The sequence below is a fragment of the Serinus canaria genome, chromosome 12 (genome assembly GCF_022539315.1).
Source record: "Serinus canaria isolate serCan28SL12 chromosome 12, serCan2020, whole genome shotgun sequence".
In the NCBI taxonomy this organism is placed as follows: domain Eukaryota; kingdom Metazoa; phylum Chordata; class Aves; order Passeriformes; family Fringillidae; genus Serinus; species Serinus canaria.
The window spans coordinates 14,551,084-14,686,721 of NC_066326.1; the positions used below are offsets into that span (position 1 = coordinate 14,551,084).

At 45.7% G+C, this 135,638-nt stretch overlaps 1 long non-coding RNA gene across 2 annotated transcripts; it reads left to right on the forward strand.

Moving 5' to 3' along the window:
* The first annotated feature begins 6,384 nt into the window (after positions 1 to 6,384).
* Positions 6,385 to 120,610, forward strand: LOC108962200 (uncharacterized). Of its 2 annotated transcripts, none has more exons than XR_003944854.2 (4): positions 6,385 to 6,483; positions 43,007 to 43,380; positions 115,908 to 116,041; positions 119,320 to 120,610. It is a non-coding gene; the product is annotated as an uncharacterized LOC108962200 (long non-coding RNA). The 2 variants fall into 2 exon arrangements; XR_003944853.2 differs by lacking the exon at positions 6,385 to 6,483 and adding an exon at positions 19,295 to 19,438.
* Positions 120,611 to 135,638: the final 15,028 nt, after the last annotated feature.

The following is a 135,638-nucleotide window of genomic DNA, read 5'->3' on the forward strand; positions in this document are numbered from 1 at the left end:
GAGGGTGAGCCAGTCCTGTTGCAAAAGATATGGCTCATCCTGTTCATAGCATGGCACTGCCAGGAACCTGGGGCAGAGAGAGATGAGATAAAGCTTACAAGGAGGAGAGAAGGGCAAGTGACCACAGGCTCCAGCTCAGGGAAGCACAAGCACCATCCCTGCTACTGTACCACAGACCATCAGCCATGTGGGCAGTGGGGCTGAGTGTGGGTGCCCATCGTGGCCTGGGCTACCAAAAACCCCACAGCATGGTCTCTGGCTCCTTGGTATGAAAGGAGATTCATGAGGGTGGCCGTGATGACAAGGCTATTTCTGTGCACCCTCAGCAAGTTTCTGTGAATCTTCATCTCTCTCTTACAAGAAAAGATATCAGTGCACCCAAGTACAAGAAATTTTGGTTACTATACTGTGAGGTCCTGTTAGTTTCTCAGTGCCACTGCCTTGCAATTTTGGGGCCCAGCCAGCTGTGCAGCAGCAGTGCAGCTGCCACATGCTCATTTGCCTAATGAGCTTCAGCCATCAGAAAGCAGCTAGGGAAGGAAAAGGTGAAGCTGAACTTTGACTTCATGGGCTCAGCAGAACTGGACTGAGCTGCAGATGTGAAAGAAAGCACAAGCTTGGTAGAGCAGTACAGATGTACGATTTTGGGTTGTTGTGTGGGTGTTCCTGTTGTGATTAGAAGCTTTATCTCCAACTGCATTGCTTTTTGTCCTCTGTTCTTCCTTATGGTGCCTACTTCATCTCCCTGCTGGAAGGTGTCCTTACCTGAAAACATGAAAATGCTGGTCTGGATGGTGTTTTCATGTCCCAGTGGCTCATGTGAGTTATCTGGTTTCCTCAGGTAGAGCCTTTTCCAGCAGTTCACAGGTCCAGGGCAGCTCTTGGAGCTGGGCCCTGCTCCTTCTTACACTCAGGGTTCCACGTAGTCACTTGCTTTTCTCGTCCCTCTGCATGACATGCTATCATGAGACATCTTATCAACAGCAGTGCTGCCTTGAAGAGAGCTAATTTATGTGATAAGGCCTTATTGCTCATTTCTCAATCTGTACCAGCACTGCCTGCTCAAAAATAAGATTATGGTGATCAAAAACCTGCAGGACAGTCACCCTGAATAGTGTTGTGCTCCTGAAAATGTTGTACGTGACATAAATCTTTATCAGGGTGTCATTTATCAGGGAGAGAAGCTATTGTACTTCCACCAGCTTATAGTGAGTGCTTAACGTTTTTATTATGTGGAGTTTATTATTTTAATGGAGCACCATGATTATGCAGCTGCACTGTTCAGCAATAAAGAGAGGGAGGTTGCCTGGCTAAGTCCACTGGCCCTGGGTGAGGTCTCAGTGGTGGTTGCAACCACCAGCAGTGCTAAAGCAGCCACTGCTGTGGCCACCTGCTGAACAGGGGCCTGAGTGTGGTGGGAAAAGCTGGCAGGTTGTCCTGGCAGTAGTGAGTCTCAAACTTTAATTGTGGCTGGTTTGTTGTTATGAACAAGCCAAATCTCTCTAGTTCCTCTTTAAAAACAAGTGGTTTAATTAGGCAGTCTATTTATGGTGAGATGTGTATCTAAAGTGAAGGGCATTTCTTCATCACCTTCCACTTTGCTAAAGATAAGCACAGCTACAATAGATTGCCTGCCTTGAGAGAAGTATCTCCATAGATTTTTTGGTTTGATATGGAGGGTGCCCTTAAACTTGGCTTAACGTGACCTTGCGTGGTTAATTTTTCCTACCACCCAAAACAGACACACACATACAAAATAAAAGGGTGAGAAAGTATAAAGTTGATTTCTCAGTTGCTATGAACTGGCATAAATGTTAAAAAATGCATTTAATGCCTGGTTGATAGTAGCAAGAAATTTAGTTGTGGGCATACTAACATGGCACAGATACATTGGCTGGGTACTGTCTTTTGGCAGTGGGCATGGGCATAGACCAGGAGTATTGGTGATACTTCCTTCTGGGATGTGCTCTGCAGTGGAGATGTGTCCTGTGCTTAATAGCTTCCAATAGGCTTTCCTGTGAATTTGTCAAATTGTTTTTGGAGTCTTTGGTAAGCCCTTGATATCCTTGTCATCTGCTGGCAATTAGCAGTTTTAGAGGTGGTGGTTGAAGCAGTCTGTGATACTTTGTTGTCCTGGTGCTGGGTCCTACTCTGAGAGCTTTAATCAGCCTTGTTTTCTAGCAAAGCCTGTGCTCTTGAATCTCCTCATTAGCAGGTCTCTCTTCTCCTTTTGTGTTAGAAAAGGTGAAGTGCACAATGTCAGCCAGGAGTGTTTTGTTTGGGAGCAAGGATATGAGTTAGCAGCACAGGAACGGTCAGATAAGGTTTTTCCATGCACAAGTATTGCAGGGGTTTGTAAGTCACCTCTGTATTTGACCGGCTCTGCTGACTTGTATATACAGTTTCTCATTTACAAAATAAATTTCAAATGCCTCCTTATCTCATCAGTGACTGAAAGAGTGATCTCTATGGGAGGGCACTTAAGGAGATGTGAGGTGTAAGTAATGGCATTCCCACAACCACATCATGAAGGATGTAATGCTGTGGCTTCTCTGTTCTTGCTTCCCAGAAAAACTGATTTGTGCTGCCTTTGGGTTTTTCTGTCCTTGTCCCTGTTAAGGCATTACCCTAGGAACTTGCAGCTCCTGAGAAGCTCAGCAAAGATTGTAACCAGGCTTAGCCACCCTGGGCCATGCAGTCAGGCAATAGGGACCTTCAGCCCCAAACAGCAGGGCAATGTGTTGGGGTTTTGCTGCCTGGGAGCCTTTGCCCTCAGCTCCATGACTGCAGTCACACAGGTCAGTTTGATGCCTCAGGTGGGGGTCCTGCAAGCAGGTTGTTTCCCCTTCCAAGAGAAGGGGATGCAATCATCTGTACTAGGCAAGATGCTGAGGGAACCATTGTGTCTGTGTGCAGCTGGTCTAGAGTGTAACATGGTGGTCTGTTGTTACCAATAATTTCTAAATGGCAAAATCTACAGATTGTTGTGAAGTCCCAGTTCAGAAATACACATAAAAATTACTGAAGTGTTTTAAATTGTTTCTACTCCCAAGTTAGTTTCTAAAATCCACTCAGGGTTTCTGTGTGCCTGATCACAATTTGCCATTAGGGATCTAAATGCCTTGGGAAAACATTATTTACTTGCTGCACCCTCCCACTTCTGAGAAATTACACCCCAAACCTCCAGCTGGAGTCGGTCCTGCGAAGGGAGGCAGGAGGAAAAAGTGCTCCTTGAGCTTGGTCAGTCTGCCCAAGGCATCTCTTGCTTCCTGAGCAGTGAATAAGTACCTAAGCAGTGGCCCTTTAAAGGAACCCAGAAAGCCATGACACTTGCCTACGCAGTACTCACAGGGACAAAAGAACATTTCATAATTGTTTGTCCAGATAAACAAGTGTCAAGCCTGCTCTCTGAATTAGTTGTGGTGGCTTAAGTTAGCCTTTATTATCAGCAGAAGAACACTTGTTATTTGATCTCTCAGAAGAATGCCTGTGCTGCTCCTTTGCTCACTCAGTTAAGTAACACATGATAAGGTTTTTCTTATGCCATGTATTATTTTATACCACCTAGAGAAACAGATAATTTCATTTAAAAAATCAAACTCAAAAATTAGCATTGCTTCCTAAATGCCAGTGAAGATTAGTCAGTTTAAACCAGCTCTAGTCCTGATGCTGTAAAATGAGTGAACTTCAGACAGGGTTATGTTTTCTGTCGTCAAAGATGGTGAGTAATAAGACTTGAAAGTTGGGTAAGTGAAGCTCATAGCTTGTCAGAGAATTTCCAAGTATAAGGAATAAGAAATAAATCAGGTTAGCTGTATTTTAAGATGCTGCTGATTAATTATAGAAGAATCACAGATTTGTCTCAAAACCCAAATCCGAAATGGCCTGTCTTTAGTAACGCCTCTTTAGCATGTATCAAGATACTGAAGCCAAATGGGTGGTTCCAAAATGAAAAAGCAAACAACACCCAAACCAAAGCCCAAGGTGCTGGCAGCCTGGCAGCCTTTCTCTTATCTTCAGTGAAGAAAGAACTGCTTGTTCCTAGCCTGTGACATGGGGTCATTTGAAGGTGGGTTGCAAAACAGGGAATGATAAAAACAAGGACATTTGAGTAGGTTTTGTGCCATGAGGAAACCTGTGTGATCACCTTATCTAATAAATCCTTGTAGAATGTAAATTGAAACAACTGGCTTCCTGATGTCCTTGTTTGGGTATGGATGCTAATGGAGATAGTGAAGTTTTCTAGCAGAAATGGAAAATAAAATTGCAGCCTTCCTATGGTCCCAGTCCTATATTGGCAGACAGTTGTCTTTATTCTGCCAGTAGGGCTGCTGGATTCAGCTATTCTTGCTGGATAGTTTATTAATGTTGATGCAGACAGCTGTGTTACCTTCAGAAGGCTTGAGAGAAGGCCCATAATCCTTACAGATATGTTTTGTACTTCTGCAAAAGGTTGCTGTAAACCTGACTATTGAAAAAAACCCTCAAAGTCCAGAAGCACAGTCAGTTTAAATGTATTCTGCCTGCCAGTTGGAGGTAATTCCTAGTTGGCCAATATATCACCACTGGCCTCTCTGATACAGCTGGTGAATGGTCAGTTATGTAGACCACTGTGGGTCCTGCTCTGCTTAATAACCCCAAATTGTTATGCAGCACTTTCTATTCATAGGTCCTGGAGCACTTTGTAGAGGTACAACTGTGTTTCACAGAGGGCAGAAAAGGCATACAAAGGGCAGTTACTCAGCTGAAGTGTGCCAGAGGCAAGCTGTAGACTAGAAAATGAGCTCTACTCTATTAGGCTAAACCTTTGAGCCTATCTAGTCTGTTAGACTAAAGTTTGCTGGTTCTAGACTTATACTTTCCAATAGTTACTCCTAATATGGTAACTGGACAACTATTATTGAGAGTGTGTAGGATAGGGAAAATTCCTATGTCAATCTGATGAGGATCTGTGCTGAAAGTTAAATCAGTTCAGGCAAGGAGTAATTCTTAATGTATGGCACTGGGAATGAGAATTATGGATATCTGAGTGGATGCCTGGGCTCTGATTCAGTCCTGCAGCTGGGAAATGTGCCCTGTTTGTAGTGGCAATGAGGCACCTTTTGCCTGGATAAGAACACCACGTCATGGGGAGCAAGTGACTGTTAGACCTGTCCTGCAGTTAGGGACTTTTGGGGTGAAGTAAGCTTCACTTTCTTTTTTATTTTCCAAGGAAAATGTAGGGACAGAGACTCTCCTGAATCTTCCCCCTGCCTGGAGTGTGTTTGCTGTGGCACTCCAGGAAGGCAGAGCTAGCAGCAGGCTGACCCTGCCCAGGGTGGTGTCCCAGCGAGCAGTGCCCAAGCCATCACCTCTTGGGAAGCCATGCAGGGACAAAATGTGAGACACTGGTGATCTCTGCTGAGAGAAAAAGCAGGTCTGGCATTTCTGTCCTCCTCGGGGGACATCCCAAAAATGATAGCCAAGGAGAAAACAAAGCCAAAAAGCACAAGCTGTGAGGTGCAAAAGGTTTCCTGTTCAGCTTGGTGGGCTGTCCTAGGTTTTGGTACAGAGAGATGAAAGAGGGAAGGATGCCAGGAAACATGGATCTTGGTTTGTTTTGGTTTTCCTTGTCTAAAGTAAGGGACAGATATCGAAAGGTCAGGAAAAATTAGTCACCCATTTGCAGAAATAATACTGCAGGTTTCTGAGTGACAGCAACAGCTCCAGCCAGAAACCCTTATCTGTATGTAAGGAACAGCCTTCATTGTAAGAGTGTTACCTATGAAAGATGGGACACAAAGGGGAAATCATCCATTTCTCTTTGCAGATGCAGAGCACAGGGGGATAACTGGCCTGCTCCAAACCACACAGGTGACAAGTTAGAGGAGACCTGGTCCTGCCCCAGTGCCACTGGTTGCAGACTGGAGCCAGCTTTGTCTCCCCTCTCCTGCCCCTCCTCCTGCCTGCTGCAGGCTGTAGTAACAGGCTCCTGGAGCCAGGCCATGAGCTGGGGAGAGGCTCACAGCTTGCTGTGCCAGGGCCTCTGCCAAGTGGCTCCATTAAGAACTGCTTTCATGATTACAGTGCTTATGCAAGCGGGGAGCAGGCTTTTGGGAGGATGTTTATATTGCACAGATCCTTTATCTGGCTGGACTATCTCCTCATTACCTGCATCGAAGAATTGCCTGCCTTAGTGGCCAATAAAACTAAATTGCTAAAGCCAGCTTTGTGTAACCCTATTTACCTTTTGTACCAGATTAACCTTTATCATATTTGCAAGTGTGTTGGGAAAGTAACATAAACAGAGGTAGGTGGTAGAGGCAAAGGCCAGCCTGGAAGAGCCAAGCACTGCCCTGTTTGCCAGGGCAGCACAGATAAGAGGAGGCTTGTGCCAGGCAGGGAGTTGAAGAGAAGCTGTTGCCAAGCCAGTCCTGATGAACATGATATTTGAAGGAGTCTTCCACACCTTCTCTGAATTAGCAGAAATGGCTGGGGCTGAAGGTAAACAGTGAGGAGTCCAATATGCTGCAGAGATAGTTGGTGGGGAAATGAGTCCTCAGGGCTGGCACAGGCAGGGAGCTGTCCTGGTGACTTGGCAGCTGGGTCAGTGCCAGCCTGATGTCACCACGCTCTACCCAAAGCACAGCCACCACCCTGCCACACTCAGCCCACACCTGGGGCAGGACCAAGGTGCTTGGAGGGATCTCTGTTTTGTGAGCTATGGAAGGACTTCAGGTGTCAGGGATGGGGGCTGTCTGTTGGGATAAAGACTGCAGGGACCTGGGGGACCAGCTCCTGAGCAATGACATCATGGCCTGTGTGTTTGCTGGTGTATCCCTACTGCTAAGGACAGGAGGGTTTCCAAATGTTCAAATGTGGGAGCTTCCTGTTTTTCTGAGAGCCTGCTCTGTTGGGCTCACTTGGAGCAGATCTGGTTTCTTGGTCAGTTCCACTATACTTGAGCAGCTCCTTCTACCTATCCTATCCAGCAGGAAAAAAAAATTACTTTGAGAATATTTATCAGTGAACAAAACAAAAGTACTGCCTGGGCAAATGATCCCATTCCTGTAGAATGTGTTGCTATGCCTTTTTCCTGCTGATATATTTCAAATAAACATGTGTCTACACAACTTCATGATAATTACAGCCCTGGCAAAATTTCGAGGATAGATTAGTTTTACGAATGGATCTTGCATGGAGTTTGCACTTTGGATTGTGTTAAGATCTTGCTGCTTCAAGTTCAGATGTGTTTCCTAGAAAGTGTGGCTGTGCAAGTTGTAGACTGAGCAGCTGAGAAATCCATTGATTAGTAGCTATGTGGATACCTTTCAATTTTTTCCCTAGTGTTTTATCTTCTCTAAGATTCAGAAAAAGAACTGAAGGGGAAGAATATGAATGTATTTTTTCCACCGTATTTTAATTTTTATTTTGTATCAGGAGTTCTGGACTTCTGGAATATTCAGTGAAGTCAAGAACAATTTTTGCAGTATTTGAACAGTCATTGTGAGCTGTATTGTACCATCACTGAGTTCACGAGGCTGTGTCCCATTAAAGGGAAACTGGAGCTCCCCTTAGTTGTAACTCCAGCTTAGCTGAATGGGAGTACTTGTCCCTTTTATCTCCTCAAGAGGCCTGTTAAGCTAAACTTTGCCATTTCAGTTTAGTGCTTTGCCTCATCCTTAGAAAAGGAGGTCCCAAACCCCTTTTTTCCAGTTAGATCTAACAGGCACAAGAAAAGGAAGGACAAAGATGGCACAAAGCACTGCTTGCCTTCAGGGCAGGGTTTCAGGGTCCTGCTGTCCTGAAGCAGAGAACAAAGGGAGGAAATACCTAAAGAAATCCTGGGGGTGTCAGTGTTTCCAGTGAGAGGTGGGTCAGAAAGCTCATTCTCCATCCCTCACCAGGAAAACTCAGCAAAGACCACACTCCCTGCACCCAGGCTGTGCATCCTGAGTAGAGCTGAGCTTCACCAAGTTCTGAGCCTGGGGTGCAGTTTGGAAATGGAGAATTGAAGCAATGGGAATCTGGTACCCAATAATAACTTGCACTTGGGTCCAGACTGATTATTTTGAACTCTTTCCACCCTACTGAGCTGTTAACAGCAGGACTGTGCCTTGTCTACAGCTCCTGCTTGGACACAGCCCCATGCCAGGTGGGGCAGATGCAGCCAGGAGGGAAGAGGTGGAGCAGCAGAGCCTGTTTCCCCTGAGCCTCTTGGGATGCATCTTGGTTCCTTAGCTGCATGCTTACCTTGCCGTGTTTACTGCTGGTGGCTCTTGAGAGAGAAACATTTGCTTTGTTCTGTTTCTGAGACACCTGGAATGCAGAGAAGGTGAAGTTTCCGGGCAGGTGAACATGCAAAGGAAGAGTTGGGTCTCAGAGCTTCCCCAAGGGGTGTTACCCCTGTTGAAACAGGCTCTTGCTTAAGCTATTTGTTGAACAAATGCCTCCAGTCCTCTGTGCTAGTGGGCTGTGACAGACCTAGTCACAAGCAGCACAGTTTACATGGCATTTTGTCAGCAGCGGGCCTGCAGTTTTGGAATTTTTTTTCCCTCAATCATTTAAGAGAGTTACATCACAGAAAATGCAAGTTCAGTGGAAATTTTACTGTCCTGGACTTTGCAACTTCTGCAGAGCAAGCAGCAGCCAAGCAGATAATCCCATCTTCTCATATCTGTGACTTTGTCCTTCTTGCCTGACATGAATTTGGTCATGATGTCTGTTTATGAGCTGGCTCCTTAGATGCTGGTGAGGACAAAGATGTTGGGAGGGTGTTGAAGAGGAGAAGAATGATGACAGAGATCTGCAGCTGTTGGTTAACCAGTCTCACTTGCAAGGAAGGCCCATAGCAACAGGGAACTGTTAATAACTCCAGAGACTGGATGCTGGCAGGACTGGGGTTTGCTTGAGTGGTGAAATGGTGAAATCATGCTTAAACTCTGTTCCAAAGCCGGGGAGGCAGAGGTATTGTCAAGCTTTTGTTCCCTGTGAGGTTTTGGATATCTTTGCCAGCAGAAACCAAATGTGAGCATTTCCAATTGTTGGGTGAAAGGTCCTTAAGCAAAACTATTGCTCACTAAAGTGAAAAACTTGCCAGATCTCTCTACAGTTACCATCTTGTTTCCAGACCTATAAGGTGCATGTCCTAGGAATAGAATAAAATGCAAGTTGGCCACAAATATTTCCATTAAAGTGTTTTCATTAGAAAATTTTGTTGAAATTGAGACCTTTTTGTGAAAGGATCAGATTTAATGAATTTCCTGTTCTGTAAGTGGTTGTGAAAACAAGTTTAAAATTTTGGACATATATTTCCTTTTTTTATGAAGAGGGACTTTATATCCCACCCCGCCCCATCTCCCATTTTGGCAGAAAAATCCATTTGAATTAAACTTTCATTTGAATTTTTAACAAGTTCATGGAAAAATGTCAATCAAATAAGAGGAAAAGGTCAAGCCTTTGTGTGTTTGGCTACTTCCAGCTCCCTTTCAGTGCTGCACTGCAGGGCACTGAGCTGTCACCGAGGTCTGTCCTGTGCCACTGGTGGCATGTTGGCCAGGGCAGGGAGGGGACTGCAGGCAGGGCCCTGTGACTGCTTGTGCCATTGGGGAGATTAAGAGTCTGTGGCTGCTTTAAGTCATGCAGGGGGCAAGCAGGAGCTGGAAGGACACACAGCCCTTGGGATGAGTCCTGTGAACAGCTGAGTTACCTGGATATGCTTTCCCACCTGTCTCAGGTGCTGGAGGTAGCTTCCAAGACTGTGCAAAATGCAGGAGGGGCTTGTTTTGCTACATGACTTAATCCCCTAACACACTGCTTAAGTGACCTTTCTAACACCTGACAGTTGTCATTGTGTGGCATGCTGTGCTTTCCTGAAAACATAAATGGGATTTATGGCTGCTGTCCTGCCCTCTTCAGCATCATGGAGCATGGCTAGATCAAAGCAGCTCTAAACTCTATAAATTCAAGAAATTGGTGATCTTCTATCCCTTTTCCTAAACTTTGGCCTAGTAATCAGCCTGCTGAAGCCAGAGGGAAGGGACGTAATGGATCCATTGTGTAGGCCAGATTTGCACTAGCATGTTTCAGTCTTGTCTCTAACATTTGGAATAAGTCTTTTCACCAGTTTCCCAGGATATGAGGGCTTGAGAAAATTCAGAGTAGCATAGGCAATGTGTGTGTGAGTCACTTGGTGTGTGAAGCCTTCTCCCAGATTTTCCATGTGGTTTGGAGCAGGATCAGATGAGTCAGGTGGTTATGGGCTGTGAGTGTCACTTGTAGGCATGAGCCTCCCTTTGATCCCTGGTGACTAACCTGTTCATGTGGGGTCTGCAAACCTGGAGAGATCTGGCCTGGGACTCAGTCTCAGTAGACAGATGAACGTAAATTATGGGAGAGGTCTTCTCTTTGCTTCTGTCCTGATTGCTGACACACTTACAGGCCAAAAATACAGACATTCAGGGAGTTATGGCAGAGTTTGAGTGGACTCTCACCTTGTTCTTGCTTATGTCCCTTGTCTGCTTCCTTCACCCCTGGACTCAATGGTTTCAGGGGCACCCTGAAAGAGATTATTTTCCTGGCCCAAGACTGCGCCAAGTCTAAAGGTTCATCTGTGCAGCCTTCCCACTGGCGCTGTTCTCTCACTGTCAGCCTGCAATAATGCATAGCTTAAGTGACATTGCCACTGCCAGAACTGCTGCTGCCACTGTGCAGGAGCTCTCCTGGAGCTCATTGCAAAAAACTGAAAAAAAAAAAAAAATTAATAATTTGGGAATGTATCCCTGCTTATGCTTAGCTGCTACCTGTATTAAACCCACCTGCTTCTGAAGCCAAAAGGCAAAGCTCTTGCTGTTGCCTGGGGCACAGGGTGCACAGGGGAAAGGGTTGCAGATGTATCTTGTCCATTTCTGCTTTCACTTCTGGTAGTCTTGCCAGGTGGGCCATCCTGAGAGAGGGCTTGGACAGATTAGGAGGGATTGGTGATACTGTGCCTTGTTAGAGCAAATAAGTGAGGCTCTGTCAACAGCCTAACACAGCAGGATGTGGAAAACAGTTTGTTTCATCTCCTTTGGAGTAGCTGAGAACAGGATGGGATGCTCTGAACTTCCTGTGTTATGTTTGTCACTTTTCTCCACTTTTCCTTGCATACTCACCCAGCTCTTGGTATCTTGACTGTAACTGGTCTGCAGCAGGGAAATGGTATTTGTCCTGGACCTTCGTTTCCCTTTTATTGCAGTCCACCAATCTCTCTTCTGTCACACAGAGATAAATATTGGTTTCAGAATTGAAGACCATGTCAGGAATAGACTCTAGTTTGTCTTAATAAGTTCATGCACTTTGTTTCATATGATGATATTAATAAACATCTCTCATCTCAAGGCATACTCTGAGCAGGGGTAGGAAACAAAGCCATCCTGACAGCCACAGCTGTGCTTTGCTCCCCTCAGCTTGAGGAGGGTGTTGCTGAGCCCCACAGCCTGTCCATATCAGTGTTGGAGAGGGAAGCAGTTTGACTGTCTTGTCCTGTTTCATCCATTGCCACAAAGTTATTTATTCTTCATGCTGTTTATCTTAGGGCCAACTGTGATAATCAAGAGTATGCAGAGATAGAACTCCATTCATCTGAGGTTCTCTGTAGCTTGGAAATGGTGTTGACTTGTCTTAAAGCACCAGTTCCTTACCTTCCTTTAAGTGTTTTGCTTCTGCCACAGGTTATATGACGGGTTCTACCTGACCTTGGCCAGGGACAGGAGCTAAGTGCATTGTTTAAGGCCCCAGGGTGAATCCATGGCATGACCAGAGCCCTTGGCTATGAATCCTTGTTCCTCAGCCCTCCCCCTCCCCTTCTTGACCCTGGTGTTGTGTACCCTTTCACACAGTCATTATCTTCTGTTTCTGCTGCCTGTTTTTCAGGGTGAGTGGCAGGAGATGTGCTGCATGAGGGAGTTAACTCCACTGAGAGAAGCTCTGCAAACGGTCTGTCTGCAGCAGTGTAGGAGAACTGAAAAAGTGTCATCATTTCTCTTCTCCTATCTAAGTCCTTGGTTTTCCAGAGCAGATCCTGGGATGTGCTGCAGAGAGTCCATGAGTGGGCTATCACACATTGCAGTGTAGGATCTTAAGATGAGGAAATCCCTGCAGGATGGTGCTGATATTCTCTGGGAATACTAGCCCTGAGTGCACTGTGGTAACCCCCAAGGCCATATTCTGTCTTCCCAGCAGACCAATGCTTTTTCCAGGCTCCATTTCTACCATTCCATCCCTGTACCTTGAACAATCAATTTATTTATTCATTTTTGTTCAGTTTAGGCTCTTCTGCTGTGACAGAAAGCTCATGGAAATGAAACATTCCTGGTGGGTTTCCAGCCCTTACAGATGTAAAACTCTAGTTCCTTGAGGTCCCCTCAGCCCTTAAAGTATCCAGTCATGAGTTATTGCCATTTAATGGCAAAATTGGTGCAAGTTTTGCTTTCCACTGTCTGGCAACTATTGCAAGCAGCAAGGCTCAGACAGTCAGAGCCTCCTGCTGAATCAAGGTCATCTCTTGAGCTGTGCACCTTGAGGAGATCAGGGTAAAGCTACACAATGTTTCTGGCTGTATGTGGGTTTTGGGGTAGTGACTGCCCATAAGACAGTGTTATTCTTTGAAGGTTTATGTCCAAGTTCCACATTATCAGTACTTTTAGTTTTGTAGTAACTTGAAGAAAGTAACTTGAAGTTTTGTAGTAAATGAAGAAAGCTCTACTTGCAGACAAACTGTCCTGGCAAAGCAAATTCTTTTCCAGCTGGAAGAAGCTGTAAAGCTGACACAGTCTAACTTTCTTCCTAGTGCAAATAATTTTTTTCTGAGCCATAGGTGTAGGAACTTGCTATGTTGGTGGATGTGGGTGCTTGAAAGCACACAGGCACCAGGAATCTGCATTTGGGGACTATATATACATGTAGTTTAAGAACTCATTCAGTCTTTCTGACACTGCTAGGAAAGGGAGCCCCTTCTCTATAGCAGTGATGGTTATTCTTTTGACAGCCTGATTACTGGCCTACAGCTGCAAACCCCCAAGTCGTTGACTCCTGAAATTCATTGTAAAAACACTTCCACCAAAACCAGACCTGGGTTTGCTCTGCAGTCTGAAATATTTGCCTGGAACATCAAAGTGAGTTTGAAGAGGAAGGGTTACTCGATAGAATTGATGTTGCAATTTACCTGATTCTTTTCCAACTCTAGATATTTCTGACATTGATGTTGTAATCTCATTTCTAAATACCCCTATTTCCTAAATATTTGGCATTTGGCCTTGTTTTTCATTGGATTCTTCTGAAAAGTCAGTACTTACCTAATCACTTTGATATAAACACTCAGTGAATCATGGCAGAGGTCTTCTATATTAATTTATATATGCTTGCAGGAAATAGGGCCATGATCTAAAGGCTGTTCCCATCAGTATCAGTGTGCAGGAAGTTTAAGTAAATGGTTTTTTGGTGGTTTTTATAGCATAACTAAGCTGTTAATACTAGTGCTCTTCCAAACCATGACTTGTGCTTACAGCTCAGCAACAATAGCAGCAACTTAATTTGTTCTGTTGGTGCCCATTGCCTTGATCTGCTCAGCTGAAGGGCCCAATCCAGCCTGAAGCTAAAAGATATTTTGGTTGGACTTGACCATTATAGAAGCCAAGTCCATTGGACACACTGGCTGTAGCATTTCTGCCTTGAAGAGAATTTTTTAAAGGTTGAAGATAAGGCTGAAAGCTCCGCTTACAGGAAGACTTCAAGGATTTCTCCCTTCCTCCCAACCATAAATTAAGAGAGCAGCAACTTTTTTGCCCAGCTTGGAGGTGGCTCTTTTAAAATCAGATACAGACTTATCCCCAGGCTACTGAGACTGGGAGTTATGGTCCTGTTTGAAAATTTCATGAAGAGGAGCTGGTTGATACAACACTGAAACTGCCTCAGGTTTGGAGGCATCAGGGTGCTTGGTTGGTGACAGTGGGGACTCACAGGTCAGAGAAGGAACAAATGAATTTGTGTGCAGGAGATACCCTTTTCTATCCCACAACCACTTTGAGGAGACTCAGTCCCACCTAATGAGGTAAAAATATTTCTTTTTTCTCTCTTTTTAGCTTGCTTTACATGCTGTTATCAGATATACATTCAAACAAATTGCAAGTGAAGCTCTCTGTTATTTGCATGGCTTATAGATGATCAGCAAAGTAGGATCTGTCCCTCTGGAACAGGCTACAAGAGAGGAAGCAAGGCTGGGAGAGTTGGCATGATGTTGGGCAAAGCCTGCTACAGAACCAATATGTTTGTGACCATGCAGAGATAAGATCTTGCACTTCAATAGCACTTCAGATTCAAAGGGATCACTGAAGAAATGATATGCACACAAGCTTTATCTCTCTATTGGAATTGTGTTCTGAGGCAGTGCTGATAAACCAGGTGATGTTGTTTTGAATGGTTTATGAGGACAGGAAGTGAAAATGCTTACTACTTGCTTAAATTTCCAAAGTGACCGAGCTCTGGAAGCACAAACAGCAGCTATTTGCCTATCACCAAATCATGGGGAATAGCCCTGTTTCCAAGAGCAGACACAAAGCCTTTGGTGATAGCTCTGATTTGGGCTCAGTGTGTTCAATTATTTTCAAGTCCTACTCCCTAAAATGATGCAGTGCCCCAGTGCTGCCTGCATTCTGCCTGGTTGAGTCAGACACCCCCTCCTGAGGAGCTCATGTTCTCCTGCAGGATCTCAGCACTGCCCACACCCAGTCCTGCTGTGCTCCAAGAAGGGCAAGGCATAGCCTGGGGCTGGGTGGTTGCAAGCTGTGCTTATGGTCTTTGTTCCTATGGCTACCAGGATGATGCTCTCCCATCCAAAAAGCAGCCAGCCAGATGACTTTCCCTCCATCCCCTTTGCCTGCCTGTACACAGCAGGACTGGTCAGGACCTGCCTCTGAGTAATCCACTTGCCTTCTCTAGAGGGTGTCATCTTAAAAAGAACAGTGACACATGATTTGATACAAACTAAGAAAATATATCCTGAAATAACCAGGGCAGATGTTGAAATCTTATTCCTTAGAGCTAAAGTCTTCAACGTTTTTGATGGCATACTTCTTTTGCTTGAAAGTTGCCTTTAGGAAGAACATCCTTTGTAGATCCATCATGCAAACATTATCCATTATTCCAGTGCCCCCTCAGGATTTTTTTCAGCTGGATGCTTCTGATACCTGAAGAAATGTCCTTATACTCTTTGTGCTCTTTGCCATCTTTTCACTGAGAGAGTGTCCATAAGGAAACACCATCCAAGATGTTTTGGGTATTTAATCTGAGCAGTGATGGTAATAGAGAACAGTTGCAAGTACATAGTATGTAATGCCATTTCTTCTTGTCCTGTCTCTTGTTACCTGGAGCAAAGGGTCAGGGAGTTGTAGAGGGTGATAAGATCCCCCAACCTCCTTTTCTCCATTGACATTAAAGGTATGTTGCAAAATTATGGCAGTTAAGACTGAGTTATGATATTTATACCAGAATTTATACAGCTGTAAAACCTACAGTTAATATTTCTGGCATAGATTACACTCATAATACAAATGGAAAGGGTTTCTTAAAAAGCTGAACAAATGGGAGGTTGGGGTGGGGGGGGATGTTGCTCAAGAGGGTTTGGAACATTAGAATGGAAAAGCAACAAAAGCAACACTGAACTCCCAAGACAATGGGAAAGTTGAAATATTGACAGAATAATTGACATAGCTGACTCAAAAAATATCGTGTCAGCTGTTAACCCTTCTAGTGCCAAATAAAGGAATCAATTATTGCCTGAGAAGCTGAACACTCCACTAATGATGATGATGATTTTGACTGAGTAGAAGTAGCAAAGAAGTCCTTGCGCTAAGACATACTCAAAATCAATACTTTGGGGAATTAGGTGTTTAAGGAGAACTGAAAGGAACAAATGTTTCATGTAGAGTTTTTACAAAAATAACATTAGATAATGTTTGCAGTGTACAGAACCAGAGTTCTGAACAACATCTGATATTGCTAAAATATTTCTCTAAATACTAGAAAGGTAAGTGTGCAACCAACCCCTTAGGGATGTTCACCAATTTCACAGCTCTTATCTTTCTGGCCAAGAAGTGCCAGCACGGTTAGATCATCAAGCATGGAAAATGAGGAAAGAGCTGAGGTTTAGGGAATGTTTTCTGGAGTGTTTAGGTCACCACAAGTCAGATATTTTCAAAAAAATGTTGGTCAGAAATGTAGTGTAGTAGGTCTGGATTTTGTAACGGTGGTGAAAAGTACAGGTTAGAGACCATGGAAAGGGGTACAGCCTGTTAGAAGGTACTTGGATGTAAAAGCAATTTTAATAGATCAATGCAAAGTTTTACGTCAGCAGAATTGAGAAAGCCTTGGAAAAATCTGCACTTTTAAAGTGTGTTTGCTGTTTACAAAATATAGCTAATCTGAGTGAGTGGGAGCAGTCAATATTGTACATAATGATGAAGAGTAAAAAGAGAAGCTATTTGTATTTCACAACTCTCCTACCACTGTGTTAGAAAAACACATGAACCTTACATAAGGAAGTGAGTTAAATGAAGAATATGAGCACTTTTTTTCTGTTGTTGCTTCCAGGAGAGTGTGGGGCTCAGGAGAAAAGGATTGAAAATATTTTTATGCAGTATGCATACTGAGAACATGATGCATACAATTTATATCTGTAAAATATTATCCTCTCTAACATTTTCATTACAGTCTTGCATTTGACTGAAATCTCTGAAGGTTGATCAAAAAACAGTGGGAAATGGAACTCCTCACCCCCTACACTTTCTTTCCTTTTCTCTGAGAAGTCTCTTCTTTTTTCTCCAAACTCTTGGTTTTGATGGTGTATTTTTTGTCCAAACACCTACTACCACAGTATCTAAACACCTGTGAGGAGTTGCTGCTCCAGGATGTGGTCAGGTTCAGAGGGACACAAACTGATGAATATCTCATTCTACCTCACATTGTGTGCCACCTCACACAAATCTTTTTTGGCCAATGAATCAAGGAAGGATGTTGGTGCATGATTTGTTTACAGAATGCTTGGTGCAGGGAAGGCAGGAATGGGCAGGTGGAGACAGGACATCCAAATGCTTTGGGAGCAGCTGTTTAAAACAGCCTGGAGCTGACTAAAGCTCTCTTTGAGGCTGACAGTTTTACTGTCCTCTTCCATGTTTTACTGAAGGATCTGGAGCAGCAAAGCCCAATATTTTTGAAATAGGGTCCCACTGTCATCACCGTCCCCTCTGCCCCAAGCCTCACCCATCTCTGGTCTCCCTATCCATGCCCCTACCAGTGCTCCTGCCTTATTCCCACCTCAGGTTTGAGCTTTCTAGCCCAGCCCTGCTGCCAGGTGCAATCAGGCAAATGGAGATCCCAAGCTGGTAGGCCTGGGGAATGCAGCATTTAAGCCCTGCTCCACATCATGCTTCAGTTTTGGTTTTGGCTTAGGTGACCCTGGGAACCTGACAACTGAAAAGAGACGCTTCCTGTAGCACCCAGCAAATTTCAGAGCTAACTGAAAAATCACAAGGAGGACTCATAAGATTGTAAGGATGTGGGAACAAGAAATAAATGGAGATGTTTAACTTTGTTGCTTAAATAACTGCTTACAAACAGGAGAAACGTGTCACTGTTGATAGTGAGTAGTCCATAGATGAGCAAGGAGAGCCTCACTGTGCCAATCTTTTGGCTGAGTGTGGCTTGACAGAGCAGCAGCTATGCTTGTGAGACCCCCTTTCCCTTCCCTCTGCTCTCTTGACTACAAAATGGGGTGATGATGTCTGTCCACATTGGACAAGTGATGTACAGTAGCCAGAAAAAACCTGTGTGAGGCCTAAGCTCACCTTTCCTTGCAGCTTTTGTTTGTTTCACAAATAGCAACAGCTAAATGAATAAACCAGAAAATAAATATTTTATAATGAAATATTTAAAAAATGAGTGTGTGGTGGTGCTTTTCCCTGTAGCTAGCTGGTGAAAGCATTGCTAGATGAGGCTCCAGACCCAGTTTCAAATCCCTTCTCTGTGTTCAGAATCAGAATCTGGATTTAAATGTCTCTGATGATACAGAAGGGCCTTGCCAGGTGGCTGTGAGCTGTTTCACGATGGGTTTCTCTATCTTTCTATCCTAGTCCTTGTGGAGGTGGGTGCAGTCAGCAGGGACAATCTGTCATCAATCTGAAAAATGACTAGGCCATCTCAGGTGTGCTGGAACAGCTGTCACTGGGCAGTCATGCCATTGCAAAACACTGTTCAGCTGTGCACGCCTTACTCATAAGAAGATGTTCCTTTTCCTCTAATTACCTCGGTGCTGTTGTTACTCCCAAGCAGGCTGGAACACTATTAAGTAGTAATAACTACTGATACCTGTGGGAGAAATAAGTGTTAATACGTAGCTCGTTAGGAGAGCTCCAGGAGGAGCACAGAAAGGGGGTTTTGTCTTGTTCAAGGCATAAAGCTCCCATGAGTGAGTCTGGATGAAGGCTCACTGGCAGGAGGGTACACTCTGAAGACAAGCAGCTTGGTCCTGGGAATTGAACTCTCTCAGGTTAGAGAATGAGAGAGCAATACTGACAAGCTGAGCCTCTGCAGTTTATTTTTGTATTTATTGTGGTTTGCTTGTTATCTGTATCAGAGGTGGCCAGCAGAACTAGGGAAGTGATCCTTCCTCTGTATTTAGCACTGATGAGGCCACATCTCAAGTCCTGTGTCCTGCTCTGGGCCCTCAGTTCAGATGGACATTGAGGGGCTGGAATGGGTCCAGAGAAGCTGGTGAGGGGTCTGGAGCATGAGTCCTGTGAGGAGCAGCTGGGGTGTTTAGCCTGGAGAAAAGGAGGGTCAGGGTTGGCTTTGCCACTCGGCACAGCTCCTGGCAGAAAGCTGTAGCTGGGTGGGAATTGGCCACCCCTGCCTGGGAACTCGTGATGGGATGAGAGGATGTAGTCTTAAACTGTTCTGTGCTGGACATCAGGAAGAGTTTCTTCATAGCACAGGTGATCAGACCTTGGAACAGGCTGCCCAGGGAGATGTGGGGTCACTGTCCCTGGGGGTGTACAAGGCAAGGCTGGCTGTGGCACTCTGTGCCATGGTCTGGCTCACATCCAGGAGTTTGGTCATAGGCTGGACACAATGATCTCAGAGGCCTTTCCCAACCTGATTGATTCTGTGATATCCAGAAATTTTTCAAACCAAATAGAAATGCAAACTGGCATTGAGTCAAACCCTTGGTCTGACTATGGGTATATGGAAATGAGCTGGAGTGGTCAGGATGGGCTGGATCACTTCAGCCTGCTTTGAATGCCACACCTCAGACCTTTCTTCTGTATTGTGAGGAGCCTTGTGTCTCCCCATTCTGCTGAAGCAGGGAAAGGAAAATCTCAATGAGCTGCACCTTTCACAGCACAGTTGTACTGGGAGGTGTTTCTGGGTAAGAAGACAGTGGGATGCTTGTGTTGCCAGCTGGACATCTTGGTTTTCTTCCTGCTTTTTCCCTTGCTGATGATGAGGGGTCTAATCATGTGATTTTTCACCACTTTGAGAGTGGCCTTGGGTGCTGCTTGGAGTCTGAGTTTTCAGCACCACTTGTCCAAGTTGCCATCCGTGGCCTTCCAGGCCTTGTTCCTTCCTTCTGGGAGGTGAGTTTGTGAGTGTGTGTGTTATCCTTTGAGGGTAACACAGGTGGTGCACTGTAGCTTCTCGAGGTGTAATTTAGGGCTTTCTAACTGCACTCCTGATCCTTCTGCTCCTTTTGCCCTACTTTAAGAGAAGAGCAGGCTCTTGTACTGCTGTCCATCCCAGTGATGTCCTTGCTGAGGCTTGCTCTAGTCTGGGGCATTAAAAAACTAGAAAGGACATACCCTGTTATCACTGTGCTGTGGCAAGAACACAGTTGCATTCATGTAGAACCATTGCAGTCTGTTTGTAAGACATGATATAATTGAAAAGTCTGGCACATTTCCCACAGCAAACATTGTTAATCCCCACTAGCTAGGATTAGTCACCACTTCTTACAAGGCTTGACACAAATCTAGCAAGTTATTCAGTTAATCCACACTTACAGGATAAATATTGCATCCTATGGGAAATTAGGCAGTGTCTTCTTCCTCTCCTATTGTGCAGTGATGCATCATGTCCTTTACACCTGAAGATGGAAGGGAAAAATGCAATAACATGTGATAGATGTTAGCAGACACCTGCTAGCACAATGCAGCTGGATCAGCAGGGAAATTTAGTATAAAATAACTTGCTGAAACCAGGCAGTGGATATAAACAGCATCTTTGTGCTCTTTGTGGCACTGCAGAATTTCCCCTTTATACAACAATGAGCACTTGATGCCTCACAGCTGCAGGAGTCTTCTAAGAGTCCCATCTTCCTCTTTGCTGGGGGTTTTCTCCTTGTGTCATCTCAAGCTGTATCTCCAAATCATTGGAATTGGGTGGTGCATTTCCCATCAAACTAAGGCCTCTGAGAGGAAGGTGTTTCAGGCTCTGAACATTTGTAGTATCCAAATTACAGGTCCAAGTTTCCTCGTAGGCAATCTCCAAAACAGCAAGATCTTACTGATTGGGTGGCCTGAGATCCTATTTGTCTGGGCAAAAGAGCTGAGGGGATCTGCAGAGACCAGGTTTCCAGTTCTTGGGCAATTTAGCCAGGGAAGATAGCTTGAAGAAGAGCACCAAGGAAGCTTGGAGACTTCAGTTCAGCAGCCCTGTCAGGGAGTTTCTTCCAAGCCTGCACATTGCAGCTGTCCAGTGAAACCATGATCACCAGTGGGCACAAGCAGGGAAAGAAGGGGTCTTTTGGCTGAGGAGGTCCTGATTTATGAGGACTTCTGGAAATTTCTCATTCCAGTGTTGTTTGATCCAAAACCTTTTAAAAATAAATTATTATTACTGAAGAATTCCCTTAGACATTTAACTCCCCCAGTGCTTTAGAACAACATAAGTTCTATTTTATCTTGGGTAAATAAATAATTACAAAAATGAATTAATGTTTCTTCACCTCATTGATTTATCACCTCATTTGACTGAGTAATGTTTTCAAGGATTTTAAGCTTAAATTTCATTCCCAGTCAGTAATGTGGGTTTGTAAATCTTAAGCAAGGTGCATTTGAAAAGAGAGGACTCATGCTAAGAACTTTTTCTGCTTTGACAATCTGTCTGGTTGCTTACCCTCATTACTGTGTGACTAAGTTTCCTTAAATCTAGTAATGAATTATGTTCCCTCTTGATCCATACCAAAAATTGTTGTAGTAACCATGAGTGTGACCAGCCCTGGCTCCCCAGCATCTTAGTCTGAGTGAGTGCTGGCTGCTGGGAGGAGTCTGGCATGGATTTTGTAACATATCATCACATCTGGTAGTGTTTGTCTTATCCTTGCCCTTTGCTTCTGAGTGTTGGTTGTCTGCCTAGGAAAATTTAGGATTTGCTTCCATCTTATCATGGACTTAAAGGGCTGAAATAATTGTAGACATGATAGTGATTTTAACACAATTTTACTGCTCTAAGTTGTGAGTCCAGTGTAACTGAGCTGGTTTTAACACTTGTGCCTGCTGATTGTGGATGTGGTGAGGACCTGTTGTCACACTTGGTGTCTGCTCAGAAGCTCTCCTGAGTGTAGCCTGGATTTTTAAATGCTTAAACATTTCCATCATGTTTCCTCAAGGCAGGTCAGTACTTCAGGAAGGAAGCACCCAGCTCACCAGTCAGGTGCACAGGTTGTGATGTTCCTGTTCTTCCCAAGGACATCTCTCTTGAATGATAAACCCTGCTGGCAGGGCTCTCTCTGACACTGCCCTGCAGCCCCTGGAGGCAGGAGCTGGTGTTCCTTTCATGCCTGGAGATGTCTGGGGGGACGTTGCAGACTGGGTGAGGTAAATCACTGAGTCAATTGGAAACTGCCAGCAGTATTTTTCTCCCCTCTGTCCACATCTAGAATTTACACAAGAAGGTCATGTAACTGTTGTTTCCTCTTCCACATTCCCTGTCAGACAAGGTCATTTTCGAAACCAATGACCAGTTAAGCTTTAATTCTGCAGCCATGGAAAATGATTATCAAAAGGGACAAGTTTCAAAGTAGATGATTAACTGGCACATCCGACCGCTGGTTACAGTTTAACAGGACCCTTTTGCACAACTCCCTTCAGCTGCAGTGAACTTGAACTCATATGAAAATGAGTGAGATGTAAGGGGTGACTCTCCCAATAAATCCTGGCTGAATAAATAGATGGTGAGAGAGAGGACAGGGTGTCCCCACAGAACAAAATCCTTGGAGCTCTCCTTGGAAGACTAAATTTTGCTCCTGCTCCTAGTCCTTTGTTACTGCTGGTATAATTCACTTTGTTTTCTTTTGCCAGGGTTGTGAGAAACATAGCACAGTCTCAGTTGTGCAGGTACAGCCTGTCACAATTCTGGACTAGTGATGGCACCAAGGTGGATTAAAGCCAGCCCCACTCCTGTGTTGGCTCAGGTTTTGGAGTATTTAAGAGCCAGGCCAGGTTTGTGTGAGATGTAAATCATCAAAGAGGGAAGGGCAGGGATGTACACCCATGCCTGGAGGAGCAAAAGGAAGGATGGGTTATCCCAACATAGCCTAGCCTAAATTGATCCTTCTACTGCTGTGTTTTGGCAATATTGTTTCCTATTGTTTCCAAAAAGAAAATGTTGCAAGGCTGTGCCTGTTTTGGTGCAGAGTGTGCATCCAGTGTTTATAGCCCTCCCATCAGAATCAACAGCAGGGTTTGAACGTTTCAGTTTTAATACAGGGGAGAAAGGAAGGCTGACAAACCAAAAAGGAGCACAGCTATGAACTGAAACCTTGAGAAAAACAATGTTACAAGGAGGGCTTTTTTTTAGTAAATTAATTAATTGCTTCAGGCAATTGCATCAGGCTTTGCTTTCTGACTTCCCTTCACCATGTCTGAAAGGTGCATTTGGGAACTTCAAGCCATCTTGCCCCAACCTGAAATGCAGCACATGTTGATGTGGTTAAAGCCATTCAGATCCAAACCATTATCTGCCAGTCACTGATTATCACAGTCACTGACATCTGGGGAGCTCTGCCTACCTGTGTCAGCAGAGCATCTGGCACAGGTCATACCCCCCTTGTTGAAAAACTCACCAAAATTACTTTTTCCAAACTTCATCCTACTTGATCCAAAATTACTATCCTGAGCCACTACAGCCACCCTGCTTATAGGTATCCAGCCAAGCTCCTGTGCCACTGGCACAGATGTGTCTAGACTGTCTGAGGCTGTCCCTGTTTGACTGCAGTCTGGTCCAGAGTCCATCTGCTTACATAAGAAATAAGCAGGATGTGCCTTGCTGTGGTTCTGGAGGAGGCAGAGGCATCCCCATCCTGGCAATGCTCCCCAGACTCAGTTGTCTTGTCCTCCCTGACTGACCCCTTCCAGCTCACCTACAGCAGAGGGCAGAAGTTGGCCTTTACTTTGGTTTATTTATGGTAGCTTCATTTTGGTTCTGTTGCCCGTTAGTAATAAGGAGTGAATTCTGTTCTTGGCTTGATCAGGGTAACTGTGAGCAAGCTCAAGCCTGTGCACTTGGAGGCTGTTTTTAAAAGCTGGCTGCTATCAGTGTTATGGTGTAAAGCTGACAAATCTTTTGAGAGAAGGTTATGGGGCTGCCTGCAGAGGCCTGACATTACCTTCCACTGACAGTGATAGAAACTGGTGGTGTATGTTTCTGTGGTATCAAGGAGTGATATCTAAAAGTTACCCCTGCCTAAAGGACTAATCTGCTAAAGTCCTTCTCAATGGTTTCTGAGCTGGGCTAGAGCAGCTCAGAAACCATTTTCCCACTGGCTGTGCCTGCCCTCCCCTTCCCCACAATCAGCTTTGAGGCAGAGCTTTGACAGCTTTGTATGCACAGCTCAGTCAGAGACCAGAGCAAACTGGTGTCTCTGCTGGACAGCTCTTAATTGAGATCTGCAGAACTGAAAGGTTCTGGCAGTCAAAAACCTTGGTTGTAAGGTTTTTTCCCTTTTCCTTTCTAGCCACATGAATGGAAACTGAGATCCTCACTTAGTGATGTGATCCCCATTCCCAGATCTTATAGTGAAGTTTCAGATGTTTGGATGCAGGAGCAGAGGAGCCAGCACTGGCAAACTCCTTGTTCCTGTTGGAGGTGCTGCCCTTGCCCTGGTGGAGGGGGCTCAAGTGTGGGACCTGTGCAGTTACACTCCAGCTGGAAGTTCCTGGCCCTTGCTCTCTGCTGTCCCAGTTGTGTAACTGTTTGTGAGGGGTTGTCCAGGGGTTTATGTCTGCTAAATCACTTCCATAAAATGCAAGATGTTGAAAATAGGGAAACAGAGGCCTGTCTTTAATATTGCCAACAAGACAAGGTTTCTGGGAAGAATATCTGAGAAAAAATCAGCTGCTATGTCTGGGGATAAAGCTGACAAGAAGTGGCCCTGGAGATCTCTTTCAGATCTGAAATAGAAGCTGATAAAGTCTAGGAAGATGTTAAATGGTTAACCACCCTTGGGCCACTGTCACTACAACAACACTGCTGTAACAACAGCAGCAGAGGCATTTCCTAACATCTTTCTCTGTAACTCCACTGGGACCCATTAGTCCCTTGTTTCCCTGCTCTCATCAGCCTTCTACCTTTTAAAAGGCAGAATACTCATATAAAGACATTTAAAAAAATCCAGAATTCATTTTACATGACAGACGTTGCTGTCAGATTTAGGAAGATGGCCAAAAGGCTAACAGAACTGAAGAACAATTGAATACAAACATTTTTCAGTGCCAACTGATCTACTGTGTTCTAGAATGTTATTTTCAGAGCAGCTTTTTCTATGCCTGAGCAACAGAGAGGATTCATCAGGGTGCCCAGGAGAGTGCCAGTGGGATCAGTGGCCTTATGCTCCAGCAGCCAGCTCTTTTTGGACTATGCATTTTCTACAATGATTATCTATGTCCTTTCTTCTGTTCCTGCTGGGTGAAGGACTGCCCTGTAACTGGTCCCTGTTGGGAGCAAGGACCTGCTGCATTATAGCAAATGATTCCTTGATAGAGGAGTAGATTTGGTGTATTCATGTGATATTGCATATCTTTGAGCCCTCTCTATCCAGCTTAGCTAAGGCATTGCAGCAGCTGACAGTGCCTACACAGTGCCCAAGACTGTGTAGGAAGCTGGTAGCTGGTGGTCCCAGCTGGGAGGCTGTTTCCCACAGAACTGGGGAGCATGAAAATTTGCCCAGCCTCATGTAACTACAGAGTTTGTGGTAATTGGGAGTGGGGCTGGCCCAGCCTCATCCCCAGTGGGCACAGCTGTGAGCAGCACTGACAGCAATGAGCCATGGAGTGCCCAGGGGCACTGAGCAACCACCAAAGGGAGCAGAGGGCACACAGGTGCAATGCATCAACAGGAGGGGATAAAAGGTTGGGCTGAAGAACAAGAAGGGCAGATGTTTGCAGCCTTCTGAAGTGAGCTGGTGTTACTCTGTATGGGCTGAAGCTTTCTGAAATTGTGTGGGGATAGTCTGTGTATTGTGGCTGTCTCAACTGTGACATGTGCTGTGACAGCCTCAGGGACTGGGCCATTGCTCTACTTTTCCACAAACTGAAGCTGGTTTGATGCATGCTGAGGAGCTGGGTCAGAGCTGGACAGGTGTAAAGCCACTGCCTGAATGCTTTGCCCCTGATTACACTGGGGAGGCTTGGCTCACTCTCCTCCCATTTCCTCCCCATTTGACTGCAAGGTTAAAAGTACTGTTTGCTTTTGTAGCACTGGCCTGATTTCACTGGTTTATACTGCAGGCTATTGGTGGAAAGTACCTAGGCACTGAAATGTTAATGGTAAATATTTCAATCAGCATGCTTTTGTGTTTTATTGTCTTCTGTTGTTAGGCTTGTGCAGTTTGTAAAGGGCCAGGGGGATTCCATAAGAAAGAACATAATGTAATCTGTATTGTTACACACCTTCCAGTGTCAGTCTCAAGGAAACCCCAAGTGCACTTCTGTTCTTTAAGGACAAGGGCAAAGACTCAGTTTGGATCAGAGACCTCAGTGCATTGAAACTGAGAATTTGTCTAGAAAAACCCCAAAATCAATAAGGCTGTTGGTGATGGTTTAAAGAGGTAGCTTTGGGGGTAGGATTTTATCTTTCAAGGGGTGTGTGGGGAGGAGGAAGCAAGTGGCTGTGAAAGATGGATGTAAGGAGAAGCTTTTGTATCTGCAGTCCTTCCATTTTATTGCTTTATTATCTGTCTGGGAGATGATAGAGAAAGACAGAAAACAAATAGTTGTTTGTTTTAGAAGTAGTTTAGTCTTTAGCTAGAAGGTTGGGCGAGCCCTGTATTGGCCTTAAGCCACATGTTTTGGTTTGTTTTTTCTCTAGGTGTCAAGGAAGGATAATTTTCTTTCTTTTTTTTTTTTTCTTTTCCTTACTGAGCTGAGACTTGCTGGAAAAGTTCCTCCAAAATCAAATTCCCTTGGGCTTAGCAGAGTTACCCTGGAATAAACTCTGTTTGTGGTATATGGGGCATTGGGCAAAATACATGGCAGGCCCTTTGCAGTGGTCTCTCTGTTGTGTCTTGCCAACCACACAGGGATTTCACAATTATTGCAGTATGGAAACGATCCAGTAAAACTTATTATATAAAGTTTTTTTTTACAAAGGCAAAGGACAAAAAGAAGGGCAATGCACTCAGGAACCTGAATGCTGGGCATAGAGAACACCTGGTTTATCTCCACTGAACAAAGTTCTGCCACAAAACCTGTGTGCATGAGCACAAATGTCAACAGGGGCACAAGAGCCCTCTAGGTCTGGCCAGCAACCTCAATAGTCTAGGCAGCATTTTCTTTTAATTTTCTGGTAAGAACATATCCTGCCCTGCTGTTACTGCTGTAGTAATTGTTGGGTTTAAAACTCTAATTTGCTAATAAACAATGGCACTGTTTTGGGTCAGCCTGTGTGTTAAATCCCCAAATCTGTTCTGTGAAAAGAAGGAAAAAAAATATTTAGATTGGAGTTGAACAAAGTAGCTTAATTAAACAGCTATTACTGGGCCAGCAACTCCTTGTTCCATTCTTTTCTGGAAGCTAGGCTTGGTGCATGGTGAAGAGAAGCCCCTTTTCCATTTGGAAGTGTGATATAGCAATAATGGATTTGAGGCCATTTCCTTATTTCTTTCCATTACTTTGTTGGCAAGTGAAAATACTGTCAGGGTCATGTACTTTATCTTCTGAGGGACACAGGTTCTGCTCTGCCTTCATTTCTTGATGCCAGACAAATTCTTCTAATAGATGAAACCAAGCTGAAATTCACTGGGTGTTTAAAACTCATGGTGATATGCAGAGAATGTCCCTGCATATTCAAATATTTAAAGAATTTATTTCAAGAGGATTTTTAGAGTGAGGGTGGTGAGGTGCTGGCACCAGGTGCCCAGAGGAGCTGTGGCTGCCCCATCCCTGGGAGTGTCCAAGGCCAGGTTGGGCACTACCTGGTCTAGTGAAAGGTGTGCTGCCCACAGCAGAGGGATTGGACTAGATGACCTTTAAAAGGTTGCTTCCAACTCAAGCTATTTTTTGATTCTATGATATCAACTTATCACCTAGCTAGTGATAAGATACAAAAGAGCAACTCTGCCAGAGGAAATGAGATTCCTGTGGCACTGAATGAAATATTATCTTGTGTGAACCAGATGAAATGAGGGCTCAGAACCTCCGTGTTCAGTCCAACTACAGCAGTTTCAAAGAAGATCCAACAACACTACAAAGAGCTTTTCCTTTTTTCCATTTCCCCTAAACAAAGCACTTATCATGGAAGTGAGAATGAGAAAGAACAGGTCATCCCATGGGCTGCTGTTAGATCAAACCTGGTAGGAAATCCAACTTCCAGCTGGCATGTTACAGTGGCCAAAGGAGGTGAGACCAGAGCCTACCTCCCAAATTTCAGCTGTGCAATCAGATCCAGGAAGAGGCTGGCTCAGAGCAATTCCGCCCTGAACACACGTTTTCCATCAGACAGCCATTTAATGGTTTTAACAACCAGAGGCTGTGTCCAATGGACTTTTTCTCTGAATTTGTCTAAGTTGGTGCAAAATCCAGTTGTGGCCTCTATAGGAACTCTTGGCATATGGTTGCCCAATCCTACCATACATGAAAGCATACAGTTAGTTAAGCTACAGATATTGCTCCTTGTTAAACAAGCCACATCCCAAGACCTTGTTTATAACACAATGGGAGGGAGCACATTTGCAGACTGTTTCATGGCAACTGAAATCATAATTAGCACAGCTATCTTCATATGTTGCAAGATAATTTCTCTTCTGGAGAGGGTGGATGTTAAAGATTATGTAAATAATTAATTAGAATGAAGGACTTACTACTGGCTTGTCTCTAGCTGTGGTATGGTGGACAAAATTGTATAACTCACATTTTTGAGCCATCATTGTAGTTTAAATTATAGAATGGCAAAGTGGTTTTAGAAAAGGTTCTTCTGCTGCTTTTTGGTTCATGTCACCCTTTTCAGTGGGAAAGGAGTCATGGCAGAATGATTTCTTGAGCTGGGTGTGAGCTGTGCAGGTAGTTTAGGGCCATGTAGGGAACTGTATGGTCCTTCAGCTCTCAAGCATGGCTGAGAGCAGGAGTGACAGCACAGCAGCCTGTATGGTATTAACTATAATTACAGGCTGCCATTGTTTGGCAGACCAGGAGGAGAAGTCATTTACTGTTGGGGATAAATGGAGGAGGAGGCAGGCTTTTTGAGAGTGTGCCCGGTCCTGCACACTCAGACTGATCTGAAAGGTGTCAGCACCTGCTCCTGCTCTTTGTCAACAGATGCCAGCAGTGCAGCAATCAGGTTCAGAACTGACAGCACATGGTTGACTTTGGAGTTTTTGTATTTTTAGCACTGTTGGTGTCAGAGATACCAACAGCAGAATGATCCCAGTGATTCTCACTGAGTGAGAAATGATTCATGCTCTGTAAAAATAAAGCTTGATGCAAGCAGTCTTGTATCCACTGAAATGAGGGCTGCAGCCCCCAGACTTTTGAAAGGACATTTCCCTCCCAGTTCTTTAGAGAAGACATGCAAGTTTTCCCATTAGTGTGGATCCCTGTTTCTGGGCAGCTCTCCTGAACAGTGTTTTCTGCCATCACTGTCTTTTGCCCTGGCCTGGCACTGAAGCTGAGCATTTAGGAGATGTGAACTCAGATTACATTCGACATCCCCAATATTGACATGAATTGTTCTGTTCTCCACTGCAGCCAAATGTTGGTGTCTTCAGTGAAGAAGACTGTAATAGTTGATGTTTCCCTCTGACCATTCTTCTGATGGTTAAGGGGAGAGACAGGTGAGATTGTGATCCTGGAGTGTCTTGCCTCTGGCCATCTGCTCCAGGTGCTTTTTGAGGCACAGAGAAGGTCTATTTCCAGACAAGTAGCTCTTGGTTTCAGTGGGAGAATCTGGATCTTTAGTAAAAGGTTTTACATAGACTTGATATAAAAAAAGGGGAGGGAGTGTGAGTGGGAAAAAATATTTTAGTAATGCTTGTGGTTTACAAGGTCTTATGATATTTCAACAAATGGCATGTGCATGCCATACTGAGGCAGTCGTGGAAGCAAATTCAGAGAGTTGATATGTCTTTTAATGAGTTCATTACTTGGCCTCTATAAAAGGGTGTTGACAGATGTGCCAGAGGAAGATGATTTTAGTACAGAAGGCTGGTTCTGAGTCTCCATACCTTTGACAGTTGTTGGTCATATCTAAACCCTTCTCCTTGTAGCAACACATTAAAAATGTGCAAGGTCCCTCTGTGAGGCTCCATCTGTGCAGCAGGACTGTGGAGAAGGCTTGAGGTTTTTCCCTGGGATCTGCTGGGTGATCTTTGATGAGGAATGTTATTCTTCCACCAAGAGAACTCTGCATCCTCACAAAAACATCTTGAGATGAGTGGAGAGGCTCATTGTATTTCCACATACAGGGAAATTCTCCTGTAGGATGGAGGTGGTTTGCTCACCCTGTGCCTGCTCTGCAGTGCAGAGCTGCTCTGTGCATGCTCCTGTGCCAGGCAGATGAAATTACTCAGCTTCAGGAACTGAAATAATGATTCAACTAAAACTTTAAACAAAAGTTGCAGAGTGGCAAAAATACCTTCTTTGGACTTTCCACTGTTCCAACAGCTACTTATGACCTTTCATAGCATCAGATAAGTGGCTTTATCAGACAAAAACCTGAAGCAGGAACCCAGCTTGTTAACAGAAACACTTGGGTTGCAAGTGACATTTCTTTCCTTCCCTTTACAAGCTTGATTGCCACATTTTAAATGGCAACATTTATTCTGAGAAGAGTTGACTGAGACTTTAGCCACATCATTGATTTATGCACCAGATACCGTCAAATTGTATTTGCATTAAAGAATGAGTTGTAAGCAGGGAACTAGAAACTGTACCTTAAAAGGTGAATATCCTCTGGATATCAAAGTTCAGATTTCAGGTCACAGCTTAAAATGAGTATTCCCAACTCCTAGAGTGTACAGGAGGGTGTCTTTCTTTTCTCCTTTTTAAATAAAATTCTACTGAGTAAGGTAATGCAGAATTGGCACTGTTGAAAACAGCATGGAGACTTGAGGCATATCTGCAGAGCAGTGTATAACTATATATAAAAAGGTCAGTTTATAAATTGATTGATTTATTTGCTCATCTGAGGCATTGAGTGACCTCATCTACTTAGAGATAACCCTGGCTACGGCAGAAGGTTGGAGGGGATGATTTTTAAAGGTCCCTTCCACCCCAAACCATTCTATGATTCCTCTCCATTGAAGGTACATCTCCATGAGAAGGAGGTGATGCCAATGGATGGGGCATTTTAGGGTTCTTCAGAACTGATTCAGTCCTTTGCAAAATTCCCAAACTTTGACGAGTAATCATTGCAATGGATTATATTTCCTCTCTTGTATCTCACATAGAGAAGCAAAAACTTAAAATATGCAACACGAGGAATAAGGAAAGCAAGGAAAATGGCAATCTGTTACAGCTGTGTGCCTCGGGGAGTGCTCCCAAATCACAAATTTTGCTCCCAAACTCAAACATGTGGACAGGAGTCTTTCTTGCTGAAATGCTTGTATGGCTTATGTGTCATGGGAGAGGGGTTTAGGCTGTAAAAAACATCTATTTTCTTGGATATAAGATTAGAAATAACTTAAAAATCCAGCTTGAGGTAGTTGCCTGTTATGGAAAATTGCAACACAAGGAGCTAAAACTTAGCCAAGTTATGTGCAAAAGAGAACAGAGCTGGATGCTGAAAGGTCTTGGGCAGGCTGTACCAGGAGCACAGTAATGCAATCTGTAACCCAAAGTATACGTTATGTAAACACAGCATTTTCTGTAATGTGGAGTATGGCTGAGAGTGTGTGATGGGGAGAGAGGGAACATGTAGCAGTTTCTGGTGTGTTTGCTCTCGAGAAATTGCAAACGGATGTTAGAGAAGCTGCTTCATGAATGCCATTTAGATGAGGAAACCAGGCAGATAAGCAATGCTGTTGAAAATGCTGAAATTGCCCAAGGGAATGGTATGAAGCTGTGTCAGGGGAGGTTTAACTTGGATATTAGGAAAAATGTTCTTCCCCCAGAGGCAGGCTGGGCACTGGAACAGGCTCCTCAGGGCAGTGGTCACAGTACCAAGCCTGTCAGAGTTCAAGGAATGTTTGGACAATGCTCTCAGGGACGGGGTGGGATTGTTGAGGTGTCCTGTGCAGGCCAGGAGTTGGACTCAATGATCCTTTCAGGTCCCTTACAACACAGAATATTCTATGATTCTGCAATTCTAAATGCCAAGACCCTCGGACATTTAAGGCAATGTTCTTTTGGAAACCTACAGGACAAAGAAAAGCAAGCAGATCCAGAGACTGCCTTTACCTAAGACTATAACTCATCTGAGTCCTAGGAAAATCAAATCAAGCTGAGCATGTTTTCTGGGCTGTTTCATTTTGACAAAGATTCCTTTGAAATGCAGTTATTTGGTCAAAATAGTTTTTTTAGTACTTTCAGCATGAACAGAAGTCTTTGTTCCCCAAGTAACTTCTGGTGTACTTATTTCTTTGAGACCAGATATTTTTGCACCATTTTGGTTTCTACTCTCTGTTCTGCCTGTCAGTAATCCTCCAGAGCAGGTTAATTGAGAGGAGCATCTGCAAGGAGTTTCAGGACTATGATCCTCTAAGCAAGGCTCTCCTGGGGCATTGATGTGAGAACAAAGCTGGGCAGTGAGGTAATGAAGTTCTGCAGGACTGCTTGGTGCCAGAGCAAGGAATCAGCAATGGCTGCCTGGCCCAAGTCAGTCCTATCAGGACTGACTTGTAGGATTGGTGTTACTACAAGTAAAGTGACAACTTGTTTTTCTCTGACTGCACTGTCCAGAGAAAGCTACTGTGTGAAGCTGGGAAAGCTTCCATGGCAGGTGTGGTAGTAAAGTACGAGCAGAGCCCTGTAATCAGCAGGGAGGAAAAAAATAATCAAGCAGCTTAAATATGTTCTATGAATTCTGTGGTACTTAAAACCAAAGAGGTGTCTTCTTAAAAAGCCCCATATTCAAAAACTGTGATCAATAACTGTATGAATAGCAGAGTAGACACTGAAGTATTGCCATATCTTAGCAGTGTCTGAGCTCCCAACCACCTCTAGCAATGCCTGTCCTCCCCTTCTGTTGGCTGGAAGCAGTTTATGTTTTAGGAAAGATGATCCAGGCCCTGTGGCATCCTCCTGAGTGATCTGCTGGTGTTCTTGGAGTCTAAATAGCACAAGATGTGGAATAAAAACTGGGACGTTAAGTTTCACTTGTAGCACATTTGGTCCCAGAGCCACTGCCCAGCTCTGGCAGCCTGTTAGGTGGGTCCTTCTCATTCCCAGCTGGGCAGAGCAGGGACTGCACCCCACACTCTGGGGACTTTACAGCACCTCTGTAGGGTGCTTTTGATAATGCACTGATGTTGTGGTGACTTGGAGCTCTTCTTTGTCCTCACTTTCCTGGGCTTGAGCTCTTGCTTTTCATTTCTTTGAGACTGTGTTACTGATACTGAGCATACACTGATATTTCAGGTTCTTGCTTCATTTTGCTTTTCACCACCTAAAGGAACTGGTCTAACACTGTCCTGGCTAGAACTTCTTTTGAGCTGATGTTCAAACATACTCTACTGCCACATGAGGACAGCCAGTGAGGATTTGCCAAACAGAAGATGGGCAAGCCACAACAGGCTGGATTTGGATGAGTGAAGTAAAGATGGAAATTACAGGAATGTAATTTTGAATGTCTCAGTGAGTCACAATCTGTTTGTTAGCAACAGAATGCCTTCTGGAGATTTTGGAAAATCAGTATGGGATACACCACACCACCTTTGCTCACACTGGATAGACTGTTGTCCTGCTCTCGGGCTCCAAAGGACACAGTCTAACCCAACAAGAGTTCTCCTGGCAGAGCTGATTTCAGAAACAGGGAAGGAACTGAGAATGCAACCTGGGACTTCAATCACAAAAATCAGTTGTGCTGCATTCTCTGTTCTAGATAGATCAATGATATTTAGAGAGAGAGAAGGATACAGGGCTCTTTGATGTGAAAAAGTTGTGGCTCAGTATTAATCTGAAAGTAGATGGGAAGAAGAGCCATGTTCAAATGAAGGTAGCTTTGTGCTTTATCCTTTAATAATTATCTTAACGAGATCTGTGTGATGATTAATCTGACTCTATTTGGTTACTGAGTGTTATTAATTAAAAAAAAAAACCAAAAGTAAATGTGTTGTACTGCCTTGGACAGATTCTGTCTGGGAACTGTTTCATTTGAAGACCCTATTTCCCTGGCACTTTACCGCAATGACTGTATGGGAAATAGCATTTTTAAGTATTACCTGGCTCTTTATGTGTAGAGATGTGACTCTTTCTCTCCATATCATCCTTCTGTGCAGATGCGCTGAGAAAATACAGCTGGGACATGGCCTGTCTCTGTGCCAGTCACTGTTGTCCTAGCACTGGGCATGGTCTTCAGAAGAACCTCCCCACAGCCATGAAGTTCCTTGTTTTTTAACATGTGTGGAGTTTCCACCCACCCAAAGCATTTGCTTGGAGCAATGTTGTAAATAGTGAGACTTCTAGGAGCACAGAGAGTTTTCAATGACCTAATGAGGAAGGAAGACACTAATGCCCTAGATCTGATCCTGTCATTTCTTCTGATGCTCAAAGAAATCTGTAGGCTTGGAGAACTCAGGAGTGCAGGCATGACCCTGCTAATGATACTGCTCTTGAATGTCACATTCCTTTTTGTAATGCAAGACCGAGACTTCCAGTGAATTCTTTACAAGCTGGTTCATAGTCTCAGTTAAGTAACACATCCATAATTCATTGACTTAATTATGACAGTTCCTTGGGAGAAAATATGAGCAGGGCTTAATTACAGTGGGCATCAGAGCCCCTGTCCCCTGGTCAGGCAGTGCAGAAGAGGAGGGGGTGGCTGCAGGGCACTCAGTGTCAGACTTCACTCCAGTGCTTGTGCCCAGCACCTGATTTCTGTGCTGTCTGCATCGATGTGGGGGCTGCACAGAGGAAAGCTAAGAAGTGTGCCAGAACATGACATGAATGAAGAGTGGAAGATTTCCCTTTCTTCTCTTTGTTCATATTTTTTCCCTTTCTTTCATGCCTGCCACCTTTTTCTGATCCTTCTTCTTTTTGCGTCATCTTTTGCAAGTCAGATGGGTTGCCTTGGTGCAGAGGTTACTTTTAAGGTGTGATAACTTGAAACCCAAGGTCAGTCCTGGTGAGCAGAGAGGCCAGATGTGAGTGTGACTCAGGCTGCTGTCTCCTGGGCTCACAGCTTTGCTGAAGGCCAGGGAAGCTGGGAGGTCACTGTCAAAGGCTTCTTCTGTAGAGTACTGCTGGCTGCAGCTCTGGCTGTCCCCTGCCCACGGGTGAGGCTGTCCATGCAGTATCCACCCAGCCAAGCCTTCTTCTGCCTTCCACCTCAGAGGTATTTGAGTTCAGCCCCCTGGGGAAGAGCCCATGGACTCAGAGGTGGAAGGGTTCAGCTGCTATGAACTCTGTGCCTGGTTTTGACATTCCTCCTTGAGCATATGAGGGTTTTTGATGTGTAATCTAGCTATGTGCTAGCTAGTGTTACTTGTAGCCAGATCTGCCCTCCACAGCTCTTCAGGGGTCTGTCCTCCACCAGTGTGTTTGGCAGAGCCTTCCCAGCTGCAGGCCTTTCTTACCCTGCCACCTGTAATTCAATGTTTCTGCCTTACAAGACCCTTCTAGACCATGCATGCACTGAGTGCTACAGCTTATACCTCTGGAGGTGCAGCTGGGGGTTAGTGTCTGCTTCCCTGCTGTTCCTGCTGTGGAAACACCAAAAGAGCTTCCCTGGCTCTTTTGGCTCCCTGCTCTGACCCCTGAGGAGTGTGCACAGCAGCTGGGACATGGCTGTTGGTATCCTTTGGGCAGCACAGGTTGTGTCAATGTTGTTCTATACCCAGTGCTCTTGTGCAGATCTTGGAGTCAAGGTTAACCAGAAATTTTCTGTCCTCTCTCCCCTGGAGTTTAGGAAGTCTGGCAGATCTGTATCCACAAGTAACGACCCTTTCTTTTTTCAGTCTGCTGCTAATTAACTTGTAAACTAGAGAAAAAGGACTAAATTGGGAATGACTCTTATGGAGCTGATGGACATGAGTAGACTCAAAGCTAGACACAACAAAGTTGGCTTCTCAGTCCAATCTTGGACTATCCTACCTCAGCCAGCATTCAGCTCACCTAAAAACTGGGGACAGGAGGGTCTCTGTGCCACTGGGCCCAGTGCTGCTGTAAGTGTGAGGAAACATACTGGCCACTTTTATTAATAGAAAAAAACCTTTACAAATCTGTTTCCTTCTGCTGTTATGACTATCCTGTGCTGAATGTTTGTGTGCGGGGGAATTCTGGTTACAAAATATCTCTTTGCTTGTGATTTCCTTATCCAAACTGGAGGCTATCAGAATTCTCTCATGTGCAATTTTATGGGATCAGGCCAGTACTATTTTCTTGCCAAGAGTTTTTCCAGTGCAGATAAGAGATCTAGGAGGCATTCAATTAGATGGATTTTTTTGTTTTGTTTGGTTGGTTTTTTGTTTGGGGGATTTTTTTTTGTTTGTTTTATTTTGCATTTTTTTAATGGTTTTTTTTTTTGTTTGTTTGGTTTTTGGGGTTTTTTTGGGGTGATTTGGCTTTTTATTTGGAGGTGGATTTTTTGTTTGGTTTTTGATGTTTGTTGGCTGCTGGGTAGTTGAATATCAGTTATATATATACTTTTTTTGATATCTTCATTTCTCTATTCATGAATGTTAGACCAGCATTAGTGTCACCAATATAAAGTTCTGTAAGTGTCTTAGAGTGGAAAATGCTGGACATTACTTCAGTGCTAATGCCACCAAAATTTGGGGTGTTCTAGAGGTGTCGGTGGTACAGCCTGGGATGGGAGGGATGCTCACCATTTGTTCCTTTAGCATCTGCTACAAACAGGAGCAGTGGGGCTTTTCTACAAAGATAAAGTTCCCCTTTCAGATCTCCGTGTCACTGTAGAAAACACAGAGCATCCTCTTTCACTTTTGTAAGGAAATGATCCTAAACAGAGCCCTGCCTGTGCTGTGGGCTCTAGGCAGATGGCCAGTGCCATTATCCTTTAAGGGTGCATTAACAGCAACCTTCAGTTCAGAGGCACTGAGTTCTACCTCTCCCATGAGGTGCCAGAATGGGCAAAAGGCATGGATCCCTCTTGTCAGTGCTGCTGGACCAGACAGTGCCAATGGAAAAACATTTGTTCTGCTCTTGGTCTGTCTTCTGCACAGGGATTTGGAGATAACACAGTAAAGGTGATGCTGCAGATAAACACAAGCTACCAGACAGAAGCACAGACTCTAGGATTTTCTGCAGCCAGATGCAGTTAATAGATGCCACCCTCCACTGCAGGCCAAAATCATGGACTTCTATTTGCACCATAATGATCTCTGGAAAGAAATTTCTCCCTGATTACCATAAGCCCAGAAGGGTTTGCAATGAATAGGCCTTACAGTTTCATCTTCTGAGCACTGCAGACATTTGGTTCTGTCATCAGCTGGTGGAAACTGGCATTGCTTTGTTGCCTTTCCAAGTCAATTTGCAATGAGTGAAGATTGGTCTTTCTGTTCTCCTTCACATGAAGGTCATGTAGCTTTTGTGGCTTTGTGCAATATGTTCTTCCTAAAGAGAAATGAATGTGCAGTTGTGTTTTATTTTGCAATGATCTTCTAAAGTACCCAGTTCAAAGATTGGGCGTGCTTGACACACTTTCCACCCATTTCTTTCAAATTAATAATTCTCTGATGCCTCTCACGTGATCTGTTGGTCCTGCAACAGTTTGAGCTTTGATGGAGTAGGAGTCTTTGAACAACAAGGGAGTACTGGAAAATCTGGGGAACTTCTGTTTGAGAGGCTTTGATATTGTGCTGGTACACTATCCTACTGTTAGGCTGCTTCAGTGTTTCCAGTCTCTCAGAGTCATTCCATAAAAGATATGAGAAGGATTCTCACTTGGATTGTCTGCAGTTATCTTAGTTGCCTGAGGAAGACTATAACTTACCATTAAAACTACCTGTACCTTATTTTCAAAGGGATCTAAGGGCAGGATGCTTCAAAGGAGCAATGTAGAAAGTTGGAGAAGAACCAGCCCCCCAAGAAAGTTCTCATTCTAAAGCCTCAGTAAGAGCTGGGAGGCAAACATTTTTCCATCCTCCCCTTTCTTCTCTGTGCTATGAGGAGTGTCAGCTGCCACTCACTGTGAACAAAGGTTTAAGAATTTCTCTCAGACATAGTGTAGAGATGAGCTGTTCTGCAGGCCTGCAGAAACCAGGACTCAGCTTCCTGCCCAGTCAGGCTGTGACTCAAACCCCCCAGCATGGCAGGGAAGTGGCTGGTTAGCTGGGTGTCCTCCAGACCTGCTCCAAAGGGATCCTGCAGATGAGAGCCCAGGGCACTCTAGGAAGCTGGAGGAGTCCCTAAACATTTACAGGAACAAATTGACTTGAGAGGGTTTCAGGCACTGCAAGCAATGAGAAGAAAAGGTCCCCTTTGAAAGCCAGTAGAGGTTTTCAGGAACTGCTGCTTCTTCTGAGAAGTAAACCACAGACTCTGAACTATGAATCCAGAGCTGCCCCCAAGCTCTGGGTAAAGGCAGAGCATCTTTAAAGGCCAAGCCCAACAAGGCTGGCACAAGTGGTCAGGAGCAGGAAGTGTCCCACAAGGCAGGATCTCAGCTGCTTGGAGAACATCAGGCAGCATCACAGAGGAAGAGAGAAGCCAGCAGTGTCACAAGCAGCATCAGATCTGCTTTCTAACACATCCTTCTGGGTGTTCTTTGGTGTCAAGGGAAAGCTCAGTTTATCAGTTCTTCCCTTAGCAGGGCACCAGCAAAGACTTCTTGCTCTGTGTGCCTCCCAGTTTTTCTCAAAATTCATAGGAACTCAGTATGTTGGTGGTTTTCTCCTGGTTGAAACAGGACAATTCCCAGAGCAAATGGGGCACGTGGAGTGACCATGTAGAGCAGTTGCCTTCCTTATGTATTTTGAGGAACTGGCTGCAGATCACTTCTGTGAAGTTGTCACTTTCAGAGGTCTGATCTCCAGGAAAAATCCCTCTAAAGAGAAAAAGGTGACTGCCCTGTGACACTGAGTGCATCTGCCAGTTCTGTTTTACTTTAAGCAGCAGTAATTGTTCTCAAAGGTCTTGTTTGCACTTGATGATGCCTCAGAAATCCTGAGTCACTCTTTACCTGAATTTACCCTGGTACATCTGTTTACTCTATGGTTGTGTGATAGTTGGGAAAGTCCTCAAGTACAAAGGATGTTGAAACTGTCATTTTCCTAAAAACGTAGTCCTACTGCTTTTATAATGAGAAAGTAGGTTGGATGTCACATTCCTTGATGACACACAGCTGTGTATCAGTCCCAACATTTCTCAGGTGTTGAGACAGCTCAGTTTTGCTGTCTGCTTGTGCTCAGGATCTCCTGGTTGTTAACCTCCAGGAGAGCCAACACAGGTTTACACCTCCTGTTAAATAGATGTTAAATATTACATTTATGTTAGACAGAAACATCTTGGACTACCCTCTCAGTTCCTGCCCTGGACACTGTGTCAGTGTGGAAGAAGCAAATTAACAATTTTTTTCCTATTTCTGGCTTTGAAGGGTGTGTGGGGCTGTGTTCAGCTTGGCTCTGCCCTACATTTGCTGTTATGTCCATGCATGTCTGTGTCACTTGGATCCCTCTGCTTTGCTAAGGGTTAAGATTGTATACATAGCAAGTTGATGAGGTCATCTGAAGTGCATTTGCATTCATTTTGTGGTAACTTGGTCACGAATTTAAGCTCTGAAGGGCACCAAGCAATTGTGTTTATCAGTAGGAGCCTTGGTGCTCACCGTTTGCTATGGGGCTCTTTTCTAAGTTATCTTCAACCTCAGTCATTGCTGGCATCCAGGGAGCTTAACATCAGACAATTGTCTGAGTATTCATTAAGCTCTAAGTGCTTAAACAGTGAAACCTCTACAAAAGCAGCTCTGAAAGCTGAAGAAGAAAAATATAACTGCCTGTGAGGAAACTTTCCTGCTGCTAGCCATAAATCAGTGGGTTTTTAGTAGCTTGTGATGAGCATCTTAATGGGGCCTATCAATCTGACTGCATTTAAAGTTTCAGCCATTGTTACATTACCCAAGTGATCACAGATCCTCTGATGGCAAAGATAACTTGGGAAAGATTGAGCAGAATATGAGTTTATCTGAAACTGTGACCTGACAACTCTGATGTCTCTAACTGCCTAAAATTACTCGTGTTCATCTTTCCAGGATGCACAGAGACTGCACTGATGCCTCCCTGTCTTTTGTGGCAGCTGAGCTATTTGTCTTCTCCTGTCTCCTACCTTCATTTCTTCCTGCAGACAACAGCATTCACTCCTGTCACACCTGGCCCAGGAGATTGGAGTTATAATTCAGATAAAGGAGGGAAACTAGGAAGCAGTGTATGAGCCAATGTCATCAGGAATTTGGGATGATGCAAAATTTGAGCATCCGCTGCTGCTTCCCAGTCATATAATTCAGTCTCCTCTAGCAATGGGTGCAGCACAGCTACTTGAGAATCTCACCATTTTTATTTTGCTCCTGTTTCAAAGCCACCACTAAAGAAAAAATGTCTCCATAAACATCCTGTGGCTTAGGAACATGAGAAAGCATAAATTGCTGGTTTTAGGCACTTCTCTTCAACCAGCTATCCCAAAGGCTGTAAAGCCCATCCATCACTTTGGCTACTGACGCCAGTGCCACTGCCAGGGAAAGATCAGTCAAGCTGGATTATCAAAGTCAGAGCCAGAGACAGCTCTTGTGGGAAGTGGTTGAGAAAGTCTCATGTCTTAATTCCTCTCTGTGTATGAAATAAAAAGGGGATTGTGCACGAGGGGTGGGAATACCCTGTTTCTCATTAACTGAATGCATGGTCTTGAAAGAGAGGGTGGAGCCCCTGTGCAAAACAGAAACCATATTAATACAGTTTGTTTCCCTGTTTTTGCCTTCCAGTGCTCTCCTCTGGGAACCATAGCCCAGTCCCAGGGCTTTGCATGTATAGTTAGCAGTAAAGATGGGTTGGTTTTCATGTGAAAAGAAAAAACCGAACATGGGAAAATGGAAAGAACAGGCCTGGAAGGTGGAGTGAAAGCTCTTTAACAATAAGAAAGTTGCTGCTGTGACTGTAGAGGTGCAGAGGCAGGCCCAGCCCTCTGTCCACACTCAGCAGTGCTGGCTGTGCTCTGAGCACCGGCTGTGAGAGCCATCACAGCAGAGCTGTCACCGGGGCTGACAGCCTGGCTGTGCCACGGGGAATGGATGTGACTGGTGGCATCTGTCCTGCCGGTGGTGGGGATCCCCTCCGGGGACAGAGTGGCCCTGGCAGCTCAGCACAGGGCACAGCTCAGGAGCCGCAGCTCTAGCAGGCGGGAGGAGGGAGCGCCTGCAGCCTCTTTGGGGCACTGCTCTGTGAGCTGCACTCTGCTGTGATCCAGTCACCAGCCCTGTCTCTTGGCTTGGTTCAGAACATAAAGCAACTCAGAAGCACTTGTTTGTTTGTTTGTTGGGTGGAGGTTTTGTTTGTTTGTTTGTTTTGGGGGCTTGTTTTTGTTTTTTGCGGTTTTTTGTGCTCATTGGAAGCTGCGGCTTTCTGATAGGCACATATGCTCCAAACCCAGCTATTTCCATCAGGACCTTTCAGAACTTTTGGTGGTAGGAGTGTGTATGAAAACAGGTTTTGCTAACCAAAACCCAATTTTTCCTTCATCCCTACTGTGGGATTTCTTATGAGGGTTTTATATGTGACTTAGATTTTAGGAAAGAAAACTTACCTGAGAGCCAAAACCTCCTGCAGAAAAATAAAGTGATAAAACTTTTCCTGTTCCATGAAATGTTTCTCAGAAGCCAGGAAACAACTCCCTGCCTCCCTCACTGTGGTTAAACAAGGCTGAGCAGTGGATGGGCAAGATGAAGCTTGATGGGGGTGAAGGGCCCTGCATGCCCTGGGGTTGGTGGGCACAGGCTCCAGGCTGGGAAAAGCCAGCAAACTCCCACCTATGCCTGCAGTGAAGCAGGAACTGCAGCATGGGAATGTGTCCCAAACAACTCAGTAAGGCATGAACAAGAAGATACAAGTATTTGCTAAAGGTCAGGGTCCTAGCTCTGTCTTGAGGTGGAACTTTGCATAGAAACCCACTAAAAACCAAAGGAGTAACATTCGTTTTTAGGTATTTTACAGAGAAGGTCCAACACCATATATGCCAATTAAGCAGGGAGGTGAACTACAGTAAAAGAACAGAGCAAATCAGAATACACAGCCATAACTTGCCCTGCATGGTCTGGTAGTGCCCAGATACCCTTAGAAGTTGTTTAAGCTTCTCTGGTGGCAGACTTGTAGGAGCATTGGCACAAGGCATAACTGCAGTGCAGGTAAGGTGCTTCATGCATAAATTCATTGCTGGCTACATTGTTCCTCATCAGATTTGATTAAAGTCTCTCAAACTGAATTGAAAATGGAAAGAATGGTGCTATTAATTTCCACTGCTGCTGATACAGAGGGCTTGTTGCATTAGGTAGTTCAGTGGTCAGGTCAAGCTGTGGTGTCCATGTATGAGAGAGCCAGACATGCTCTGCAGGGAAAAGCGACCCCTGTGCTGCTCCCTGGTGATTCCCTTGCTCTGGTGGGGCTTGCTGGAGTGGTTTGACTTGTGTGCCCCATGATGGGACATCATGTCACAATGAGTGACTTCCATAATAGCTACTGGTGTTGGCTGTCTTGGCAGAGAGGCTGAGAATGCACCGTGGGGAATGAGCTCTGAGCTTGCTTTAGAAGGGACCTCTTTAGTTATGGGTCAGGGCACATGGACAGGCAGCAGTAAAGGGGGACTTTGGGATTATTTGTGGACAGACAGCTGACATCATCTTGTAGGGCTGCTTATTGCAGTGTATTTCACAGTAAGTTAAAATTGGGTGTATTTTTAATGCTGAAAAAGAATAAGCCAAAAGGAAGCAACAGGAAGAAGGCCTGAAATAAAAGGTTGCAAGAAATCAAATGAGCATTTTCCAGGAGCTGCATGTCTGAGTGTTGCTTGGGGTGGAATGTAGCTTGTGACCCAGTAGTGAGGCCATGATCACTGGAACATCTGTACAGGCTCTGGCAAGAGGCTCACCTCAACTCTTGTCTTCTTCCTGGCTGGAACCAGTAACATGTAGGAGGAGTGTAAGAGAGAAACTGTTTGTAGTATGATCCATCCTCTGGCATAACCTCAGGCCTGTGGACACATCTGTTGGCATCAGCATCCTGATGTTTTTTAAAGCATCCTGTGATTGCAGTGGCTTTAGATTTGGGTTTTGGTCTGGTGGGGGGAGGTGTTTGTGAGAAATCCCAAAATGTTTTGTTTTAATCATCTTTTTGCCCTTTTTATCTCTGCAGACCTTGGTGTCCTTCCTGTGCCACCTCTTGTCTGAGCTGAGGCATCCTCCTACATGGAGAAAGGAGCTGCAAAAATTGCTGGTCAATCCATTCTTCTTCATGCCTTGTCAACCCTTGCTAAGAGAGGGACATTCCCCCCCATAAGTCACAACTTAGGATCATCTTCTCGTGGTGGCTTTTAAAAAAGAAGGCTTTACTGCCTTTGCTTCAGCCTTTCAGTGATCCTTTGAGATCCCACGTGTGTTTGTGACCATTCCTGAGCCCCAAGCTGGAACTTCTAAAGCACTACCAGCAGCAACCCCAAGCAAAATCATGGATGACTGAGAGCAGAAGGAAGCACCGTGTGCTCACAGAGTGGAGAACTGCACGTGCAGGTAAGCCCCGAACAATTTCTGATTTTATACTTTGCCAGTGTTATTTATGCTCTTGGAGCATGGGACACATCTGCTTGGTCAGCCTTGAAAGTGGCCTGGCTCCAGCAACCAAGACAAGCAGACCAAAGCATTTCCAAATTCTTGGTCATGTTTGAGACCTCCCTGAGTTCCTGGCTGGGTTATGTGAATGCTGTGCTAGGAAGAAAGAGGAAGCATTGGTTTGAGTTATAGATTGCAAGTGTTTCAGAGTGGCCTTGTAACCTCCTGGATGTTGAGTCAGCCATGTGTCAGGCACTGGTGCTGGTAACAGCACCAGTGTAATCTGGCCCTGGGGTTGTTCTGTGTACATCCCCTGCTCCTTCTGTGGTTTTGAATTTCCCTGAAAAAGTTTTTTTCCTAAACTTTGGTAATAAAGATGAAATCCCCCTTCACTGCATTTTTATTCCTTTATATAGATGCTATTGTCTCACTGAGAAAGTGAATTTAATAATGAATTATCATGTTCCAATTGCTCCACACTTCCCCTTTGTGCCTGGATACCCCTGTTCCCATTTGTAAGTGTTTAGATATAAGACTCTTGGACAACATGTGTGCTACATGGGTATGTGCTACCTACACACTACACAGCAGCTTCTTACTGAGAATAGGTTTGTTCATCACAGCTGCAGTAAGGGCTGCATTTCCAGTTTTCGCTTTTAAGTTTCTTTTATTTACCTAAATATAAGCCATCCTCCCACTCTTGGCAATTTCCACTATTTCACTCGTATAGGGCTGCATTTGTTCAGACCAAACTTGACAGTCAGCATACTCTATCCAAGTTTGTTCAATAACAGAGTTAAGCTGGTGACTCTGAACTCTCCTTCCAAGGCAGATAACACACCATGTGGGTGACACATTTACACCTGTCCCATGGATTTACACCTCTCTCCTCTGTGGACGTGGACTATTTTGTCAGAAAATTAAAAAAAAAGAAAAAAGACAGAAGTGTAAATAGAAATGTATTCATTTAGATATTGAGGCAATATCCATAAAATGAAAATGGTTGAAAACCTAAAGTGGACTTAGGGATATAGCAGCAGTACCCCCCTGGGCTTATGCGAGAGGAGCTGTTGCTTTTGGGTAAGAAGAGGAGAAAGGAGTGCTGAGGTATTTAGATGACTGTTTTGTTTTGTCACAGAAAGAGGGATGGTATAAAGGGTGAGGTGGGGGGCAGAACAACTTTGTTTGGTCATGGGCAGGGAGAAATAACTGTAATGCTGTAAATATTGCAGCTGACACAGCAGAGACCCATTTGGCTTGGGATATAGGGCAATAATTGCAGTCAGGTGATTCAGGGGTGTTGTGCATAATTCTGCCAGGTAGTCAGGCGAGAGCAGATCAGGAAATAATTATGGCTGATAAGGGGAGCTGTAAGGAGGCCAGCACCTTCTGCGACCATGAAAGGTGTTAATGATTAACTGTTATGGAAAAGCTGGAAGCACATTCTCTCCTTCCTTCGGAGTCACACCCGGCTGCTCTCCTGCATCATTAACTCGAGAGCTGCCCTGCGAGCGCAGCTGGGCGTGACCCGGCTCTAGCCCAGGGCAGCAGCTGTGAATGGGGAAGCTGCCGGCAAGGGCACGGCTGGTACCCTGCTCTGGCTGTCCTGGGCCTGCATCCCCGGCACTAATTCCTGCCGAAATCCGTCCTGCTCCTGGGGAAAGTGGGCAAGGTTAATGTCCCTACATGCTGGAAATGAAACCCCACCCGGCAATAGGCTTGAATGACAGAAAGCTGTCACTTTAGACAGTGACACTTCAGCTGTCACTAAAGCCACTTTAAAATTCGGGGTGAGGATGCAAGAGGGAGGAGAGGGGAAATCTTCTGTACATTGAAGAGATGCTGCAGTGTGTGACTCGGGTGTTTCAAGGCAGGTACCCCAACACACAGAGGGCAGCCCCAGGACCGGCTCAGGATGAGCTGCTGTAGCTCCAGGCTTGCCCCTCGCAGCACTGCTGCAGGAACACGAAGAGGCTGCAAAGCCTGTTAGCAGTGTGTGATGGTGTTCAGGATGAATGAGATGAGATTTGCATGTCCTGGCTCTGTGCGTTCCTGGGGTTGGCCAAAGGGATGCAAGGATAGGGACTGAGTGAGCAGCTGTGTGGTGCTAAGCTGCCTGCTGGGTTAAACCACGACAGGCCCAGCTGTAAACCTCTGCCCAGTCCACCTGCAATCAGCACAAATTTCCCCAGCTCAGATCTGCCCCTGGCAAGACAAGGCGCTGCCAACCCCAGGGACCCACTGTGCTGGACCCATAGGGCATAGAAAGGTGTGCTGTCAGTTCAGGGGCATGGGGGCAGATCCACAGGCTGTTGTTGGGACTGTTGTTGCTGTACATGTTGGATAGCCTTGGCCAAGATCCAGACTCCACCATCATTTCTGAGAAAATTACGTCATTAATGCAGCGTCGTAATCGATAGGCCATGGCCCTGATTCAGCAGGACACTTAAGTGCATGGCTAGTATCCATCACAGTCTGCTACCTTGATGGCTTGCTGCTTTTTTCTGGTTGTTTTTAAGAACCTGCTTTTGCATTTAAAATTGGATTTGTGCTAAATGGAGGCTTTTGTGCCTAAAAGGTGCTCCAGCCATGTCCTGACCGAGAGGTGCCGTGTGCTCACTGTGTAAATGGGGTCTCAGGGCTGGGAGCTGCCCCTGTGAGGAGAACAAAAGGCTGAAGGAAGCCCAGAAAAGGGAGAGTGTGTCACCAAATGGTGCATTTGACCTTTTGTGGCCGTCCATCCCCACACAGAAGGCTTGCACAGAGATCACATATTATGGAGTGGAAGGTGTGAATTTGGCTAAATTGCATTTGGCTGTCCTTAATGCTGGAAGAGCACACAGTGTCCAGGAGGCACAGGGAGAGAGAAACTGCTTAAATGGGCAAAAAAGTGATTGGGGATTTCTTACAATCCATACTGAAGGGAAAGAGGAGTCCAAAGTTATTTTCCATGTATAGTTTAAAGGAATTTTTACAAGGCCATATTTGATTTCCTTTTTCTTAACATTTTAATTTTTTAAAAAATCTGTAATTTTAAAGGCACCTTTTTAAAATATATATTTTAAAGATTATTTAGGAACAGTTGTGTAGCAATTGTTCATTAGGCTTGTAGCTGGGTTTCATGTATTTTTAATTCTCTTCAGCTTGGACAGCTTTTAGTCAGTTTTAATACTTATCCTCACGTTTCACTAGTTGTTATTTATTCTATTCAATTATGGATCTTACAAGCAATTGTTGCCCCTTCTGTAATGACCCCTAGAAGGCTGAGGAAATGAAGGCAGAGAGAGTTGCAAACCACCTTGAGAACAGCTTCCTTTGAGCCACGGCACACCTTAGCCTGAGCCATAGCTCAGAACTTCTCAGATTTATGCACCCACCAGAGGAGTCAGCAATGGGCTGGAGTGTGTTTATTATTGCAGCACTAAGTGGAGAGCTGTAGGGACTCAAGGTCACCTCCCCACACAGTCACCCATGTCTGGCCATGAGCTGAGCCTCTCTAGGGTGTTGCAGGGACACAAACTGCCTCTCTGATATTTTTTTTTTTTTTTTTTTTGCGTGGAAGAGCAGTGAGGGTTGGTGGCTGGAGAGTGATGAACTCAGCACTGAGCCAAGCAGAGAGCTGGGTTCAGCCCCAGCACAGGGATGGTGCAGTCCTGTGAGCACAGGGCTGGTAATGCCAGGTGGGGTTTGGGTCCTGGCAATAAAGCCAGAGCTTGGACACAAACCATGGACCTGTGTCCTCCCTTCCTTGCTTTGATCAGGGCCTGACACCTGAGAAGGGTCCATGGAGAGTTCAGCACCGACCCAGGCACAGATCTCCAAGCCTTGGTCTCTCTGCTGAGCCTCTCCAAGGAGCTGCAGTGCTGACCACATTGCTGAGAGCTGCTGAAAGCACTGTTTTCCAGCCCAGCCTCACACCATCACCGTGCCTGCTCAGCAGTGCAGTCTCCCTGGTTACTGAGTGCACAGCTGGGACAGGCATGGCATGGCCCTGTGTTCTCTGAGCCTGGCCTAGTGCTCAGTTTTCAATGTGACAAAGGCTATTCACAGTCTTTTCTAATGGTCCTAATTTTTAGAGGAGCTGAGTTTCTGGCATGCAAGTGGATCACAAAAGTAGTTTGTTTAGCCCTGCCCCTTTTTTAAAGACAAAGCAGATTTGTTTCAGATCCACAAGATCCTTAATGGGGGTGGTCCAGGCAAATCTTCATTAAACAGGGTTGACCTGATCTTCATGTCAGGTGGCCACATTGCTTTCCTCTAGCAGAGCTCAGCTGGTGAAAATCTCCAAAGTGATTCTGTGATGTTAGAACAGAGCCCTAGCTGGAAGTCAGCCAGGAAGCTGTAAGATGCTCCCATACTCCTACAACACGACAGCAACAAGCAGACCACACTGCCTGCATGTGCTGCTGAAAAGACATTTATGGCTTCAGTGAATCATTCCACCCAGGCATGGCTTGTTTTCAGTGCCCCCACAGCTGGGGCTTGGAGAATTTAAGCAGCTTCTCTTCAGCTCCCAGCTGTGACCATCCAATTGCTTGTAAGGACTGCAGAAAATGTGAGACGCTGGGAGCTGGAGACATGGTAGTTGTGGAACAGCTCTGACAAAGCTTGGCTTGAGCTGAACCCCTTTATGGTCCTGGTCTGATCCTGGATTGGACTCATATGGGACCTATCCCTGCCCAGTTTTTCACTGCCATTGCTCAAGGCCTTCCTTCCTTTCCCAGTTAAACTGCCTGCTATAAGAGCTACCATGCCCCAGAGGCCAAATGCAGAGCTCACATCCCCTAGAATTTCACTGAGTCTGAAGGTCTCCCTTCAGCCTGTAAAAAACCAAATTAAAACTCAGAAAGCCATCCTGTCCTGGGGCTGGCTGTTCTTTGCCCCTGCCACCCACTGCTTCCCGCAGAGCCAGCGCAGCAGGAGCAATCTCAGTTCCTCTCTTGTGGGAAGGCAGATGGAGAATATTTCCCTGGGGGAACTACACATGGTCATTTTGCTCTTAGCTGCAGTTGGTGGCTGAGCTAAAACCAAGTGATTCAGAGTTTGCAGAGTGAATCAGAGTCAGGCTCTGGGAGAAATTTCCCTAACTCTGCACTCAGCTAATCCAAGGGCATTGCTCTGGCCTGAGACACAAATTAGCAGTTTTATCTCCATTGGTTCATCTCAGGAAGTGGTCAGACATGGTGTGATGTATCCTGAGATAAATGGTTTAGTTCAAATGTTGCCAAATTTTCTACTGTCCCAGTACCTTGGCTGCTATATGACACTATCCTGCAATTTCAGTGACTTTGAGGTCCTTCCACTGCCTAACACAAGTCTAGAAACACACCTAAGTTGACAGCTGGATTAAGAGGACGAAACCAATCCTCTGCTGGTTTTTATTTGGCCAGACATCCCTGCAGAAGCACCCAAGTGTTAGAGGAAAGTGGCCCGTCCTGGGCTCTGAGGGATTTGGTCACCAGGCTGAAGTTTGGGCAGCACTGGAAGGACTCAGGGGCTCAGAGCCTCCTGTGGTAGCTGGAGGTGGCTGATGTGGACCTTGCTGGGAGCTGATTGGGTCTGGGCTGGGGCACAGCTGTGTCACAGCTGGCAGCAGCTGCTGGGCAGTTGCAACCCCAAAGCTAGAAAAGCACCATAGAGCCAGCAGGGCTTTCTCAGCCCTCTCAGCATTCTCTCCTTCACAGTTTGGAGGCACAAGCCAAGGCCAGCCAGGAGGGACTAGCTCATAGGAAAGAGGAAATATTTTGTCTTTGAGCCTGGCAGCCTTCACATTGCTGGAATTTGCCTTAAAATGGGAGAAAAGGTTTTCTCTGGAATAATATTTCCTCAGACTTGGTTCAGCATGCCTACAGCTCAGAACAGATGTATTTGGTTTCATTTGGCTGAGAAGTTAGGGGAGCCTGGCATGGCTGGACATGAAGTTGTGCGTTCGTGGTGTTTTTGAACTCTCTTGTGAAGGTATGGAAAACATGTATCATTGTGTCAATTGCTGGTGCTGGAAATAGTGCAAATAAATGACTGTGAGTCAGAAGAAGGTGAATCAGTGTAAGGTAGCTCCACTGCCAATCATTTAGGAGTGCCCACATGATATGGGCAATGATCTGGCTATTCCAAGCAGACCTTTGAGCATTGAAAGAGTTTTCAAAGGAGCCCATCAGAATTAGGTGCCCAAGTCCTTCTGCTATCAATGGGAGGTGGGTATGTACTTCCTTTAAATACTCAGCAGAATACCTAAGTAACTGTAATTAAATATTTAACTGAGAGCAGCGTTTGCACTGAGTGCAGTACTGGGCAGTACATTTGTAGCAAGAAGCACAGCTTGCACCTAGATACAGACCTACAGCCTGGACCAGCCCCTGATTATGCCCACTTCAGTCTCTGCTCATGCTGGAGCAGAAGGACATGAGATGCTCCCCATGTGAGAAGGTAGAGAGGCTCAGGATGGTTTCTGTTTGCTGATTTGAGAAGTGACTCCTGTTTATCCAGCAGTAAAGCTGCATGTTTCTCAAAGGTGAAATGTTCACCCACACTGATGTTCCAGCAGAGGTGCTGCAGAACCACTGGGAATCTCTGGAGTCTCTTTATTTCCTGTCCCCTTCACTTCTGTGCTGCCTTGGGCAGTGTGCAGGGACTGGTGCTGTGGATGTCAGCAAGACAAGAGTTAAATGCAGCTGTCTTACCTTTGAAAGTGGAAGATGCAGCTCTGATCTTGTAAAGGATCCTGTTGCTGGCAGCACAGCCTGCTCCAATTACAACTCAAGGGCTGAAACAAGGCCTGGGCTCTGTCTGTCCCCTGCTGTGGTGGTGGCACTGTCACTGCTTTTTGTGGTAAGTAGGGCAATTTCAGTGCCAGTCACCTCTGTGAATGCAGCCTTGCAAAGACATGTGCAAAGTCATTGATTTTTCTTTGGCCCCAGCATGTTTTCTCTCTGTGAGACTGGGGAGCTGGCAGGACAGCCCTGCCTGCAGAGGATTTGCTTCCACTTGGGCTCCAGCCAGGCAAGACAGGAATCCTAAGTGCTGCTTTATGCTCATCTAGAGCAGCCAACCTTGGTGCTTTCTTCTCCAGTTCAGCCTCTCAGCACAGGGTGGCCCTGGGGAATTGTTGACTATTTTCCTCTCCTGTGTGGGTTAACCCAGGGCAGACAAAGGAGGAATAGAAGCATCTCCCTCATGTGGGTGTGATGGTTGTGTCTCGAAGGCCTGGCAAAGGCTGTTGCACGAGGCAGCACAGACACACAAGCCCCAGAGGCAGGAGCATTACCAGGGATGCTACACTGTATGCTACCAAAGGGTCCTCATACATTTCTGGTGGACCAGGAGTCAAGGTGAGGGGGTTGAAGTGAGGTAAGGTCACAGAAGAAGAGAGAAACAGGCTTGGGAACTCAGTCAAATTCTCAAATGGCAAGGCTCCCTAGAGCTGCAGGGTTTTCCTGTGCTGCTTCCTGTTTTTCAGTCCAATAATAATGTGTCTGTAGGTGACAGCCTTTGATGAGACCCTCTGACAGACTTGTTACAGCCATGCCTGGAAGCCATAAATCTAACTCTCCTTGCTGATGGCTGTGCATCAGGGAATTGTTCTGAAGGATTACTGGCTCCAAAGGATGCTGGAGGGTACCAGGAGCTTATTGATGAGGAGAAACCAGAACCTGACCTGAAATTCCTGCTCAGACATCACTTGCTGCTTAGTAAGAAGGCAGGACAACCCTACTGAGGACCTGTGCTGTATTACATGAAGTCATCCAATGCATCTTCCAAAACAAAAAGTTCTGGTTGCTGTCAGCGGATGAAGCCCAGCCTGCCCAGTCTCCTGGCTCTGCTTGTTTCCCAGTTGAGAGATCTATGCCCAGGTGTGCCATCAAATTCCTGCATGGCTTGTGGCTCCCAGTTTGGGAGTTCAGCATCCAGAATGGGACAGGCAGCTTATCTGAAATCCCTACACACCACTCTGTAATTAAGAATAAGAGAGAGAATTGCTATTAATTAGCTTTCATTGACCCACTTTTGACCCTCTAAATGCTGTTGTGGTGCACTAGGTCTCTGTCAGCCCCTGCTCTGGGGAGAGATTAATCTTCATTACTGTTCTCATTAGCCTGGCTCTCTTTGTTAGTTTCTCATTAAGGTTTTGGTGGGTTGGTGCTGCCAGGGACAAGGAACATTCACAACAACAACGTTAGGAGATGAAACAATTTTCTAAGGCACAGTAGTGGCCCAGGGCACTGCTGCCAGACATGGTGGCCAGGCCCTGGCCACTGCAGGTGGACTGGTAGCAGCAAATGGTGGCCAAGGAGCAGCCCCTGCTTAGCTCCATGGAAGGATGCAGCTGTTACAGCAGGGAATAACTGAGGTACAAGCCCAGCTTTCCTATTAACCAGGATACAGCCCTGTGGCTTCCCACCTGGGATGAGAGGGGATGGAGTCAGTGAAAGTTCCCTCACAGATCTTTTACCAAAGTAAGGAGCAAGTGGGGACCTTCCAGCCTTAAACAGAATTCCAGCTGATGTTCACCGAAAGAAGGACCAGCCCCAAGAGTGCATGTTGTTTTGTTGCTCTGTGAGCTCCCTATGGCATCCAAATGGGGAGAAGGGCTTTAGTTGGTTTCCCTTTACCACGTGTATGGAATTGCAGAAGCTTGCTTGGCTGTTGTCAGTGTTGTGGTCCTGCCATGAGAACAGCACAGCTCATGAGGAATTATGGGATGGTGTTTGTTATGAGTCCCAGCCACAGGTCATGGAGAGCTGCTGCTCCCCTCAAGGAGCAACCCTCACAGCCCATTCTGTGAGGGATAAAATGAATAATTTCTGGTGATTTCCGGGAACTGGTGAATGAATCAATGGGCAAGTCAAGAGGGCAGCTCTTCTGACTCCTGGGGCTGTCTGGTGTACTCAGCCCTGCACTCTGGGGAGCAGAGCACATTGCTGGTCTCACCTGGAAGTGTTGTGACAGACATAGAAGTGCAGCCTGCTGTTCTCTCACAGCTACTTCAGAATCCCACAAATCATTATCTTGGAATGATTCATTTCTGTACAAGTGCTGCAAATGAGATACGTATCAGGGTCACAACAGTCTGTTGCCACATTACACTGAGTTTCATTGAAAACCAAGGTCCTGGATCAAGGAGATGTCTCTTTTCAGCAGCACATGGCAGTTTCTGAAACAACCTGGTAAATGCAGTCCTTGAAGGTTCCAAAATTCAAAGGGAAATAGAGAAACAAAAACATGTGTTTGAAAAAGAAACTAACCATTGCTTTTGGATTTCTTGCATGTGCATTTGGAATATTTGGGATTGTTACTGTTATTGCAAAGGCTGCCATGCAAATTTGGGAATAGGTTGCAAGTGTCAGTGGCTGGCTAAATTAGGAAACACAGGGTAGAGTAGAATAGACTATTTCATTTGGAAGGGACCTACAATGATTGTGTCATTCCAACAGCCTCACTGACTCAGGGCTGACCAAAAAGTTAAAGTGTGCTGTTACATGCTTTGTCCAAATGCCTCTTAAACACTGACAGCCTTGGGGAATTAATTGTCCACTGGGAATCCTGTTTCAGTGTTTGACTACCCTCTCAGTAAAGAGATGCTTGAAGAGTGTAACATCAACACCAGTCAGGCTGGAGTAACGTGAGAAAGTCGGGAAGGATCTGGATGTGATGCTTTAAATGTGTCTCAGTGCCACAGGCAATAATTTGCTTCTGGTGGAACAAGAGTTTGGAAAGCCAGGAAGAAGCAGGTTGTGAGGGAAATATAGGAACTCTTAGGTCAGCTGGCCGGAGGAAGTTCAAAAATATGACAAGTGCCTGTGTGAATGTGGGACATGTTACCTGTGAGGGACCCTGGATGGAACCTGATCGGTTTCAAGCTGTCTCCTCCTTTCGTCATGGCCCTGCAGTTGCTCTGTAAGGGGGCTGGTACTTGAGACTTTTCAGGGTGTGCAAACACAATCTTCAAACCTGTTGCTTGGATTCAGAGTTTCGATGTTTGGACACTTCAGGTATGTGGTATGTTCCTAATCTCCAAGTGGATGAGGGTAGTTCTGATGATCAGGTTGGAGAGGTAAATACTCACCTCTACATATTTCAATGTTACCTTGAACAAAGGGCTGAAACATGAGATCCATTGTCTCAGCAAACATTCCTGCCAGGGAACATATTTGCTAGATTGTTGGCAAAAGCAAGATCTGGAGGGATGTAAACTCACTCCGAGGTAATTTTGTTTACACATTTCAAATACATGATTGCAAATAATTTTGCTTTCTGCCCGCTGTGCCCATGTGGAAGCTGTGCACTGGGAAAGATTTTCCTGCCAGACTCAAAGAAAACTTAATTTCTGTTTTAGAATGAGCTGAAGGTCTGGACTTATTCAAACTGGGCTGGGAAGACAGGGCCTTTTGCCTCTGGAAAATGGAGTGCTAGCAGTGCTAGCTCAGGACTCTTGATGGTAGTTTGAAGGTGTGAAGCAAAGCAGCACCACAGGAACTGCAGCTGACCAGAGGATCCCCCAGAATTCCCACTGGGAGCTGCAGCAGTGTTTCAGACTATTGATAAGAGTATTCTTCATCACACATTTTTAGTCATCAAACATTTTCAGGCCAATTTCAGTCACTGCAAATATTTTCCTACTAAAAAGGGAACCCTCACCCTAATTGGATTACAGTTGCGACATTAAAAAAAAAAAATCTCTCCACAAGATGAAATACACAGCTGGAAGTACAAAGCTTTCTACAAGGGTAGAAATAGCACTGGCAGAGGAGCAGCAGGAATAAGGACTTTTCAGGTGGGGGGTGTTGAGATCCTGGATGTAGTTTTGGAAGGAGGAGAACTGCTGCATCTCCCAGCTGCAGCAGCTGAAGATGAGGTAAATGCAGTGTATGTCAGATATGTCTAGACAAGGTGGAAAGCTTATTACAAGTATTGGGGAGGTAAAAAAAAAAAAAAAAAAAAAAAAAAAAAAAAAAAGGAAGAAGAAAGAAGAGAAACAAAGAGCCAGTAGATTGTATGATTATACGTTGCCTAAAGGAGACAGGTTGAGATTATATAATTCTCCAGGGAAACTCTACTTGAAACAATTATGTGTTCAATTGGGTGCACTATGTTAGGGTTTTTAAATTAAAAAAAAAAAGAGGCTGAATGCTCAAGAAAGTGTGGAGGAGGTAGCAAAGTGCTGAGCAGAAAATCTTTTTTTAAATCTTTATATGTACTGCATAGTGGGGGAGAAAGAGACAGCAGAGAAAAGGATGCATTTGACACACGTCAGAGATATCAACAGCTCCAGTGACAATTTAAAGGAAATTAAATGGAAATTAAAGGAAAGCATTTTAGAGCAGAAGTCCCAAAAGCACTTAAAAATATGGAACATCAGAAAAGCTCAGCATCTGCCAGCAGTGGGGGATCAGCTCCTTTAGTGGCAGGTACCAAAGCGCAGTGGGCCACGCCTGAGTCAGTTCTGAGACACCAGGACTCAGCCTGAGGCACATCAAAAGCTGTGCTAGAGTGCAGGAGAACCTCCAGGGCAGGCAGCTCCTCCCAGCAGGGAAAAGCTCTGAAATCCTAGTGTTCTGTAGAAAGAAGGAAAAGAATTTTCTTCCTTATTTCAGTTTCTCATGGTCTATGTACTACAGTGTTGTGTGTGTCCAGGGGTCCTCCAGTAAAACTCAGCTGTCACTTGGCTGTCATCCCTTGGCCATAGCACCAAGTGGCCTCTTCTTCTCCAGGGCAGTGCTTTCCTTCATTTCTCAGCCTTGCTCGTTTCAGTCCCTGCCTGTCTCAGGGGTATTTTCATCCTTCTCATTTCTGCCTCACCTGTGACAGAGGCAGGAGTGACCTCATGCCCCTTTACTTCCTTTGGACTCTCACTGGGCACATGACCCTAAAAACCAGGCAGCCCCTGTAGCCTGACAGAGAGAGGATCCACAGAGATGCACACCAGTATCCAAGCAGGAGAACAAGGAGTGTGTTCTGGAAGGAAGCAGAGGGAATGACACCACCTCAGAAACACATCCCAAAAAAAGCCCCACAAGAGGGTGAGTCATCCATAGATGATATTGGCCTCTCTGAGTTGCAGCTGCTAGTTCTTAATTATATAATTTAAATTTACCAATAAAATAAAAGAAGGAAGGAATGATGGGATAGGATGTGTATGATTATCTCTCTATAGCCCTCTCCCTTTCCCAGCATAGCTGCAGGAGATGGAGATCTGAGTTGTGCTCAGTGTCCCAAGGTCCTTCCCAAACGGAGGGGCCAGAGCTGGACACAGCATTCAAGGTGTGACCTCACCTGTGCTGAGTACAGGGAAAGAATGACCTCCCTGCTGCTGCTGGCCACACCATTCCTGACACAGGCCAGGAATAAGTAATGGGTAAGAATGGAAACCACCTTTGAGATGCCTTGTGTCTGGAATGCACTTCTGCACAAATTTCCCCAGACTGTTCTTGTGTCATTGAAGCTACTCTTGTACTTTGCATGTGATATTGGATCAGGTTCTGCTCTTTCTTGATGTACACAGTGAATCAGAATGGCAACCTCTCACCCCGTTGGGGTTCTCTTTGTAGATTTAAACTTTTAATTTCCATCTGAAGGTGCTAAACACTTTAACTGCATGGCGTTCCTCACTCTGTGTCGATCAGGGTGTAAAGAGGTACCAGAAAGACTTTGCTGTCTGACCTACTGCTATTTCTGATGGCACTAACAGTGCTGTCACAGAAAACCAGAGCAAGGAGAAAAGGGATTATTCAATCTAGAGAGAAAATTGTGGTGGCCAGAGGTGATGGGACAGGAATGACTGAGGTTCCTCCACAGAACACCTCCTAGCCTGCTCTGCTGCCTCGTTTGCCACCTTGGTGGAGTGTCAGGCAGGACCTGGACATTAATGAACAAAAGGAGGCTTGAATGTGGCAACTGCTAATTGCAGACAAGTGTGGGAGTGATGATGCCAAGATTGTCACTGTAATGCCAAAAAGATCCAACTGGAGTGCTTAAAATTCAGTCATGTAGGATTGTATTTAGAACCTGTTCTCACCTCTCATGGTGGCTCTACGCAAATCCTGCTGGATTATCATCACTCTTCAAAGCCAAGGACACATCTGAAGTTCCTAAATTTGGGTAGAATTTTAGACTTTTTTTCTCTCTAAGCACCGGTTGTCACTTGTTGATCCTTTTGTGTGCTGGGGTTCCATCGTGCACATGAGGGTGTTGGAGATCTCTGCAGTGTGCCCAGACTCTGCTTCCCAGTGCTGAGTGGCCTTGCACTGGAGCTGACTCTCCTCTTAGGAGAGCTCAGGAGCTGCAGGGATGATGCTGAGTGTGAGGAACGAGCCTTTAACTCGCTGACATGCATTTTGGCTCGAGCAGTGTCTCAGATTGACATGTTTTATTGCTTTAGTGGCCTGTGGCTGCTCAGTAGAGCAGAAGGCTGCTGGGGTGTTTTGTTCTGGTGCATTACTCTGAGTCCCTGAAGGACCTTAGCCAGGTTGGGCATCCCCCAGCAGCAGAGCTTGCCTGGGGCTGGGAGCTGCTGGAGAGCAGGGCAGGGAGCTGTGTGCTGGCAGGAGTGGCCATCAGCAGCCAGCTTCCTATGGCCATCCTCTGGAGGCTCAGAAAAGGGGCAGGGGGATGGTCTAGTCTTTGATGGGAGCAAACATTTAATTTTACTGAACTGTTCCTTGGCTTTCCTGCCCATCTGGGGTCAGAGGGATGTTGAAACTTCCAAAAACATGAAGAAGTGTGCAGGTGAGCTGAATCAGAGGCCTCCTGTACACACATGCAGTCAACCCCTGTGTAAGTGGCTGCAGCACCTGAAACTGAGAATTGATTGTGTAATTTGTATTTCTGCACAAAAGTAGATCTTTCTATATTTGTCATGAGGAAAAGAACTCCAGTGTGAACACAAGAGAATCCCATATGGCTGATCTAAAAAGAAAATGGGGAATATTAAGTTGTTTTTAGTGTCTCTAATGCTGTATTTGTACTGTCTGTCCTTTGGAAGAATAGAGGAGACAATGCAGGGCCTCTAGTGAAAAACCCCCACCCCAAACCCAAACCTAACTACAAAACCAAACAAAAAACCCCAACCAAACTAAATAAACACACTTAAAGGATGAATCTCTTAGGTGTGTGGACCAAGCTGGAAGTTCTGAGACAGTGACAAAGCACTGAGCTGCCAGCTGAAGAGGCAGATGACTTTGACCCTCCTCTCTTCTCCCAAGTGAATTTTTCTGAAACACTGAAGACCTTTATGGCTGTAAATACTCATCCCTCACAGTTGGCCTTGCATGTCACTGGAAGGAAAATACTACAGCTTTTTAGTGGGTTGATCCTCTTTGTGCTGGTTTCTCATGGAGAATGAAGGAATTTTTTCTAAACTTTGAAAGGTCAGTCTCCATGGCTGGCCAAGAATCCAGAGCTAAGTGATAAATGGGACATAGTTCTGTCCTGTAGTGTTTTTTTCTAATGCTTTAAATAGTTTTGTGGAGTTTGATTTTAGTTTTTGGGGTTTTTTTTGTGTTTCTAAGGACCAAAGTGCTCAAATCCAAATTTGGGAACAGGTTTAGCCAAGAAGTGGTATCCGTGGTTGGTGGAAATATCAGCCAGAAGAAACTGGTTCCTTGGTTCTTATTTTCAAAGTAGTTGTTTTAATTCTGCTGATGGTTTTCTTAAATTTGTGGCTTTATGAAACCCACTTTGCCTTTTGGACAGCAGAAGGTGCCTTGGGTAGCTGAACTGCAAAAGAAGCCAAAGTCATTGGGTTGCAGAAAAGTCTGGAAGCTTTAGGGAGGAAATGCAGCCTCCTGCATCCATAGGTTTAATTGTTTAGACCTTTTCTGCCCTGCAAATACACCCCCCCCCCCCATTGCTACAGCAAGCCAGCAAGAGCAGAGAGTGGACTGGTGTTCTCTGCAGCTGGGTTTCACTGCATTTCTTTAGCTCTGCTGAGGGGTTTGAGCTTTGTGGCACAAAGCTCTGGTAAGTGGAGGGCAGTGGGAAATGCTTGTGTGCACAGATCCAGCTGGAATCTGCTCTGCAGTGTCATCAGCACTGTGCTAGTAACACAGGGTGACATCCCTGGGGCTGGCAGGAGCTTGTTGAAACAGAGAGGTTGGGTGTTGTATCCTGACTGCAGAGGAATCCTGCTTGTCTGCCTGCTGTTCACAGCACAGGAAGGATCAATTCCTGAGATGCTCTGTAGGGATGGAGGGAAGTCAGATCTGGAGTGGCTTAAGCTGAGGGGGTTTTTTTTAAGCTTGTTGAATGTCACATTGTGCAAACAAAGACTTATTGAGGAGGAGAGGTTATTAGAACACATTTCAAAAATAGTTGAAAATTGAGCATATTTAGATTTTAGTGACTAAATTCATAGGACCTGATGCCTTCTCAAGCTAGGATGGAAGAGCACAGCCATCCCATTCACCCACCAGTGGGGGAAGTCCAGCTGCTCCTGGGTACCATCAGACTCTTGCCACAGAGGAGTTCTCTCCTTGGTCCCACAGAGCTGCACCAGAGCCAAGCTGTGGTCAGAGTGGGTGCTGCTTCATGGCAGCAGAGCCAAAGCTGAAAGACAAAGGGCATAAGAGAGAAAAAGCAGAATAGATCTCTCCACAAAAGCACTTTGCTTAACATAAGCCTTTGTCTTGACTACCTTTTTTGGGGGAGGGGGACAGCATGATTTTGGGCTGGGTGGGCTGGGGAGCAGGGACAGGGCAGCTGCAGGGTGAAGCTCAGCCTCATTGTCCTCCCCTGTCTGCAGTTCACCTCTTATTTCTCCTGACATTCACAGAGAAGGGCCCTTGTTCCCTGTGATCCTCATGTCTCCCTCTCAAGGGCTTGAAGAACACTCCTCCTCCTCTCCAGCAGGATGGGTGCTGCTAGACTGACCTCACTTGAAACCACTTCATTGCTCACCAAGGCTGTGCCTGCCCCTGGGGTCACCTCACCTTCTCTTGAGCTCTGTGCTCCTGGGTGACTGCACTTGGAAGGATTTGAGCTGCTTGTCTGACACAAGTGCTGAGCTGAGTGAGTTGAACAGGCTGCTCCAGCTTATGTCAGACATGTCCTTCTGCCTTGTCTGTGAGGACACTGAGGGCTGCCTTACCACCAGCAGCTCCTTTCTTCTTGTGTTTTTCTTGCAGCCTTTGTCTTCTGTGGCAGCTTGGGTCTAAACACCTGGTGCTGAAAGTCACATGGAAATGTGTTCCCATCCAGTCAGTCAGCTTTATGGTGTTTAAATGTCCTCATAGCATCTTCCATTAAGGCTTCAGCCTGAGGTAGTATCTCTAACTCAAATTTATTCCCAAAGAATTACTTCCTGCTGATATTTTGGTCATCAACAGCCTTTTTAATTGAAAGCCTTATCAGTGGGGTAGCTCAGCTCCCTGGTATCTCCCTGCCTGTGCTCTGTGGCCCCACAGTGGGCTCAGCTCAGCTCAGTGTGCTCCTGCATCTCCAAGAGCTGGAGCAGAGCTCTCCTCTGCCACACTGATCCAAGTGCTTGGCAGAGGCACAGCCTGTTTCTAAAATTGTCTCCAAGATAGTTTTCCATGGATTTGCATCTCCCAGACAGCTGAGCTGGGTGGTATTTTATATGGTGTCATTGTTTGTTTAGCTAATGAGGTAGGGAAAAACAAAGGGCTGGGATCCTCGGCTCTATGAAACAGCTGTCAACAAGCAGCCCCCAGAGAGTGGAGGAGCAGGGACTGAGCAGCCAGGGCACTGAACTGGGGCTCTGAGGGATGGTTTTGATTCCTGACTCAACACAGTCATGGATGAAATGCAAAAAAGGATGCCTCAGCCCAAAAAGAGGAGGGAGATGCTGGGAACTGTGTGCTTTTGCTGGTTCTCTCCCAGGGAGGAGCTGCTGCTGGACACCAGCTTTTGTCTGCCACTGCCCACCTGGAAAGAAGGTGACCCCTTCTGCAGACATTCCCAGAGTCCTCCTTCTGGAAGAACTTGCCTGCAGAAGGGTGGATTCCCTCCCTCAAGCCTTGTGCCCTACCATGTAATCTGGGCCATTCCTTTAGTTGTTTTTATCTGATGCTGAGGAGCCTGGAGGAAAGCCCCTGCCCATAGGAGCTCTGCTGGAGAGAAGAAAGCACAAGAAAAACAGTAAAATATCTTCCTGCAGCCCCCCTTTAGTTTGCCATTTTGACTTCAGATGTGAGCTGCCATCGTTTCCACATGGATCAGCCACATGAAAAGCACCACTAAACAGTCCTCTGAGTTTCTCAACAAGAAACACAGCAGCTAAATATATTTAATCTGTGTGTATTGTTCATCTTGGCTTTAATTTCCTGTTCTCAAAAGGTTTAGGAATTTAAACCCATGAATCATTACTGAAGCTGTTAATGCTTGGAGCTTTTTTTCAGAAATGGAGATAAAGGAACTGATATTAATACCAGCTTAGCACAAATTCAGCCAGAACAACTCTGTGGGAACTTCCTGCCATCCCAGAGATACCTCTTGGTTTCTAACCATGACAAAAGCTGCTAAGAAGTGGGTAGATGGATGAAATCATTCTCCCCCAGGTAAACAGGATGCATCCATTTAAAAACACCTCTCTGGCAGGTTATGGGCTGCATCATGCCCACCTGGAGACCTCCAGAGCACTGTACTGTTCCTCTGTTTCTAAAATTGCAGCATCTATTGAAGCAGGGACTTTCTCAGAGTGCAGTCAAGAGATTTCTCTGGGGCTGGAGGTCATGCAGCAGGCTGAAAAAAAGATTGGAAGAAATCTTTACTCAGGCTGAATAAAAGATTAGAAGAAATCTTTGCTCAGTTCCATTTCACTGGGCTGTCAGGTGGCTGCTTTTATACCTGCAGGATCCTCCCAAAGTCCTAACCTCAACAGGCTCCCAGGTAGGTCAGAAACAAGGTCTGGCTGTGAGATGCTTCAGTAAAGGATGGTGGCTTCCACTGCTCTGCAGATGGAACAGGATTTATTGGTAAATCAAGTTAGTAATCTTCTTCCAAGAGTCTGGTTTGGCTGGAAGACCATGCCAGACTTCCTTTGAATCCTTTGGGATTGAACACTGAAGGTCAAAACAGGAAGTCCAGGAGAACTCGTAGAAGGGTCCTAACTAGTGATTGTAGTCAGAAGTGAAACAAAAACTATGAGGGGACTGTTTTTATATTTTTGTCTTGGCTTTAGTTCTAGAATGTCATTGAAATAGAAAATTACTGAGGTGGGAAGTGACTTCTGGAGGTCTTTTAGTCCAATCCCCTAGTCACAGCAGGGCTGACTGCCTGGTTGATGATAATTATAAATGTGAGCATTCAGAGAAATCTGCCTCATTCTTGTTTGATTTGAACCTTTGGGTAACATAAAAGCATAGAAGCTACAAGGCAGCTGCAGGAATATGTTTGGAAGGAACACACTTCATCCTCCTGAGAAGGGCTGCTCTAGTGATTGCTCTTTTCAGGATGGAAGAGAAGGGGTCTGGTTTCTAGCATTTTCCTTCTTCCACTTCCCTCAGGAAAGGGAAGGCCCTGGTGTAGAGGAGGCAGACCTGCTTTGTCTTGCTGCCTGTGCTGGGGGTGTGCTGGAGGGCTGCTGCTGCCTGGAAATTGTGCTGTGACTGGAGCCCCTGCTGCCCAACAAGTGTACGGGATAAGGAGGCGTGGGGATAAGGGGCAGGAGGCAGAGCAGTGTTGTGCTAGCTCAGGAATGTGCTGGCTTGGGAAGGGCCTGGATCTCCAGCCATGCTGTACCAAGTCATCCCATGTCCTGGTGGTGATGGAGCTGCAGCAGGTTTGTGTCAAGTGAAAGCAGTGCCCTGTTTAGGAAGAACTGCACTATTTGCTTGTATATTTATGAAAATAGAGGTGAACTCTAATGAGTAACGAGGACATGACTGCAAATACATCTGTAGTTTACATTTTTCTCTTCTAAAACTCTGTCTTCAAAGTGTTAGAGACCTTCAAAGCAAAATGCTAAGAAATGCATCCCCTGAAAGCTGCATTTCTGCCCAGCAGCAGAAATATTGGCTGAATCTGAGTACCCCAGGGTATTCCTTGTGGTCCTTTCAGCAGAGCACCTGTGAGCACGTTCTGGGCAGTTTGGATTCCTCCAAACTCCCAGCAGAGCCCTGTGACCTGCTTGCTTCTCAGGAAGGAAAAGCCTCTGCCACCTCCTTGCCTCTGTTTTCCATCATCAGGGAGCTTGAGTCTCTGAGGCTGCAGCCCATGGCCCTATCTCTTCCTTTCACAGAGTGCTCTGGAGCCACTCCTGCCCCTGGAACAAGTGCACAAGAGCCAGAAAGCATCAGGCTCAGTCGGAGCCTCTGGGGCTGTCTCTCCATCTGTTTGTTTAATGACGTGCAGCAGCCTCATCACCCACTTCGCCCCTCAGGACAATAATCCACTCTGATGTTCAGGCCAGCCAGCCATTCTTCCCAGACCAGACTGTGGTTGGGGCACTGTAGGCCAGAGAAGGCTTAAAAGTCTTTTTGTGAATAGCTTTATGGCTCAAAATGTTGCTCTGAGGTCTGCAGGACACGCAGAATGCTCACTGGATTTTGCCTGCTTGTTTTCTGCTGCAGGAAGGGATGTGCCTCAAAATCCAGATATGCTGATTCCTGAGATCACTGAGTGAGAGTGGCAAAGCTTTAGGGAAGAGAGACTTCAGTGAAGTGCTGGTTTCAAAATCCTCATTTTTTAAAAATTGCTTGGCTTCCATGGTCTTTGGTGTGAGAAAGTGGAATGGCTTCTTTCTATACAGATGTTAAGGTGTCAGAAGGGAAGAGTGGCAGGGGCCCTAATTCTAACCATATCCCCTTAGGAATGCCCAGGTGGTAGTAGTCTGAGTGAAATATCCCCAGGAAGGGAAACACATCCAGGGATATTCTTTGGGTTTAGTGCCCTCTTAAATAAGGGGAAACATACCCTTGGGATCAAAAAAGAAAATATTTGCCTTTCCCATAGTTCATTACTAGGTCTTCCCTTTTGTTTTGGAGGTGGAGATTGTGTGCAGTAATTCCAGCCTGTTGTATCTCACATTGTGTCTCTCAGACAGAACAAAGAGGTTACCCAGCTACTCTGGCTCTGGTCACAGCCCTTGAACAAAAGGGGGTTCTGTTCTGCCATGTGCAACCTGGGCCTAGGGCACTGTGAGTAAGAAGCAGGTGCTATGACCTTAAGGTCTTTTGTAAGCTCCATGTGCTCTTGGCTCACCATGGGACCAGGAGGAGATGCTTCTGGGGCCCTAGAGAAAGAGATCTGGGAATGGCAGGGGCAGCTACTCCACCTGCTCTGCCATCAAGAAACACCAGCCAAATATCTACATCTGAACATCTGCAGTGGCTGGCAAAGGCAGTGCCAGGCTGGATGAAATGCAAGCCCTGAATTACAGAGACAGATGGAGCAGGGTAAGAGGGAGGCATGGGTCAGAGGGAAGCAGCAGCTGAAGCGTGCAGGCAGCTCTCCCTGGGGCCAAGGAGCAGGAGCAGTTTCCTTCTGGAGCCAGCCATCCCCCAGCGTGGTGCCGAGCACAGGGGGCACCGCCCGCGCCGAGTCGTCAGCAAAAGCCCTAATGAGGAACAGAGCAGGGTTCTCACTCTCCCAGGGGCTGCAGCTCTGCCAGAAGAGCCAGGGATGAAGAACACAGATGGGAGCACGTGTCTGCACACTCCCACCCGTGTGTGCCCAGGGCATGCTGCCCTGCTTGCGTATGCTCTCCTGAGGGCTTCCATACTAAAGCTTCTCCATTTGCTTGAGCCTGTGTTCAGTCAATGAGCTTGATTTCAGAGAAACAAGGTCAAACCCTCCTAAAACCGGGAGTTGAGGGCAATTTTGAATGCTTGAGTTGATTCCGTTGAGTGGGAGCTGGGAGCTTGAACATTTTAGGATGCTTCCACTTAAGGCATCGTTAATTGATGGTGAAAGTCAGGGTGACTGAAGTCTGTCCCCATCATACATTTGTGAAAGAGCCTCTCAGCTCTGGAGGAGGCAGGACAATTTTTGCTTGCAGTGCCTTTGGAGTGGGAAGGGCCATGGATGGGTGGGAGCCTTTCCATTTCTATAGCACAGCATCTCATGGAGTTTATTCACTGCAATCAGCTTTTCAAATTCCTCAATTTGCATCCTGATAATAGCAGACCAAGGAGGTGTTCTCCATTATAAAACTCCCTCTGCTCCACCTTATTCAGATGTGTTCAGGAAATCTGGCTCTTTCCCCTCCTCTTCCCTGCTCCCCCAAAGTGCTTTTCTTTCTCCAAAAGCAGCGTGTTGCACCTTTCCCTCGCCTTGGCAGGATTTGTACGATTGTGTGTGCTCAGGGTTATTGCTGCTACCTGCTATTTGAGCAGGAAGAGCCCCGGCGTGCAGGAGAGAACAAAGCCCGAGGATTCCCGAGCTCTCCATTGATGCAGAAGGCACCGGGCAGAAGGTGAAAGAGATAAGAGCGGCGCAGCGAGATCCTCCTCCAGCGCTCCCCCTCCCGCGCCCTCCGATTCAAGGAGCAGAGGCTGGTTTGTGAATGAGGAGCCGGGGCTCGTTCAGACGGAACAAATACCAATAAAGGAGCACAATAGCGGCTGCTCCCGAGCCGGGGCTGGCAAGGAAAAGGTAGCAGTTCTCAAGAGGGGGCTTATTTCCCAAGGAGGCATTGGTGTGTGACAGATGGAAGGAACTAATAAAATATTGTGGACTTGCAGAGCTTTGATCTTCCTGCGTTTTTTTCATTTTCCCCCTTCTTCCCAAGGGTACAGGCTGTGTTATCTAAATGAATAGGGTGGAAATCTCATTTGAAAAAGGCTACCCTGGCAGCATGGCTTGTGGAGGGAATGTCAGCAGCCTGCCCCAGCAACATGCTTTGGTATGGGTTGTATTTTTGCTGCAGCAGGTTTTCATTACTTTTGAAGCACCTGTACCCCTTCCCATTCTGTTCCCAGGGTCTTTATGCCTGGTTGTAGGTCTGCTGGAGCAGGAGTGGGAGAAGAACAGCCATTTTGCAGTTTTGTGCTCATTTTATAGGTTCTGGTCTAAGTGCAAGAAAGAATAAATGCATTTTTGGGATCAATGTGCTTTCCTGTTTCTGTTCCAACTGCTGCAGCTCACAGAGACCCAGCAGCCCTGAGCTGGGGCCCTCAGCAGCCAACAGCTTTTAATCTAATTTTCTTACTGTGACTAATCTTTAGGGTGAATAGGTTTGAGTTTTGTCTCTGTGGCTGTGAAGCAGAGAAATTTGTTTTCTTTCTGGAGAAGTCACTGTGGTAAGAGCCCAAGCCCTGGGGCTTGAATGGAGAGCACGAGTATTGGCTGTGTGCAGAGTCTGTTCCCTGGACAGAGACCCCTCCTTGATCCCAGGCAGTCCCTGCTGTTGTGTCAGTCTGGCTGTCTGCACAAATGGCTTAGCAAGTCACTGAGAGCTTTATTCCTTCACAGGATTAAACTGGGATAATTTTTGTCTCCCCTTAAAAAAGGGTGTTTGTGAGTGGCTCTCTTGAAAATGCTTTCCTTGAGTTATCTGACTGTTCAGAATTGCTTCTTTCCTGAGCCCCTGCCTTGGTCCTGTCCCTCTCACTTGCCTCCTCTGAGCAGCTGTCCCTGCTCCACCTGGCCATGGCAGTTCTGTCACACAGGGGTCAGTGCACACCTTGGCCCTGATGGGTCTCCCAGGCCTGGCAGCACTGTCCCCTCCTTGGCCCCTCCTGCCAGCTGGGGTGCAGACCCCCCTCCACCGTGAAACCATGACTTCCCCATTGTTCACTCCTCATGGTTTTCTTGTTCCAGCCTATAGAAATGGGTGCTCTGTCCCTAAAATGATGAAGTTAACAACACTGTGAGGGTCATGCATCACCAGAGCCTGGAGAGTATGCCTGAGAAAAGTTTGAATTGGTGTTGAGGGCATCATTGCCCCTTGTGTGAGAAGGTGTTAGCATAGCTCCTTGTTTTAATGCCTGGAACAGAGGTGGGGAGGGGAGGGCTCTGCTGTATATACAGGGAAAAACTCAACACCTTTCTTTCAGCTTTTATTAGGAGGCTTTTCTCTTCCAGATACCGTATTTTGCTTTTTTTTGTCCATGCATTTATTACATTCCTTGACTGGTCCCACAGGCACTTAAATCATAATAGCTGGGGGCCTCTGGATTAGGGTGCAACAGTAAATCTGCAGATGTACAACCATGCACTAATTTCCAGCTGTGCTACAGATCTTGCTTGCTTGGCTTAGTTTCAGCAGAAAGTCCATGGTTCCTGGTTGTTTGCTAATTGGTTATTGCCTTGGCTGAGCAGGGTGGAGGGAAGGAGGGATTCTGCCCCTAGGTGGATGCAGGAGTGTGTCCATGGCCAGGAGGAGCCAGATACTAAAGGATGCAGATGATACCCTGGGCAGGGAGATTCCTGTGGGAGTCAGGACTGGTTTGTATTTTTGGTTTGTATTGTTTAACACTGAGAAACCTGATAAATTATGAGTTAAAATGGCTCTCCTGTCCTTTAAGAGCAAACTAGGGAGAGAGGCCTTTACAGATTGAACGCTTAAAATAATATCTTGAGGGGTTTTATTTTTTAAACTTGGTTTGCCAAAAACTCTTAGTAAGACTTTTTGCACTGATCTTGGACAAGAAAACATTGCAAAATACCACATTCTCCTTAGATGATAACATTGTTTCCTGCCCTGCTCTAATGCCAGCCTATTGCCTCAATTCCTGGGATTGCTTTACTCAAATGTTTGTGTTCTCCACTGGGCTGGACTTTGACGCTTCCTACTGCTTTTGGGGGCCTGGCTGAAACTGCTCCACAGCTTGAGGCAGCACAGCTCAATGCCCACTTGCTCCTCTGGACCCAAATCCACATTCCCAGCTGATAATCCTGCCAAGATCCCACCCCTTCACCCCCAGAGAGCCAGCTGGCATATGTAAATCCAACCAACTGGATTTATAATGGCCACATGGAAGTGACAAGGTAAGTGCCAAAGCTGCATCCCTCAGCTGTCCCCCAGGAGCATCACTGAGCTCTGGAGTTCAGGTCCTCACAGATGACACAGATGACACCTTCTGCAGAGAGATGGGCTTTGATTCCAGAACTCCCTGGTGGCTCTGGTTGTGTTTGGAGCAGGTGTACCTGCCTGGAGCCCCGTGTTGGCTGTTACCCCATCCCCCAAACACATACCTGACACTGCAGTGTTCATTTTAGACCATCATGATCCAAAATCCACCAGGCAAGCTGTGGTGGGCTATGTGGGGAGGGTATTTTGCATTAAAACAAAGCTGGTGGCAGACAGAAGGTTGGTGAGCCTCCCTGGGTGTGCTGTGGTGACCCTGTCATCCCTGGTGGCCCGTGGCCATTGTCCCCATGTAGTGCCATGGACCTCAGCCTGGCTTTCCTAGCCCTGTGTGGTGCAATAACCCAGCAACTCTCAGCAGAGTGGGCAATGACAGGAGCAGAACCTGGCCTGACTACAGCCAGGGCCAGGACCCAAAACTGCCCCTCTTCCCAGCTCCTGTGTCCCTGCAGGGGCTGGGAGGGTTTGCTCCTCACAGGTTTCTGTCATATGGAGCAGAACACTCCATGTGCTGTTTACTGCCTCAGCTGCTCCAGAAATATTTCACAGGGGGAAAGCTCTTGGCCAGGGCAAGGTTGAATTTTCCAGACTCTGTTCCCACTGGGGTTTAATTGCTTGCAATCTTTCCTGTGGTAATTTTCTTTCTCTCCTCAAGCCCAGGCCTCTGTAACCTTAATTAGCTGGCTGTGGACATGTAACCTTGCTTGGTACATGGTGGGTTTGATGAGGAAATGTAAGCAATGGAGAGATGCTCAGGGATAGTGGCTTTGGTCTGTGGAAAAAAGAGTTAGTGTCTTTTTTCCCCTCTCTTTCTTTTTCCTGAACCTGGATACAAATTCAAATGTTCTCACCTCAAAACCCCACACAGCAAAACAAGAGCTTGCAGATCCCACCCTCCATCCTCACTTCAAATAAAAACCTTAACTCTCTTTATAACCTGTATTTAAACAACGATTCTTATAAATATCCCAGAGTATTCCTTGTGACTTATTACTTAAAAAATGTCAAAATAGGAATTTCAAAGCTTTTTTTCAGTGTTTAACAAAAATATTCCAGTGTCTTTGTTGAATTATGGGTTTGTTTAAAATAGGAGATTTCTTTGCAAATCTGTTCTTGCTGGCATGTCCCCAGCAGGTTGTGGGGACAGTTAAGTGCAGGGGCTCCCAGTGTGACCCCTGACCTGGACAAAGGCAGGCCAGGGTCCTGTGTCCACTCAGAGATGGTCTCTCCACTGCTCCAAACTCTCTGGAACAACTGAGAGATGATCCAGAGCTGCCTCCTCCTGTCTGTGTCCTGTGCAGCTGAGCCCATCCCAGGGATGTCACTTGCTCCTGCTGGAGTGTGGCAGATGGCTCTCCCCAGGATTTAGCTGCCACTCAGCTGGGATTAGCACCAAATTCCCATCTCAGAGAGATCAGAGCAAAAAGCACCAGTGTCCTCCTAGCTGGACTGGCGAGGTCCAGCCTTGCTCTCTGTATAACCCCTGCCTTTGCCTTCTGATGGGACCAGAGCAGAAAGGATTAGAGACATTCCTGTACCTGCTCCAAAAGCACAGATGTTCCCAGCAGTGGGAATCTCCTCTACCCTGTGTGGGAACAACATTCAGTACCAGCTCAGCTCTGTGTTGGTTGTACCTCCAGCCTGTAACTTCCACAAGGAACTGGAGATGGTGGCACCTTAGGAGACACCCAAGCATGTTTGGGTCTAAAATGAGAGCTATTAGAGGGGTGACATGTGTTTTCTGAAGTCTAAGGATACATTAATGAAGGTGCATTACACTGGTATTTATACCTGTCCCTTTCACCACAGTGGTTTCAGGGTGGTTTAACCATCACAGACCAAAATAATTGTGAGGGGCTGAAAGATCTGTGGAAAGCAATTTTTTGCCATTAACTGCTATATTCTATATTTTGGCTGAAGTCAGAAGCCTGTTTTCTGTTGTTGGTCCCTCTCATCTTTTAATCAGAGCCATCCAGTGAAGAAGTACAACATTATGCTTATTTCAGAATAATTGACTGTGATTAAGTAGATGTTGCCTCTCAGTGGAAGGTAACAATCTACATCTGTGTGACAAGGTCCCCATCCTCCTCTTAAAGAGCATCCAGCTGAGGTTTGTGTTTCTGTCAGCCCTCACACCAGAACCTGGTCCTTCCCTGAAGGGGGTCCCTGATAGCTCTGACAGTTTCAGAGCCAATTCCAGGAGATTCTGCTGCACATGTAGAGAAATCTCTGCTCTAAACCCCCTTCCACACAGAAAGAATGGTCTTTATTTGCCACAAGGAGCTGCTGTGAGAGTGGATTAGTTAATGTTTCAACAATGTTTGGAAGTATTTATAGCATTAAACTAATCTTTATATCACTCAGTAAATAGCTGTTATTTTTTTATGGCAGGCTGCATATATGGGCTGTTATGGTGATGCAGCCAAAGGGGTTTTTGATACTTTTTTCCCATTAGAAATCAAGAAAATTCATTTCTTGGATGCTTTTGAAATTTCTGCAATCAAATCAGGAGGGGATATAGGATGGAAAATATGAAATGGAGTTTCTCACTCTGTTTCTCAGAAAAAATTTGGTGAACAGGACCAAAGTGGGGGAGTGGAATTGCTGCAGGCAGGAGGTGCAGGGGTTCCAGCTCTGTTCACTCTTCTCTATTTCAGTCACACCTTGGTAGCCAGAGCCATGAGGGTGAATTTTAGATGCTGCAGCTGATTTCTTCCTCCTGGCAGCAGTGAACTGTTACATCCTCTCCCTGCTCCCAGCTGTGTCTTTCCATCTCCTCCCTGGTACAGGTCCTGGGGCTTGGCAGACTTTGTGCTGGGAAGGTGCCCCTTGATGAGCTGCCAGAAGCAGGTTTGCTGCATGTGAGGAGGTGCTTCAGTGCAGGTTCTGCTGGGCACCAGAGCTGTGGCCAAGAGGATAAACTGGGGGAACCTGAGACAGGGGACCAGCTCCTTTTGGCACCCTTTGGAATGGTTCACTCTCCATCCGTCATTTATACTAAGACCAAAGATTTTTGATGTTTATGCACCTTTTCACTTGAGGGAAAAAGTTGTTTTAGGGCAGTGAAAGCTGAAAAAGCACAAAATGAAAAGTCGATGCACTCACTGCCAGCACCTTTGAGACCACTCATGCAGAGAAAAAGCTTCTGGATAAGGCAAAAAGTTTTGCCTTTGGATTTTGACCCTCACTCCAGGTGAGGTGGAAGAAATTCAGTTCCTTGCAGAGTCAATGATGAAAGTGAGCAGCAAAGGCGTGGTTTTGCTGAGATTGAAATCAACCAAGTGAGGAGCTGGGACGTGGGACAGGGGAGAGGTGGCTGTGTTTGTGTGGCCCTGCCTGGGCAGTGCTGGCAGGGAGCTGCCCAGGGCTCTGCAGGAGCACAGCCTCATGGATCAGGGCTCCTTGGCACTTGCTCTGGTGATGAGCTCTGTCAATATCCCTGGATGCTGGCAGGACCATCTGTCAAACTGCCTGAGGAGCTGGAGCAGAGGGTAAAACCTGGTGTTGCTGGGAGCCTGGAGCAGCAGAAAAGACAAAGGGAAGCTTGATGATGGGGTCAGAGCTGTTTACTTAACCTGAACAAGAGGTTTAACACTCCAAGTCCACAGTTCAGTAAAAGATTTCTGGGACAATGAAAACCAAAAGCTCCAAGAATAACTATCAGGCACCAAAGGTGCTATTTCATAGTTAGTAATTGTTTAGATTGTTATAATTGTTTAAATTTGCATACACATATACACAGCTCACAGCTGGGAGATCTCTAACCCTCCTGGCCTGCCAGAGAGGCTCTAGTCCTTCACCTGCAGGACCAACCTGTGGCTCCCTTGGAACAATCAGACCTTGTCCTGCCAGCTGTTGCCTGTCCTGTGTGGAGCAGACCCTCACCTTGCACAAGGACTCTCACAGGTCACTTCAAGGAGCCAGGGTTGTTGTCTGCATGGGGACATCTGCCACAAATGCAGTGCAGGTGGGAACCTGAATGAGAACAGATGAGTCTTGACAGAGAAATGAGATGTCACAGGATGTCCCGGGGCTGGCAAAGGCCAGTCTCTCTCTGCTGTGTCCTGTTGTTGTTTGATCGTATGATGGAGAGGAGGGAACACAGCATAAGTTCACTGTGCAGGATATGACAGAGCTCTTGGCTGGCCTGAAATTGGGAGAAACTCCTCTGACAGCCAAATGAACCCAAGGAATTTGTCAATAAAGCCCCCATCTGGCTTGGAGACCAGATTAGGAGCATCTGCTGAGAGTCCTAATTATCCCCTTTTCCCTGCCAAACTTTCTGTGGTTGTCAGTTCAACACAGGTTTGTCATGTAAGGCTTGGAGTCTGTGTGTGCTGCTGCTGCTCTGAATGAGAGATGAGGACACAGTCGTATTCTTGTTCTCCACAATGTTCTCCACAGTTACATTCTTGTTCTCCACAGTTCTGTTCTTGTTCTCCACAATGTTCTCCACAGTTACATTCTTGTTCTCCACAATGGACAACCTGTGAATCCAAATCTGCTTTAGCTACCAAGGTGAAAGGCAGTGAATTCAGGGGACTTTGAGGAGGACCTGTGTTTCTGCCTGGTGCTGAACAGGCTGGAGATGAGCAGGCTGTGGTTTGGGTTGGGGCTGTTTTCTTGGTTGTCTGCATCAGAAGAAAGCATCATTGTGTTCAGGTTTAGGTGGCTCTCCCTGAGTTTTGGTGGAAAGAAGGCAGGCAAACTACATTCTGGGGCTTTCTGATCGAGGGTCTGGTTGGAGAACTGTGACCCTGAGATTGCTGCTCTCTTCTGCCCCAGGAGAAAGAGGCTTTCTCTTTCAATAGTAAGGTGCTTGTTTCCTACAGAGGATCAAATAATGCAAAATCCCACAATGCAGGTACTGTACTGCTTTTTTTCTCAGGTACAAGCTCTTTTTTCAGGTTTTGTTTTTAATTTTGGTACCTTCTTTCCTCTAAATCCTTCTGAAATATATCAAATATCTCCTTGAATGGCACATTTCTGAGCATGTTTCTTACATTTCTTGTGCACAGGATTTTCTTCCAGGCTTTGTGAAGCCCTCTTTGTTAGAATGAAATGCAGAAGAGCCAGATGGTTTGGCCAGAGTCCAGTTACCTAAGAAACATGCACCAGCACCCTATCAGAAGCTATTTCCTCTAAAGATCACGCTCGGCCTGCTTTGTTCTAATAACCAGCTTAAAAGTCAACATTGAGCTGTCAGTACCTATTTTTTCCTCCATAATTAATCTACAAAGTTCAACCTGGAATCAATAAAAATGACCTCATGGGTTTTTGTTTTTTTTTTTAATCATTCCTCAAACAAATTTTCCCCACATGACTTCTCCTTCACAGGTGTGACTAAATGATCTTGGGAGCCTTTTCCAACCTTAATGATTCTATGAAAGTTAGATTTTCAATCTCAATTCATACTTGAATAAAAATCTGTGGTTTTTCTTCTGCAGAAAATCTAAGGGAACATTTGGCTTGATTCAGTAGGGACATTCTTGCTTCAGTTCAAATAATTTTCATGTTCTTTGTCTTTCAGATTGAATTATTCTACATTTAGAATGAGATTTTTATAAAATTATTATTTTATATGATTTATTTTCTTAAAAAATAAAATGGGGAAAAAATAAAACAATGTTGGGACATACATCTTTATGTCAGAGGGACATACTTATGGTCCCATGTGACAGGCAAAAATTTATCCCAGAGTCAGGACTCTGCATTTATCCAGAGTCAACTTTCTTCTGACATGGAGGATATGATTTAGCAACTGCTCAGAATCTTGATCCAAGCCGAGTGCTCCACTATATTGACTTTTTTGGTAGTGAGATAAGAGCTGATTTTTCTTTCTGAACAAGGCTCTGATTGTGAGCTGGGTAGAAATCTGGCCCTGTCGACTTCTGCAGTGTGACCTGGGGGTTGGCAGACCCTTAACTCTCAGGCATCTTTCTCTCTTCAGAGTTTAAATGTAGCCAAGCAGGATTTCTTGGTCCCTCTGTGATTGCTCTTGCACAATCTCCTCATTAAAGCAAGTATCAAAATCAGCGGGTGAAATTGGACTCTTCCTTTGCAGATGGAAAATTTATTGTCTGCTCGTGCCTTTGTGCTGAAGTTTGGATCTGGGGTTTTAAAGCCCCTCCTTCCCCTGCCTATGTGGGAGTTTCCCCTAAAGATGTGGAATGTTTACTGCATACCAAGGGCAAGACATTATGCAGACACGAGGCTCACAACACCTACAATTTCTAAACCACATGTGGCCTGTGTGGATTTCCTTGTGCTGAATTCACATGGAAACACAAACACATGTGGCATTTGTGTTGCTTTTCTAGGAAATCACGGAGCACAGCCCTGCAAAATAATACTTCCTACTGTTGGATCCACTGTGTAATGGGGGGAGGTACTGCTTTTGTGTCCCAGGCTGCTGAAGCCTCATGCCAAGCTCTTGAGTCATTCACCCCCAGTGTCTGGCTTTCCAGGAAGGCAAATCCCAGTTTTAGAACCTATTGGGGACTGAAGAGTGCCGTGGGAAATCATAAAGGAAAGGTCATTGAACGTTATCAGAACTTGGGTTTTCCAATGGGGATCGTGCCAGGAAATGTGTGATTAGGAACTGGAGAAACTGTGTTGTGTCAAGACAGCTGGAATAAAGCCAGCAGGATATGAAGTGGCTTCAGCCTGCTCTGAGGAAGGATGAGGCGAGCTGGCAAGGCAAGAGGAGAGGGGAGGTTGGGGGAAAAGTGTGGGCAATTAATAGGTGGAATCTTGCTCTGTGTGTTCAATAGCCCTGCACAGTTCCTGGCTGCTCAGTTATCACCTGGGGACATGAAGGGATGAGGTGCCACTCTTGACTGCCAGGTGAGTGCCAGCACATGCTGGTGTTCCTGAGAGCTCCCTGATCTGCACTCAGGGTCTCTCAGGTTGGCAGCCAGCAAGGTGGTGCTGCCTGGTCCTTTCCCCAAGGAGGAGGTGTAGACATGAAGGCCAGGAGTGGGAGGACAGGTTGCTGCTGCCACCATCAGCCTTCTGCCTTTCTGATGAGGGAGATATCTTCTCTTTCCCCCTTGCAATCAATACAGCTGACAATTACAGCAGCTCTCAGGGAAAGCAGAAGTCCTTTACTTTCCTTGGCACACACAGCAAGACCAAGAATGCTCAAGTCAGCATCCTACCCCAAGAGTGATGTATCCTCAGTTGTTCTTTGGATGTATTGAGCAAAATACATGTGCACCACCAGCAGCTGCAGGACTCCACCCCAGAGATGGCTGAATTTCAGTGGTGAAATCACACTGGAATGTGCTTCTCATCCAAACATTAACCCCACTTAACCTAAAAAACACCAAACAAACCACACCAAGTTTGTCCAATTTGAGAACAATTTACTAGCCTGATTTTCTGTAGCAGAGGGACTTAAGTGTTCTGCTTGTGTCCCTGCTGACCCACCATCACTCTTTGTAAGAGAGCTAAAAGGTTTAGTCATGCTTTGTTCATATTGGTTTGGAGGAAAAGACATCTAAGGAGAAGAGAGAGACAGTTTGCTTCCTCTTTCAAAAAAATCCACTTCTAAAAAGTTTACTGAATACGTATACTTGGTGTGATTGACCTTTTGGTCATGCAAACATTTCAGTGTCTTTCATGGCCTGTTCATGGCCTTTGCAACTTCAGCAGAGTTCTTCTAGTGGGGTTTCCTGTCCCTTGGAGTGCCCTCAAACCCCTTTGCTCAGTGTTCACTTTTAAGCTTGTAGAACTGGCCTGTATTTTATGTCCACAGGGAGGGTTCTTCACAAGAGCTCTGGAAATCCTGGCTCCCACTCAAAAGTCTTCTTTCTTAGCCTGGGACTAATGCTAGAGCAGAACCTAGAGCAAAAGTGCAAGGGTCACCTTTAGTGACTTCAATGTGTTAATGGCTTGCACCACAAGACTTTGGTAATGTTTTCATATTGTGACACTGACTATGAGTAAGAAGGTGGCACATGGTTTGTGGTACCCTGAAAAGCTCCTGGCAAGGAACTGCATCCCTGTAAGCTTCTCTGGGGAACAAATGCAATGTGACCAGGTGCAGCTCAGGGCTTGGTCACACAGGATATTGGGGCATAGGTATTTCACTGGTGAGAGGGATCTGAGTTACCAGATGGATTTGCTTCCTAGTTACATCACCAGGGAAGAATATGGGATATTGCTCCCCAGATGCTCACCATCCCAAAAGGCTCAGTTTGTTTTAGTCCACATTGTTATCTCTCCTAGGGTTATCTTCTGCACTTGGTCCCATTGGTACTAAGATGACTGAAAACTGTGAATTTCTGGATCAGCCCATTCCTGGTTTTAAAAAGTAAATGAACACTCTTTCACTGAGTGCATCAGTTTCTCCACCTGGTTTGACTTGGGTTGCATTTTCCATCACCTGCAGTAGTGACAGAGGGCTGACACTGCTGATGGCTTTGGGGCACATCAGGACAACTTAAGTCCTTCCCAGTGAATGACTTCAGAAATCATTGTTATGTCTTTCCTTGCTGAATTTGGACTTTTTTTTCTGGCACTGCTGTTCTGTAAACATGAGCTGTTAGGCATGTTGATGAAACTTTTACCCAGAATTTACATCTAATTTTGGAGAGGGCTTGAGCCACAGCTAAGGGACACTGAGCTTCTTGGTATGACCACAAAGAGTATCCAAGAAGACACAAGGAATGTTGGTGATGTGCTAAGTTCTCAGTGCTTTCAAAAAAAAAAAAAAGGAAAACAGTGACACCCTAGTAAGAATAGTAAGGAAGACCTGAAATGGGGGCTTGAATTGGTGGCAAAAATTTGGTCAGTGAGCTGTTAACTTCTTTGTTAACAAACTAGACTTGAGTTGTAAGCAGGGTACCTGGTCTAAGCAAACCACTGTGGAATTCAGATACTTCAGCACTAGAAAGTCAACATCAAATTAAAATGCACCATCTGATTAGGTGACAACTGCAATTTATTCCCAGGGAAATCCATTTAATTAGTTGGAAGGAGTCAGGGTGTTTGATCTTCCAAAAAAAAGACACTTCCAAGGGCTGGTAAATATGAATTCAGAAGAGGGATTTTGTGAGGGGTTCACAATGCATCTGTTCACTGAAACTTGTAAAAAATCATTGCAGCATTCAATTCTCTTGTGAGCCTTTGAATGTAATGAGTGCTCATTCCAGCAAACGTTTCAGGTTCACATTTCATCTGCAGTCAGCCCATTTTTCCCATCCAGCTCCTTCCGTTGCCAGAGATCTTGGAAAGATGATCCAGAATCAGCTCAGAAATACCTCAGCTCTGTGGAAACCTGCACACCAGCTGCTGTCCACAGTGAGCTGGTGACACTGTGCTCACAGGCTCTGTGCAGTGGGATTTCAAGGAAGGAGGTTCCCTCTTCCTCTAACGATGCTGGTGGGTTTGGGGATCCATTTTCACAGCTGCAGCTGGAGTTTGGAGCCTCTGGAGATGGAGGATTTGGCACTTTTTCCAAATTCTCCTCCTTTCTGTGCCTGGCCCAGCTCTCCTCTATGCATGAGGATATGATATCTGTGCCAGAGCATCCAGTGCTGGTTCCACATTTCCAGCTGTGTTCTTCACTGCCTGGAAACAGGGGGTTCAATCTGCAGCCAGAGAGTGTATGGGATACTCACATCCACATGTGCAGACACGGTACAAATCCTGATTTTGAGAAGCCTGGGACAACACTTGTACTTAGGAATGCTTTGTTATTTTTACTCCACCTTTCCCACCCTCCCTTACAGTGCTTTAATGACCATGGTATAGGAATTTATCTACTCCTTTAACTTGTTTTATCAGAACTTTGATTCAGTATCAGTTTTTTTATTTCTTAATTGAGCCTTTGGTGTTTGAAGAGGGTAGACTTCCCCATTCCACATTTTATGGTCACAGAATAATAGATTTTAGTGTCACTGCATCATAATCAAACCAACCCAACCTCTCCCAGTACAGGGCATCCACGACCCTGCTACAGCAGAAGTCTCTCATGGGCAGAGGGAGAGATCTTTTTGGGGTGAATAGATCCCAGCCCATCTGCTGCCAAGTGACTTGAACTGCTCTTGCCTTCATCCTTTGTATAAATCTCCAGCCCTTCACCCACATCTTCCCTGTGTTAAATATTCCCCTTGGATTGGGAAGTAGCTCTGTGAGCATTTCTGGGAGGAAGGAAGGGACAGCTAATAACAGCATTAAACCTGACCTTCTGTGTGTGTGCCTGAGTCTGCTTTCCCCAAAGCCGTGCATAAATTAACATTCTGGCAATAAAACTGAGCCTGTTTAATTTTCTGTTTGACTAGAAACGTTGAGAAAATGTCATGATATTTGATTTCATCTTTGTCTATTTTTTGCCCCAGCTGAATGAAGCTCATTGGCCTCTGGAGACCCAGGCACACACAGCATGTCTGGGAGCACATAAAGGGCCACTGTCCCCAGGCAGTGCTCCTCAGCCACGCAGGAAGTATTGGGTTTTATGTTTGAAGCCTGGCTGAGGTTCCCTAATGGCTGTTAATCCTCTGGTTTCTTTGACTACATCCTGTGCCAGACCTGCTCCCACCTCAGCAGGCTTGGGGTTTCTGCTTGCTTCACAGAAGTGTCCAAAAATGTGTGGGAGGAGGCTCCATACCAGACTGAGTGTGTGAGTGGGGCGGATTGAAAGAGCAGCTACAGCAGCTGAATTCTCCTTGCTGAAACACTGAAAAGTTGGGAGTACTTTTAAGGGATGAGCCACTTTGAAGGAAGAGAAGTTCCAGCCCAAAGGGGCTTTAGGCAAGAGGCAGCAAAGGAAGTTAAGAGCAGTTTTAGGGTGGGCTTATCAGATCTGCTGCTGGCAGTTGTTGTAGCTCCACCAAGGCTGTGGGAATTCTTGCCAGATGTAGACATAGCCCTGAGCATTGTTGATAAAAGGAATGGTTCCCCAGGAGAAAAGGAGAAAAACTTTAACCTGGAGAGATGGCCTCACACATTGCTATGTGTAATATATGGTAATGAATCCTAAAAATAAAAAATTTTGGAGGTCAGTGGGCCCTTTGCTCACAGTCATCCTTCCTTTTCCTCAAGGCTTGTGAGGAGTAGTCTTCCCCTGAGTCCAGTGGTGCTCCCATGGCTGCAATTCCATGGAAACCTGTCCCAACAAGGTGTTTTTCCTTCTGGATAACTCTGGGTCTTTTTCCTGTGAGATTAAATTTCAGCTTCAAAATTTATTTGAAATCACCTATTTTCTATTACACATTAATTGGGAATCTATTTTTACAATTAGAGAGTGGATGGCTCTGAGGGATTATTAAGAATTACCAGCTACTGCAAATAACAGCCAGAAGCATGAGTGAAATTCTGACATTTTCCATAGCTCTGTGTGCAAAGCTGGTGACAGAACCAACCTGTTAGTTAAAACTTGTCGACCTCAGGAAAAGAATGTGAATTCAAATCAGTAATGTTATTTTTTATGGGTTTCAGTTTTATCTGAATCAAGCCTTGAGGAAGTTTCCCCATTGCTGTGCCCAGTGCTGTAGTTTTGGTAACTGAGGGGAAGATCTCACTCTACCTGTGCCTCCAAGATCACCATTTTCCCAGGGATGCTTCCAGCCTCCCTGGCACTGCTTCTCTCCTGCATTCTCCATTTTGTGCTGGTTTGGTATAAGTTGTTTTTTTTTTTCCCAGTGGTGGTTCAAAGGACTTTAGTTTGTGGTGATTTCCATATTGTTTGAGTGGTTGTTCACCCAAGGTTTAAGCTGCGTTTGAAGCCCCCAGGAGGAGGGAAAAGTGACACAAAGCCAACCACAACCAGCCCTGATCTATCCATGCTCTTGTAGTAACAGTCTTTAATATGGCACAATACTGGATAATCATAAACAGCTTTTGTTTCATAGGGATATCCCTGTTCCATATTAAAATCCCTCTTTGCCACAGAAAATCAATGTTTATACTGAAAAACAGATGGGGACTCAGGTTTGGGGGTATTTTACCATGATGTTAAATCCCACAAGCATAAAGTTAAGTTTTCCCCTCCACCCTCAGCTGCCAGCAGGTCCAGGAGGGAGTTTGTGAAGGGTCAGCTCTGCTCAGAGTGCTGGGAAGCAGATGGATCATCTTCAAGGGCTGCACACTCAGGGAGTGATGGTGGCTCTGTCACCTGTGACACAGCGTCCCTTGAGTTGTTTTGCAACAGTGTCATTAAGTATGTATTTCTGGAAGTGGAGTGTGAAACTGCTAAAAGATTGTAGGTTGGATGAACTGAGGGATCTGAAGCAGCAAAATCCTTGGGTTCTGATTTGACACCAAGCCTGAGGTGTGCTGTGGCAGCCCTTGCTGAAGGGTGTTTGGGATGGTGAACTGTGAGGGTCTGACGAGCTGTCTAGGGGTGAGACATCCACTCCATGGCTGGTGGTGCTACATTACAATGTTTGTGTAGTTGGATGGAATTCCATAACCATGGAAGGACAGGAAACAAAGGTAGGAAGGAGGCTCTGCAGATCCATATTTGTGCTGATGGTAGGGACCTTTCACTGCTCAGGATTGATGCTGCTGAGAAGACTGTGGGGTCTGGGACCAAGGCCAGAGGGGGAAAGAGCAGATTTCTAAATCCGAGTGTTGTGTTTTCTACTGGATATCAATGAGCCTGGACTGGAAAAGCCCAGAGCAGCCAGTGGGAGGGAGCAGTGGCAGGGAAAGCTTGCCTGGCAGGACATTCCTGAGGCTCCACTGTGGCCTTGGTGCCCCTTGGTGACCAGCATGCCAAGGACAAGGGGATCACAGCAGCCCCTTCCCCAGACCCAGCTGCCTGCCTGGCTCACAAATGCTGCTGATGTGGCAGAGGGCAAGGCAAAGGGAGCAGGAGGGGCTGGTGGAAGCTCCTGCACAGGGCTGGATCAACCAGCACTACCAGGATCATGTGGCTGTGATGGCCTGCCACGGTGCCTGGGTGGTTCTTAGCCCTGTGGAGATGTGATCCACACCCAGAGCTGCTCGAGTGATGCACACAAACTGCAGAGATTTAACAGGCAGTGCCCAGACTGGGCCAGGCAAGGGCCCCTTGTCCCTGCGAGTGAATGGAGCCTTATGGATGACAATTCATAAATCCTGAGTTATTTACTGCATGCAACATGTCCCAAGCAGTAAATCTTATTTTCATTTACCTGAAGTTAATTTCTTTTTAGAGACAATAGCGTTGCCTGTGAGCCTTTTGGAGGATGTATCAGTTTGTGAACTGGTGGCTAATGGACATCTTGGATGGGTGCCAACACATCAGGAAATCGGCTGTACCCCTTCTGGCTGAGCTTGGACAAACAGTCAGTGTGCACTGGTGCTATCCAAAGGCAAGCAGAAAGGTGAAGCTGCAGACAAGCAGGAAGAAATGCCCCCTCCCACTCTGGTGTGGGCTATGTGATTGATCCCAAGGTGCTGTGCAGGAGCATGGAGGGGTTGTTGGGGAAAGCAGGATGCCCCCAGCAGGGTGCAGTGAGTTGGGAAAGCAAATTGGGCAAATTATTGTGGTCCCTCAATGCCACAAGTGAGGAAGGGTTAGAGGCTTCAGGATCAGGACTCAGAAGTGTATGGTGCATGTCTAAGCTGGGTCTGTAGAAAAACTTCTTCCTTGACCACCACATTGCTGCTGGCAAAGTTAAGGGTTGTGTTCCTGTGGACTGCAGTAGGAAAGGACAGTAATTTCTCTATGCAAATAATTTTCATCATCTCAAAACTGGATCTATCAGGAGATCAAAAAATGTAAAGGCCAGGTTCTTCTGTCTTTTAGACTACTAAATTGCCATGAAGTAAAAACAAAGCTGTTGTCTGTTCCTGTGATGCTTACAGATAGCAGGCAAATACTTTCTTTAAACTCTGATTTCTGAAATAATGCACTGCAAGATCTGTTTCCTTCTGTATTGAAGCACAATTTGTTGCAAGCACGGCTGCTTTGCTTTATGGAGCTAAATGGACTGAGTGTTGCTGTCTGCCTGATGCACTCCTCAGGCATAACTGAATCTTCTGGCAGTGTCAGGAGGAGGTAAGAGAGGAAAGGCAAACCACTTGCATTCTGTACCCCTGTGGATAAAGCAGGACATGGTGAACCCATTTCTTTCTCAACAGGAGTGCAGACTTAAAGCAGGTTACCTGGTGGGGGGTTGGTTGTGGGGGGTTTTTTGGGTGTTTTTCTCTCTTTTTTTTTTTTTTTTTGTTTTTGTTTTTGGTGAGTTTGTTTATTTGTTTTTTGCCTTTTTTTCTTTTTGTTTTTTTTTGTTTGCTCAGTTTTTTTGGGTTTTTTTTTTTTTGTGTTTTGGTAAAAGAAAACTGTCTTCAGTAGTTTGCTGCTCAGGTTTGTAAAATTTATAATCTTGTATACCATCATCTTTTCAGTAGTTGCACTGAAACCTCTCCGTTTTAAGTAACCAAGTGTGAATTGCAATGCAGAAACACATTAATAGACACTGTATCTAGAAAAATACAATTTTTGATACACCATGAACAACAAAGTAGACTTTCATCGGTGGAGTTCCTTATAATACAACTGTTTATGGTCCAGGTACAGATCCAAGTGGATCAGAAACCAAATTAGGTAGAAGTTTAGGGTTTAAACAGAGATACCAAGGCCACAGTGAGAATGAAATGTGAACTGTGCTCTCCAACACTGCCCAGAAATCCTGCTAGTTTGGGCTGCTGTGCAGGGGGTGTGTGTCATCTCCTGTATGGTGGAATTTCATATCTAGCTTGGCTGAATGGACAAACCTGACCAAGTGTCACTGTTCAAGTTTATGCAGCCTCTCCTCTGTCCTGGAAGGAATAAATCAGTCCCTAAGGCATGGGTGAGCCTGTGCATCCTGTTGGGAGGCACATCCTGCAGGTCTGCTCAGCCTCCCTGCCCTGCCAGAGGAGGGAATCCCTCCCTGCCTTGTCTGAGGGATTTCCATCTGTCAAACATCACAAATGCATTTCCCCTCACCAACCATTTCTGAGAATTCCCTGGTGAGGTTGTTAGAGGGGATTTCACCCCTTTCTGTGTGGTTTTGGAGTCCCTGTTTGAAAGGAGCTCAGCCATGACTCGTGTAGGGTTTCTCCAGAGTGTTTGTGTCCCAGTGACCTGGCAGGCGTGCAGGGGCTGCTCCCAGGGATGGTGCAATGAATGTCCTTCCATGCTCCTGCTGCTGGGTGTAGAAAGTTGTGTCCTGAGGCCACAAACTCACTGGAGACCCACCTCATTGCAGGCACTGTCCCAGCAGTGGTAAATTAGAGGGTTTTTTCCCAGAAGTGATTACAATAAGGAAGGAATAAGACAAAGGTGAATGTGTCATTTTCCTATTATAGATGGCAAAAGGAGGAGAATGCCTCTCTTGTTACAGATGTGCTCATCTGTCTTAGTGGAAATAATTCTTATACTGATGGTGTGGGTTGCACCAGTGTCTGTACCACTTCAGCTTGGTCTCCTTCCAGGGCAGGAGAGGTACAGCAGCAGGGACAGCCTGAACACAGCACAGGCACGGGAGGCTGTGCTGAATGAGGTGGACCTCTGTTGGATAAGTGCACTTTTTCATCTGAAAGGGAGACACAAAATGTCCTTCTCAACCCACACAGAAAGATGTCCTAAACCCTCCTTCCTTTCCCTGCTGGCTGATGGATTTCACTGGGCTCAGTTTTTACACCAAAGCAAATTAAAGCTAAAGAAAACACAACAGCAGGGAAAAGTCCCATCACCTCACAGCATGTCTTCCCTGCTGAGAGATATTTTTGACAATTCTGTTTCTTTTTTTCCTAATTAGAAGTAATGATGTGTTTTTCGGGTCAAGAAGACCTCCTTTGCTGTGAAATATTAGGCTGATTTTGACAGTGTGGCTAAAAATAGGCATGTAGACACACATGTGCCTGCATGCACATGCACCAGCAGGAATAAACATGGAGTGCTCTTTGCCTAATTACAAACATACTTTCCTCTGGGGGTGGGGGAGTGCCTTTGCCTCCAGTTAGTTGTTTTTCAAGTAAATAGAGAGAAGGAGTTTTCTGAAGAACAGATGGGCTGGAATGAGGAATAGAAATATTTTCAGCAAAGAGGGGCTGCATGATGTAATAAGCCACAGGAACAAAGTTCAGTTATTTTATGCTCTCATCCAGACCTCAGAGTGAAAATGCCTCTGTTGTTAATTTCAGATTCATCTACTTTTGAAGGCTGGCTCTGGCTTTAAATGCTATTATAATATACAGGGAGCTAAACTGGGCACACAGCAATTGAGCAATGATGGAGGAATATATTTGTCAGCACTGGAAGCATTTGGGTAGTGTTTGCAGTGCAGATGATAGGCCAGAGATGCATTTGGTTACTCTGGAGGCAAAGGCTGTACCTTGAATAACCTTAATAGAAGCCCTCAACATTTGCCTCTGCCTGAGTAAAGTGGGGTTGGCTTTTGAGGCTGCCATTTGAGGGCTCAGTAGCTGCTCATAAATACTTTGGCAGGGCTGGCTGGTTCTTATGCTGGGACTAAATCTCTCTTGCTCCTCTGCCATGCGTGGCTCCTCCTGCGAGGGCTCCTGGGTGCACCTTGGGCTGTTGGGGCCCAGGGAGACACAAAGACAGAGCTGATGCTTGTCCTGCAGCTGCTGTGGTAATGCTGGCAATCACTGTAACCTTTGAGAAAACTGCCAGTGGGGCACTGTTATCCTGAGTTGTGGACTCTTCCATGAGACAGGAAGGAGTCTTGTGCAAGGCCAAGACAGGAGAAGGAGCAGGAGAGCCTGATGGGGATCTTGCTCAGGAGCTGGGGCAATTCAGTACCTCCAGTGAGGGAGAATGACTATGAAAGTTAAAATTCCAGTCACTGCAGCTCTTGGTGATGTTCTCTTTGCAACAAGCTGGCCAGACAGCAGCTGCTGGGGGAAACTAAGTGGGTTTCACCTTTTAGCTCAGAGCCACAGAGTTGAGATGTAGCTCTGTGAAGTACTGCTGTCCCAGAGCTGGCTCAGAGGAAAGCAGCAATGGAGCTGCAATGGAAAGATGCTGCAGGAAGTGCAGAAACTCTTGCAGTAGGTCCAAGCATTGAGATTTTGCCAGCCCCTGATGAGTGCAGAGAAGGGTGGGGAAAGCATGTGCAACAATCACCCAGTGGCTCTGACAAGCTGATGGAGAAAAGTAGGGTAAGAAGTGGTGCAAAGAATGATAAGGAAGACTGTGTATGAAATGAGGAATTTAAGGATAGTCACATACCCATGGAAATATTCTCCCTGCCTCTACAAAGCTTCTTTTCAGGACTCAATTAGCTCCCATGTCAGATGGGATAAAACTCTTGCTGTTTGTTTGAGTATTGATCAAGTTGGTCCCAGTTGTTTGCGCAGCACTGTGCTCTGGTCCCGGTTACATTTTGTTAACTCCCTTCAGAGACAAGAGCAATGCCCATGAATCAAGCAGAACAATTTATTCACTAAGAGAAGCCTAATGGATGGTTTGGACAGACTCCAAAAGGGCAGCTCTCCCTGTCTGAGAAGGCTGAAACGTTTCAGCACTTGAGAAGAAAATCAGAGGCGGGCACGGCTGAGAGCTGCACACCAAACTGACAAACTGAGATTGCCTTCTCCTCTCTCTGCTCCCTCAGTCTCTCACACAGACTTGACTTCCACAAGGGAAGGATGTGGGAATTTAAATCCTGCCCAAATGCCATTGCCCCAGATTCATAGGTTTACCTTCTAAAGCTCAAGGGTTGAGGTCCAGAAAGCTTCTGAGTAGTATTGTGATACCTACAGTGTGTCTCAAGTCCCTACGTGGCTTTAATTAGTGTTTGTTTGATTAACATGACCTAGAATCTGAAGTGAACGTGACATCTGAAAAAAATTAGAATGCAGGACATTCTGAGACAGCTAAAGGGAGGTTTTGATTGATTCAGGATGGTTTTAGCTGTGATGAGAAAAAAAAAAAAGGAAAAAAGTCTAGTAAAGATTAGCCTGAAAATGTACTTCTGAGGGGTTTAGGGTATGTTGGGTTGACCCCAGCCAGCAGCTGACCTGGCCACTTGCTCAGTCCTTCCCCTGGGGAGAGTTGGGGATGCATTGGAAGAATGAAAGTCATAAAACCTCCTGAGTTTTATGGGTGAAGATAAAGATACTTTAATAACTAAAGGAGCACAAAGGCAGTAGAGAAGTGCTGCAGAGAAGGGCATCCACCACCATCCATGATTGATACCCAGACACTCTCTGAGCAGCAGTTACCTTGGAAAGACTGACCCTCCCTTTGGTCCCCCCTCACACCTCCCCTCCACTCCCTGCATGGTGGAGTGAGAAGCAGGGAAGGTCTTTATGCTCTGCAAGAGCCAAAACTCCGGTGTGTTATCAACACTGTTAGTCACAGATCTAAAACCCAGCACCATTTGGGCTGCTGGGATGAAAATTAACTCCATCTCAGCTGTATCCCATGCACTGGGGTTTGGAAGGGAGAGGACTTTGTCAGGCTCATGTCTTTTGTTGTCCTCAGGAGCTGGGGGAAGAATCAAGAGGCTGCACAATGCTTCCCAAAAGAGCAGTAGGAAGCCACCATTAGCTGCAGTCCTGGAAAAAAAGCCAGTGTTGGCAGCTGCAGCAGTGATTTGGTTTGGTGGTAGTCACTCATGATACACAGCACAAAACAGGAGACAGAAAAGGAATAAATTATTTCCCAAGAGGATGGAGTCTGTCTGGGCCATGGCTGTAGCATTCAGCTCTCTTTGCACTGCTCTGTGCCCAGACAGAGAACAAGATTGGTAAGGGAAGGTAACCTGGTGGTGTTCAGGAAGCTGCCAGTGGGTTATTCCCTATGGAGCCCAGTTTTCATCTGGGAGGGTTGACTGAGGGAATTTATTTCAAGAGGCTGTTTGGGACCATGTTTGGGACCATGCTGTCCCTTTCTAGCTTGAGTTTGTCTGGATGATGGATGGGCACAGTATGTGGGACATTGGACAGCCAGGCAATTTGGGGATGGGGCTCCTTCATGAGGGGTTGTTAGGAGAGTCCTACTCTGAGTGATGAGAAAGTTTGAAAATTTATTTGGCCAAAGGGCAGAAAGTTTATCTGTGTCTATTCTGTGCCACAACCATCAGTCTGTGAGTTAGTGCTGACTGCTGGGAGTGTCTCTCATCTCAGAAATTGCCAGAATTGGGTGCTAGTGGTCGTTTATCCTTCCACAGTTTTGTTAGAAAAATACCAAATGGGTACAAAGTGCTTCCAGACCAGTACATAGCAGTGATAGCTGTGTGACAATGCAGTAGGGCAGCGTGCTCAAATGGAGAAATCTTCATCCAGACATTGAAAGGGCTCCTTAGAGGCCAAGGTGTGTCTGCTTTGGCTGCTGACAGCAGAGACCTAGTGCTAAGTGCAAATTCCATGGAAGGAGACAGCACCAGCAGAAGTGCACACAAAGAGAAAATACAGGAGAAAGGGCAGGTGTGTGGTATGAAGCCTTGAGTAGCTGCCAGAAATCTGATCTATGTATTTAATCACCCAGAGGAGTCCCAGAGCCTGTGGGGTTCAGTGAGGGCCCCCTGAGATGGAAGCATTACTGTGCCATAAGTAATATTCCTGTTTACTCCCACTGATGCTTTATGTAACAATCCTCCTCTGCCTGTGACTGCCTGTCAGAGCTGAAGGAACCTTCCTTTTGATGGATGTCTTCATGCTGGAGGGGAATTGTGGGGATTTCAGTATGAAATGGCCACCAGCAGGAACAGTGACCCTGTCTGTGCTGTCTTCTAGAGGAGCATGGAGGCTTTGAAGGTGGATGATGAAGATCCAGCCACTGAGCACTGCATTTATTTTTTCCTGGGTGTTTCTGTACCTGAAGTAGAATTAGGAGAGCAGGAATCTTTTCCTTTGGGACAGTCTGTGATCAGTCAGATGCTTCCAGGGTTTTTGCATTATAATACAAAGTAGAAATCCTACAATAATAATCTTGGCTGCTTTGTTTCCATGGTGTTTTCTGACTTCTTTGCTGTGTTGTATTTCCATTAAGTTGTAGAAGGTAACTCTGTCTGTGGTAGGGAGGTGATGCAGAGTCAAATGTCCAAGTGTGTCCTTTGTATTGAAGAACTGATGATTACACTCCAGCCACCCAACTCTACACCTCAAATCAGCCACTCATGTAGCAGCAGCAAATGGAGGGATATTTAAGTTGCATTGAATCATTGAGAAATAAACCCCCTTTCAGTCCCTACCTGCAGCTAATTCTGTATATTTTTCCCTTTTTGTGAGAAGTGGAAGGGGTGGCACAGTTAGAGAAACGCTGTGTTCAGTGGTCCAGGGGAACTGTCTGGTTGTGGGACAGAATGTAAAAATCGCAGCAGCATCTTAATTCAAGGTGTCAGGAACTAAACTCCTGTCAGGAAAGCTGTTTTGAGGATGCAGCAAACTCATCTTCCAGAACTTTCAGAGTTCATGGGCAGCTCACATTTAATGAACAGCAAAGTTTGTGGTCAACACTGTAGGCTCTGAATCTTTTCAAATCTTCTACCTTGTTCTGAGACTTACCAGGACAAAACTCGTCCTGTATAATTTTGAGCCACCTCCCTTGACTGTTCAGTAGAGGAAAAGAAACAGCAGCTAAAACCTGACCTTGTTTAGAAGAACTCTAATTATTTATGTCCTGTTTTTGGACTGCTGCTGCCAACAGCTTTCGCTCACTTTGCGGTTGTGGGTCGCAGTGCCTGCTGCTGCTGTGTGTTCAGCTGTTCTAATACCACATGCCATATTCCATGAATATATTCCCTTGATCAGAAATCAGAATTTATTTCAGCTGTGTTTATTTCTCTCTTTATCTGTACTGTCTCCATCCATCCACCAACCCCCCACTAAGACCTATTACTCGCTTTTTCCTCAGACTAACACAGTCTGAAAATGCAGTTGCTTTTAATTTCATGCATGTGAGCAGACCTCTGAAAGTCTTCACTGTTTTCACACCCCTTCCCACTAAGCTGTTTTGAGATGTGTCAAGGGATAATCCTGAGTTGCATTCATCTGTTCCAGAAAATGTGAGGTCTTGGCTATCCTATGAACACCTGCCCAAAATAGGACACCAAAGGCTGTTACACCCACCAAATGCTGCCTCATCTGGATGTAGATGTGCTTTGTACTGCCAGAATATAAAGAAAAAAACATACCTTTGTGCAGACACAGACAGAAAGCACAACACAAGTCATTTCTGGTAAAAAAAAAGGGAAAGTGGATGGTATTGTACGGGTGTGGCTGTATCCACACATGGGATTGTTTCCAGCACAGCTCCATCAGTGAAGGATCACACCTCTCCACCTCCCTGCCTCACAGAGCTCTCCTGCAGAAATGCTGTGATGTACGTCACCAGTTGTTGGCTGATTTTTCTCTTTAAAAGGACTCTGCTGATGGGAAATGGAGAGTGAGAGACCTGATGTGAATTCCTCTGCTTCACCCAGAATAGCCCCCATGGGAGAGCAGAGACTAATAAATGGGGTGTGAGTGTGAGATGATGGTCCCCTGACAAAGATCCACATCAGCTGCAATGGTGTGAATCCAGGCTGCTCTTGTGTCTCTGCTATTGTCTCAGTTACAGGAGTCTCCTTAAAGCTGGAGCACAGCCATGCATGTTTGGTCCTCCTTGGGAGAACAGACATTGTGTGGTCCCAGCTCTCTGGGTCAGTCCTGAAATTCATCTTTGCTTCAAGGCTGCACTGGCTGTTTCAGGTTTGCTGGTGGCCACCTGGCTTTCTTGAATTTAGAAGAATCAAAGGAATCACCTGCAAAATCACACAGTGACAGTTTCCTGTTGGAAAGACACCTGGGTTCAAGCTTGTTTTGGGTACACATTAATTTCAAATGTATCCTTTTATTTATTTATGGTCCTGCTGAGATAATCCTACACCACATGTAGGGTAAGGCCACTCCTTCCTGGGCAGCTCAGAGTCAGGAGCAATGCTCTGTGAATCACTGATGTAGAATTGAAATTATCAGCAAAACAGTTCTGTTTTCCAACTCTCTTCACCACAGTGAAGTTCCTCTTGTCCTCTCTCACCTCCTACCTCTGACAGAGATGTTTTCTTTACAGTGCATGGGCTCAGAGGTGCTGTCCATGCTGTCTTCAAAGGAGACATTTTCCCACTGGCATCTCCCAGGTTCAGCCCCTGAGCACCAGGATTCTGAAGCCATTTGTTCCCAAGTGTGTCTCCTCATTATCCACACCAATATAGAAACCTTTTCTTTGATCCTGGCAGCATCCTGATGCCAGAGAAGTTTTTCTGCAGCTGTTTTTGTGGTTAGACAATGCACCCTGTTCAAACTCATTTTACTCTGCTTTGACACACCAAAACATTCACCAAAACCTCCTATTCACCAAAATCTCCCATTCCTGCACTTAAGGTCTGGTCAAATGCTGTGTAAGCTCAGTTTATTCAAGTTGTATCTCATGTTTCATTGCACAAGTTTTGTATTCAAATAACCACAATTTGGATGCCTGCAAAATTCCCAATATGTAAATGTCCTATATTTGGCAAAATTGGACTGGAAATCTCATTAGACCAGGCTTTTAAGCTCTGTCCCTGACTTCCCTTCCAAATAAGCTGTCTTCAAAACACTTTATAGTAATTCTCTTGGGTTTTTTTTTATTTTCTATTCTTGCCTTTCCTCAGAACAAAAATAAAAAGAGGACAAATATGCTGAAAAATTACAAATGCTAAAATAATTTGCATATGTGATTTTCTTTCCAACCTTCTGCAGAGATTTGCTTCAGATCAAAGTTCAGGTCATTCCCCAGTGCCTGAGGTTTTTTTATTTTCCATGGTTACAGCACAGGGGATGATGGAACTAATATGAAGTGATGCCAGTGCCTGTTTGGACAATACTTGGATCAGTAAAAATGTGCTCAGTGTTTTCCAAATATAAAAAGCCAAAAGAAACCACTTTGAGGTGCCATGTGATGTTGTTTGCTTTGACCCAGGATAGCTAAAATGAAAGGTCTCTCTGAACAGAGGGTGTTTAAACCATCCCACCTTTTTGCATGTGTGTGTGAGGAAGGAAATGTGGTGTTTACAGGGGCACGCTGGGCTTCAGCTCCTCTGTTTGCCTCTGTGTGTCCAGACAGAACTTCCCAAGTGAAATGGCTTTGATTGCTCTAGTCCAGCTTTTAAAGGTGGGCAAATAGAGAGATCTTCTCCCAAATTACACAAATGGAACCTTTTGTTGGAAATGTCAGTAAGCAGGGCAGGGGCTGGGAGGCTCTTTCCAGACAGGCTCCCTCCTCCAATGGAGTCTCCTATGTTAGCTTGGAGGGGGCCTGTCAGAACCCTGGGAGGGGCTGCTACAGCCAAGTTTTCAGCCCCAGTGTGCAAATTTTGAATATAAAAATGAAGTGGGGCTGCTGTTATTCTAATTTTCATGGGAATGTTCTTGCATGCAAGATTCCTCTGCAGTTTGGGACAGTTTGAGGCTGGATCACAGGTACCAGTAGCAATGAACAGTGCTCAGCTGGAACCTCAGAGCTGCTATGCACTTTATCTCACCTTAAATCAGGGATAAATCTACTTTTTTTCCTACCTGCTTTCTCTGTGACAGTGCTGTGAGATCTGGGAATGAAGAGCACTGCTGGGAATCAGTGTTTTGTGTAAACACCAGGCTGATGTGCTGTGAGCTGCTGGACAGTCACAGGAGCTGGGAGCCTCTTGCTCACCCTCTGTGCAGTCTGAGAGGTCAGTCCCAAGTGTGAGCACAGCTTTCACCATCAGGGTGTGAGGACAGGCTCTGCTCTTGCTCCCACCAGCAGCCACCAGAGCCTCTCTTGGCTCTGGGTTAACACCTCTGCACATTGCTGTATTCTGCAGACACCCACAAATTGCAGGTGGGTGCCTATGTACAGAGGAATATCCTTATTTCTCCAGATTGTCCATGTCCCAGCCTAAAGTGACAGATTATTCTTCCAGTTTAAAAATTTTGTCAGCCATCCCTTGGCCAGCCAGAGGAGGAGCATCTATCCTTGTCACTGCAATCCTTTCCAGGATTGCTGACCCTCTCCCAGCCCCCAGCCTGGGTCCAGCCTGGCCTTGGCTGAGCAGCTGAACTGTTTTTCTCTCATGCAGGGGGGCAGTAGGTGCTGGGGTGATGCCTGAACTCTCTGATCATTTCCAAGTGCAAATGACTCCTTCTGTGCTCAGGGGTCCTCTCCAGCACCTGCTCCTCAAGTGTGAAATTACCCCAGCCCTGGCCTGATGCAAGGGAAGGTGTCTGGTCTGACTGCTGGGATTGACCTGTCCTGGCTGTGCTGGGACTCACGTCTGGTGACACTTGCCTGGTTGAGTGCAGGGGATGTGACCCCTGCCAGGGGAGGGCTCTCCAGACAGCCACCTGTGCTCTGCCCCCCGGGCACTGCCCCCCCCTCACACCCCCTGTGACTGAATGAAATAGGGAACATTTAAATGGATGTGGCATGGTGGGTCACAGTGGTGGACTGGATTCAGTTCTCATCTTTTAAGAGACAGAGGCAGTAGCTTCTTTGTTCAGGAGCCATTCATTATCAATTAGTGGCCCAGTGGCCCAAATTCAAGGCTTTGCTGTCTGGTTTAGTTCACTCCAAACTGCTCAAATATTTTAGTATGCATTGGAAGGGTAGGCCGTTGGTATGTTATTTTATATTATTTTCTTTTATATATTTTTTTTTTAAGCTCAGAGATGTTGTTTTAGACCTGGAGGGTCCTTTTTTTGTGATTGCTGCTTGCAATGCAAAGAATGGTGCTCAGGGTTAATGGCTAAATCCAAACAGTGTCCTCTGCTGTCTGTGCACCAGGGTGTACTGAAGTGCTCATCGCTTTATTTTACAACCACAATTTTTTCTAAACTTAGCAGAGCATACACTTTGTCAGGAACTGTCCCCTTGCCAAGTTTCAGGTTTCAAAGTATTGCCATTTTTGAGCTATTCTCTGCTTCTTTCCTTCTGTGTGTCTCCCTCGCATTGCACACAAAACTTTCTTTTTAATGTAGAAAATTATATTTTTTCCACCCATTTGTAACTTGAAACATCTGAGGAGGTTTTGCTCCAAGTTTATATTTAAAAGAAATAATGAAAGCCAATGCTGGCAGAGAAAGCAGTGTGAAAAGTTACAGCTCAGAAAATTCAAGAACATTATGGGCATTTGCAGGAGAGGAGGAAAATGGAAGTCCTTGCAGCCTGTCTTAACAGGAGTCATGTGTGATATTCAATAGGATTAAAGCTGCTGTAGCACAGAGCAGTACTCCTGTTTGGGCAGCCTAATGTGCTTTATAAAGTGATGGGAATTACTTGCTGGCAGTCCAGCCAGTTGTTGTGATCCAGCATCTTCAAAAGTACTGTGATGGCTGAGCATTTATATGTTTGAAGATCTGTCTGGGAGGGCTCTGCTCTGAGTTTCTGGCCCATGAACAGTTACAAACATCTGGGCTTTCTTTGTGCTAACATCATCAAGTCAGAAGCCTTTTGGACAACTCCATCTGGCCTGGCAGAATCTTCCACTGCTCCCTGACACCATGGGGTTTATTTACTGACTGTCCCCCCCGGAGAAAAGCAGGGTTATTTAGGCTGGGTCTAGGTTGTCTAGAGACTGGTAGGCTCAATTTACATCTGTTTCAAGAGGACTACTCTTAAAATATGTCTAGATATAGAACAGTTTTTCTTATGTCTGTTTTAGTCATGGCATGGCCTTTGGTTTTGGTGACCTGGTGTGGCTGCTGGTCAAAGCATCAAGCTAGACTTAGATTTTTGTCAGAAAGTGAAGCTTTTCCTCTTCAATATCCCATGAGCCAGACACTGCCATCTGCTGCAGATTCTCCTCCCCTCCTGCCCTGTCCTCTGAAGCCCCCAGCAGCTGTTTTATGAATAATGACATACCTGGGTTTCCAACTGTGCACGTGTCTTGTGGATTTTGCTGGTCTCCAGCAAAAAGTTGGTCTTTCAGCCACCACACCGTTTGCTGCGTGGATGAAAGTATAACATCTGTAAGACAGAACTAGAAAGCAAGTTGTGGACTAGGACATGCAACATCTGCTTGCTCTTTACACAACAGGAAGGGTTTTTGACTGTAATCTTAATGCCAGGGCCAGGGTGACAACAGGGCTCCACAGCAGAACCCAGCATCTCACAGATACAATGCTCCTGGATGTCCCTTGCTTGACTGACTCTGGAGATGTTGAGTTTCTCAGATTATATTCTTTAGTGCTCTTAGGGCTTGTGAATCCAAAGTTATGGATTCATTTTCATGCACAAGGATTTGAGGTGCTGAGCAGTTAATCCTGGCTCTAATGCCAACTACAGTGAGATGTGGCTCTGAATCAAAGCCACAAGTTGGCCAGCCTCCTCTTCAGGGACATCCTTGCCTGTTACTAGTTCCAAATATTATGTCTGGCTTGAAATTTTGTGATCAGGCAAATTAAATTCCTAGGTTTGAACAGTGCAGGAATTTGTAAAAATGTAGGACTAGAGTACAATCTAAAATGGCCTGGTTGCAACTTACCTTTGTGTTTAGACAAAGCTTCAGCTGGAAAAGAGGTAGACCTTCTGGGACCAAATTGTAGGTTCAAGACCCTGAAAGGGATGATTCAACATTTCATCTTTAGGTCTGGCAGGATTTGTTTGGGTGCAACCCATCTATTATGCATGAGCATGAAAGATCCTGTGTACTTTCCATAAAAATCTTCCACTCAGGACTGGTTCAGGCTTTTTGGCCATTGAAGCATTTGTAAATTTAAAAACAATCTGCTGATTTTCTTTAAACCAGCCTTGTTTGGTGTGTTCCTCAGTTTTGTACTGCTTTGAGTTGTGTGTGGGCACTGTGTTTAGAGAAAAAAGTAAGAATCCAAGGATATTATTGTTATCACTGAAGATGAATTCCTAGAAGCGGTGCCACGGCGTAGTAAATGCCGTGTAAACCCAGAGTAACAAAATGTTCTTTCATCCCCCACCTACCACAACACAGCAAACCTGCACTTTCAGGTGTGAAGGCACTCGTGTACCCTGCACTGAGTGCAGTTTCTGTGGCAGGCTGCTGGAACGCTGCACCTTGTTATTCCCCCCCTCATGTCTTCAGGACACGCTGGGTTACACACAGGAGGTGTCTTTGTGCCTTGGTGTCCGTAAATGGCCTCCTTTGCTTTGCCCTGGCTGCCTATTGACATCTGCTCCTTGCTAATTAGGTGCAGATTAAAAGGTGATCACCCAGCTACTTATCCTTGCAGCCCAGGGAGTGGTGCCAGGCGGGGTGTGTGTTTGGCATGCCAGGAAGCCAGGAGCCTTTCATCCCACACCAGTCACCCTGGGTCACCGTGCCCACCACACAGCTCTATTTCTACTCGTTAAATAGACTTAATAAATAAATAGCACCTTCTAAACGTGTAGGCAGCTTGTCTAGCACAGTGCTGGCCCTTCCAAAGGCGCTCTGAAGCCAAACCAAGTGCTCAGCGTGGCCAGGATTTATCATTAGAGCTGTACGGGCTAGAAAGCGTGTTTGTGGCCAGCATGCCAGCTTGCCTGAATAGCCCACAGTGTAATTTCCCTCTTTCCTTGGTGGGAGGAGCTGCCAAAAATAGCAAGCCAAGAATTCGTCCATGTTATTTCTGGGATTGCACCAGGAATTGACATCAGGAGGAGAGGAGAGAAAAAGCCAGCAGTGTGACAAGTTTAGGGTCCATGGTTGTTTGGGTTTCTGTGCTGCTGGGGGCCACTGGAAGGGTCTGGTAGCCACATCCTGTGTGTGCCCACTCCCACATGTGAGACTGTCCCCAGGCCCTGGTGGCTTGAACGAGGTCACTCGAGTGTCTGCTCTCTTTTGGGGCAACCCTGCTGGGCCCAAGGTATGGGACTGAGCCAGGGCCCTGTTTGGGGCCCCCCATGGCCTTGGGACTGGAAGGAATGCAGTGTTAGCTCCTGTGCCTGAGAAAAGGCATGAATGAGCCCCAGCTGAATCAGCCTTCACAAAAGCCTATGAATCAAGCTGTGACTTCCCTGTGGACAGGGCTGTTTGTGTGATAGGAGACATCACTGCCCTGGACAGCTGGGTGGGATCCTGGGCTGGGGATGGAGACACTGCACATGCCTCTGCCACTGCTGCTGCATCCAGACCTGGGTCACCCTCAGCCATGGGGTTGTTTCTGAGGCCAGCAGAAAACTTCACCTTATGGCTAAGCAGTGAAAAGGAGACTGAAGGTAATGCTATGCTGGTCCTACCTTGTATTTCCTGTGCTATCTGTCCCTTCTGTTCTCTCTATTCTTACGCTTTCAGCATGTACCCATTGGAAGAAACATCAGTTAGCATCACATTCTGTGGCCACAGCAGCTCCCCTGGCAGCAGGGCAGTGGCTCTGCACCAGCCCTGGCACGTGCCACCACCTGCTCAGGGAAAGGGCTGGGGATGGGTAGAAAGCTGAGGTTACCCAGGGCTGGGTGACAGGACATGGGGAAAAGCTGTGTGTTCTTGTTGGAGAGGGAAGTGAAAGATGCTCATGGCAAGAAGGGAGGAACTCAAGCAGTGGTGTTGACAGTGTAGAAACGTGGTCTGCAAATGAGAGTGGTAAATCAAGCCTCGTTAGTGTTGCTGCTGAAATCACCACTTTGTCAGCCTGAATGGATCTGTACAAGGGTGTCAGATGTATTGAGAAGATCAGAACTGCCTCTGTGCACTAAGGAAATATCTGTGTCCCTCCTTCACAGGCTCCAGGCCAGCTCCCTGGCCTGTGATGGAGCTAACTGGGCATCTGAGTCCTGGGTTCAGTGGCACTGGCCTCACAAGGGCCTATTTAGCTGCCTGACTTATCTCCAAATGGCTGTTTGCTCACTGCCTGTGCTTGCATTCACCATTAGCTCTACATAATAGAGCACCATGCTACAATGAAGAGGCTACTGAGTGCAAATCCTAGGGAATGAATCAATTTCTATGTTGTCTGTTGTGGGGCAGGAGGAGAAAGAGGTCAATTGCAGCTTTGGTCTACCCTTGCTTCACCAGAATTCCCCATGCTCTCAAAGTTGGTCTCTGTGCTATATCAGTAGCTGTTTGAACATCCCTAGGGGAGGCACCAAGATTTACCAATGCAGAGAAATTCAGAAATGCTTGTTCATGTTTGACTGTGGTAATTAAAGACATCATGGTGACATCCATTTTAGAAGTGGCCATGACTGGAGCACAGCAGTGCTGCTGCCTTGATGGGAGATCCATCTGGCTTTGCAGAGCTGAGAGTCCCCAGCAGCAAAGCCAGGCAAAGGAGGTGGTGTTGGAGAAAGGACAAAAGTGGAAGGTAAAGATTCCAAGAGGCAAAAGCACCTTCTCCATGTCCTGGGTAAAGCAGCAAGCAGGGCTGGGACACTAAATTTGTTGGCCTTGTTCAGAGTCCTAGGTGAAAATGTTGAAGGCAAAACCTATCCTCTCTGTTACCCAGAGAAGTTGTGGATGTCCCATCCCTGGAAGTGTTCAAGGCCAGGCTGGATGGGGCTCTGAGCAGCCTGGTCTGGTGGGTGGCATCCCTGCCCAAGGCAGGGCATTGGCACAAGATGGTCTTTAAGGTCCCTTCCAACCCAGACCATGCCATGATTCCATGCTCCTGTAGGCTGAGGCTCTCTTTAATGCCTGTTCCTCCTGAATTCTGTATTTTGTCGTAGTTAGTCCTGCTAGAATCAGACAAAGCAGCTACAGAGGAGAACAGCCCTCACTGTAATTAGGGAGATCAGCATCTGACACTAATCCAGGGGAAATCAGTCCAGGCTGCAGCAGGTAACAGGAGCTGGGGATGATGGGTTTGCCTGTACCTTCTCCCTGAAAAGGTCACTTTCACCTGTCATCCCTTTTTCTTTCCTCTGTACATCAGGTCTTGCAAAAGAAAGCATTGAGTACTTTTAATTCGAGGCAGCATTACAGTTCAAAATGTACTTGATCTTTATTTTGCACTGTTTAGAGTGGCTTGAGCAAAGTATTAAAGCTAAAAGGAAATTTTTTTCAAGAGAACAGTCCTGGTGCAACACTACTGATAATTTGAGCATTTTTAAGATCTGAAAATGACAGCCTGCCTTTTCATTATAAAAGGGATGTCTTCAAAGTGCCAACCATACATTCAAGGGGAGTACCATTGTTTGGTTTTAACTTCTCTGGCCTGATATTTAAAGGATCAAGTGGAGAAGTGGGACATTTCATCATCTTAAAAACCATGCAGTAGACTTTCAAAATTCACAGAATTAATTACTGCAGTGAAAAAAAATCATCAGCAGCAGCCTATAACAGGGTCATCCAGCAGTTACAGGAACAAAAGAATTGCAAGGCAGAGCTTGCAATGTACCCCATGTATTAACTCATCAGGATTGTTTCATTAACATGTTGCTGCCATTCCCATTACTGGCACACAATAGAAGTTGCTGTAGGTGGCCCAGCAAAGTGTTTTCATATTTTTTAAATTGATGGGAACTTTTTGTCTAAACTGGACAATGGAACAGCTGCACTGCCCAAAACTCAGCATCTCATCCAGGCAGAGCCTTAGAAAGCCACAGTTTTTCTTTGGCTGTAAAGGCCAGCCAGCCATTCCATAACTTGAGTGCTGATGATGATCTACCAGTGTGCAGGATCCCAAACTGTAAGACCAAGTGGAGAGGAGAGAATTTGGGAAGCTGAGGGCAAGAATGCAATTTTCCTGCACAACTTTCTGGTGTGAGTGAACAAGATTCCTCAGCCAACAGAGATGTGCTTCCAAACCACTCTTATTGACAAAGGCATTTAAAACCTGAATTCAATAGGATGCAGAAGGCTGAAATTATTAATCAGGAATATTTAGTCAAGGACAAAAAGTGATTGACAAGCAGCTAAAGTAAGGGAATACCTTACGGAGCAGGGTATGAGGTGACAAAGTTAAACTGCTCTGCTCATCATGGTGACTCTGTATCCCTTTAGTTCAGATTCATTATTGTATCTCCATTGTGAAATCCCCTGCAAATAAAATAGCTAACATCCCCTCCTGAAAAGTGCTGGTCTGCCTGCCATAAAGGGCTTCAGCCATGGCCTGGAAAGGTAAATGTTATTGCAGTTATTTTTTCTCCAATTCCAAATCCTTTTCCTAAAGGATGTCAGGGTGGTAGCCAGCTGTAGCACTTTTAAGATAGCAGAGGCAGGAAGATCTCTACAGAGAGTGTCATCAGAGCTGAAGTTCAGATCTGCTTTTCCACTTGGTGTAATTGAGATGTGAGCTTGTAGCATCCTTCAGTTAAAATCCTGCTGAACCCCTCTGAGACTCACAAGTGTGAGTGGCTGTTCACTGCTGGCCACCAGTGACACAAGCACTGCAGCTCAGCAGTCTCTTGGGCCTTCAGGAAAGCATCCTGCAATGGAAATTCTGTACAGAGTGAACAAGAGCAGTCAATAATAAAGAAATCAATACCCCCAGTGCCTGCATTTGGGTTTGAAAGCACTGCTTGGGATGGTTTTCCTCATCAGAGCTCTGTTTTTCCAGCACAAGCAGAAATCTGCTTATCTGTCCAGGTAGTTTAGCTAGCAGGGAAATGGGAGCAGCCTTTTTTTCCTGTGCTTTCATGTCTAGGTATTTTACAGGTAATTCTTGTGTTGGAAATCCAAGTTTGCATGGTTCAATCCATAAAGACAGAAGGGAAAAGCCAGTGTGCATTCAGTTCCTCCAGAGCAAGTAAAGGCCCTTGTTTTAGGAGATGGCATGGTTAGCTGGCTGGGAGAGCTTTTATCTGAACAGGCCCGAGCAGATTTTGTTCTGCAAATCTGAAATGGGGCCTCAGGAGAGGAAGATAAAACTCTGTATGCTTAGGCAGGGAGCTGCCAGAGGATTTTCTGGCTGGGGGCTCTCATCTTTCAACACCTCCTCACCCAGGAGATGTAACCAGGAGACCAAGGACCACACAAGCTGACATTATTTCCCTGCTGATCCGTTTCAGTTCTGGATAAGGCTGGCCAGCTTACTCTGTTGTGACTGCTTTTATTGGTTCTCTGTAAGGTCCCTGGATTTTGTACCTTCCCTCTAGTGCCAAGCTAATTCAAAAACCCACACAAACCAAAACAATCCTTTCATCTCTTCCTTGGAGTTTCCCCTCTTGCATACCCCCAAGTGGTGCTGGTGGTGAAACCTTTCCTCCCGGCACGAATCCCTCGCTCCAGGCAAAGCCTCTGTGACTCAGGGCGCGTTCCCAGGCTGAGAACTGAGTCAGGACAGGACCATGCAGTGACAATAGAAGCCATAACCTGTTTATTTTAGCCACTATTTAGATTGTGACTGGATGGGAGCTGCTGCAAGCCAAGGCTCCCATTTCTCACAGAGCCCTGGTGCTGGCATGGCTCCAGGGTGGGGCTGGTGCTGGTGGAAGGCTCCAGAGTTGATGTTAGAGGAGAAGGACACGAAGGGCATCACGTAAGCCCTCGCTGTGTGTGCAGACACAAGGAGGGATGTTGTACATTAACCAGGGTGACGTATCCTCATAGGAAGCAATGGGCCTGGCACTCTTTCCTCTGGACAGATAAAGCAGCAGATAAAGACATTGTGCCAGACCTCTGTTAGAGGAAGGCTGGCAAAGTCATTGAAATATATCAGATTGAAACACTTGTCCTCTTTCCTATTCCACAGCAATTCAGGACAGCCTTACTTTGTTTGAGTCCCATTACTGGAATTACTGGGGAGAGTTCATGCACGTGTTGCTCACACCATTTTCCTGTTTGTGCCTAGTGAGAGAGGACTGAAAGTTAAGAACCTTCTGCAGTCCCACTACTGTGCCTGAGAGTTTCATAGTGTAAGGCGATATTTGTTTCAATGCAATGATAACTAAAAAGGTTAATTTTCCTAATTCCCTTTCTTTTCTTCTAAGTTCAACCTCTTTTTTTGTTGTTGTTAATTCTGTTTTATTAGTTTTACTTAAAAAAAAAAAAAAAAGGAAATAAATTTGAGCTCAGAAGGAAAGCACAGATTTCACACACGCCCCCCCTATTTTTTCATTCTAAGTTTTGACATTTTCACTCTTGTCCAGCACCTCTAAACATAGACCAGCTCTCCAGGGTGTTGCCCTGCCTACAGAGGCTGATAGTTGTGCCCTCATTCATCATTAACAGCAACTGGGACATTGCACACCACTCAGCTCTCGTTAATTTGACACCAGACTCACCATATGCCCCAGCTGAAGCAGCAAGAGGAAAACTGTAACAAAGGGACAAAAGAAAGGTGCATTCAGCAGCAGTAAAGAATGTGCAGGAATATGGTAGTCATGCAAATCTTGCACTGTAAATGCTGCCTGCTCTGGGGTAGCTGCAGTGGGAAAGGCAGCTCTGGAATACAGAAGGTGTTGCTCCAGAGGCAAAGCCAGGGAAGGGCAGCACTGAAGCCCTTGTGGTGTTGCCCCTCTCCTTCAGGTGGGGGCTCTATGTGAGCAGTCACTTTAGGACACCTCTCTCTGACCTTCCTCACAGTCCTGTTTATCTTCTCTCTAAACATTCCCTCTGTCACCAAGCGGATCTTTGATGATGGTCCAAAGTTCACATCCGCTCTTGTGTTTAACCTTCACGAGCTTGCTGAGCTCATTTCGTGTGCACCAGGCTCCAGGCACGTAGGCCAGCTCCTCTCTTCCTTACTGGGTGACTGATTAGCAGCAGCAGGACAGCCCAGCAAGGAAGGGGCAGCTCTCAATGCCAAGGGGACTGCAGGGTTTGTGTTGGCACCTTGCACCATGCACTGGAGGCTTGGTGGGGCAGAGTGAGTGCTGAGCCCGCCTGCTGCGCTTTCCATAGGCTGATGGAGAGGATAAAGTGCTCTGCAGCTGATAGAAAACATTTTCAAGGTGTGGTTATGAGGCATGGTCCTGTATTTTATCTTGTGACCTGGGCCAACTTTGCCACTCTCATGGAAGTGAAAGGTTGGCGGAGTCCCTTGTATTCCTTGGGTGGACTTCTATGGACACCAAATCCAGAAGGATTTCCCCCAGAGTTTCTAGATCTATGTGGTTTTAGTGCCCACTGAAACCTCGGGAAACAGAACTTTGCACATAGATTTCCAGCTCTCTTTCTCTCTCCATGTTTTACAAGGATATTTTAGTTTGTGTTAATAGTTCTCAGACACCATATTCTGCACTAATGAGCTCCAATCCTTATTATAAGGAGCAGAACGGAACTGCATAAAGTGCCAAAGGAATAATTATTCTCACACTTGAGCAGCAGACTGACAGGGACAAGTCCTGCTCAACCTAAGAAGCTCCTGGAGCAGGAAATGTTCTAGTGTGTTACTGAGAGAAGCTCAGCTCCAAGAGGTAGAGAGTATTTCTGAGCTTCCCAGACACTGACACCTACTTGAAATGAAAACCAGAGGGAAACAGGAAAACATTAGCAAATCAAAGTGTGTTCTTCACTTTGGATAGCTTCTGCCTTCAGGGACAGATGGCTTTTGGGCACCAGTTTTGTGCAGTATAATTTTTGTTTTCTCCACAATTGGTAAAGAAAATAAAGTTAAGGCTGCAGCTAAGCAGAGGAAACCTCACCTGGCCCAAACAGAAAAATACAGTTTTTGCTGTTAGCACCTCACACTGTGAATATTTGATTTGGCTAATAAACACAGAGAAGTTGTTAAATTATTTACCTGCTCTGTGTACTGAGCATTTGTTGCTAAGCTGCTCAGTATTTAAACACCCAACTCTCCAGCACACAGCTCTGCTGAGGCAGGGTGTGGAGGCTCTATATGCAGCGTGTCCCACTGACCTTTTTGGGGAGAGGTGGCTCTGGGTGTGAGGATAGCTCATGGATGGCCAGCTGTGCTCTGTAGATGGCCACTGTGAGCCCTCAGTGCACATAGGCCATTGCTGGGTTTGGCTGAACAGCATTGCTCAGGGACTGCCAGTGCCTCTGGGATTGTGCTGGCTGCAGGATGCACAGGCTGCCTTTGGGGAGGCAATTTATTATGTTTGTAATCAAATTTTGGCTTTTTTTATTATGTTTTTGCAAATAGTGTTAGACTACCAATAAATTGCCAGGCTTTGCCCACGGATCTTAATAGCAGCATGTGGGCAAGAGAAAACTGGTTTTAAATATATTTGTCCTAAGAAGAACCAAGCAATTGAACAAAAATCCAGCCAGTCATCATCTGTGGTTTTAAGAGAACTCAAGGTGTGAGTTTCTTGAGCAAAGCTCCTGGGTTTTGGTGAACCTGGGGTTTTATCATTGACTTGACTCCAGTTTCTCGTGCCATGTCCTGACAGGGTGGCCCAAGGTCTGGGTATGGGATCCTGGTTGCTCTGAATCACTGTCTCCAGTAGAGGTTATTGTATTGATAGGGACTGTTGCAGTGTTTTCACCCACATAACCAGAAGTGTCTCTTGAGACTCCACAGAGATGGGATTTTGCCAAAAGAATCACTCAGTAAATCCATTTATAGCCAAGAATAAACTGCCCCCTGCCCCAGGGTGTGCTGGGGCAAGACTTGGCTGTGCAGCTTCTCAGGCACAGTGGCAGGGCCATCACTGTAGGTGCACAGTTTGTGGTAATTGGGAGTGGGGCTGGCCCAGCCTCATCCCCAGTGGGCACAGCTGTGAGCAGCACTGACAGCAATGAGCCATGGAGTGCCCAGGGGCACTGAGCAACCACCAAAGGGAGCAGAGGGCACACAGGTGCAATGCATCAACAGGAGGGGATAAAAGGTTGGGCTGATAAAGGACAGACCCCCACAGCCTTCTGCAGTGCTGAGATGTTGCTCAGTTTGGGCAGGTACCTGGAGCCTTCAGGAGAGGTATGGTCTTACTCTGTTACTGGATGGGCTGGAGCTTTCTGGAATGCTGTGATGATACTCTGTGTGTCCTGAGCTGTAGTGTATGCTGTGACAGAGTTTGAGCAGGAAGAGAGGGGAAGGTTCTGACAGCTGAAGTGGGAATCTGTGTCAGCAGCAAGAATCTGTCCATGGACATCTGTAATCTGCAGCTAAGCACGTTGTGGCTGGAGAAGCAGGCTCCCTAGATGGTTGGTTTGGTGGATGGCGCTTAAAGCATTACTTTATCCTTTTCTACTCCTTTTTAGTCATACACCTGGGCATGTGCAATGGCCACCTGTGCATGCAGGAATCCATGGTGTGCCTCAGATGTTGGATCTATTGAATAAAATAAGAAGACTTAAATAACTTTTACTCTTCATATTCAAGAGTGGGAAGGGTTTGATTTTTGAAAATACATCTCTTCAGGATATTTCCCGCCCCCCCAGCAAGGGCTTGCTAGTGAGTTGAATAATGTGCTCAGATTCTAAATCAAGCTATTTGTTGATGTCATGAAAATTATTCTTTAAGCTGTGTGAAACCCTCAAAAATGTAACTAATTTCCTCAGTTCACTCAACACCCATCACTCAGTAAACTGGGGCTGGAAACCAAGTGGCAAACCAGCTTGGAACTATTTTTGCTTTTTGTATGAATGCTCTGTTTGAATGGTTTTTGGGTTGGGTTCTTGGGGTTTTTGTGTTCTTTTTTTCTTTTTTTTACCTTTTCTGTAGGTTTTTTTAAATCTTTCTATGATTATTCCAGCAGCAATGTTTCTGCTGCATGATTTTCTCACAGCAAATGAAATGTGTTTGTGCAAACATTCTCTGAACGTCAGCTCTGAGTCTCGTGTTCCCTTGCAAGCTGCGAGTGCAGAGCCACCAAAACAAGGAACACAAGCAGTATTGGGGCTTTTAAAATTGTTCAATATGGAACAAATTTCTAAATTTGACTATGAGCCATCTGAAATTCAGTATTTGCAAGGAATTCCTTGAAATAGGCTTGTACAAGGCAGCAACTGTACAATTTCAAGGAACAAATTCATTTAAAGATTTGCTGAGATACATTTGAGTGCTCAGAGGGAGGAACACAACTCATGTGGTTGTTTCCTTGTAGAAAGTCATTCTTGTTTTAGTTATTGTGGTGTCTCACTCTTTTGTGCAGGAATATTTCAATTTTAGTCCCCTAGCAGTGAATATAGAGCATAATTTTAGAGCACTTTGAGATAAATTGGTCTGTGTGCCTTTTTAACAAGGCTCTCCAGGAACCTTACAAATACTGATTGTGGATTGTTTTCCTTGCCACCTGGGAGGTGCACAGGAGTGGTTGGGTTCAGATTTACAGTGAAAGGTTTGTGATCATAGAAGGCATCTGCTCTGCCTGGCATCACCAGTAGTGTCTCAAGGTATCCTCAGGTATCCTCACCTGGTGCTTTCTCCCCCAGCTTTATCCATGACCTCAAGGTTTTCTCACATGCACCCTCAGAAAGAAATGTGTTTGTGTATCCCATGTTTGACAACACCTGTCATCAACACCACGTCAATATTTCATAAGCAAACAGAATTGGCAGAGATGGTTCTGCAAGTCCTGATGGCTCTTTGGTGGACAATTTTTCAGGTTTTCTTCTTAACTTAGGCTTTGCCTAATGTAGTCATTCTCAAAAGAGCTTGGGAGGAATTTTAGTGTGCAAAAGCTGGAAGAGAACTGACTATCTCATGGCAGGATTTGCTTTTCCACTTTGGCCTTTGGGTCACTCTGAGCTCCCTTTGGCTTTTAAATGTGTTCCCAGAGAAACATACTTTGCCCCCCCTGTGGAAGCATCACACTTCACTGTTTCCTTCTATGCATTATTAAGCTGCAAAAAGAGCTTTGCAGCTTCTGCTTTTGAAATATGTGCTCATTAGCTGTAATTAAATCTTTAAATTCTCCTTCAGGCTTGGATAAGGCACAAGCTCCACTTATACCCAAAGTTTTTCTGACTCTTTTTCATATATTTTATTATTTTTATTCTTTGCTAATTACTGAATGCAATGGTGTTTCCAAAGTAGCCAAAAATAAAAGTATTTACTATTCAGTGAGGTATGTGTTAATCTGGCAAACTATTATATTGGCTACAAAGTCTCTTATTTAATATGAATCACTCTGTAAAGTGCCTCAGCAGCACAGCTTCTTATTCATTATTGCTTAATTTCATGATATCTGAGATGTGGGATTTCAGTTAACGGGTAATTGAGATCATAAATCAAAATATTTTCAATGAGATTACATGAAACACAAGATGTTCAGGTTTGGAGTGTGAAATTGCCAGCTGCTTTCAGCAAGGATGGGTGAGGAGGTCTGCAGGCACATCCCTCTTCCTGCCTCAGGTCCAACATAGGATCTTTGGGGAGGGGGCAAGTTTTTGGTGTATTTTGTAGGATTTGGTGTGTTTTGTAGGGTTCCCAGGTGATGTCTCTCTGCTGTGCTGGATGGGAGACTTTGCTGTCCCCAGTTCACCAGCAGGAACACGAGGCCAGTCACAGCACAGGCTCTGGCAGTATCCAGGGGTACAGAGTACAGGAGCTGGCTGTGTCACCAGGTTCTGTGCTACCCTGCCAAAAACATCCTCCAAGGGCCCTCAGGGCTGCACAGGACATCTGGGCAGGAGCAGAGATGTCAGACAGGTAGTCTCAACCACTGACCCATCTTTCTTACTCCTTCCCCTGGAAGACAATGAAAATCAACTTGTGCTGGATGACTAATTGCTCCTAACAATTCCAATTATGGCTTTTGTGAAGAACTCATAGACACAACAGCAGTGACTGGTGGAGCAAGGATTAAGGAAGAGAAACTTATAAGACATCCTGACAGACATTTCCATTCAATCTTCCCCATTTGGCCCCACTCACCTCCATAAGCCTTGGATTGATCATATTAGCAATTTTCATACAAAAAGTTATCTGATTCCTTCTTTTGAGAAAGTGTGTGAGCAAGCTCCCCTTAAAAATCACAAGAACAGCAGTCCTCTTCATGGGGAAATAAGATGTTGGAAAACAAGAATGTCCACTTCTAAATTTTTCTATTGGTGATGAAAACCTGCGGGATCATTTATATATTTTTAAAGGAAAAAGTATTTTGGGGGCAGATTCCTTTTGTTTCTTTTCTTGGCTCACTTGTAGCAGTCTTGAAAATAGTGGCTTCGTATGGAAATGCTGAAGCAGCACTTGGCAGCATAGCAGCAGCAACCCCTATCTCCTCCCGTGTGTTTGAGGCTGCCAGCAGGGCCTGGGTTTCTGCTGGCCTCATCTTACCAGGCAAAATTACTGCTTTTTATAAGGTCAAATGTGTAGCTTCTTCCTACTGGAAAGGCTGAGGAAGGACAGTGAATGATTCATGGCAGGCACTCCAGTGGCACACAGTCCCCTCGTGTGCGTGGTGTGGAATACACCAGTACAGATTTCCAACAGGCCAAGTTATGTAGAAAATGCCTTTGCTCCATCACCAGAGCACAGAATGGGCTGTTTGTGACCAGCTTTCTCTGGGCTTTTTCCTGTTCTTTTTTCCTTTGCCCCTTTCGGGGTGTTTTTTGTCTTTGTTCCACACCTGAGGGGTTGGGCCAGGAAATTCAACTAAATCACGGACCATATGGATTTAAAGCAGCTGAAGCATGTAACCCACATTGTGGCTGTTACAGAACCCCCCTGTGGCTTTGTCCAAGAGCCTCCAGGTTGCTCCATATATCCAGATACTCAAATTAGGCAAATGCTCTCATTGCTGACCCCTTGCTCTGTGGTATCTGGACAAAAAGCAGGACAGAAAGGCTGCAGGATGGGCAAAGGAAAGCCCTGGTGGATCAGAGCTGTTCAGAGAGAAGCGTGTCTTGGGAAAATGCTTCCTCATGACCCTTCAGATCCACAGGTCCTCACACCTCTCCTGTGGAACAGGGCCACCACTTTAATTTAGGGAACAAAGTCATTTTTCTGAGAGGTGAAAAAGTTGCTTGAAGCCTTCAAAGCAGTAGTGCTCTGGTGCCAAACTAATTTTGTGGATCCGGATATGAGTGGTTTTCCCCAGGCTGTGACCAACTGGAGGCATAGCTTGCAATTTAATGCAGGGCTCCTCAGTCCATGGATGCCTGTGGTTCTGCCCCAGCATCCAAACCATCTTTATTTTCTGCCTGTAGTCAAAAATTAGAAAGTGACGTTTTCATTCCCAAAAGCTTCCAGGCTGCCTCGTAGCTGCTTTATTTTTGGTCAGTGTTGGCTAAAGGCCTTGCTAAGAAGTCCCCCACAGGTAAGGGTGGGCAAAGTGTTTAGGCAGAGTAGTTTAGGTGCCTGGATCACAAGACCCAAGAAATTTCACTCCTTGAAATCTCACTTCATCCCTATTCTGCCCTTTTGGGTGAGTTTTTCTCTTTCCATGGTTAAAATAGCTCTTAATATCATGATTTGCTCAAGGTGTAGAAATAGACCAAAAATGCATTCCCCAACTGCACTGAAAAACGTTCAGGTCTCATGTCATTATATTTTAACCAGGTCTGCATTAAAAGTTTTATGAGCTGCTCCAGTTTCGGAAGGTTTCCCGTAAATGAACTTTCCACCACTCTGACAGCAGTGTGTTGCCAACACATGGATAATATGGAAAATGAAAGAAGAAAAAAAAAAAAAAGCCCTTTCCCCCGCCTTTCCTCCATCTGTTACAATACGGGACTGTGGCAGGAAACGAGGTTTTGCAGTTTTATATGAGCAGAAGTGTGTTGTGTGGTTTTTTGGGGTTTTTTTTTTTTTTTTTTTTAAAGCTGTGGAGTGTGTCATTTCAGAGCTCTCTCCAGCAATCTGGAAGCAACCAACTTAAGGCATGGAAAAGACATTATGTAATTGCAAAAGACAAAAAAGCCTCCCAATGCTGAGGCCTTGTGGCAGAAGCCAGTCTCTGACCTCACCCTTCTCAGGATCTCTGGAGAACACTGTGTTCCTCTGGCCTCTAGTGAAAAATAGCCTCTGCCAGATTTCAGCAAACAATTCCGGCATTTCCTTCCCCTGCCTCTGGTCTGTGGGTGTTTTGGAGTCTCTCGCGTGTGTGGGCAGGGATTCATTAGCTAAAATAAAACTGTACTACAGAGCTGCAGCGGGGAAAAAGAAAGTTAAGGGGGAAAAATGCAAGCAAGTGTAATAAGCCTGTGGCCTCAGCTTGTCTGGACTCGATTCCAGTTTTGGAATTAATGCAGAGCAAGCCAGAAATCAAGGGGGTCTCCTGGGCCCTGTTGTCTCCCCTGCCATGGTCCCTGGTGCCCCATCCGAGCCTTCGCAGCTCCTGCTGGCAAAACTGAGCACAGGCCCTGGCTTTGAAAGATCAAGGTCTTTGTTCTTTTTTAGCTTTTCCCAGTATAATCCCTACAGAGATGTAATCGTTCAGTGTTGTTTTTCCTCTGGATTCTCTTTAATTTCCTGCCTGTGGTTTTGGGGGTTTTGTGAGGTTTTATGGTTGTGGAGAAATTTTGCTGTTCGCAGTGGATGTCCTACACGCTCTAAAAACTTTTATTCTAAGAAAAGCCTTTCTATGCCCTAATTTAAATTGCTGGGTCATCATTATTGCCACTGTAATATTCCTAAGGGAATCCAGATAAATATCCCTCCCTATGGGCATCCTGCCTTCACACTGGTCCTGGGTCTCTGGGGGCAGGAGAATTCCATTCATTTTCAGGCCATGGACTGGAGACCTTAAATCCCACTGCTGGTGTATCCAAGGGGAAGGGAAAACTACTCTTTTTTTTCCCAAGCAGAGAAGCCAGCCATGTTGCCCTAAACTTTCTCTACAAATGTTCTGGAGTTTGGCTGGTGTCTGCCAGCTGGAGCTCAGTACCTTCTTTACAAGCCTCTGCTTCCTGCAGACTGGCTGCCAGGGAGGCCAGTGACAGGCTTTCACTTGCTGCCTTGTTTATTTAAGATCTTTGAACCTCAGGAGGCTCCCAGAAGCAAACAGAAGCTTTGGTTGGCCTTGTAGGGAACCTTACATGTGCCTGCTTGGGCTCTGCAACCATTGTTGTACCATTAAGAAACATTTGTGTTGCATGTTCTTCAGCTGAGCAATTTGGCTGTTGTGGCACAGGGAGTTCTGTCCTGTGCCTGTCAGCAGTGATGCTTTCCTTGCTTGTAAAGCTTAAAGCATTAGGGAATAGGTTGGGGCTGGCATTTACAGGGGTCTGGAACTTGGCTGTGGCCAGCATGCCACATGGTGTGTTCTGGTTCTGATCAGAACTCCCTGGCACCTGCCTGCTGCAGTGCTGACCCTGTCACTTGCCTTCCTACATGGAGAACCTGCTGCTTGTTGGCAGCTTTTCCTCTTCCCCATCAGAGGAAACCGTAAACAATTGATGAGTGCTTCACCTGAATGACTCTGCAGCTCCTCTACCAAGAGACCCAGGCTGCAGCAGCCCAGAGTCATTTGGGGGAGTAACTCCTGTTCCCTTGTCGTTTGCCAGCAGCAGCAGAGTGTGCAGAAGCCCTGTGGTCTGGTGGATTGAACAGGAAACCCTGGGAGCCTGTTTTCTAAGCCCTGTTGTGCTGGTGTCTCACTGCCTTGGTTCTGGGAAAATGTCTGACATCTTGAAGCTGTGGGTTTGTCCCTCTTTTGCCCCAGAATAAACCTAAACCAATGAAGATTTTGTGTATTAATATATTTATAATATTAAATAATGTAACATCTTAAATAAATAGAAATAACTGAAGATAAATGATAAATAAGCTGTTTGCCTCCCTTGCAAACAGCCCTGAAATGTGACAGATCCCTGTAACCCTGTGGAAAATGATGTAGGAATGGGCAGTGAACTAACACTGACAAAGATGTTGACAGTCATTAGGATCCTTCAGGAAACTTTGAAAAACCTCTCCTAAAATTTGGTAGAAACTGAGTGATACATGGATAGAGAGGATGAGCTGACTCAGAGGGTCAATGCTGGCTGCCCAGTCACAGCTGGCTTCTTGTGGTGTTTTGCTTTGGTTGGAGGAGCCACACTTGCTTGGTGGGATGATTGCTTTGAGCTTTTGAGTGTCTTGAGCAATGTCCATAGTGTTTGCCAGGGTGAAGAGCTGGGGAAGGTGTTGAGCATCTCCAAAGCTTATGGAAAGGTAGCTGGGGAAGCAGAAGAAACCCAGCTGGGAGAGGAGACAGCAAGAGCTGTACTTGGTCTTTAGGTTCAGGATGGGAAAAATGTGAATTATTCCTGCTGACAGCAAAGCTGCTGATTTCCTGGGGACCTGCTTCCAGGACTGCTGAGGCTGACAAGTCTAGAAGGATCACACAGTCACCAGAGAGCATTTATGAACCTGATCTCAACCAGGCTATGCTTTGCTGAGATTTCCACTCAGGAGATGTTGCCTCTGTACACCTAACTCCTCCCCTGAGGATCCCAATCCCTTTTTAAACACCTGCCTGATTTCTCAGGTAATTTTCCATTTGCATGAAGTAATTTGATTTTTGGAGAGGGAGCACAGAATGGTCTGATAAAAGGCTATTAGCTGTTCCCTCCTGACAAAAAACACAGTGTGAAGGAAGCCTTGAAATTCCAAGCCTAGCCCTTGCTCTCCATGCAGCCAGCAGTGGGATTTAAGCCATATCCCCAAGGAGACACCAGGGCAAGCAGCACATCTTCCACTCTTGAGAGGGGTTGCTTGATAATGTTCCTCATGATAATTTGCCAGCAATTCCTTCAGAGCTTTTCTTGTTCTGTAAACAGCCTGTCAGCTTCAGGTTCTGGGCTGAAGTGTGTGTCTCTGCAATCCCAAAGGCACCTGGTCTAGGGAAAATCAAGCCTGGATCTGGGGTATGTTTTCTGATGGATTGGGTTGACTGTGTGGCTCAAGCCTATAATTATCTTTAAATGCTGCAAATTAGCACTAAGTGCCACAGAGGCAGCATCAGCACCTGGTCATCAATGAGGGCTTTGCTCCATGCCTGGAGTGGGAGGTTTTTTGGGGGGCAACCAGTGCTGTTCCTTCCCTGTGCAGCTGATTCAGTAGCTCTTCAGCTTGTTCTGTCTCCTTTCCCTGCATGCTATCAGTAATTTAGCTTTTACTCTAGAAACTGAGATTTTGTGTAGCTGGTGGATGCCTTGGTGTTACCATGGGAGGAAAGGCAGTTGTAAACCAGAGTTTGTCCTGCTGTGCAATACTTTTATTCCCAATGCTTGTCTTGTCTTGCTCTCCCTGCAGGAAATGAGCTGTAGCTCTGACCATGCTCTCCACCCTTCTCTCTATCCACCCAGCCACTGCACAAAGTCATTTTGCTTTGGTATTTCAGCACTTGTCCTTCCTTTGTGCCTTTTTGAAATTGGGACTGCAACACTATTGAAAGTGTCCAATTAGCATCTCCTAGGGTGGTTTTGAACTAAGGGTGAGACTGTAGCCAGCTTCTGGTCCAGGCTCAGAGTGGAAGAATTATGAGTCCCTAGATGTTTGAAGTGTTACCTGTGTTTCACCAACTTTGTGTTCTGTTTGATGTCTCCTGGGTCATTTGCTGAAAACAGAATTTTGTTTTGAAAGAAAAACACAAAAAGCATCTCACATGGGAAACGGGAGTGTAAAATACTCAATGGAAGGTAAAGTCCTACTGAATTTCTTTCCTTCTTTCTCATCTGTATCCAGCCCAGTTCTTTAATATCTCCCATACCTAGCACAGCCAGTCTGGAGTGGTTAAGGGAATTTCCTGCTTCTGGATCACCACTTAACAGTGAACAGAAGATTGTCTGGTTTGGGAAGAACAAGCCTAATGAATTTTAGCTCAGATATAAAAATGGACTATTGTTTTAAGTTAGCCTTATTTGAAAGCGTTGCAACTAGTAAAAATAATTTGCTTCTTTCAATAAGCAGCACTTTATGGTGGAAAGATCATAACTTCTGTGTCTTATCTTTTTATCACCAGAGGATTTTGATATATTACCATTTATCTCTAGACTGGAAAAGTTCATTGCTATTCCTTTTCTCTTCAAATTAGCATAAATTAATTACTCTTCCCAGAAATGACTGTGGAGAGAATAAAAATGCCTTTTGGTAACTGGTCAGACTTGGACAAAACCCCAAAAGTGAGTGTTGCTTTAAACACAGAGAGAAGAGACAAAGCAGGACCCAGTCTTAGATGCCAAACAATAAAGCCTTTAACATGTCTTTGGGACTTTGAGGGGACTGTACTGCTGACCTCTCATTCCTGCATATTTTCCACTGGCAGCATGGCAGCTTTTTCTCTCTCTCTCTGCTCTTAGAAACCCATCCCATGAAATAGCACCAGGAGGACCAAAGCAGAAGCACTCACTGGACTGATGGCTCTGCATAGGAGGATGGTTGGATCTCTGAGCTGGTGCTCCTGGGTGGGGGGGAAATGGTCCAAGGCCCCTTAGGGCTCCTGATCTGACTGGGCCAGCTGGAAGCATTGCTGCCACTCACTGGGGGTAATATCCACAGCTCTCATGGAAGAGGGGTTGTCACAACCCCAAACTGGCTGTTTGCTCCCCTGCACGGGCTGCTGGGGCAGCTCTGGCATGACAATGGTGCTAAACACATGAGGAAGTTAGAATGGCTTTGCTTGGCCAGTGTTGGTAAAATAAGCCCTAATTCAGAGCCTAAATCCAGCTGCAGGTCAGCAGCTTGCTGCTGCATGTGGCTCCTGAAGGCGTTTGGGCTTCTGGGGAGGTTTTGGTGATGTGTTTGCAATGGGACCTCGTGATGAGGATGGGTTTGCAGAGCCTCCTTTTCACTCCAGCATGGACAGTGGTTGTCACACCCACACAGAGCTGCCACTCTGCTGTGTCTGTGTCACATTGGAGGCTTCACCCATGGTATGAAGTGCTCAGTGCAGGCAGAGTGAATCTCTGGCAAATGTCCCTGCTCTGGAGCCAGAAGGCTTGGGCAGAGCCTCTGTCTCCTGACAGTCACATTGGTTCTGTCTGAGCTTCACCATGACTTGGATACAGAAGCCTAAGCTCTGGAGGAGGAGGAGAGTTGATGCCTGGGGGATGAGCACCCTCCTTGCAGGGTGCTGTGAGTGCAGTGGCCCCGCTTCTGCAAGCGTGAGGCACGACCAAGAATAATGGTGGCGTGGCTCACTTTGTGTATTAACAAAAGGGACACCTGATTAGCAAAATGGTAATTACCTTTGGATCTAATAAGTGTAATTATTGAGTAATCCACTGGAGCATATAATGAGGTGGGAATATTTTTAGCTTGGAAGTTCTCTGCAGTCCCCCAGTGCCGTGCTCCCAGTAAAGAGCACTTAGGCAGCACTGATGGCCTGTAGCTTTTAAGAAATTACTGTGATGCATCTTTAAATCTGGCAGCTTTATTAAAAAGGGAGGTGTGGGGGATGCTATTATCTTAACATAGCTGGGTTAGGAGAGAGAGAGTGCATTTCAGAAGGGCCCCAGTGCACTGTGAGGTTTGTGGGCTTGAGAGCTGGAGGTACAGCCAAAGGCCAGAGATGCTGAGATTTGTCTGGGCCCTTTTGAGCTGCTGTTCTCTGATCTGGGTGGTGGGGCTGGGCTCATCCAGTGCTGACATGGGCACTGCCTGGCCATACTGTGTGCAGTAAGAGCAGGACAAGGAGCCTTTGTCCATGTCCTGAAGGAGGCTGCAGCACAGAAACCAGTTGAGCTGGAGCAGTGCCTTAGCCCCACTCTTGCTGCTTGGCTGACCAGTGAAAAAAAGGGAGAGGAAACAGCAATGTTTTTGGTGGAATAGGTTTTAAAAATACAAACACAAAGGTCTAGGAAATCCCACTCGTGTTTGCCTCTTGGTGAGGGTAATTTTCCTTTTTCAAGCAGAATTTCAGAGCAGCTGCCCCTGCTCCTCCTGGTGTAGTATCCCAGAGCACACCAAGCCCTGGGAAAGCAGAACCTTTGGGCCTGTGTCAGCACAAGTACCTCCTCATAATCCTTTTTTTTAATACCTCTGCATAACAAATACTAATTAATACTATTTATGAGGGCAAAACAGAGATTACACTGGCACCCTGACCTGTGCTTGGATATTTCATGCTGCAGTTTGTGACTTATGTGACAAATGTTATCTTTTGCTCCTACTAAAAACTTCCTCTTGCAAGGTTTCCCCACTCCCCACCCCAACTAAGTTTGCACTTTGAAGGATGCTTTTTTAAATTCAGATGAAGATGTTCAAAGCTGGGTGATGAGAGCTCTGCCAGCCAAGCTTGGATTGTCAATTCACGGTGATGGAGATGGTTTTTTCATAGAATCAGAATCACAGAATCAAGGAGATTGGAAAAAAACCTTTGTGATTCATGAAATCCAACCTTTGACCAAACATCACCGTGTCAACCAGACCATGGCACCAAGTGCCACTTTGAACACCTCCAGGGATGGTGACTCCACCACCTCCTGGGCAGTTCATTCCAGTGTTAACAACCCTTTCAAAGAAGAAATTCCTCCTGATATCCAACCTATTTCCATTGCAAATTCCTGCTTATCAGCAAAGGAGGTATGTAGAGAAGTGAAAAATGTGCACTCCCCAAGCACTTGGAAAACACCATTAAAGAAAAAAAGAGGTGTAAAAACCACTTAGCTGGATTCATTTCCATATTTGCAGAAGTTTCTGTGGGAATGCTTTTTGCAGCATTTGGCCAGCTCATGCTATGAATTAGCTGAGCCCTTTGCCTGCTCCCGGGCTGCAGAGTGAGCCTGTGCTGCCTTTCTTTCTTTCTGAGCGGACATTTCAAAAGCTGGTGTCTTATTCCAGCCTCTCCAGAGTGGAGTGGGAATGCAGAGCTCAGAACACCTGCTTCCCACACCGGCAGCGCTGAATGGCCGAGGAGCACAGCGCTGCTGAGCCTTTGTTTGGGGGCTTTCTTTTAACTACAAGGAGCAATCGGAGTTGGCTGTTAAATAAATGAGTTTGGTTGGAAGATAAGCCCGGACACCTGAGGTCTTGCATTCCCGGCAGAGCTGGCAAACTCCAAAGGGCCTTTTTCAACAAGCATCACTGGAAAGTCGCTATTATGTGTGAGCTTTACACTCAAACACCTTTGGACAATGAAGGCACCAGAGGACACTGCTGCTCCTGATTGTCAGCAGCAGAATAAATCCCTGCTTCCTGCAGCGTTTCCCTCCGCTGGCCGCGAGGCCAATGCAGAGTGCAGAGCTTTGCAGAGGCACAAAAGGTCTCTCAATAGAGCAGGGGTCAAACTGCGGGTTCCTCCTTTCAAAACGGCCCCTGATCTCTGATGCAGAGCCCTGCACAGCCCCTTTCGGAAACGGAGAAAGGGCGACATTGTGCTGCTGAAGGGAAGGAGAGAGGGAGGAGGAGGAGGAGGGAATCCCAGCATCGCTCCCGAAACGAACTTGGGCCGATGCTTTCAGAGCTCCCTACAGCAGAATTTTAGGTCTCCAGCTTCCAGTGGGACTAATGGGAGTTCTTACCTGAAATCTCTCTGCCAGTCCTGGCTGCACAGCATCTCTCAAAGGGGGCTCCAAATATTTGCAGCTGTGGGTTCTGCTGGCTGGACAATTGACCCCCTGTGTGTGCCAGGGAGGATATACTGGCTCTGGGGCTTTTGAGGTGTTCAAGCCCTGCAAAATGCCTGACTGCATCACCCTGGCACAGGGTCTTCAGTGTCCTGGATCCCAGCTACCATCACTACCATCGCTTCTCCACGTGGTCAAGGAAGCTTTCACACATCATCTCCCTCCTGTTTTTCTACCCAGAGAAAGGCTGGGGCAGCCTGGTTCTGAGAAATGCACCCAGGGGAGCCTGAACTTGGCCATTGCATTCCCCATCTGTTAAGTACATCCACACAATGATATTTCAGTACGTGTCTTAAAACAATGATTTCCTTCTCTTATTGTTTCAGGTCCTTTGGATTCCTCGTGCAGATTAAGGAGTGTCCCTGTAGAGCTGAAACACAGCAGCAGAGCTTCTGGGGTAAATCAGATCCCATCTCCCTGCAGAGCACCAGCAATGGAAGAATAGCACTGGGCTGGCATTGTGAGTTTGCTTTGCAGCCAGGAGCCTGGGGAAAGAAAGGATCCAGCTTCTCCACCTTTTAAAGAGTGCAAGGAGGGAAGGGAAGACCCACCAGAAGCTCACGGAAAACTGCCACCCATCTACAGCTTTTCTTTCCAAGGGATAAACTCCTCTGATCTCTGCTGTGCAGAACACAGCATGTGGGGGATTCTGGTGCCAGCAGCACTTTTTGCTGCAAACCAGGATGTTTCTGTAATGAGGAAAGAAACATTCTTGAGTATGAAGTTATCAAACAACTTGACAAATTCAGATGCACTAAATTACCCAGTGTAAACATCTGTCTGGCCTGCTTTCGTGTGCCTACAGTAAGGGCGGCTTATCCGCCTCTTGGTGAGATGCAATATCTGTCCTCTGCTGCTATTTTCAGCTTGTATTTATTTGGAGGAGACTGGTACAATAATCTCATCAGGCCTAACTTGTCTTTAATTCCCCTTAAGACTGTTTTGGGAAGATGGGCAGTTAAAGCACTGCTGTGGTTGAAGCCCTTGTGCATGCTGTGATGTGAAAGCCCCATGTGTGGTTCCTTGTGAACACTGGGGCTGTTGTTCCCTGGATCATTGGTACTTGGCTGTATTAGTGACTTGCTTTCTGATGTTGGGGCAAATGGCTTCACTTCTCTATTTCCTGTTTACTTTTTTTTTTCCCCCTACTGGGCAAAGTTCTTCTGTGGCAAAATTGGCTGTTGCTGAATTTTCCTGGCCCTCATCTTGGAGTGTAGCAGGGAGAGGTGTGGCTGGGGGTTGTTAAAAAGCAGATATATTCAAGCATAATGCCACTGACCTCACTCAGACTGCTCACATGTTTTAAATTAAGTGCATCCTTAAATATTTTCAGAAATTGGAGCTGGCTTAGTTTAGGCTTGAATACATGAAGAAATGTATATGCTTTTGGGACCAGAAGGGAACCTGAATGTTTTAAACCCATTAAATGTAAAAGTACAGTATTGTGTGCTGGCTTAGGAGCAGGGAAACCAATTTTGAAGTTGATATTATCTATTGCTGAGAGGAGGGGATGCATGGTAGTACAGGAGGGGAGCAGAGCTCTTTGGAAAAAAGCAACCACCTCTCTTCATGCAAGCAAACCTGGGCACAAAGAAGGACTTGATGCAAACTCTCTGGTGACAGCTGATAGGACCTGAGGGAATGGCCTGAAGCTGGGTCAGAGGAGGTTTACACTGGATATCGGGAGAAGGTTCTTCCCCCAGACAGTGTTTGGGCACTGGAACAGGCTCCCCACAGCACCAAGCCTGTCAGAGTTCAAGGAATGTTTGGAGAATGCTCTCAGGGACGTGGTGGGATTCTTGGCCAGTCCTGTGTTGGGCCAGGATTGGAATCAAGGATCCCTGTGGGTCCTTTCCAGCTCAGGATATTCTATGATCTAAATGTGTTTGCTTGGTATTTCCCATCTCTGTGCCACGATGCACAACTAAGGCAGGGAGTCCTAACTGTGGGAGCTGCACCTTTATGGCTTCCCTGCTCCCCCCATAGGACAGCATCATGGAGATAGATTTGTAGTTTATGCTGAAGGAAAACCTAAAGACAGCTCCTCAGAAAGTTGCACCAAGATTTTTACCTACATATTTTCCCATTGAAGACTCTGTTTCATGAAAAGGTACTTTATTTGGGGGAAAACCTTTAGCTGTTTCTTTTGTTTGGCATCAAAGCCAGCTTAGAGGAGACTTTTTTTTTTTTTCTTTAATAGCAGCCAGCTGCATTAGCAGTCTTGAACCATGTTCTTCCTTCTGCTTTGAATATAAAGCCTATAGCAAGGGAACATTGGTTTTTCATCTTGGCAATAAAAAGTGTCTTCGGCTGCCAGTAGTGGAACTTGCCCATTTACTTGTAGGAGAAAGTTAAAATAAGCACTAATGAAGAAGAAGAAAAGCAAATCCAGCACTTCAGGTCTGTGTTCCCTAGTTCCTATGAATAGGCATATACTGCTTGCAGCAATTATGGTGATGGACTGGAAATCCACTGGGTTTTGCTTGTGCAGGTATAAATCCTGCTGGCTGTGAGCCACTTCTATCAGTTTATCTGCTGCAGTGAAATGGCTTAAAATTCACTTCTGGATCCTGAATGCCTGTGTCCTTGCTTTGGCTTTTGCATGTAACAGCAGAGCATGCTTTGGCTTTTGCTTTTTTTCTTTAAAAAAAGAAAAGTGAAGAACAGAAGAAGAAGAGAAGAAAGTATTTCATTTGCTCCAGAAAGGCTCTCCTAAAAATCTGAATGGAGTATAATAAATACTTGGGTCTCCAGCCATAAAAGAGAGCTTGTCCTGTTGATGGATATAATGCCCTGTTCAGGGGCTAATTCTGCACGAGCCCTTCAGTGCCCACAGCCAACATCCCAGAGGCCAGGCAGCCTCTATCTGAGCCAGCCACAGCTGGGAAATGGGTGGCTCCCCTGAGATTTGCTCTCTTGCATGAGCTCTTCATGGCCTCCAGTCACACATCACAGCGCTTTTGGGTTTTGGCTGGTTCTTAAAGGATGTCCCGGGCAGGCTGAGCAGACACAGAGTCTGTGGTTTTCTCTCTTCCTGAGTTCAAGTCCTGTAAAGTGGGAGTCCGGGAAAGAAATCAGCCTTTGTAAACTTTTAGTTCACAACTGTTGCTGGGTCTTGTATCTGTCTGCTCGTCCCAGTGCCTGTCATCACACAGCTGCCACAACCCTGTATTTATCTTGCTCCTTTTCTTTCTTCCTCAGTCCCTGGGCTTTCCCCCCGCTCCATAGTCTGCCTTACTGCTGATTTCTGCTCATTTTCTTCACTCCCCTTTGGTGTCTCCTTTACTCTGCACTTTTTTTTTCTCACCTGTACATTTGTTCACCACCTGTGCTCGCCCAGGCTTGTGGCAAGAGCAGAGCAGCCTTCCCTTGGAACCTCCCAGGGGCATTCCCAGCGTCTGCAGGAGGGAAGTGAGCCATGAGACAGAAAGGAACTTCTGTGATCAGAGCACAGTGAAAAAACTCAAAGACCTGTTCAGAAAACAAAATTCAAGCTTGTCTTTCCTTTGGGTTTTAATTTCCCAAGCAGTGCTGGATATCCTGGGATTTCCCACAGAGCTGGCCTCGTTGCCCGTTTGGGGAGCAGGGGCGGATGCTGGGCACAGTGACACCAGGGAGCAAAGCTGCAGTGCCCAGGTGCTGCTGTGGCTACAGGGGGAATTTTGGCATTCATTCCTGCCTTTGTGGGGTCCATAGAGCTGGAGCTGATGATCTGCTGAGCTGCCCTTTCTTTTCCAGAGAGCTGCTCTGTTGGGCTGTGATCCACCTGCGGTGCCCTGCCCAGCAAACCCAGGAGGGATTTGGAGCATCTGTGTCTGCCTGGTTAGGACTTGCTCAGAAGAATTCCATGTGTGTGCATGAAGGAATGAACATAAACCCATCTTCGCTGCCATTTTCCTGAATCCTCACCTCCCTACTTAGTGTTTCCAAAGATATCTTTGCATCTGCTCACAGACCATCTCAGGAGTGATTTTTGGAGATGAACAGGCTTTGCTGCTTCTACATCAACTTTAGTTTTCCCTGTGGCATCCTGGATTTGTTTAAACCTGAAGTTCCAGAAGGGCAAAACTGTGGCAGAAGGCTGTTGAAACATGCGCAAACTGGCAAGGAAAACATACTCCATCTTACTGAGAAGACCAAAGGTTTTCTATGTCTTAAAATTCTCCCTCACTTTTGTAAGGGTTTGAGTGCAAACTCAGAACCCTAACTTTAGAAATTCATGTCTCTTAGTTATTTTATTTATAAAGAGCAGAAGCTCTTCTGTGTCCTGCTAAATAATTTTTGACCTTTGAAAATCAGAAGTTGAGGTGTGATCCAGCTCTGTAGTTACAGTACTGAACTTGGGATTAAACTTGGATTTTTCATGGCTATTCAGGCATCAAAGCTTTTGCTCTGTGCATGTGCGGTTTGTAGGAAGAGTTACAAAACAAGGCAATACAAAATCTGGTGGGGTATTTGGTCAGAAAACAGCTCTACAAGTCTCCTTCGTGAGTCATGGCTTCTGTAAACTTATGAAAAATTAGGTCTGATTGTAAACTGAAATATTTATCAAAGAAATGGGAATTTTTGGAATCTGGAACCTTGTGTCAAAAGGCAAACACTGTACCAGTTTTGGCCAGTGGCTGCTCAAGGATCAGAAAACATGGAAGAGAGCAGCATGTGAGCCTGCAGAGCTGCTACTGTCTCTGGCAGGCAATGAAGATTTCTCTTTCAGGAGAAAAGTTTTGATAGCCAACAGCTTCTAAGGTTTTCATAGTACCCATGCCAAACCTTAATTGGTTGTTTTAATCAAATGCCTCTTGGTTTTTGGCTTTGTGAAGTTTCTTGTTAAGTATAAGAATTTCCCAGTGATCTGACTTGATCTTTAGAGATGAGAGTATATATTTTTATGCATGTATGTGTATATATATATGTATGTATATATAAACACACAAATACATATGCTGCTTAATGTTGTCTTTTTCTGTCTCAGAAGTCTTGTGTTGAGATGCATGGTGTACAGAGGCATTAAAAACACCCATGGACATCCCTTGTTGGTTTTGGAGGGTTTTTTTAGCAACATAACTAATTCACATTACATTGAGCCTTCTCCAAAAGGACTAATGCACAATGTCAGTGGAAGAAACCACTAATGCTCTTCAGCTCTTGCAGGGACTTGATGAGGTAAAGAACCTTCTTTGTCACATATCATCTTTGCCTTAGCTGTGTGTTTGCTGTTAAACACATGTGGTATATTCTCAACATATGGATCTTAAAAACCAAGAAATTACCCCCAATGCTGCCCTATGAACATTGTTATGACTCTTCACAAGGGCATGTAGTGACAGGATAAGGGGAATGGCTTTCAGAAACCTCATCTAGTGGAAGGTTCCCTGCCTGTACCAGAGGCTGGAACAAGATGATCTTGAAGGTCCCCTCCAAATCAAACCATTCTGTGATTATGAACCTTGTGATTTTCTTTTTTTAAGTGGTTGGTTTCTAGAGGGGCAGAAGGGTCAGACCCTTCTCTTTTGCTCAAACTCCTCTCTCTGAATGCCAGCCTGTTTCTAACCAGTGAAATGAGGGAGGCCAGAACTGGAATAAGAATGTGTGATAGTAACAAGGCAAAAACTGTAACTGTGTTTGCATATGAGGAACCATGGCCAAAAATCTCAAAATATTGCCCACAGCATTACTCTGACTGCTTTGCTGGGCACACAGTGTGTCAGCTGAATTCAAGAGCGGGCAAAGATGTATTGTGTGGTGATGTGACAGCTGTAATGGTTGGAGATGGAGGAAACCCTTGAGAAAGCTGGTACAGTGTGTATGTGTTTTCCTTAATGTGCCTTTCTTGTATGTATGGGTGCACAAAAAATCAGTTTGAACTCCAGGGTCAGCTTAAAGGTCTTGTGATGACCCAGTCTGTGTTGAGCTGCAGGAGGAATTGGTTCAGAATGTGTCTGGAGGGGAGGCAAAAGTAATCCCAAAGGATTTTTAGTGATGGTGGCTTGGAGTTTTATACCTAGTTTGCCTTCTGAAGGAAAAATCTGGTTTTATGTAAACCCCCATTTTCACAGAAAATATTTAATTTTTACTGAAAATTGGGCCATGAACTTTTGAGGCTGGGGCAAACACTAATCTCTGCATTTTTCTGAGTAATCATGAGTGCTTCTCTGAAGCTGTCTCAGAAATTGTGTATTTTTTTTTGTTCATAATCTGGACATTTCCCTTCATCCTTTCTGGAAGTCAGCCTCCTATGATGCGCTGCACTTTCTGCTAGAGGGCTTAGGTCCATACAACCCTGCACTTCATTGATAATTGCCATGATTTTCAAGCTAGATGAGTTCTTGATTAAATTAAAAGGGATGCCTGTACTCGACTGGATGTTAGCTATTTGCTTCCAAGGGTAATTAGTCATGGGTTTAAATAGAAGGAAATAATTGATGTACACATAGAGTGGAAGCACTTTTCTGCCATTATGGTTGAAAACATATTTATTTGTTCATTCTGTCTGAATGTGAAGTAGCTCATCTGTTAGCATGGTAAAATGAGTAGGCATTTTTACGTAAGATTGTTCTGGGTCTTATTAGAAGTTATTTTCTAATTTCTGGAAGAGTGGGTAAGAGCAAATTACTTGAATTGCTCATACTCAGAAAAGGAAAATAAAGGTAGTTTCCTGAAGAGTTAAAATGTATTGCTGACATAGTGGTTTTGGCATTGGCATTGTGTGGCATGTGTATCCTGAGGCACACATGTACATATTTGCTTTTACAAAAACCTGAAGTTCAGAAAGGTTGTTGTTCAGGATTTCCATCTGGGAGGTGGAGGACATGCTGGTATCATCAGCCAAAAGCACAAGAAGGATCTTCTCCTTGTCTTCCTAAGTCCTTTTTTTCCACTGACCTTGTAGTTCCAGTGCCCTGTCTTTCTTGTCTTTGTCCAATTGACCCAGCTTGCTCAGTTGTGTGATGACATCCTCAGTCTCATCCCTTTTATGCATCCCTGGGATCACCCTCCATCCCCTTGCAGAACCCATGAGGGGCAGCCTCTCCTGATTCAGGCTGTTGCCATCTGTCCTCCAAGGAAGGAGGATCTTGATTATCTCTCCAGTTCTGTGTCCACCTTTTCACCCAGCTTTCCTTGGTGAGTTTTTGCAGGAAAGAAAGACCTCACACACAGGGTACAGACCACTGGTTGTTGGAGGATGTGGAGTCATAGGGAAAAAAGGAGCTGAAAAACTGGACTAAGGTCTGAACTAAAGGTCCTTCAAGGAAAGACGGGATCCAATCCAAGGCTCCCACATTCTGTGTGAGAGCCTGAGCCACCAGCCACTAAAGAATAGAAAATCCTTTTGTTTGCTGCTTTGGCTCATCTGATTTTGACTGAAATCCACAGGTTTCTGGCTGACTTACACTGTATTTCTGTATTAGTTTTATGAGGAAGCTGTTGGGTGAAAAATATTATCTATGTGTCGATAGAAGTCATAGCATTGCTTCCTACTGTGCTCTAAATCTGACAGGAGTTCCATCTTGCTACTGTATGTAGGAATTCCCCCTGCTGCCTGTGCAAATGCCAGGCTGCCACTTCTCTCCTGTCTCTTCCTGGGCTAGGGAAATGCCTTCTTGGAAACCTGCACTGTCAGCTAAGCTGACAAAGGTTTTATTTAACATGAGGCAGAACTAATACCCTTTAAAGAAAGCTGCCATGCCGTTAATTGTCACTCTGGTTTGTGTCAGATGCTTGCAAGAAGCGTGCTTGGTTCCTCCACAAACACAACAGCATCTTTCCCTCTTAGTGAATAATGTGTTCCAGATGTTCCACCCTGTGAGAATTTCTTGCGCCCACTGCAATGCCAAGAGAAAAATAAAGCAGTTCAACTTATTTAACCCAGATCTCAGACTGTCTGTCTGCATCATCTAACTCCATCAAGCTGATGGAGCACATGGAATGGATGGAAAACATGTGGTTTCTGTAGACTCCTGCGTTTCATGTTGGTTCACAAATGTAGCATTCGTTTACCCAAGGCCATAACAGGCCTGAGCCCAAACCCAGTGTATTCCTGGCAGGTTCTTTGTATCTTCCCCAAGCCATCAGTCCTCAGGCCTGGAGCCCTGCCAGTCCTCCTGTTTTTACTCATGTTATCAGCTTGAGGACTCTCTCATTTACCTTCTTCATAGGCCAGACAGAAATAGTGCCTAAGCTGTCCTTAAAAATTTAAATGGACTGCAATCCTCCTCTGCCTAAATATTTTGTGAATGGCATTGGGACCTCTTGTGTTCATGGCTGTAGCTCAAATACTCATGGTAGCATTTCCAGGCAAACAAAAACTTGGGGCTTGTAGCAGGGTTTCAGAGAGCTCCACTGAGGATGGGCTCTGAGCTGCCCTTCCCAGGCTGCCTTGCTAAATTAAATGCCAGTGGGAACCTTCCACCACTGAGTGGTGATGGGAACTACTCAAGTAGGGAAGGGCAGGAAAATCACTTGTGACTCTTGATGCACTACAAAGCCCTGGATGTTCCAGCTGAGCATGTTAGAAGGGGTGAGATGTCCGTGTTTAGCCCAGGAGCCCTCCATAAGAGGCATACCTTTGTGGTTTAGGTGTTGGGACATGACTTACATAGTGACACACTGCCCAGGTAATCCCCCTCCTGTGGTATGGGAATCACATGTACTTGGATTTTCCCCTGCACAAAATGGATGTGAGAGTTCCTGACCATGCAGACTCTTGAGAGGATCTTCCTACAAGGGTTAAGGTTTTGTGTTGCTGTAAGAAAGAAGGAATTGGTGTGAGGATGTGAACACTATAGTCTGGCAAGGAAGTGGAGAGTCCTAAAGTCGGGAAAATAACTTAAAAATCCCTGGTGAGTTTCCAAAAGTCCCTTCTCTGAAGAGAGCTCTAAGAATTATCTAGAGTTTTAATAGGTAACTTAGGGGAAGCCTGTGGTGCCTGTCTCAGGTGCAAGGCTCCAGAGCTGTCTGGGTCAGAGATACTGACGTTGCAGTCGCTCTTTTGGTCCCTCAGGGCACCAAGGCTGTATCTTGCCCTGCAGTGAGAAGTGGTGTGAGCTGGCAGGAGCTCTGGTGTGCAGCTGGTGTGTGCAGAAGGGCTGCACTGATGGTATCAGGAGCCCCAAAACCAGGGCTTAGTCACACAGCAAGTCACACTTTCTTTACAGATATACATGGGACCTCTTTTTTCAGTGGCCACAAAGTTGAGAGAAAGTCTGTTTCTTACTGAAAGCTTAGTGTCACTTGAAAATACCAAGAGTACAACCTACTTCCTATTGGCTTCCCAAAAGATCCTGGTATTCCCTTGTCCCACCTGGACTTCACTGTGGGATCTGTGATCTGATTTCAGGAAGGTGCTGAGACTCTGTTTTTATGGTGCCAAGTACCTTAGAGGTGATGGGGATGTGTTGCTGGCATGGTGACTCCCTTCCAAACCTCCCAAACAAAAATGTCAGAGCAGCAGCTCCACTCTGTCCTCTCATAGGGCAGAGCAGAGGCCATCAAAGTACTTTCATCCTCCCATCTAAGAAAGAAACTCTGCAGAAGATGAATCTGGTCACCCATGTCCCCATGAGTGCCTCTGCCAGTGCCATGCTGTACAGAATTACAAGCAAATCTTTTGGCATATTCATCTCTACACCATGGCTTTCTGAGGTCTATTGAGGCTGGAGGACACTGACATTCTCTAAGCCCTTTCAGAAATGCCTTCCTTCCTTTGAGAAAGGAAGATGCAGTGCCAAAGATGCAGAACCAAAGCAGCATGCAAGAACAATTATTAAATGTTGTTAATTAGGATGTGTGAAGATGGTCCCTCACCCCTTTTCCTTTGAAGCATGAAAGCCCAGAGGGAGCCTTTATTAAAGTCAACAAAGAAATCTCAAAGGGAAAAATTCCCTTCTTTAATGTGGTCACACACATCATCTCCCGCCTGGTGTGACCTGACATGTGAATGTGATTAGGGCTGTGTCACACTGGGGCACAGGCACACTGTGCCCTGAGCCACGGAGGGGAGAGAGGAGGAGAGGAGGGAGAGACTCCACACAGCTGGTCTCACATCCAGCTGCTTGGATCCTGTTGCTGCTGATGCCAGAAATGCAGCATCTGTAGCTTGCTTTTGATGGATCTTTTGTTAACTACTTTTGATTTAGCATGTTCTCTTTCCAAAGCAACCTCTGATAAAAGTGAGCTGCAGGGTCCAGGCTAGCAGCTGGATAGTCCATCCTGGATTGTCCTGCCAGAGGGATGGATGTTGCATTACTCCCCAGATAAGTTCTGTTTGTGTGTTTGAAAACAATGGAGCCTCACAGCAACCTGATTATGGTGGTGCTGGCAAGCTCAGGGAAGCCCATCAGAAATAGCAGAGATCCTGCTGTACTTTGGGAATTGGGGTAGAAAACCTCCAGGTTCAGCTTGGTTACGTAACAAGCAGTCACAGCATTGCTTCCCACTCAAACTCCCAAATAGCATCCATTTGTAGGCATGAATACTTTGTCCTCTTTAATCCCAAATGTCAAAGACAGGATTTGAGAAGTGCTTCAAAATTTTAGATTTCTTCCTAAAACCTCACAGGGAGAGGTGGGGTCTGGTGAGATCTGATCCATAGGATCAAACACATTGGGGTCTTGCACTGGAGCTGTATTTGCTGCTGGATGCAGGTGATGAAGACAGGGCACAGTATATTGCATTCTACTTTTATTGTATGAAAATATGAGATGAACGTGAGGAAAGATGTCCTTTCTGTGGGCTGGTGATAGCAAGGCTTGGTGGCTTCTCAGGAAAGCTTTGGTAATCATAGAGATAAAACAGGGCAGGGCCAGTACAAAACTCATAGAGTGGAGAATCTGTAGCTTCATGGTCTCTTCAGGAACATGGCTGGTTGTTTTATCAGAAATGTTCTGCCTGAAGAAAATAATGCAAGATGTTCTGTTCATGTCCTACTCTGTGCCATTTCTTTGGTTCAGTCTGACCATATTTTATCTAGATAATTTTCAAAAATACCAGAATTTCCTCCTCCCCCCATTGTTAATTTAGAAATGGGGCAGCACCCTCACTGAGCTCTTCTTCAGCTGATATTACCAACCACATCCTTCTCCATGTCCCAGAGCTAGGCCATAGGCTTGGATTTTTCCAACCAAAATTCTTCCTCCCTTTCTTTTCTAAAGAAGAAAATAAATAGGCTTTTTTTTTTAAAGACAAATGAAAACAAAACAGTTTCCAAAGAGAAACATCCAGACACTTCCTCCTGATACCCAGATTGCTTGGCACATTCAGCTAATCTTCTGCCTTGACTGCTGGGCTGACTGGCCACATCTGAAAGAAGGAGGATCAGCCAGCAGGCAGGGCCTGGATCCATGAGCAACGTTGGTGGCAAGGAGGCCTTGGCAGTGGGTTCCTCCCTCACAGCCGCCTCTTTCCCCTGCTGGAGGCTCCAATTGTTGGGCCATGGCACACGAGGCTCGCCCAAGCCCGGCGAGCCCTACAGGAGCCGGCTCCGTGCTGTGAGCAGACAATGCAATTAGCTGGGTTTCACAATGTGCCACTTTGGGTGACCTTTCCAGGGAAGATAATTAGAGGGAGACCATGTCTGCTGTTGATAATTGGCTTCATTAGTTCTGAGGTTAATTTCAGAAATGTGCCCAGGAAGCAACAGAAGAGGCTCAGGGGAGGCTGCCCAGTTAATTTCTTGTGAAATAAAAAAGTCCATAGGCTCTGTCCTTGTGTGCATGTTCAAGGGAGTCCACAGGGCAGCCTGGGCCAATGGGGAGGTTGAGCTCTTCTCCTGCTATCAGAGTGATGGTGGGATCAAACAGCCTCAGAATGGGAAATTTCCAACCCCTTGGTACTGGCTTGCCTGACTATTGGGGGATTTGAAACCTGGGGTCTGGATTTGCAAGGGCCCACAGGGTTGCCCAGGCTGGATTTGGAGGACAGGACCGGCTGCAGCACAGGCTTCCATTTCTCAGATCTTGAGGTGAAAAAGGGACATTCCCTATGGAGACTTGTTCTTTATCATGGCACTGTGGGTTGAGAGGATGGGAGAAAGATAGGTAGGAGGGGAAGCACCGTGGGCAGCAGAGCCACAAACCCTCTCCATACTACATTTGGTCTGGCACCACAGCCACAAGTGCCACTTTCTGTTTGTCACCAGGGCTGTCCTTGCATTGCCCAGGAGGTTTATCCATAGGACCATGTCCCTGTCTACGCTGGCAAGTAGAGCCCAAACCTGAAACTACACAGGCTTTGACTTCCTCTCACCAAAGCTAAACTGACTCCCAGTGGCTTTGGTGGGAGTCCCCAAACCTGGGGAGAGGCACAGCCTCAGTGTGTTCCCTCAAAGCAGCATCAGAGCAGAAACCGGTTTTTCAGGCAGGGGAGTGAAAAAGGCTGGGATGTAAGCACTTGGGAATACATTCCCACAGCAAGCAGTTGGGCAGGAAAGAAGTGACCAGGTCAGAGGAAAAGCATATAAACAACCCAGAGAGAGAATCTTCTTGGCTGCCAGTTTGTTTACACTGTGCAGAAGAGAGCGTCCCAAGCCATGTGCATCTCTGGCTAAATACGACACAAAGTTCCCGTCCTGTCCAGTGATAATGAAGGGAGAGGACTCCCAGAAGTCACGTCTGTATTTCCTGCCCCAGTTTTGGCATAAGGAAGTACTGTAGGTTGTGCCCTAATAAAATGATCAAAGGGTCTTTTGTTTGCTTGGGTTTTCCTTTCCTTGGGCACACAATTCCCTGGGAAAGCTTTCTGCAGCGTGGTGGGGACGGCGGAAAGGTGGGAAGTGTCTGGGATGTGTATGAGAGTCAGACCCTTCCTCTTGGCCTGAACAAACCCATTCCTGAGTGTGGCTGGACCTGGGGAAACTGTGGATTAAGGTTAAAAACTGCATCATCTGATAAAGGCTTTTAAGGGAGCCAACAGAACTGGAGATAGAGGTGCCAGATCATCCCATTGGAAACTGAGCATTTTTATGCTCATGAGATTTTAGGAAAATCCAACTCAGAATTTCCTGGTTTCGGCTAATCTTTTGTCCCTTATTATACAAGTATTCAGATCAGCTCTGGGCACTCAACTCCTCCCTATCCTGTCCTCTTTCAGCAGAAAGTGCATCCACCAAGTGACGGAGAAGAAATTATGCCTTGATGGTGGTAACATACTTTAAGATTATATTGGATCATCCCAACCTCAAGTTTCTCATTTGTGTTTGCAGTCCAATTTCACCTTTATCAGTGGTTGCAGCTAAACTAATGTACATAATGTACTTCTGTGGGCCCTCTGGTGTGCACACGTTATGTGAGAGCATTAGTTTGGTTTAACACTCACTAGAATGTTCTTCCCCTTGTGAAAAGCATCATTAAAATTCAGCATGTTTAGGAATAGCAAGGTCCAGCAAGATTTATTTGAGATGCCTGTGCTCAATGTCCAACTGGTCTAAATCCATGGTCTACATCCATGGAACTTGAAGCAGCTACACTGATTTCCATGAGCTGGGTGTACCCCAATAATCTGCAGCTCATACCTCATAAAAGGTCTCAGAGTCATTAAAAAAAAAGTTGCTTTCTATTCCATGCTATAAGATCTCTTCCCCCCTCAAAGCTCTTACAGTGAGACATGTTCATTTGTTCACAAACTGGTTCTGGGTTTTGCAAGTATGTTCCTGGTTAACATTTTCTCAGCAGAGAGGATTTGCACCAAAGGTTTGGTCTCTGAAGTTGGGAGGGTGGGTGGCTGATGAGATCACATGCTGTTGTTTCTGCTCCATGAATCAAAGCCTGAAAGCTCAGAGTTGAAGGTCCAAGAGAAAGAAATTAATAAGTAACAGGCTTCTAGGAAAGATCTTTGGAGAATTAAGTGTTGGTCAAAATTAAGGAGGTCTTGTGAAACATTTTCACAAGTACCTGAATGTTTATTAATCATCATCTCAAGTTGTGAAGAGACAGAAGCACCCCAGCACTGTAGTGATGCTCTTTGTGTATCTTTTAAGTTTTTCTACTGGCATTAGAGCAAGAATTGGTTCGTTTGTAATTAGTGCTTTGAACACAGTCTTTTGTTCTAAATCACCCATTTCTTTTCTCCCTCCGAATCACATCTCTAGCTTTATAACCTCTCCACACAGATACAGCCATATATCAACATTTGGCTTCAGGCTAGTGTTATTTCTCCACCAGAAAAATATCTGGCAGGAACTCCCCAGTGGATTTGAAAATTGGGCGGTATTAAAAATAAAGTTGTACTTTGTCATTTCTCCTATGCTGTCTTTGAGCAAGCATAAAGCTCACTGCTCCTTTATCTGTGTCGTTTATGGATTTCCATGGTACCACAGGAGGCACAAAGCATGTTGGAAAGGCAGATTACCCAGAATAAATCATATGGTGAGGGCTGCAGTGTTACAGGCATCTGGCTTTGGGAAGATTTGATCCTGGAATGAGGTTTCATAATGAAGGTTAGATGATCACTTGGAAATTATGGGAATGCCCTCCATTTATCTGGAGAACTGTGAGACTCCTCTAGCCTACAGGAGATCTTTATTTGTTCTTTCCTGGTGCAATACTTCCCTCACTTGCTCGCTTCCCTCGCTTTCCCCTTTCCCTTCTGGCATGGTTTAACCTCAGAAATGAAGCTCCACACAAGCTTTTTGCTTGGCCCCCTCTGGTGGGGTGGGGGACAGAACCAGAAGGGTGAAAGGGAGAAAACTGGAGCTGAGATAAAGACAGTGGTGGTCATGAAATCAGTGACATCCTCCAAGGGCTTGTTTTGAGGCAGAATTGCTGGTTTCTTGGGTCATGGACCCTGCTGGGTGCAGGGAGTTTGGAGGGAGCAGGTGTGGCCCACACCAATCCCCTGATGTGTTTTCCTCAGCTGTGTTCAGACCTGTGCTCACCACAAGCCCCATCCCACTAAACTGCCCTTTATGCGTGTTAATTTTCATTTCTGAGCAGAAGCAGGAAACCAGCCAATGTCTGAAAAGAAAGGATAATGGCATGACCTGTTTGAGTTTGGAACCAAGACCTGATTCGCAGTTTCGGGCCAGCTCTGCTTTTTCTCTAATCAACTGAGCACAACCTGTGTTTGCTGGGTAACACCAGTGAACAGAGAGCTCTGGAGCAGAGCTGGCAGCTGTGAGGGTGAGCTCACCTTCGCTGTGGGATTTTATTGTGCTTGGATGTGGCCTCAGAGAACCACCACAGCGCAAACACTGGCCAGGAGTAAGCATCTGGAGGCCAGAGCTGTTGCTCGGTCCATGTGTGCAGTATCTCACACAGAGTGGTCCCAATCCAGGCGAGAAATGTGTAGCAAATAATAACAAAAAAGAAGAAAAGCATTTTTTGGCGAGCACAGCTAATTTGCCCATCATTCTTCTGTTCCCTGGAGATGACCTAACAGAGTTGTCTTCAAAATCCAGTGACTTTGTAAGAATGTAAATATTATTTTAATCATCTTTAAAATCACTTGTTCAGCTGTCAAGAATGGCATTAGTGTGAGAGAGGCTATTCTTTCAATTACATTTCCTCCTTCCTTTTCCTGTCTAATAATTTTTAGAGCCACTTGTGTAGACTATTTCTCAGTACCTTTCTTTTTGTCAGCAGGTAATCTTGTCACTAGTGCTGGGAGGGGTTCTTTTCTTTTCTTCTTTTAAATCATTTTTAATGCCACTTTCTTTCTCCAAGCTCTGAGATGGAAGGTTGTGAAATCTTGTCAGAATTCCAGAGCTCTGCACTTTTCTTGCCCAGTCTGACAGACATGGTTGAGTAGTTCACACCTGGCCCTGAGGGTCAGGGCACCTCGACCTATCTTAGGTCTTTCCTGTATTTACTGAGTGACCCAGAATGAGTCACGCTGCAAAATGTGACTGGAAATTGCAGAAATGAGAATTTCTTAAGCCTTGGCTTGACTCTGCAGTGCGCTGGGTTACCCATCTCACTCTTCTTGGGGAGAACTCTCAGATTTCACACCTTGGACCTACACTGGTGCCTCATATCCTGAGATTAGCACAGGGGATGGACCTGCTATGCAAAGAACAGCTTGCCAGGGACCCTGTGTCATCAGGGCTGTCACACCTCCACTGCCTGACACTGGGCTTTGAGTGGTATTAAGAAAGCCCAAATCTTTAAAAAAATGTAGTGAAACTTGCACAGGGTTTTATGGAAGTCTCAGGTGCTCCACCAGGCTTGTTTGAGAGCCTGAGACACAGGCTTTCCTCATCAGCTGCTGAATGCTGTGAGCAAATGGATGTCCAGGGCCTTCCCAACAGACAAGTTCATTTTCTGCCATTATCACCTGGTGAAGTGCCTGCTGGGCCAGGATGCACACAGTGACCATGGCAGTAAAAGGCAGTCATTTGAAGAAGTACCTGAAACTTTTAAGTGTATTACAGGAGGTGCAGAGGAAACAGAGGATGAACCAGGGTCAGTCATCTTGTAAAACACATGGAAAAGTTGTCTTCATTTCATGAAATGTCTGCTTTCACAATATGGTCCGTGGTTATTTAGCAAGTCAGCAGAATTTCGTGCTCTTGTCTCCTTTGTGGGCACCAAACATAGGAACAATCTATGCAAGTGGTTTGTTCCCATTGTGCTGCCACTGCTCATTCCCAGGTACTGGTGCACAGAGGCACTCAGATAAAACAGCTGAAGTCCATCCAATCCCTAGTTAAAGCAAAAGCTCTGTAAAACACTCTCAGCTTTTCAGAGGTGCTGGAAGCTGAGCAGTTTTCACACCTCCCTGCAAAGGAGCAGTGCTTCCTGCAGCTCCATTTCATCCCAGGGGTCTCCTCCTGCTCAGGCTGTGACGAGGTGAGGGAGAGCCATTTAATGTAAGGATGGAAGACACTGCTGTGTTTCAGCTGTGGACTTGAGTACACTGGAGTCCCTGGGTGCTAAGCAAGAAGGCTTCCTCACCTCTGTGGTGTGCCTGGTCTCAAGGAAAGGAGGGAGGCCTTGGAGAGGGAGAAGGGTGAATCTGGAGGAGCACTACCCACTCCTGCTTGTTGCACTTCTCATTAGCAGCAACCAGGGGTCTGAGAGTCTCAATCCTGTCTGAGTTTGCAAGAAACACTTGGGGAGGGCTTGTTTGTATTTAATCAAATCCAGGAAAAACAACAACAAAATAAAACTGTGCCTGTCAACCCAAGAAATGAGCAGATGAAAATAAACCAGTAAAGGATTGGCTTGACACCACACCAGCAAGCAAGGAGCACAGGGAGGGGATGTGTGGGACCCAGGAGGGTGACAGAGTTATGTGGAGAGCCAGAGGAGGTTATACAAGGCTTCTCAGGAGAAGTGCTCACACGGAGGGCTTCAGAAGTGCTGGAGACTTTTCCCCTGTATGGCAAGAGCTGTGAGAGGTAGCGGAAGAGGAGGAGGAGATAACTGTGTTTCTTCTGGCAGGGCAGTCTGAAGTTGGGAGATAAAGCACAAGGACTGTTTTGTCTGTGCCTTCACTTTTTCCTTATTGTGTCTCCTGGTGTCTCTTGCTTGCCATGGGTGCCTTCTCTTCATCACTGTGTTTTGGAGGGGCAGGAGCAGGGACTGCTCCCTGGCTCTGGTGCAAGTAGAACAAGGCAGGTGCCAGCCTAAAAGTGCCTGTCCTGAACACCTTTCTCCCTTTTCCTTTGGGCAGATAGACCCAACACCAAATTTGGACACCTCAGGACAGAGCAGGTCCAGGAGATGTTCTTTGGTGGGTTTATGTTGGAATCTTTGCCTGTCCTTTCCCATCCCTCCCTCCAATCTTGCCCTTCCTTTCCCACTGTGGGAGATCTCAGCACCATCATTTTCAGCCCCATTCCTCTGCACACCACTTTCACAGTGGGATTCATTCATTTCCCCCATCTCCCCGCTGCTCTGCTGTGTGATGCTTGTTGCTGATGCCATTCTGGGGACATGCTGGATCTTTGAAAATAATGTGACCTTGTGCAATCCTAAGCATACAGATGGGATATTTTCTGCTTGATTTTCTTTAACATTGTATTTTCTGGGGGAAAGAGCCATGAGATCAGGCTGTGATAGCAAAGAATGGTTCTTTCCAAAGAATGCTAGTTTCCTTGGGAAAAGAGACAGGACTCCTCATGTACAAACCATCTTTTCAGGCACATTAGGAGTAATGGCTGTCAGATGGATGGAGTGAGCATGGATGGATACAGAGCCAGTGCAATTAGTTGGTGTACAACTGGAGGGAATTAGTTGATTCAGGCTTTAATTCTGTCCTCTCAGAAGAAAACAAATGAGAAGACATGCCTTCAGAGGAGATGAGTTGTCTTAATCACTGGTTTGACATTCCTGTTCTTTCTGTTGGACACCTTTTACCAGAGAGATTTGGGTCTGGCTGAGGGTGCCAAACAGTCCCTGCATTACTCCTGGAGGAAAAGTCGTGGCATGTTAGCTCATGGCTCAGAAACTTCCCAGAAAAACCACACTGGTGTGACAAACCCCCAGTCTTTGGGGCAGCCTCAGCGTGTGGATGCATTGCTTACTGTGGGGTAGGAGAGATGCTCCGTGATTTCACTGCTCTAACCCGGGGTATGGTTGTGAGGGGACACTTGTGACGGAACATTGGCGGAGGTGGACGTGCCAGTGGGCGTATTGTGACTTAGCTCACAGCATCTGCTGAAGGCAGTGCGGATTTTCCTCCCCTGTGGATATATATATTTAAGTAGGCAGCAGTTCTGCGGCGTTGCTCACATCAGCCCACCAGCCCTACCTACCTCATGGGCAGAAGAGTGTGACAAGGTCAGATTTCGGGGGAAACACCATCGGGGCCTCTGCCCGTTGTCCACCCGTGGGGTTGGGGGTGGTTATGGGGAGCCCATCTCCAAGATGGGTGTTGGACACGAGGATTTCAGCCATCCTCATGGATCTATGGCTCAGCAGGGAAGGGCTGCTCTTCTCTGAACTCTCAACCAAGCCTAGCTCTGGCAGATCCTGTGGATCTCAGTATGCTTCTGGCTAAACTCGTGGTGGCACAGATTTTTACCTGAGGAGAAATCCTTCGTGTAAAAGTCATAAGTAGAGAAGCCACATTCAGCTGGAGGGGAGCCAACCTCAGAGCAGCTTTAATTCACTCATACAGGGGACAGCCCCAGTGCAGGGATTTTCTTGGTCCCTTTCTGTGGTCCAATAGCTCAAAATAGATGTGAGTAGCTCCATTACCACTTTTATTAGAAAAGGGGGTATTTGGAGGGGCCAGGAAGCAAGGTGTGAGAGGCAATTACACACCCCAAGCTTGGAGCCCAGTCGTGACTTTTATGATCTCATTTCCTCATCCACACACAAACGCTTGGCCCAAGCCCAATCTCTGCAAATGAGCTTTGGTCACCACTGGTTTTAATTAGCAGGAACAGTCCTGTGCAGTGTTCCCAATAAGTTAATGACAAAGTATCAGTCTCAGTCTCTGGCAGTTTTCTCTTCTTCATCCTGCCAGAGGGCTTTTTCTGAGCCCCAAACCAGCCCCTTGATCTTTGCTTCCAGGAAACCTTTATAAAATTCAGACCAGATTCTTGAGCAAGAACCAAATGTTTCAGCCAGAAAGATTTCTTTTTTCCTTTTTCTTTTTTTTTTTTTTTTCATTTTATTTTTGGGAAGGGTGAATGGAGGATGATTAAATCTGAACTGAATCTGAACAGATGATATTTTCAATGGCACGTTCAGCATTGCTCTGAGAAGGCTCCAGCGGGCACAGCTCTGCCATTGTTTCCTTAAAAACGTCACTCAGGCCAATGTGTTTATACAGGTTTGGCTGTTACCTTCTTTCCTCATGTTTCACAAGTACAACCAGTGAGTCATGTGCAATATTATTTATTTGTATTCCAGCACAGCAGTGACGGGCTCTTGTGGGAGGCACTGCAGAAAGCCCAGTAAGGGAACACCTTTGCTTTTAAAGAGGAACCCAGCAAAACACTCAAGGTGCTGGCTAAGATTGCCAACCCCCATCCACGGAGCAGGGATGGAGGTGGCAGCCCCCCCTTGGCATGTGCCACTGCAGGGAGCTGATGTGGCTCCCCGTGGGGCACGATGGCCTTGTTGGCCATGCCAAAGAGGGGGCAGCGCTTCTCTGAGCCAAAGGACAACCTG